General features: G+C 52.2%; 5 protein-coding genes across 12 annotated transcripts in view; 4 read left to right on the top strand and 1 right to left on the bottom strand.

Annotated features, from left to right (window-relative positions):
- The window catches only part of GOLT1A (golgi transport 1A), a 14,421-nt gene extending 12,538 nt beyond the window's left edge, over positions 1-1,883 (top strand). For both annotated transcript variants that reach the window (XM_004282470.4, XM_049696636.1), the window contains exon 5: positions 634-1,883. In XM_004282470.4, coding sequence (XP_004282518.1) covers positions 634-672 — 39 coding nt within the window. In that variant the 3' untranslated portion in view covers positions 673-1,883. The remainder of the gene's footprint in view (positions 1-633) is intronic.
- A 3,279-nt stretch (positions 1,884-5,162) lies between these two features.
- KISS1 (KiSS-1 metastasis suppressor) lies at positions 5,163-7,605 on the top strand. The gene is made up of 2 exons (XM_049696664.1): positions 5,163-5,354; positions 7,258-7,605. The coding sequence occupies exons 1-2, from the start codon at positions 5,252-5,254 to the stop codon at positions 7,569-7,571; spliced, it is 417 nt and encodes a 138-aa protein (XP_049552621.1). The 5' UTR covers positions 5,163-5,251; the 3' UTR covers positions 7,572-7,605.
- Positions 7,606-18,334: 10,729 nt separating this feature from the next.
- REN (renin) lies at positions 18,335-28,559 on the top strand. Its single transcript, XM_004282472.3, has 10 exons — positions 18,335-18,507; positions 21,592-21,742; positions 22,298-22,421; positions 23,029-23,147; positions 24,129-24,325; positions 26,154-26,162; positions 26,698-26,817; positions 27,227-27,371; positions 27,666-27,764; positions 28,389-28,559. Exons 1-10 carry the CDS (start codon positions 18,428-18,430, stop codon positions 28,548-28,550), a joined length of 1,206 nt encoding a protein of 401 aa, XP_004282520.1. The 5' UTR covers positions 18,335-18,427; the 3' UTR covers positions 28,551-28,559.
- A 2,058-nt stretch (positions 28,560-30,617) lies between these two features.
- On the top strand, positions 30,618-48,975 carry ETNK2 (ethanolamine kinase 2). Of its 3 annotated transcripts, XM_004282474.4 has the most exons (8): positions 30,629-31,115; positions 32,764-33,023; positions 35,974-36,096; positions 41,545-41,687; positions 42,283-42,366; positions 44,937-45,082; positions 46,788-46,861; positions 47,783-48,975. In XM_004282474.4, exons 1-8 carry the CDS (start codon positions 30,858-30,860, stop codon positions 47,853-47,855), a joined length of 1,161 nt encoding a protein of 386 aa, XP_004282522.1. In that variant the 5' UTR covers positions 30,629-30,857; the 3' UTR covers positions 47,856-48,975. The 3 variants fall into 3 exon arrangements, with proteins under 3 accessions (XP_004282523.2, XP_033266324.1, XP_004282522.1); XM_004282475.4 differs by lacking the exon at positions 35,974-36,096 and having other exon boundaries at positions 30,618-31,115; XM_033410433.2 differs by lacking the exon at positions 44,937-45,082 and having other exon boundaries at positions 30,625-31,115.
- Positions 48,976-52,425: 3,450 nt separating this feature from the next.
- On the bottom strand, positions 52,426-97,430 carry SOX13 (SRY-box transcription factor 13). 5 transcript variants are annotated; one of them, XM_033410429.2, is made up of 14 exons: positions 96,808-97,426; positions 64,196-64,394; positions 62,896-63,007; positions 62,721-62,807; positions 61,374-61,546; positions 60,876-60,944; positions 60,267-60,381; positions 57,747-57,832; positions 57,376-57,538; positions 56,853-56,962; positions 56,619-56,715; positions 56,160-56,303; positions 55,082-55,364; positions 52,426-54,356 (listed from the first exon to the last, which is right to left on the bottom strand). In XM_033410429.2, the coding sequence occupies exons 2-14, from the start codon at positions 64,391-64,393 to the stop codon at positions 54,080-54,082; spliced, it is 1,914 nt and encodes a 637-aa protein (XP_033266320.1). In that variant the 5' UTR covers position 64,394; positions 96,808-97,426; the 3' UTR covers positions 52,426-54,079. The 5 variants fall into 5 exon arrangements, 4 of the variants coding, with proteins under 4 accessions (XP_033266320.1, XP_033266321.1, XP_033266322.1 ...); XM_033410430.2 differs by having other exon boundaries at positions 60,267-60,378; XM_033410431.2 differs by having other exon boundaries at positions 55,082-55,298; positions 96,808-97,425.
- Between the last annotated feature and the right edge of the window lie 27,579 nt (positions 97,431-125,009).

The raw sequence follows: 125,009 nt of genomic DNA, 5'->3' as shown, positions 1-125,009 counted from the left end.
GGGGGAAGCACACGGACTTAGTAGAACAGCAGCCCCAGGCGCAGTGGACACTTCCCCATCTCCCCTCAAATCCCCTTCCCCAGGTGGGCCAGCCTCAGCTCCTCTTCCCCTCCCTCTACCTTCTCCATTTGACAACAGCAGATGAGATGACGGGTGTGAGCTGTTGTGCCAAAGGTGTGGGTGTAGAGAACGGTGTTTGTCAGTAGCTCCCTATTACCGCCAAAGAAACGGAGCCTTAGGGAGTCTAGGTGACCCAGCCAGAACGTGCCAGACTTCCGGAGAGAGGGCTGAGTCTGGGCCCCAGGCAGAGAGAGGATGTGTGACAGCCAGTGACAACAGGAAAATCAGGTGGCAGATTCTGTCCTCTCCTTGAGGCAGGCATGGGGCAGTGGTCCCTAGCCCCTGCCCCTCCCTTTCTCTGAAGCACCGGACAGAATACAAGCTCTCTGAGAAGCTCAGAGAGGCTCTAAGCCAGCACCTTGACATGCCCGCCCCCTGGACACACCCCCGCTGTCCCCTCTCCATATCTGCGCCTGGCACTGCTCCCAGCTCTCAAGGCCAGCTTCATAATAACCTAGATATTGAGTCTGCTCCGCGCTCGTTGTCTGGAGTAATGATTCTTGGCTCCCACAGCTGTTCCGGAGGCTTCAAGGCACCAGCTCAATGGTCTGAACAGCAGAGATAAGCTGCTTGAACTTGGATCATTGGTTCAGGGGGCTGGAAAGGAAATGGGGGCCACCCCCTCAGGCCCCCACCCCGCACTGACTCATCTCCCCATCATACCCGGACCTCTCCAAGTCCAGAAGGAAGGATGGAGCCGAGTGACTGACCTCAAATCCCCAAGTCAATGCAAGACGCTGTCAGGACCATTGGGAGCGGAGATCCAGGTCCTGTGGAGATTGAACGGGGATCACACCCCACCCTGTATTTATCAGAGGAAAAGCAAAGATTAAATCCCCAAGCTGTAAATGTGCCTGAGACTCAAAGTCAGTGTCTGTAGCCCATTAAGTCCATTCTCTGACTCAGGGCAGGCCCACACACATGGCAAGAAGCAGGCCTGCTCTCATGACCTATCATTCTTACCCTCGTGTCTACTAGTCCTAATGAGTGAGATAATATGTTTGCAAGCCCCTGTTGGCAGGAGGTATTAAACAAGTGATGGGTATTAATCCCCATCATGGTGGGAAGTGCTTCTCAACCATTAATTAGGTGGATGTCTGCACAGCTCACCCACCAGGTAGCCTCTGTGCCGAGGTAGAGACATAGCCCCTACCTTCCAAGGGCCCCAGTCTCTGTCCTGGGAAGCACTTTATTCAAGGGTAAAGCGCATCCTTGCAGGCCCAAGAAAGAGACAGGCGTCCCCTGCAATGCGTACATTTAAAAAGTCTCTGTGAGGGCCCCTGCGTCTGTACGGAGCAAAGGAGCGGGTGCTGAGGGTGCAAAGGGAAGGAGACCTGCCCCACTTCAAAGCGAGGCTCACAACAATTCCAAAACCGTGTGATCGAGGTGCCACAGGACATGACTGTGGGGCTCCAGGAGCAGCACCTCCGGACACACTGCAGCTGGAAGGCACTCCTCCGAGTTCCCTTAGTGCTTCCCAGGTACGCCCACCTTCTAGAGCTGCAAAGCTGCTGCTTTCTTAGCCAGCTGCTCACATACCTGTCTCGCCCATCGGACCTCGGCATGTTCATCTCCAAACCCTGTGCTGAGCCCGTGCTCAGGAATTGCTTGGGGAAAGAAGGGAGGAAGGAAGGAAGAAAAAAAGAGACAATCCCCCCACCCAGTCCCAGATCCCAGCCCAGGAGCCGCCTTCTGGTCTGAGACCCCAATTGAGCTGCCAGAGCCGGGAGCACACGGGGAGCAAGGAGCCCCCAGGGCAGACTGTGCCACTTCCTCCCCCTTCCCCCGCTGCATCCTACTCACTTGTCTGGAGGGGGAACATTGCCCGCTGACACTCCGCCCCCCCCCCCCCAACAGTCCATTTCCATGTTGTTTGGGGCAGAATGGGTCTTGGAGTGGGTCGGGGAGAAGCGGTGAGTAGGCTGGAAAGAACTAGCGGCAATCAGAAAGCCAGCCTTGGAAGGCTTCTGGAGGGGCAGAACAAGGCTGATTTCAGTCATGAGAACCAGGAGGCGGGAGTCAGCCGTCATCCGCTCGGAGCGCCGTGCTCTCTGAGGGGGTCTGAGGAGGAGGGAGGGGGAGGCAGAGGTGGGCCTATGCCTGGAGACGTCACCATGGGCTTTATAAAAGGGACGTGACCAGGGAGCTGGTGACAGCGAGCCCAGGAGCCCATCTCCCCTCCCTCCAGGTGTTCACTCAGCCAAGCAGTGTCATCACCTCGGAGACCCCTCAGGACGGAGCCAAGGCAAGGTAGGTGCGCTGCAGCACCCACACAGGGGAAGGCTCTGGCCGGACTCAGGGAGGCGCCCAAGCTGGGAGCAGGAATTCAGTTCCAAGACTGACAGAGGCGTCCCAGGCAGGCCAAGGGGGCGCCGATCTTCCCTGATTACTCGGCTGGCCACATTTTTTCTGGGATGTCCGGGTAAATGATGTTAACTTGCACTTTATGAAACCAGGACCCTGGGGGTTCTTTTCTGTAGAAAGAATGAATACAGTGAATGAACTCTCTGGCTGGGACGAGAGGCCACAGAAGCTTTTGGAGGGAGCTGGGGAACTCCTGGGGCTCACAGGCTCAACAGGACTCCTCTGGGCAGTTCCCTGATGTGTGGATGGCAAACACAGACCTAAACAAAGAGCCCCCGGGTACCCTGCCAGCCCTGGCACTAAGAGATGGGATCACCGCAGAAGGGAGCTTCCCCACCCCAAAAGCTTTCCAACCAAGCCTGGAATTCCTGTTACTCTCTAGGTACAAAACCCTGGGACAGGGAGACCACAAAAATGCCCACAGCAGGACAGCCATTCGTGGCCCCTTGGAAGCTGATGGTTCTTTTCCAAACAACTCAATTCTACCACATGTGTTAAAAGCCCCTGTGCTGGGCAGTGAACCAAGAGTTGGGGGAGGGGTGTAGGTGTGCATTGGGGACAGGTAGTGGGGGAAACCCAAAGTTCTCACGGTAAGTGCTACCTATGATGGGATGGGAAGGGTGCAATACAGGTGAGAGGAGCATGAAGAAGGAACACTACCTTCTAACCACACAGCCTGCCCTCTGCCTCCTTCCCCACTCACCGTCCTGCTTCTGAAGAGCAGCCTGAATGCTCCATGTGAAACGCTAATCTACACACATTCCCCTGGTGGCCCCTTCCCCAGCCTCATCACTCACTCTCTCTCCAGCAAAGTTTCACCCTCCTGGCAGGCTGGAGGGCCTGCACTTCCCTCCACACCCAGCTCCAGCTCCCTTGCTGGGACTGCCGTCAGTGCTCAGAAACTCAGCTCAGGTGCCACCCCCTGCAGAAAGCCTGCCTGGACCCTCCACATCAGGCTCCCATGGGCTCTGACACACCCTCAGGCCTCCCCACCCACCCTGTGCTCACGTGCCTCCAGCCTCTCATTTACCATGTTATTCTGAGATGATTCTGATTACGACTCCATTTCTTGTGCTAGATCCCAGGGGAGGGCCTGGGGGAAGCAACCCTGCGTCTTAGCACACCTGTGCACCCATAGCGCCAACCAGGTGCTGCGATCAGGAATGATTTCTGAACTGACCTGGACCCAGTGCATCCATGGTCTGAAGCCATGAAAGAAATGGTTTTACACGTTCTCTCTAGTGGACTGATCCTCTCTCTACTCCATGCCCTGCCCCAGGCCTTAAGGCAGGTGCAGAAAGCCATGGTCTGGGTTTCAGGGTGTCACAGAGTCAAAGTCTGCAAGGATAAGTGACCATCTGAGGGGACAGTCGGTGGCCAGTCTGACTCAATGCTCTTATTTTATACACGGAGCAATGACGTCTAGAGATGGGAGGTGACTTGCTCTTGTCTCACAGGGAGGGAGGGTGGAGCTGTGGCTATAGATCTGAGTCCTCCTAATCCCACTCTTACTCTACCCCGTGCCTGCGTCCCGGTTGGAGCAGGGAGAGGAAAGGGGAGTGGGGGCCACAACAGAGGGACGGATGGGGCTGAGCCACCGTTAGGAGCTGACGGGCACAAATTATAGTCCCCCCGCCCTGCCCCCTTACCGCTCGACCACAGAGGGAGGCGCGAGCCTTTAGATCTGGCACCCACTGCCTTCTGCTCAGCCTGCAGTGCTGCCTGGCTCTCCACCAATTTGTCTTTAATCATGTTTGGACAGTCTCAAAATGCCTGGTGACTTTTTCAAAGAGAAATCAGACTTGGGAGCTGGAAGAGCTGGGGGGGCGGTGGTGGGGATGAGAGGGGAAAGGGGATGAAGAGGGGGTCAGAGCACACAGCTCCCACCTCAACAGCCAAAATCATGAAGTCGATTATATTCATATCCTCTCAGAGACCACGGGGAATAGAATATGGAGACAGTTGACCTGATATATCAGGGAAAGTTTTTTTCTCTTTCCTGAATTACAGGCAATAAGACAATTTAATGACGGTTTTCAAGGCTATGAAGGGTTATGAGAGCAAGCAAGATGATTGCCTCTTTCTTCATTTTTCTTGAAAAAGGAAAGGAATTAAGTTCCCATTACAGCAGGAGGGAACTGGGCCAGGTTCAGGAAGGCACATTCTAGTGGGGAGAGTGGAGCACAGAAAGCTGTCATTTATGCAGAGCCCAGCATGGAGGGAAGAAGAACCTGCTCCCAGGCTCCAGAGAGCAGGTGGGGACCTCAGCGTCCTCCATTCAGTGGAACTCCTTGCCCCACTTCACTTCACCTTTCCCTGCTCACTGCCACACTGCATCTCCTTCCTTGTTTCTCCAACATTCCTCTCAAGCAAACCTGAGGTTCAGAATCCCGGCCATTTTCCAACCCAAGCAGTCCTGCCCCTTCCACTGATACGGATGCTTCCTCCCTCCCTCCCTCCCTTCTTTCCTTCTCTCCTTCCTTCCTAACCTTACTGGCCTCACCTGCAGGAAGCCCTCCCTATGATTCTCACCCAGCATGAGTTCAGCTTGGACGATACGGTGCAAGTGGTCTCAGTCCCATTTCCGTGCTGTGTCTGTTCAGCCTCATCCCTCCACTGAGGGCCTCCAAGGGCAGGGGCTGTCTCCTTCCTTCCAAGGGCCCCACTTCATGCTGGGATCTGCCCCATCACCCAGCCCAGAGGGCGTGCCTAACCTAGCCCCTCCGCCCTCTCTCTGTCTTGGTCTCAGGACACTTCCGGGACCACGATGAACTCGCTGGTTTCTTGGCAGTTGACGATTTTCCTCTGTGCCGTCTCCTTCAGGGAGACATTAGAAAAGGCGACGCCCATGGAGAACCCTAGAGCCACAGGTATGTGTTGTCTGGGAAGAAGGGTGGGAGGGAGCAAGTGAGTTGTTGCAAAATGAGAGTTACCATATTCTTCAGATGTGGCTAGTCTCGTGACGTGAATTTAAAGCTGCGTTTAATGGAAACCTAAGACTGATACATGCAACACGTTTAGGGACCTCGCTAACCTTGCAAGCAGGAATGTCTTGCCACTGTTACGGACATCAGGAGGCTCACCCAGGTTCAGGTGCTTGTTAACCACCGAGCTCCTGCATGGTTTTCTCTGCTCTCCGCCAACCACCTCTCTGTGCAGATCTGCTAGGAAGGAATTTACTATGCAAGTTTGTCTTACCAGTGACCTCAGTTCCTTTATGGGAAATTTGAAAAAAAAAAAATAGCCTACACAAAAGGACAGATCCTTAATATCTGTCAACATTATGAGTTCATTGTGAAACTGATGAGCTGGAGAAACTGAGGCCCAAAGAGGTAAAGAAACGTTCCCGAAGTCACTCAATCCAATGCTGCAGAAACCCAGCAGGCACTGAGCTCCCAAAGAGTGCCCTCTACAGGGCATGAGCTAGGATGGTGCTCATCCCCAAGTCAGGAGGGGGCTTTAACACTGCTGGGTGGTCAGCTTGGCCTCTGGGGACCTCAGTTCCTCTAGCTCTGGAACTTGCAGCATTCTCTCTATACACAAGATATCACTGTGCCCATAAGCTATCCCAAAGCAAAGAGAACATGGCCCTGGGTGTCCCTTGCCAAGTGTGTCTTCTCTCCTGGGATCGGGTGTTCTTTCTGGGTGAGGGAGGATCCCCCAGAGTATAACATCATCACTGCCCTGGAGACATTGAGCTCTTAGCTCTTTCTGGCAAAAGCTTAGGTGATGCTAAAAACAATAGCCTAAGCAGTGATCCTCCTGCTGGGATGGTGGCTATAGCTAGAAAGGAAGTCATTGTCTCTTCCATCTCAGCCAGGCCCAGGGCCCTCCTAGGAAGATTATAACTAACTCTGGACCATGCCCGCTTTTCTCCAGAGTATGCCAGGGCACTGAAGAGCAGGGCTCAAAGCCAACTACCCTCCACCCAACACACACCCACTCACACCCCAGACCTCATTTCCACTGATCTCCTGCCACAATTTGCTGGGGTCATTGTCTCCTGAGAGCTAGTTGCACTACTTTACTGCTAAAAGGTATAGTGCACTTAATGAGCCTGCATGTGGAGTGCCTTCCAAATTAGCCTCATTAACCCTCAGTGTGAAGGGGAAAGATTATACCTGGAGTGGGAGAGGTGAGCTGGTTGAGGTGACCCAGATAATTTCCCTTCTTTGTTGAAGCCCTTATGTAGCCTTTTAGGGGTCACACTTGTTGGGGGTGTGGAGGCACAATGGTCTTAGCTTCACTTGCTTCATTTCTGTAACTACGAGCCTTTCATTAGCTTTTATATATTTAACAAGCATTTTTGAGGCCCTAGTATGTGCAAGGCACTGTTTTCAAGACTCTGAGAGACTCAGAGATGAATGAACATGGCCCCAACCGCCCTAGGAGCTCAGTCTAGTGGGAGCCTGATGCACAGGCGGGCCAGCCAGAGGGCCACGAAGAGGAGCAAAGCTGGGTGTCCAGCAAATACTTGAGTTTTCTTTATTTCCAAGCTCTACCCTGCTTGCTTCCTAAAAAAAAAAAAGTAATCAATATAAAAGACATTCAAGACAATTCTGTAAAACATGTGAAATCAAAGCTATATTGAAGGAAGGAGGAGCAAATGGCCTAACCACCCAAGCTAAGATGCTGCTGAGCTTGGAGCTCTGAGCTTCCTAGGGGGTCAAGGAACAAAAGGGAAGCAGAGGATGGGGATGTGAGTAGGTGTTCCAAAGCCGTCTTTCCCGGGCCCCGGCCTCACGTCAGCCTCTCCCTGTGGCTCTGTCCTAGGCCCGCGGCTCAGACCTCCGGCGCTCCTGGCCTCCGGGGCGCAGAGCCCGCGGTGCGCGGAGAGGAAGCCCGCCGCTGCCGGGCCGAGCCCTCGGGGGGCCTCGCTGTGCCCTCCACCCGAGAGCTCCGCTGGGCCCCAGCTGCCGGGCCTGTGCGCCCCCCGCAGTCGCCTGATCCCCGCCCCGCGCGGCGCGGTGCTGGTGCAGCGGGAGAAGGACCTGTCCGCCTACAACTGGAACTCCTTCGGTCTACGTTACGGAAAGCGACACACTGCGCCGCCCGGCAGCCGCGGCCAAGGCGCCGGGCGGGGCTGAGCGCGGAGGTGCGGCCTTAGACCTTCCAAATCGGGGCCGGGGCTGGGGGCGGGGCAGTGGGAGGGGCCTGCAGTTTTTTTCCTGAAGCAATAAAGGAAATGCTGCCGTCTCACCTGCTTGTGATCCGTGGCTAATTTTTGCAAGCGGCGCGGATGAGATTGTTCCCCTTCTCTCTCAGTTGGATCTTCAGCTGGTTTTAAGAAGGCTTTAGTGTTATCAAGGTCAATGATTTTAAAACTAGAGGTAAAGGACCAAGTTGTTTTTTCCCCCAATTCGGGGCAGATGGGTACTTTTACACACACACACACACACACACACACACACACACTGAATCTCTATAAGACTTTTAAAAATAACTAAAAAGAAGCTCAAATTGGATGCTGCTTGGGTGGTGTTACTGCAATATCAAATAGCTATAAAAATTTCTGAAGATGTTCTCTTAATTCCTAGACCTATGTCACTGCAGATGGGTAACCAACATTTTTCAGAGGGCCATGAGCCGACACCCACACTTTGAGTAGCACTGATCTAGGCCAGGGGAAGGCAGATGGCTTAAGTACCTTCCCCTTTCCCAGGGAAGTTTTTAGCCAGTCGGACAGCCTGATCTGGAAGATGATGCCAACCACTGCCCCCTCCACTGAGGTTTAAATAACACCTTAGCTCCACAGTCAGACCTCCACTGGGGTGCTTGGCCACAACCACACTGAAGCCCCACTCCATGCGCAAGGAGTGTCAGCAGTGCACTGGGCCATCCATCTGCCAATCACCCCCTCCCCGCCCGCCCCCCCCCCCCCCCCGGAAACCCTGGATGGGTCCAGTGCTTTATGTTCATCACTTCTCTACGTCCTTTGAACCACCCAGGGGGCTGAGCATGCGTTAACCCCATTTTCACAAGTGAGAATCCTGAGGTTCAGAAAGATAAATATCTCACTCAAGGCACACAGCCAATGAGTGGCAAGCCATTTCAGGCTCCTGGCTTCCCCATTGCACTGTCACACCTCTCTGACGTGGCAGGGTTTCCATCTGAGTCAGCTGTGGTGAACATCAGGAATGGTCAACCTGCCTTGTGGGGACATTCCTGGGGGCCCCCAATAGCTGGGGAGTTTAAACTGCTGTAGGAAGGAGTAGAGCTTGTCAGTTGGGAAACTCCAGGAATTCTAGGCTTCTAAGCCCACAAGAAAACCAGCCCTACTTGACAGCCTCACGCTACGCGTACCCTGCTTGGTTTTGGCTGAGCTGGGTCTTCGCTGCGGTGCGCAGGCTCTTCGTTGCAGCACGGGCTTCTCTCTAGTTGCAGCGCACGTGCTTAGTTGCCCTGGGGCATTGGGAACTTAGTTCCCCAGCCAGGGATCAGACCCATGTCCCCTGCATTGGAAGGCAGATTCTTAGCCCCTGGACCACCAGGGAAGTCCCTACCTTGCTTGGTTTAGAACGGAAATGTTCTTTCCTAGAAGGATTGTGTGGTCCACCACGACTCCATGAAACACCAGTGTTCCACCCATTACAGAAACCAGGACTCCATAGAATGGAGGCAGAATCTTGTTGCTATGGCAATGAGATAGGCTGCTATGGGAACACGACAACCTGGCCTACCCCCATCTCTACTCTGAAACCGTCCTCCAGGATCTCTCAAATTATTGGTACTGCTGTGAGCTCATGTCCTAGCATGCATGACAGGGTGATGCTGTTGATATTTCATCCCCCAAACGACCTGGGGTGTGTGTCCCTGTACCTCTGGGAGAGGAATCATAAACTCAATAGCTATTTTGTTAAGTGAGTTATTCTCCTATTCCCTGGACCAATCCTTTCTCTGATGAAGTCTATGCGTAGGAAGAAGCTAATGGATCTCTAAAATCTGCTCTTAGCCAACCTAATTTTACAAAATTTCCTGTGATCTCCCCTAACTTCTCCTCATGACCTCAAGTTTAGGCAGATAGGAGGCAGGGGTGTGTGTGTGTGTGTGTATGTTGCTTCAGGGGCAGGAGAGTGAAATGTGTTCTCTGGTATAAGAAGCAGGCCTGTGTGTGAGAAGGTATGTGTAAGAGGGGTAAATGTGAGAAACATACGTGTGTCTGTGTGACGCTGTGTGTGGTGTGGCCCCTCTAACTACATTTCAGGCCTTACTAGCTCCCACTGCAACCCAAGTGCTCTCCAGGATCTCTGTTCTAGCTGCTTCAGTGGGTAGCAGAAGAGCTGGATCCACCTGTCCTGGTCTTCCTGCCCAGGACTGTGCCTGTGAGACTCCAGGCTTTGCAGTTCTTGACCCCATGTGCTGTCAAGGGATGGGGATCTCCATGGGGTGAAGGGGTTTTTGGTTTCATGAGGCTCCCAGCCTGACTCTGAATTGATTGGAGGGAAGGTACAGGCTGTGAGGGGCCCCAGGGACTCCCATCTACCTCCCAAGACTTCTGGGTGGACTCAGAGAGCTAGGGCACCAGAGCCCAAAGACTTGGAGGTAGGACTGCCTAGGGTCTCTCAAACCCAGTCCTTCCTGGGAACTCTAGACAGTCCCCAAGGGGCAAGAAACCAGGGGGACCTGGGCATCCTTCCCTGGGGAATGGGAGGTAGGAGCATCTCTTTCCATATTCCTTCCATTTTGGTAAGTCTGTTGCACTATTAGGGAAGTGCTCTCATGCCCCTAAGCAAAGGAATATGGAGGGCGGGGGTGGGAGGGATGCAGGGGGATTTCTGCCTCTAGTATCACTAGTAATATATTAACAAGCAATTTTTTAGTCCTGTAGTGTGCCAAGCACAGGGCTACTCCATTTCAACCTCACAACAACAGCAAGAGGTGGGCAGTATTCTTGGAGAAGTCAAGTGGTGCGCCCAAGGTTGGCTGGCAAGTTAGAGAGCCCAGAGTGAGACTCTCACATTCTAATTCCACGTATCATAATCTTCCTACACGCTACAGTCTTTCCTTTTTCTCTGTCCCTGCTGTGTGGCAGAGCCAACCCTCTTCCTGAATGATTTGTCTTGGGTAACAGGTCTCTGGCAGCCAATGTAACTCTATCCCGATGCCCCTCCAACTTCTTTAATGACAACACAGGTGAGGTTACCAATCCCCAGAGCAGGTCTCCTCCCCTCAAACCTCCTGTTTGGGGTCAGGCATCTGACTTTTGCCCCTGTCTGTCTCCTTTCTCTGGAAGCAGCTTCCCCAGGTCCAGACTTGGTCATAGGGAGGCAAAAGATGTCAAGTCCCAGGGGAGTTAGTATGCCCTTCCTCGCCCTTCTTCCATTTTAAAACATCAGAGCCCAACAGGCTTCCATACTCAGCTCAGAGCAGGGAGCCTGGAGGCCAGCAGGACTGGTTTTGGTTGTTGGGAAAGCCAGAGCAAAACAAAGAGCCCCCAGTTTCATCCTCTTCTCGGGTTTTGCTTACCTATATTTTCTCTATTATCTGTCCAATAGAGTCTTAACAACAGTCTCATCCGCATGTTACCTTCACAAAATGTTTAAAGGTACCACTTCTGACACAGTCATGTCTGCTCACACCCTAAGCCCCTTAAAAGATAGCAAAGGAACAAGGAAGGAATAGACTCCCAAGGACAAAGAGAAGGGAAAGGAAACCACAGCAGATGAGAAATGACAACCAGATATTGAAGATGGAAATTAGATGGAGGGCTTGGCAGAATGAAGGAAGCTACAACCTCAAAGCCAGCAAAAAGGTCTACTGAAGGGCCATAACTGATTCACCCCAAGGACCAAGTCTCGGTACTTGGAGCTACCTGGGATGAATTCTAGACTGAAAACAGGGGACTGGCTGGAAATCTCTACATGGAGAAGGTAGACTTCCTGAGTCCCCTGTCTCCAGCTAACACAGCCTGGCTACCCTGCTCCCCCATGAGGAAGAAGCTAGAGGCTTTCTCTCTCGAGGATTCAGTAGAGACCTCTAGTCAGGGGGTCACAAGCACAATGAGGATGGGGATAAAGAGAGTGTCTGACAAGAGAGAAAAAAGAGAGTAGACTGTGTGAAAGTCTGCCTGGGTGAGCCCTTTCCCAGTTTCTTCCCAGAATGCAGGGCACAAGGACCACCTCCCCAAATGGGAGAGAGAACGCCCCAAAGAAAAGACCGACAAATACTGCCACTGAAGGGTACCTACCTTTGTCCGTTTGGGCAGCTTTAACTAAGTACCACATACTTGGTGGCTTATAAACAACAGAAATTTCTTTCCCACAGTTCTGGAGGCTGGGAATTCCAAAATCAAGGGACCCCGGATTCAGGGCCTGGTGAGGGCCCGCTCTCTGGTTCATAGATGGCTATGCTTTTGTTGTATCCTCACGTGACAGAAAGGAGCAGAGAGCTCTCAGGGGTCTCTTTTATAAGGGCTACTAATCCTATTCATGAGGGCTCCACCCTCATGACCTAATCACCCATGAAGGCCCCCCACTCCCTAATATCATCACATGGAAGATTAGGATTTCAACATATGATTTTGGGGGGCACAAACATTCATTTTATGGCAGTGCTCCAGGGAAAATCTGCTCAAAGCCCCCATCTAGAGTGGGGTACACCAGCTGTGAGCCTTGCCCCTGCATACCGAGTTTCTAGGCCCCTCCACCTGTCTGCCTTAGCCCTGAATGGAGAGCCAAGTTGTCCCAGGAGCTTGAATAAAACCTCTAGTTTGGAAGAGAAGACCAAAGCAAACAACACAGAGAAACCAGAGACACCAAGAAAAAAATTAGTCTGTAATTAATATCCTCAGAGGGAAAAAAAAATTTAAAAAAAAATGCTCAGAGGGCATAAGAGAAAATTTTGCACTCATAAAACAAGTAGTGGGGGCTTCCCTGGTGGCGCAGTGGTTGAGAATCTGCCTGCCAATGCAGGGGACATGGGTTCGTGCCCTGGTCTGGGAAGATCCCACATGCCACGGAGCAGCTAGGCCCGTGTGCCACAACTACTGAGCCTGTGCATCAGGAGCCTGTGCTCCGCAACAAGAGAGGCCGCGATAGTGAGAGGCCCGCGCACCGTGATGGAGAGTGGCTCCCGCTCGCCACAACTAGAGAAAGCCCTCGCACAGAAACGAAGACCCACACACCAAAAATAAAAATAAATTAATTAAAAAACAAACAACCAAGTAGTGGTTGCAATAAACATAGGAATAATCAAAGAATAAGAAAGGGCCTTCAGAGGTTAAAATTACGAGATAATTTTTTTTTTAAGAAATAAAAGAGTTGGAATGTCAAGTTAAAGAAATCTCATAGAAGGTAGAACAACAAAAAAAAAAATCAGGAGATAAAATATAAGAAACTTAGAAAACAAACAGAAGTTGCAATATCCTACTAGTATGAGTTCCTGAAGAGAGAAAAAGAGAAAATGGAAGGGAAGAAATGACCAAAGAATTAATGCAGGACGATTTCCCAGAACGGAAGGACACGAATTTCCAGGTTGAGGGCATCCATTACGTGGATGAAGCACATGAATGGAAGAAGACCCGTGCCAGGGGTAAGGAAAGGGGGTGAAACCCACTAGAGATCAAACCACAGAAGAGTCTGGAATCAGAGTTGCACCAGACTTGTTAAAATCAGAAGATATTGGAAAAACAACTTCTAATTTCAGAGGGGAAACAAGTTTCAACCTAGCATTCTATTCACACGCAAACTCTAAAGAGTAAGGGTTGAATGGAAACATTTCTAGACCTGCCAGGACTCCAAGTGTTTACTTCTCCTGCACCCTTTCTCAGCAAGCTTCGGAACACATCTTCCACCTAAATACAAGTGTCACCTGAGAAAGAGGAAAACCCCAGAACCTGGACATAGGAAGCCACAGAGGAGAGCAGCAAAGAGATCCCCCAGGAGCACCGAGCCCCCAGGAGAAAATTCCACTGGTGCGTTACCTGAGCATCACACCAGGCGGAAGGGGGTGTGGAACAGCTGGGCACAGAAAAACAAGGAGTGGGAAAGGGGCAGGACCAATGATGAACTTAATGGAAAGCAAAAAATTACACAAAGAAATGTCAGTGTAATACACCATGAATGTAAATTTAATTATAATAATCTAAGTACTGGCTTTTGATTTTGCCAAAGTTGGAGGGACGGAGCATAAGAGAGAGAAATCCTTAATTACCATAAAAGAAGAAGAAATAATGAATAAAACTGAAAAATTAAGAAATGGCAGTTTAAGCGTAACCTTTAGGAATATGGACAGCCATCAATAGCAAAATAGCTGAGAGAGTTGAAAGGCGTCGCCTCTGTAGAGCAGGATTGGAGATGCTGGTTATCCTTAAAAGCCTCTGAGTTCTACTGGATTTTAAAACTAGAGTATTTATATATGTCAATCCCAACCTCCCAATTCACACCACCACCACATAATACACTAATATGTATAAAATGGATAACTAATAAGAACCTGCTGTATAAAAAAATAAATTAAAAAAAATTTTTTAAAAACCCCGTGAGTATTTATCTTTCTGATAAAAAAGGAAAGCGAGAAGAAAGGAAGAAAGGGGTCCATTTTCTAGGAAATGTTCTCGGGATACAACCACTTCCCTATACTTCTGCTGGTGACACTCTAGCGCACAAACCCCTAGCACCCTCGCATCAGAACCACTGCCCCTGCATCACCACCCGCCACACAGCACAAACACACACAGCCTCCACTGAGCTGCCCCACCGTGACCCCTCCTCTGGAAAAGGGACCTTCCAGTTTAAGCTTTGTTTGATAATGAAACAGACCACCAGTGCCATCTGGGGAAAAGCAGTTTATTATGTTTCGAGCTTTCATGCCTCAGGCTATGCTGTCTGGTCCCACTACATTGGGTGCATCTCATTTCAGTAGTATTCCTTTGACCAAGCTCTCCCCCCAAGCTCCCCACCCCCTTGCCAATCCTGTCCTCCCCCCAGGTGCTTGTAGCTCCCAAGACCCGGGTGACCTGCCTTCAATTTTCCTGGGCCACCACTTGAGCAGGCCTCAGGTTGGGATCACCCCAACCCTGTGGCTGAATTCCTGTTCCTCCAAGGCCCCCAGAACAACCAGCTAAGGACACTTGGTTCCCTGCATCTCCACCCCGCAGCTCCAAGACGCTCCGGTCCCAGCCCCAATGCCTTCCAAGTAATTATTCCCTCTGGAGGGTCCACCCACACAAGGCAGCCCTGGCTGGTTATTAAACTCCTTTCCGGGTCTGTTTTTTCCTCTCAAGGCCCCAGCTGCTCATCTCTGCAAGCTCAGTGCTCCCGTCTGATTGAAAAATTCCTCCCAGGAAGCAGCTGGGCCCTCCGGGGTTGGGGAGTTAAGCGTGACACGGGGAGGAATACAGGTGAAGAAAAGACGTGTCCATTTTTATCTTTTTTCCTGCTTTCCCGTTTGTTTTTTATGAACAGAAGCAGTATCGGCCCAGAGATATTTAGCTCCCCAATTCCAAGCCTCAGTGAGTCTGATCTCTTTGCCACCTTCCCCAGGGCAGTGGCCATGGCAAGAACTTTCCACTAAACTAATGCTGGTGGAAATAAATCCATGCTCCTTTCAAAGTAGCAAAAATCAGCCTCTTGGTACCACACAGCCTTCTCTCCCTCCACACTTCACCTCCGTTGGTCCCTCCCAGTCCTGGTCACAATCCCAAAACTCCTTGGGGTCATTATCCTGGAGCAAAGTGGGATTTGGGGGCATTTTTAGAGAAACCCTGAGCACCACTTGTCTCCTGAGAGATTCCCAGAGCCCCACCACCCCTCTGAACGCCCCTGCCCCCCACTCTGCACACCCAGCGTGGGATCTGAAGAGAGAGGAGAGGACGGGACCCAGGCGGGATTTATGCTTCTCCGGACTGGTTCTCACGTCACGGGTCTGCCCCAGGGGAAAGGGCAGGTGCGGCCCAGCCCTTCCCTTTGCCTCCAGCTCTGCTTCCCCGACCTCAGGTGACGCAGCCTGGGGCCTCGACGTGGGATCCTGGGGGGCTTCTGTGAGGAACACTGGACCCCTGGGCTGATGGGGCCTGCGAGATAACCCGGGAAAGGTCCCTACCCACGCGCCTTCCCTCCCACAGCCCAGGGCACCGGCAGGCCCAGGTTCAGAGGGAGATTCTCATGGAGTTCCACCTGCCTTCCAGTCATCCTCACCCGACAGGGAAAACGAGGAGTAACAGGCTGGGCCACCTGGCAGGGAGTCAGGACACACAGAATCCCAAAAATTACTGGAGCGGACTGTCCCAGGGTCGGAGGTGACCGCGCGCAGGGCATTCGCTCTCACTGGGTGCTGACTGCTCGACAGTTCTTCCTCAGAACGGAACTAAAACCGGATTCTTTCTCCCTGCCACCCTTTAAGGGCCTCAGCTCTGTACAGTGAGGCTGTACAAACGGGTCTGACTCCAATTTCTGTGGAAGAACCTTCAAGGGCTTTATGATCCCTGGGGCTTCTCTCTCCCAGCTAAGCTTCTGCAGAGCTGCCCTCCACGAACCTTCACGGCTTGATTTCAGGATCCCTGCTCACTGTGAGTCCAGGCCACAGTCTTGATGGGATGTGATACCCAGTGTCTGGTCTCAGGATCTGAGCCCCACAGGAGTTGAGGGGGTGGGCTGAGAGCAGCGCGTGAGAAGACCATCCTCTGGTCCCTGCAACTCTGGTCTATAGTTTGACAGTTGTGTCTTTCCTGGGGAAGTTATTCACTCTTCTTATTCACACTTGTACCCACTGCTGGTCCCAGGGTCAGTACTCACATGTGCTGCACCCACTGGCAGGAGACAGGGATGTGGGCAGGAAGGGCATTTTTGGTTGGAGAGTACCTGGGGCCACAGAGGGCTTGGCCGGCTGTTGGGACCCCCAGCCCTGCCTTTGCCATAGAAGAGTCCTGAGTACTGGCCTGAAATACGGGTGAGGGTCCTGCTGCGCTGTGCCGGCATCTAAACTGCAGTGAGGACGGGGCTTTGAAGAGCTCCCTCACCCCCACAGAAAGCTCTGTGGGCTTGGCAGACTCAGCCACAGCCCAGCACCCCTCTCCTTCGCATCCCATTGGCTCTGCCGATCATCTGTGACACACGCAGCCCCAGAAAGGAGCCCGGAGTCACAAGGCAAAGCGCTCAGCTTGTCCTTCCCTAAGTTCTCTGAAGCCTCAGCTTCCTATTTGAGCAGAGGGTCCCCACTTCACAGAGCTGTGCAGAAGCAATGGTGTTCGTTTCTGTCACCTTTGTAACTCCAGCATCTAGAAAAGTGTCTAATATATAAGATATGCTCAGTGGATACTTGCTAATAAATGAAAGAGCACCGAGACCTACAGGGATGCTTAATAAATATTTATTCAATATGACAAGAGAGATGTTCCCACTTTGAGGTGTTCTTAAAAGTTCTCCCCTGCCCTCAAATGCTTCCCCCAATGCCAACCACAGGGCCTGAGAATTCTCCAGTGAGAGTTTATACCAAGAAACACCGAATTCTCCCATCACTTGGTAAGGGTGTTATAATTTCAGAGATCCAAATGCATTAATTAGACAACATGTTGGTAACAGAGATTAGCGCCTCTGGTTAAATTCTTACTGCCCACAGTCGGTGCAGAGAGCAGTGCCCTGAATACACAGGACTGGGATACTAGAGTGTCTACCCAGGAGGGTGCCCTGGGGCCACCCAGCAGCTGCTTCATCTTCCAGATTGGAGAACTGAAGCCCAGAGAGGGGAAGGGGTTCCCACGTCACACAGCAAGTTGGTGGTAGAGTCAGAACTAGAAGCCGGGTCCCTGACAGCGATGCCAGGGCTTCTCGCACTGCTCATCACGGTTCACCGGGCACTCATTTGATGAGTATTAAGCACCACTCTGGGCGAGAGGCAGATGTACACAGAAATAATTCCGAGACAGGACAGTTGAGGTCTATGCTCTCACAGAAGGCTCGTGTCTGCACTGTGGGAGCCCCCAGCAGAGACAGTCAATTCCAGGCTGAATCCACGCCTGCTTCACGGAGGAGATAGTGATATTGGAAGTGGGCCCTAAGAGTGAGCAGGGAGAAGCCAGGAGAGGACATCCTAAGCTGAATAAATCGCACCCATCCTGGGATTTAGGGGCCAGGTGAGTGTGTGGTGAGCTGCCCTTGACTGCTTGTAAGCTACAAGAAAAAGGGAAGGGGGCAGAGACAGAGCCCAGAAAGGAGGAGTTAAGGCCAAGCAGAAAGAGGAGGAGGGGTTGGAAGAACAGCTGCCCCACCTCGCTCTTTGGCAGAAGCCTCCCCACATCCCCAGGGCTGCCATTCCCTTCCACCAATACCAGGTCAACTGAGGATGGACACACGCCCCCTGCCCCCAGGTGCCTACTTCCAGAGGAAGGGCTGTGCTGCACTTTCCCGTAAACAGCCACTGCCGACGGAGACGTGGAGGGAAGCAGCATCTGGCTCTGTCAGGGAACGAGCCAGGAGGGGTCACCCATGTTCCAGATGGGAACACTGAGAGGCAGCCTAGGAGAAGCTAGGCAGGGGCACGGCCAAGGTTAACCCAGAAGACAGAGCTACAAAGGCAAGGGGTGAGGGAGACTGGCTGAGGGACTGGAAACCCGGGTTCCATGCTTGTCCCAGCCCTGCCCTTGTCCCCTAGCAGTGTTGTTTCTCATCAGCCTCTGTCTTCCCTGAGGGGTCACAGGGCCAGGCCGAGACAGGGCTACTGGCGTCACTGGGCACAGCCTTGCTTTCCCACAACCTTCCTTCCTCTGGCCCCCCTGCTCCGCGTCAGAAGCCTGATCACCCTTCACCCACTTAGCTCAGTCCCACGGAGGGATTTATTACTGGCTGCCCTGCCATCTGCCCCACGGTAATAAATTAGGGCAGAGCAGAATCGCAGGCATCCCAAGTGTGGAGCGTACAAAAGGAGAAGGGTCCTTCAGTGGATCCCAGAGAGAGCTGGGACACAGGCAAAGCGTGGACCCACGGGAAGCGTGGACCAGTGGAGCAGAATGCCTCGCTGGGGACTCCTGCTGGTGCTCTGGGGCTCCTGCACCTTCGGTCTCCCCGCAGACACTGGCACCTTCAGACGGTAACTGGGAGAGAGGGTGGCAGGGGAGAAGGGATCCTCATTTTCCTAACACCTAGGCTTTCAGATATGTGATGTCACCCAGTCCTCACCACCAGCAGGGCAGCAAGGTTTATGGTTCCATTCAGAGAGGTCAGGTGACTCGCCCAATATCACACAGCCAGCAGTGGCACTAGTTAAGCCTGGAAGCAGTGTCTTTTGATCCCTGACCAGAGCTTTCACTTCCTGCATAGATCACCATGCTAGGCAGTGGGGGCACCCAGGGATGACTGAGACATACTCCCTGCCCCTCAGGACCTCACAGCCTAATTACTAAGAAGGGTGCAGTACAGTTAAGTCTACCAGGGAAGCAGCACAACACAGTGATTAAATGCAAGGCTTCCAGAACTGGGTAGTCTTGGTTTAAATTCTGCTCCACTAGCAGAGCCAACTAGCTCTGGAACCACGGGCAAGACAGTGAACCTCTCCAGGTCTCAGTTTACCATTTTTAAAACACCTATTTTACAGAGCTGCTTTGAAGACTGAATGAGATATTGCATGTAAATCCCTCGGCCTGGTGCAGGCACGCTGTAAAAACCCAGCTGCTATCATACTCCAGGTTGATTATCACAACTGTTAAAAGAAAGGCTTAAGGCAGCCCAAAGGTGGGAGGAGAGAGACCTAACATCCATGTTTGGTGCCAGGCCCTGTGGGAACAAGCAATTCTTCAAGGCTGCAGAAGGGGAGAGGCAGGGGGGTGGGGGGCCTGTGGAGAAAGGGTTTCAGGTTGGGGAGTGCAGATGGGACCAGAAGACCTGAAGGTAAGAGGGCAGGTTTTAATAACAGTAATAGTTGCTAAGTCTGTAAAATGCTGAGGAATTCACAGGATCGTTTCCCGTATCTCATCTCAAATCATCCTCCAAACAACTCAGCAGTCCCATTTTGCAGCTGGGGACACTGAGGCTCCCGGAGGTCGCAAGTAAGAGGCTGAGCCTGGGCACGCACTGGGCCTTTTGTTTCCAAAGCTGGTTTCCCCTGCTCCAAGGCTCATGGAGAGTAGCTGCTGGGTTGGGGGCATGGTGTGAGAGAGCGGGGGGCTTCCCAGCAGCAGCGTGTGCCTGAGTGCGGCCCCACACCCAGGATAAAGGCAGGGAAAGGTGGAAACATTCTCCCTTGTTCTCTTCAGAAAGAGAAGAAGAATGGAATTGGGCCAAGGTGAAGAGGGAGTCAGGCTTTTAAAACATACTTACAGGAATTTTGCTACCTGCCATGTGCAGGGCATGATGCAAGGCTCTTTGAGAGATCCAAACAGCAGACCCCATTCTCAAGGTGTGTCCTTGCCTTTTACATACACAAATGCCTTTTACTTACCGAGCAGTGGGCAGCTTGCTTAATCTGCAAAGTGCTTCTCCGTGGTAGGTACTACCATTCAGTCCATTGTTACAGAGGAGTTAATGCGAGCTCAGGAAAGGCCCAGAGACGTTAGGTAAATTGCTCAGAATCACGCTGGTAGGAAGAGATTCAAGCATGTCCCCACAACCACTATGCCCTTGGCACCAGGCAGCATGAGGCTGTGCAGTGCTGGCTGTGAGCACCCCGCGAAAACAGAGCAGGAGCCCAAGCAAAGGTGAGGCCATTGTGGAGGGAGTTCATGGGGCAAGCTTCCCGGGCACGGGACGGGTGTGCGTGCTAGGCTTCCAAGGATGAACGTGCTGGGGTGTGGGGAGGGAAGGGGAAGGCGAGAAGGAAGGGGCGTTCTAAAAAGGAGAAAGGTAAAAGTAAAGGTCCAGAGCTGAGGTTGTTCATAGTAAATAGTGGAAAATGAGCCCTCCTTGGGGTCAAGCCTTCTCTGCCCCTCCATTTTCCCATCTGTAAAATGAGAATAGTAAAATTACCCAGCTCATGAGATGGCTGAGAATCAAAGAAGATCATAATTGTGGAAATACTTTGTTGAAGAGCAGACTATGTTATGAATTTGACAAGTCATTTCCGTTAAAATATATCGACAAGCGTGAAAGTTGCCTTCATGTTTGTGGGCATAATGGGGTACACAGAATACATGGGGTGTGAGCAGGAAAGGATAGTGCCAAGTACAGAATAAGAAAGAGGGATACTCCAGACACTGGGCTGCAACCCTGGGACCCCCCACCAACAGCTCAGGACATCCTCCAGCCTCTGGCACACAGCCTTTGTGTCAGAGCCCAGGGGACCCTATATGGGAAACAGGGCCGATCACGCCGCTTTAAATGTCTGCTGCATCGCTTCTGAGGCACCTCACTCCTTATCATAAAGTGAGGATAACGACAGCCAGCTTGCAGAGTTGTCATGAGGCTTACATGGGTGGGGTGGCGTGCACAGTGTTTGGCACTCATGTGGTGGCAGCTCAGTGTGCTGTGAGTTTCCCAGGTCTAATTCTGCCTCCCAAAGCTGATAGGAAAGTGTCAGGACAAGAAGCCGAGGGACTGGGACTTAGGCTTCAGAAGGCACATCTTTCCAAGGACAGGCTGCACAGGCACTCTGGAGACGCCCACCTCTCCCCCACCGCACCCAGTTCAATCGGTCCACTCCACCCCACGGTCCTGGCTGGGCGCCCGCCCGCAGCATCCCACAGCCCCCACAGGCCACTGAGGGTGTCTGCTGCCACCTGCAGGCCCCATGTGGCACTGCCCCCTCCTGCCCCGCCTTGAGAGGGGCACTCCCAGCCTTCATCTCCTTAGAGGGGAAGTCAGTGCTGTTTCCTCCTCTGTCTCCTGGACTGCTGGAGCTCCTTGAAGGCAGTGATGATCTTTATATCCTAGTATCCAGCACGGTGCAGGCACAGGGTAGGTGTTCAACCTGTGATTACGGAATGAACGAATGAACAAATGGCCTTGCAGTGATAAGGATCAAAATTAGACAACAGGAGGAGTTAGCTGAGGGTTATTTAATACCAGCGTAGGTGACCATGGAGGTTTGTAAATTCTCCTTTAGAGGCCTAAGGGCTCAAGAGTGATTCTTAGGTGCCTGGGCTAAGGTTAGGGATAGTTGTATCAGAAGCTTCTGGAACTCTACCATTATTATGGGGCAGGACAGAGCCCTTGTACTTTTTCTTACTGCGTCACGGGCCAGGATCTTCCTCAAGAAAATGCCCTCCGTCTGGGAAAGCCTGAAGGAGCGAGGCGTGGACGTGGCCAGGCTGGGTGCTGAGTGGAGCCAGCTCACCAAGACACTCTCCTTTGGCAACCGCACCTCCCCTGTGGTGCTCACCAACTACCTGGATGTGAGTGCCCAGCTCGGTCCCTTGGCCCCCACCACCTGCCCTCTCCTTTTTCTCTCAGGCCTAAGGCTTTCTTTGCCCTTTCTGAGCACCTCACGAAATTCCCATTTCACAGCTGGAAAGCCTGAGGCACAGAGGGCGGGAAGGAGCCCAGAGGCAGGGTCAGGTTTGGAACTCAGGAATCCAGGCTCTGGGCCCCAAGCCCAGGTGTCAGGGGTGGGCAGGAGGGGTGTATGACCTCAGATGCAGGTTTCTGTGACCAGGCTCAGTGCAGCTTGACTACTTACTGCATCCGTGGTTCCTTAAGGCTTGGGGCACCTTCCTGCTTCATTTGCAGTACTTTTATTTTGCCCTCTTGTCTCATCGAGCCTCCCACTTCCTGGGAAGTCATAAGACAGTGCTAAGCCTCCCACCCCATCCCTGCTGGAAAATGGAAGCCCAGAGAGGCTGCGTGATCTGCCTGATCTGGCCCCAAGTGCCAAGGGGGTATCAGGCAAGACCCCAAGTCCCAAGCCTCCCCAAGCCCCTCAAGCCACCTCTTTCGTTTCATCCCTGCAGACCCAGTACTATGGCGAGATCGGCATTGGCACCCCACCACAGACCTTCAAAGTCATCTTTGACACGGGCTCAGCCAACCTCTGGGTGCCCTCCACCAAGTGCAGCCCTCTCTACACGGCCTGTGGTGAGACCCGGGACCTGGGGTGCCTCCTCAAAGCCCCTGCCCTGTCATGCTTGGGCAGTCCCACCTCACACCCAGTTAAATCCCTCCTGCTACCACTTGAGCTGCTTCCTCTCTGCCTCTGCTCCCACTGCCCCTGAGAAGAGAGAAGAAGAAAATGTCCCCCATTTTTCTTATATGGCCACCAAGGTAAAAAAAAAAAAAAAAAGCAGGCTCCAGGAGCCCCCAGCCCACCCAGAAAGCCATTTCTCACTCCTCCTGAGATTGGGAGAGGACTGAATCCTCAGACCCATCCCAGGCTCCTGGGCTCTGCCGTCCTTACCCTCCGTGAACTTACTGAATGCTTACTGTGACCAGAATCTTCTCCCCACCCTAGTGTTAGCAATTACTTTAAAATACTTCATTTGAGACAAAATTCTCAGAGACATGAGCACATTACAGGGGCCCGAGGTACACAGTCCTTGATTGATGAAACACATTTTCCAAGCCTCCAAGCTCAGGGCCACCCTGTCTCTGCACTCAGGCCTCAACGCATGGGCCATAGCCAGTGCCTGCCCCCGAGCCCCCTGCCTGGGCCTCCCTTGGCCCTGAGCCTATGTCTCCCTGCCAGAGATTCACAGCCTCTACGACTCCTCGGAATCCTCCAGCTATGTGGAGAATGGGACGGAATTCACCATCCACTATGGATCTGGGAAGGTCAAAGGCTTCCTGAGCCAGGACCTGGTGACTGTAAGTGAGGCCATCCCAGGTCATCTGACCTCCTGCCCTTCTTGTCCCTAGACGTCTCCTGCCACCCTAGGGCCTGTGGTTGGGGAAGGTGCAGGCCCGTCCACCTTGGAGCCCGGAGAGCTGAAGAGCACCCTCCTCTGCCACTTCTCTCCAGAGCTGCAAAGCACCTGGGGCAGAGCAGAGCTGAGCTCCTGGCTCAACCTGGGTGATCTGTGGAGGCCTTTCCATCTAATGCACTCATAGGGTTTGTCCTGAGCCCCACAGCCTGCAGTCAAGTAACTGCCTGAGGTCACCCAGCTCTGACTGGGCTCTTAACTAGACCCTAGACTGAAATCCAGAGTCAGAGCCGGGGTCAGGGGTCAGGGGTCTTGTCATCCTTAAGGTCAGCGTCACTTTTGGAGTCAGGCTTAGGTTTTAAGGTCATAGTTGAGTTCAGAGTTTGGGATTAATGTCAGTCCTGGTTTTCACGGTCACTTGGCCTGTGCCTGACCCTCCTCCATTTCTGGGTTTCTCCAGCTACTGCTCTGACAGAGTTAGGGGAAGGGTACATATGGAACTGAGAGGAAATCAGTGTGAGCCCTTACTCCCTCTTGTCCGTGAAATTAGGGAAGAAGGATCATGAAGGGCAGGCCTGGCTGTGCTGGAGAAATCCCTGGCCCATCTTGGGGGTAGGGGACAAAAACCCAGTCCTGCCGATGTGAAAGCTGGGCCCTGGGGAGCTCCTGGCATCTTTTCTTCTACTACTATTGCTTGGCAATACCACCTTCTCCGCCTCTGCCCCTTCCAGTCCCTCTGGACTCTGCCGCCTGCATGTTTATTAGGAGAGGTGATATGCATGTAGTGTTGATGAAATGGTCTTACCCCAGATTGTCACACCCTGGGGCCTGTGTGTGCCTGGGGGCCCCAGTGTGGAAGCCTAGACCAGACCCTGGCCAGGGTACAGGCTGTGGGCTTGGTCTCCTCTGGTCCTTCCTCCAACAGGTGGGCGGAATCACAGTCACACAGACGTTTGGAGAGGTCACGGAGCTGCCCCTGATACCTTTCATGCTGGCCAAGTTTGATGGTGTTCTGGGCATGGGCTTCCCTGCACAGGCCATTGGGGGGGTCACCCCCGTCTTTGACCACATCCTCTCCCAAAGGGTGCTGAAGGAGGACGTCTTCTCTGTCTACTACAGCAGGTAGGCCTGGACTCCAGGGGCAGAGGCGGGGAGAGGGAAGGAGGCAGGAGAGCTGGGAGAGGAGGAAGAGAGTTCTGGGCCAGGATTTTGATGTATTCAGGATCAGGTGGTGTTCAATCCATATCTAGAGCTGTACTATCCAATATGGAAGCCAATGCTTAAATTAAAATTAGTTAAAATTAGGCATTCAAATCCTTAGTCACACTACATATTTCAAGTACTCGGCAGCCACAGCGACTAGCGGCTACCACTTTGGATAGTACAGGTGTAGCGCATTTCTGTCTTTGTGGAAAGTTTTTTTACTTTCTGTTCAGTTCAGCACTGCTCTAGAACAAGAGGAGAATGCAGAGTGGGGGTGATGGAAAGTAAGGCATTGCCGTGACTGGCGGACCTCCCTGTAAGGGCCCTGGCTTCTCTCACATAGAGAGCTGGCTTCATTCATTCATTAATCCCTTCATTTATCTGCTCATTCACTGATTCAACAAATATTGGGCGCTGATATGACAAGCATTGTGTGAGGCTCTGGGGGTACAGCCATGAACACAGTGTACAAGACAGAGTCCCTGCCCTCACAGAGCTTACAGTCCGGCAGGGAAGACAAGAAACATTACAACGTGATGGGCAACAACAGGGGACATGAGGCTGAAACTCCACGCTTTCAACTCTAGGCTGAGCTTATGTGCAGCTCAGCCAATCTTGGGGAAGCTGCTATCAGCTGTTGAGCAGAAATGTGATCTGCTCTCAGCTGTTCTGTATGAGCTGGAGACAAGAGATCATGACGGTGAGAACAGGAGGCCAGTAGCAGCGAGGACAGAGGGGAGGGTCAGTGTCCAGAGAAATCACAGAGATGAAATGAAAAGAAGTGTCTGGTTTGATGAGAGAAAGGGAGGGATTGAGAAAAGGCCACCAATTGGCTGTGAGGGGCAGTCTTGGGAAGAGGCGTTTTAGAGGCCAGGCAAGGGCAGATGGCAAGCAGAGAAGAGGTGGATGTGTGTCAGGAAGGCAAAGGCAGATGTAGGCTGCCCTGAGAAATTCGTCAGGGGAGGGAATGCCAGGTGGGGTGCAGACAGAGCTGCACAGAGAAGCAGGGAAAAGAAGGGTGGGTGTTTTTAAATGCTGGAGGATGCCTGAGTGTGCTTGCAGGTGGAGGAAGAAGCCAGTGGAAAGTGACAGGTTGAAAATGTGGGAAAAAGGAGGAGGTAACTGAGGGTATAGGAGCCTGGAGGCCATGGAAGGGAGTAGGATCCCAGCAAACAGGAGGAAGGCGGGCCTTGTTGAGGAGAGGGCCTGCCTCTTCCTTTACACTGGATGAGAAGGAGGCAACATCCAGAGAGATCTTGAAGTTTGGGGAGAGAGGCAGAGGGAAATTGTGCTAGCACATATGCATATGTACTGGATTTATAAAAATGCAATTAATTGCACTTGCACCAATAACGTGCAACCTACACGCTGTGCACCCGTGTGCATGCACACTTGCCGTCTACTATGAATGCTGGAAAATCCCCTCTCTCTCTCTTTGTCTCTCTGTCTCTGTCTCTGTCTCTCTCTCTCACACACACACACATAGAGGAAACCAGCCCTAAGGTAGGCCCTGAGCTTTGGGAGGCATCATGCCACCTGGAGGAGAGGAAAGCAAGGGGCACCAGCTTCAGATTGGGCACCAGGAGCCCTGGCTCCAGTCCCCCACTCAGGCAAGTGACTTCACCTCCTGGTGACTCCATTGCCTGTAGGGTAAAAAGAGTGCGTAATACCCACCCTGCCAAACAACAGGCTGGCGGGGCTCACCTGAAACAAAGTCTTCCTCTCTGCTGTGTCTCTTTCTCTGCAGAAATTCCAAGTAAGGAGACGGAAACCCCCCACTTGGCCCTGACCCTCCAGAGCACCTGGCCCAGAATCACACCTGCCACCTGCCCCAAACTCACCTCAGCAGACCCAGGCTCCCCTGGAGGCCCAAGCTCTCTGCTCCACCTTCCCGCTCTCCTCATGTCCTTGCCCACCCCCACCGGCAGCTCCCAGAGGCCCATCCCATGTCCCGTGCACCTGCGCAGCACACAGCTCCCCGAACCCAAGTGAGGGTGGGGCTGATTTGTGTCTTGTTTGCATTCTACTCACTGTCCGCGTGCCTGTTCCTTCTCTGTGACCTCTCTGGGGGTGCCTTATTGGGCGCAGCCGGACCATCCTGGAACCACCTCTGACTGGGCTTGGGAAGGGGCAAGAAAGGTGGAGAAGCAGCACGTTCTGCAGCTCCCTAGCCTTGCCATCCGCCCCGCCTTCCTCTGCCCCACCCTGCACCTGTGCCCAACTTCCCTTGTTCCTGGGGTTACTGAGTCTCGAGGTTGTGGGTCTCCAAGAGCCTCTGATCTTCCCTTTAGGAATTCCCACTTGCTGGGGGGAGAGATCGTGCTGGGAGGCAGCGACCCCCAGTATTACCAAGAGGATTTCCACTACGTGAGCGTCAGCAAGACTGGCTCCTGGCAGATCAGAATGAAAGGGTCAGGAATCCTCAACCCTCCTCACTCTCTAAAAATGCTGCTGCTGCCGTGGGTGCGGTCTGGAAGGGGCAGGGTTACCATCCTGCCCTCTCTCCTAATGCAGCCGCTTCTTAAGGTCTGCCCAACACTTGCTCTCTGCCTGCTTTGTCCGGGGATGGGGAACACTGAGATATATGGTTCAGAGGGGAGGGGGCCTACTGGGAGGAAGCGGAGGGTCACTAAGCCACACGCCGAGGGAGGGGGCAGCACCTCTCTTCTTCCAGCTCACGCATTACCCCTCCTTCACTGAATCACTGGACCACCAGCACTCCCTCCCATCATCTGCCCTCACTCGGGAAAGCCATGCAGCCTGGTGGTGCCCCATCAGCCTGCTGTCCATCTGTCTGTCTGACTGTGTGGCCTTCCCCAGGGTGTCTGTGAGGTCGACCACTTTGCTCTGTGAGGAGGGCTGCATGGTAGTGGTGGATACCGGTGCATCTTACATCTCGGGTCCCACCAGCTCCTTAAGGCTGCTCATGGAGACCCTGGGGGCCAAGGAGCTGAGCACAGATGAAGTAAGGAGCTGGCGGGGAGGGTGCTAGGGGTGGGGGGAGCACCACCTGGTCCAGGCCCCCAAATGACCCTAGGAAACATTCGGTCCCAAATGAGACCATTTCAGGCCTTCCTCTCCTGCCTCTCACATTCTTCCCATGTGTGGCTTGGTCCTTGGTCCCTGGGAGAGGGGATTGGGGACTTGGGGACTGTGCCCAGCCCTCTCCAGGAGAAGGGCCGGGCCACAAGCACAGGGCTGTGTCTGCTGGGGGACCTCCCACACTCAAAGGGGCTCCCTTGACCCTCCCCACCGCCAGTATGTCGTGAACTGTAACCAAGTGCCCACACTCCCTGACATCTCCTTCCACCTCGGAGGCAGAGCCTACACGCTCACCAGCGCGGACTATGTATTACAGGTGAGACTCTAGTCTGCCCCTCGGCAACAGGGAGGAAGGGTGGGCAGGGGCCCTCTAAAAGAGACAAGTCATTATGCACAGATTACCTGCTAGACCAGTTGTTCTCAAACTGGGCTGCACATTAGGGTCACCTGGGAGCTTTTAAAAATCCCAGTAATAAGCCACATCCCATACCTATTGATACCTCTGGGGGTGGCACCTGGGCATCAATGTTTTCAAAACTCCCCAGGTGATTCCAACTTGCAGCCAAATTTGAGGATCCCTGTGCTCATCTCCTGATCTCCATTCTCATCCAACGCCCCCAGTAATGTTATGCTCCTATACTCTTACCTGCTTTTTACGTTCCGTGGGTTTAGAGGTGTTAAATACCTTGTCTAGGACCAGAAGCTCTGCCAGACCGTAAGCTCCTGAAGGCAGTGCTGTGCCTGACGCATCGTTAGCACCATCCAGCTTAGTGCCTGCATCTCGGAGGGGTGCGATCCATGATGGTTCAAAGGGCCAGCATGTGATGGAGGCCCGGTGTGGATGGGGGACGGGTGGGGGGATGCTGCGGAGGATGGCTGCTGGAGTCAGGCAACGTGGTTATCAGCTGGGCAGTGTGGAAACCCTCTTGCTTCCTGCCAGGACCCCTACAATAGTGATGATCTGTGTACACTGGCCCTCCACGGTCTGGACGTCCCACCGCCCACGGGGCCAGTCTGGGTCCTGGGTGCCAGTTTCATCCGCAAGTTCTACACGGAGTTTGATCGGCGTAACAATCGCATTGGCTTTGCCCTGGCCCGCTGAGGCCCTCTGCTGCCCTGCGGGTCCTGCCCTCAGCTCTAGCCCAGGGCTAGAGCACTCTCTGGGACTCTCCAACCCCTGCCTGTGCTTGTGCCCTCACTCAGGGGCATGGAGCACCTCCTGGATGTGCGCCCTGCCCCCAGCACCAGCTCTTCCCTACTTTGAGGACAAACAGAATAAAGACTTCATGTTCACAACCCCACTGTACCTGGGTTCACTAGGGTTTGAAACAGAGGGAAGCACGACCAAGAGATCATGTGCAGACAGGAACGTGACAGAATGGCAAACTTTACGTTCACTCACAAGCACAGGTTCCTGCGTGCAGGGCTGATGCCATCCATCTGACATCAGCAGGGTTCGAGTGGAGTCGAAGGTTTACACAACCTTGGGTGGGAAGTTTGCAGAGAGCCAGCCCCTTGAGGACCAGGGCTAACACTGTGGCAGTGGACTGTGGGCCAGAAAGATGGTTCCAGCTCATGGAAGCCAGCCTCAAGCTCAGGCTCTACGCTCAGGCACTGCAACCCCGCACCCCACACAGCCATTTACCCATGCAGTCTAAGGCACCAACACCTAAAAACATAGAACACCAGAGATCCGACCGATGCTCCCTTTTTACATGTGGAGAAACTGAGGCTCAGAGAGTGAAAGCATTTGGCCAAGGGTGCTCAGTGAAGTGTGAAGGCTGCCCGTCTGACTCAGGTCTGGGGGCTTCCCACCTTGCCACATACAGTTGTACCTTCACAGGTTCAGAGCTTCACCCACCCTGGTATGGGGCCAGGTGCACAAGCACACAGATGTATGCACTGCTGTCTCCCATCTCACAAGACTTGGGACTCAGGCTGATGTCTTCTCCCACTCTGACCCCTTGGACGATCTGCAGGAGATGTGTAGCTTGGGGAATGAGAGGCAGCAGCTACCTGAATGAAGCCACTGACACTGTCCCTCTTCATGACAGCTGCTCACCCTTCTTTTGACTGAAAAAGGTGAGGCACTGAGCGGCCCACCCAGGGCCCAGCAAAGCTCGTACCTCTAGAATTACAGGCTCTTGGAATTGTATAGAACACCAGGGCCTCTCTAGGGCAGCACTCCCACACCTGCCAGCATCCCAGTGCAGAGCCAAGAGCACAATCCTCTGAACTTTCTTGCCTGCTTGGCTTTATTTCCTCACTGTTTGCAGGAAGGGTTGGAGTCAGTGTCATTTCCAGCTCAACAGACTGGGGCTCCATGACCTTAAGTAGGCAGGCCCCCCAATCATCTCCTACCCTGTTCAATAAGACAGCCATATATGGCTATTTACATTAAACATAAAATTAAATTAAATGTCACGCTAGCCGCATTTCAATTGCTGGATAGTCACATGTGGCTGGTGGCCACTGCACTGGACAGAACAGATATAGGACATGTCCATCGTCGTAGAAGTTCCACTGCGCAGAGCTGGATTCTGCACAGCAATCAGGACAGGAAGCTTGTGGTTGAGAGGTTCCTGAATAGGTGAAAGGGTCAACGTGGGGAAATAGGCACTTTTCTGGGTGGTGCAGTGAGAGCTCTCCCACGCGGCCAGGTGACTAGTGAGGTCCCCATTGGCACACCCACCCCCAAAAAGCATCCCCCAAAGTCCCCTCGCCATCGGAAAAGGCCTCTTCCCACGGAGTCTCTTCCAGGAGTCCAGGGATTGGGGGCAGGAAGCTGGCGGACAGGTGGTCTAGCCTAAGCTGACCTCTTGGGAGCAGCGGAATCTCCACACTCCAGGACGCAGTGGGGGGCGGGAAGAGGCTTCCCCCGGCCCTGCCCCGGGTTACACAGGGAGAGCGGCCCCAGCCGAGGTGGGAAGGAGGAGGCCACTTCGCTGCCACGGAAGCGGGGGGAGTGAACCGGGGGCTACCGAGCCTGAGACCCGGGTGGGGGCGGGCCCACCCACCCCGGCCCCACCCGGGCCCCGCCCCCTGCGTCACGGCCTCTCCGGGGGCGTCACCCCGCCAGGCTCTCCAGGTAACTGTGGCCGCAGCCGCCCGCGGTGGCAGGCAGCGCACCCCCACCGGCCAGCGGGCCGGGGCGGGGCGGGGTGGGGTGGGAGCGTTCCCGCGGCCCCCGCCCCGCGGCCCGTGATGTCACAATCGCGGCGGGCCCCGGCGTTCCCGGGTCGGCTTCGGCTTCGGGCGCCCGGCTGCGAGGCGGCGATTGAAGCGGGCCGCTGGCTCCTGAGTCATGGACTTCCCCTGGCCCCTCCTCTACCACTCCCACTCCCGCGCCGGGCCCCCCCGCGGGGGCTAGCGTCCGCGCGGCGGCTCCGAGGGGGTGGGGCTGCAGGGAATGGCTGTGCCCCCTTCGGCTCCCCTGCCGTGCTCGCCCTTTTACCTGAGGAGGCAGGCGCCTTGCCCGCAGTGCTCATGGGGCATGGAGGAGAAGGCTGCGGCCGGCGCGGGCTGCCGGGAACCGCCGGGCCCCCCGAGGGCCGCCGCCGTCCCGTGCTTCGGCATATCCGTGGACCAGGACGACATCCTCCCCGGCGCCCTGCGCCTCATCCGGGAGCTGCGGCCACATTGGAAGCCCCAGCAAGTTCGGACCAAGGTAGCAGAGCGGGCGCGGGGCAGGGGATGGGGCCCCGCCGGGGCTGGAACGGGGATGCGTGGACGTGTGTTCGTGCATCCTTCCGGGTGTCGGTCCCAGGGGTGCGCGGCTGCTGCCCAGAAGAGGGCTGAAATGGTGGTTTGCGTATGTATTTCCTTCTCCATCTATTTTGGTCCCTAAGCAAAGCTAGGCTCCCGCCTCCCTCGGCCCTCCACACACACCCCTCCTCCTGGGGCTCTCGGGCACGCGGGAGATCCACCTGCCCACTGTCAGCACGTTGTGCGTGCGGGCCCCACCCCCTGTCGGTGTGCGCCGGTGCCCCTCGCTGCCCAGAAGCAAGTAGCCATCCGGCTCTGAAACCTGCGGAGGCAGGAACTTTTAAGGGCACCCCCCACACTCACACACCCCATAGTGGGAGCAAAGCCTCCGGGCTCCGGGCTGTTCCTGCTGGTCCCAGGAGCCACCCTGAGGAATTCCAGCTAGCCCCGAGCCCTGAGCTGCGTAGAAAGCCTCACCATCGCCCCTAGCTCTGCCTCAGCTCCCCCTACACAGGGCACCTCCTCGCTCTGCTGGGCACATTGGCAGGGACACAGACGTGGGCAGAGGCTCCCCCTGAGGAGCCTCAGGCTGACTTCCCAGCAGACCTGCCTCCTCTGTAAAGAGTCTTCAGCTGTCCCATTCCCTCTGGGAGCTGCCTGTGGAGGATGCTGCCCTGAGTGGGCACCTTGCAGCTTATGCTGGAGTGGTAGGAACTCCATGCTGGTGGGCCTTCTGGGTGGGGAAAGGTGCGGTTCAGGACCATGTGTGAAGGTTGACAGACCCCTTTTGGGGGAGGGGTGAATGGGTAACATTTTCAAAATAAAAGACAACTTTAGTGTAAAACCATCAGGGCATCAAGCAGGCCTGAGGTTAATTCCAGCACTGGCCTAACATGATGTCTTCCAGTCCCTCCCCTCTCTGGTCCTCAGTGTCCCCACCTTTTATTACTTCGAATGTCCCTAAGGCCCCTTCCAGCTCTCTCACACCGTGCCCCATAAATTCCATGGTTCATTCCTCCTTGTCACCCTACCCAGAGAACCTTCCCAGGATCTACTGTCTCTGTCTCTTCTGGCCCTAAGGAGCTCTGACCCCCTGGCCCTGGGGTGGGTGCCAACCTCAGTGCCCTCCTTTACCCCTGCCGCTGCGTGGGGCAAGGGGGACCGCAAGGAGCCCTCTGCCTGGCAGGTGGTGAGAGGCAAGTTGGATCAGGCTGTACACGTCCTAGGTGACTCCCCTCCGTCTGCTGCATCCTGGTCCATGGAGGTTTCTTTCAGGGCCCGATGGGAGAGTGAAAAGTGGAGGGGGGAGGTAAGTGGTGTGAAAATTCCTCCACCGCCAAATCCCATCCACTAGAGGCAGACCCAGGAGAAGCATGCCTGGGCTAAGCCCAAGCTGCCATTTTTTTCTTGAACTCTCTGGTCTACCTCAAGCATTGGGAGAGGGTGGAGGGTTAGGAGCAGTGCTGAGCTCTTTACTAAGTGAGAGGGCTAAAGGACGGGGGTTCTGTGCAATTGTGCTCAGCATTCAAACGAGCACCCTGTGCTGGAGCTGGGTCACCACGAGGCAAGAGCAGAGTCCCTGCCCCACACATCCCTCTCCCCCATGCCAGCGCTTCACTGATGGCATTACCAACAAGCTGGTGGCCTGCTACGTGGAGGAGGACATGCAGGACTGTGTGCTGGTCCGGGTGTACGGGGAGCGGACAGAGCTGCTGGTGGACCGGGAGAATGAGGTCAGGAACTTCCAGCTGCTGCGAGCACATGGCTGCGCCCCCAAACTCTACTGCACCTTCCAGAATGGGCTGTGCTACGAGTACATGAGGGGCATGGCCCTGGGGCCAGAGCACATCCGTGAGCCCCGGCTCTTCAGGTGAGGAGGGTGCCCAGTGTATCATTCATCTCCATGATTCCACAGGCCTTGGGCTTTGAAATCGTTGGCCAGCTTCCCTGGTGGAGTGGCGTCCATGAAAGAGACTCTTAAGATCTGTGAACTCCCTGAAATTGCATGAAAAATGTGTGTGTGTTTACGTGCCTTGCTCTGCAGAGAGGAGCTATAGTTCTGTGTAGATTTTCAGTGGGGTCTGCTAAAAGGATGTGTTCTTGGGGAGGCAAGTGAGAATTTTGGTGAACATGGGACCAAAGGGGGATCTGCTTCCTGGCCCATGCCTCAGTCCTCCACCCATCCCAAGTCTGACCTGGAAACATCTCGGAGCCTTGGAAGTGAAATCCCCAGAGTGCTCAGGGTTTCCTGTGCCTCCCCTCCTGCCGAGGGCTCAGGCATTCCTGGAAAATGGGCCTTATCCAGGGTGAGTGTGGTTGTACCAACCCAGAGAGATGCCTCCCCATCCCAGTCTGAGCTCCTTCTGGGCTTCCTGACAAGGTAGGAGCCCAGGTTTAGGGAACCGCTGAGGCTTCCTTCCAGAGGCTCACAAGGACCCATGGCCCCCAGAGAGCTGCTCCTATTAAATGCCTGGATGTGTAGGACCCAGGAACTGGACTTAACCTTTAAGCCCTGTAGATGCCACTGTTGGGGGTCTGGAAGGGGGAGAACCAAAGAAGAGCCCATATTATGCTCTCCTCTGACCATGCTGAGCAAGGATGTCCAGCAGGATCCTTCTTCCTCCCCACAATGCCACGCCCATGTGCAGGGCCCTCAGACCGTAGTGACGCTTGAGGCAAACTGAAATTTACCCCTGACACCGGGAACAACAGCATGGGGGTCTGCTTGAGACCCTTGCGATCTGTCCTGTCCCACCTAAGGGGAAGGAGCCTTTCAGATCTTGAAGGGAAACAGGAAAGCCCAGGCAGGGAGTAGACCAAGAAGCTTCTTAGCCGTCACCTGCTACCCAGCTGACCTCAAGCTACTGCGCCTGGCCCTATTTGCAGGGAACCCCTAGCAGGCCCTCTAGGGACTTAGAAGAAGGAAATCTGAGAGCACTGCCTCCCGGGCTGGTTGAGCCTCAGGATATTCATGTGGAGTTGTATGTTGTAGCCGTGTGTGTGTGTATCTGGGGTGGGGGTGGGGGACATGCAGCCCTGTGCGAGGGTCTTCTCAGGCTCCAGGTGGTAGTTCAAAATGCACCCAGCTAGAGATGTGAGGTCAGAGCGGGGCCGGGGGAACTCTGTCCTGACTTCTCCCACAGTACCCCTCCCAGCTCTCCCTCAGTCTTGTGCAAAAAAGCTCAGATATTGTCAGGTCCTCACCACTCCCAGTCTCCCGCCACCTCTGGGAATCTGATGCTGTCACTCATTCTTTCATGGAAACAATTACCATTGTCAGGAAGATTGAAGATGGATTTAGGTTTGATAATAAGAAGAACTTTACATTTGGGGGAGAGCCAGAAAGTGGGATAAGTATGGGAGGTAGACCCTTCCTTGATGATTTTCCCAGGATAGACCATTATCCTTCTGGGATGAAGGTGGATCTCTGAGGGAAAGGCAGGGAGGAAGAGGACCCTCACCTCCCAACCTCCGCCTCCTGCGAGGCTTTGCAGCACAAAAACGCTGACTGTTGAGGTTACTTTCATTGCTATTCCAGACAACAGCCCTATTGATATTCAAGGAAACACTCTGTTTAGGCTCTTTTCGGAATCTTCCTTTGGGTAGGGGAACCCCGGGTCTCAGGGGCTGCTCCCCTGCCTTGCCCAAGCCCTGGCGGGCTCCCTCCTGCCCCAGGGCCTCTCGCCTCTGAAAGCACAGCCTTCATCTCTCACCCACTCGGTCGCTGCCACGCCCCCTGCCCCCTCCACCCTCTAGGAGGTGGGAGCCTTGGGGGCTTCTGGAGGAGCCCCTAGTCTGCCCTGCTATCCTGTTGGGCGATGGCTGTCCCTTCCAAGGACCTGGCCAGGGGAGGGGGTGCCCCTGGAACAGCTCGGCAACAAGGTTTCAGACAGCCAATGCCTTTGTTGTCTTTCCCAGTGATTATTATTCGAGCAACAGGCAGAGGCGAAGGAAGCTTGAATGCTGGAGGCTTGGCAGCTGAGGGGGGGGTGGGGCTCCAGAAGGGAGAGCAGGCAGAGGACTGGGGGAGCCCAGCTGGGACACAGGGCCTCAGACGCTGGGGTCCTTATCAAGGCCTTCCCTCTCTGCCCAGTCAGTCCTCTATCCACCCCCGCCCTCTCCCAGCAACCTTCCCCAGCTCTGCTTTCTCCTCTCCCCACCGCCCCCTCCTTCTCTCCCGGGACCTTGGATAATGTCCACAGGAGAACTTGAAAATAGAACGCTGGTTTGTTTTGCGTCCTTGGCACCCAGCCGCCAGCATCAACTCCCTGCCGCAGAGGAAGGGGCTGCCCTGGGCCAGCCTGCTTCCCTCCCCACCTTGGCCAGACTGATAAGAGACAAGCGTTTCTTCCCTGCGTGGCATTACCACCCCCTGATTCCTCGGTGCCCTGCATTTACCTCCCCCTGAGGGTGTGGGTCTGAGTCCAAGGGGGCGGGGCTGGGGTGGGGGGTGGGAGGGGTTCCACCTCCCTCTCCAGGTGACCCCTCTATCCTCAGGGGTTGCTGTAGGCACTCAACCTTGAGGTGGGGCAGGGTCACTGACCCATGGCCAACGGCCCACTGCTTTGCCCTTTCACTCCCTGAAGCTCCCCCGGCTCTGGTTCTGGAAGGGGAGCTGCTGAGCTGAAGGCCTTTATCTCATTTTCACGCCTTCTGCTGAGACCTTCCTTCTGCAGGACCAAGAGCTCCTAACAGATTTGTAATAGCCTACACTTGGCCCCAGTGGACCTTGCAGGGCCATTTCTTTATGCTCAGGAGTGGCTGAGCTGGGGAGGGCCTGCCCCACACTCATACTCTACTCTTCCTGTTTTCTGCTGTAGGCTAATTGCCTTAGAAATGGCAAAGATTCACACCATCCACGCCAACGGCAGCCTGCCCAAGCCCATCCTCTGGCACAAGATGCACAATTACTTCACCCTCGTGAAGAACGAGATCAACCCCAGGTACAAAGATCTGAGAGGGTTCAAGGCTACCACTGTCTCTGCTGCCTTAATATGACCTCCCTTCCCCAGCCCGCCCCGACAGAAGGTTTAGTGGCTTCAGTCCTGATTCCTGAGCCTCTGTCTCCAAGCAGAGTTGGGCTGATTGACGAAATCTCAGGAACTTGTTTCCGCAGTTTTATACCTATGAGCTTCTTTCTTTTTTTTTTTAGAATTTTTTAAATTTATTTATTTATTTATTTTACATCTTTATTGGAGTATAAATGCTTTACAATGGTGTGTTAGTTTCTGCTTTATAACAAAGTGAATCAGTTATACATATACATATGTTCCCATATCTCTTCCCTCTTGCGTCTCCCTCCCTCCCACCCTCCCTATGTATGTGCTTATTTCTCCTTCAGTTTTCTGGTTGTGGCGGGGAATAGGGTCAGCATCTCCCCATTTCACCTGAAGGATACTGAGCTCAGAGACTAAGCTTTGCCCAGTGTCACAGGGCTTGTCAGAGGCAGGACTTCTGTTTCCACACAGGGCCCTTTCTACCTGAGCTGGCTTCTGAGCAATGAGAAGGGAGGGACCGACCTTCTTGCGAATGGGGTGGGGCTGAGTTCAGAGTCAGTCAGAAGAACTCAGCTCATCAGCTGACAAGCCCTTGGACTTCAAGATTCCTGCTACTTGCCTGGGCACCTCTTGTCCCCACATGGCTCTGGGGCCCCGGTTCCTCACCTTGTTCAAACTGACAGCTCGCTGCTTTCTCACTGCTCTTCCCGGGGAGGGGCGCACCCTACCCATCCTGACATTGCCTTTCCCCAGGTAAGACGCAGTTCCCTGGACCTATCCTTATGCTCTCACCGGCAACCTGAGAGTCCTTCTGGCCTTCAGATGCCTGACTCCCCAGCATACCCTTGAGTGCTGAGAAAAGGATGGTGGCATGGAGAAAAGATCGAGGTCGTCATCCCTGCCCCCTGCAAAAAAGGCCATAGTGGGTCTCTGATCCCTCCATGTTCCCCACTGGGGCTGAACATCATTCTTCTCCAAATGTTCGTGGGAGCAGGGCATAGAAGAGGTTTGGAGGAAGGGTATCTCCTTCTCCCTCTAAGATGGTAATAATTAACCATCCCGATCGTGTGTCTCTGTCACATGCATGCACACATGACTTTATCTAGATCCTCCCTGTCAGAGATTATTAAGCACCGCTTTGGGACTACTTGTCTAGGACGTTCAGATGGCACTGACCTTCTATGTCAGATGGCTCTGGGACAAGGACTGCTTTCCCCCTTAGGACTAGAACAGCACATGGAGAGCAAGACCCTCTGATCATCCAGCCCACCACTTTCGTTTGACAGATGGAAAAACTGAGGCCCAGAGGAAGGATGGGACTTGCCCAAGGTTATACTGATATGTGGCAATTCAAGGACTAGAGTCCAGGCCTAATGCTCGGGCATGACCCTTGTTACTGCAGCTTCTTCTGACTGTACTGTCACTGTGTAGCCTCGGGGGGTGACCTTGTTAGGAGGGGAGTGTGCCCTGAGGAAGAGCTGGCCAACTTCCTTTTCTCTTGTCTCACCTTTGACCTTAGGCAAATCAGTTTGCTTAAATTGAGCCTCTTGAGGGGATGATGCCTGCCCTAAACTGTCTAACCTGCCACAAGCAGGGCAGCGATGAGCAATCGCTCGGATGGGGTGAAGCACTTGAGCTCCAGTCGTTGCCTAATAACCCTGATTTAGTCAGTCCTTCATTTCACAAACACTGATTGATTAGGATTTAAAACAACAAAAAACTTGAAGGTGACAGGGGCCCTGCCCTCAAGGAGCTTAGAAACCGTCCGTGTAAATAGGACCTGGCTCTGCAGTGTGCGTGACGTATGCAGGGGTGGGAGCGCCAGGGAAAGTCTTCTTGGCAGAGGTAGTATGGCAGAGGTAGTATGGCAGAGGTGAAAAGGGAGGCCTCCGGCTGGAGGAGGCAGCACGAGCACAGCTTGCTTGTGGATGCTGAGTAGGTGAGGGCCTGGCTGGAGCAGATCTTTTTTTTTTTTTTTTTTTTAATTTTTTTTTAAGATGTTGGGGGTAGGAGTTTATTAATTAATTAATTTTTTTTTTTTTTTGCTGTGTTGGGTCTTCATTTCTGTGCGAGGGCTTTCTCTAGTTGTGGCAAGCGGAGACCACTTTTCATCGCGGTGCGCGGGCCTCTCACTATCGCGGCCTCTCGTTGCAGAGCGCAGGCTCCAGACGCGCAGGCTCAGTAGTTGTGGCTCACGGGCCCAGTTGCTCCGCGGCATGTGGGATCCTCCCAGACCAGGGCTCGAACCCGTGTCCCCTGCATCAGCAGGCAAATTCTCAACCACTGCGCCACCAGGGAAGCCCTGGAGCAGATCTTCAGGAGGGATTGGGGATGGGTCGTGGGAGATGGGGCTGCAGAGGTGAGTTGGAGCTAGACTGTGAGGGACCTTCAGTGCCAGGTTAAGGAGCCCAGATTAATTTATCAGGCAGTGGAGAGTCAGTGTGAAGGTGTTGGAGCCAGGGGTTCATTGTAAAGGACAGATTTGGGTGGGAGCTGGGGGCTTCGAGGCAGGGAGGCCAGCTGGGAGAGTCTTGTAATTCAGTGGGCAACATCTAGGACTAGGGTTCCCAAATTGGAGCATGAGATTCCCCTGGGTGCTTGCTAAGTACAGATTCCGAGCCTAACCCTGGAGATTGATTGGGAGGTCTTGCATTAGAACCCTAGGAATCTGCCTTTTGACCAGCTCTCCAGGTGATTCTGAGGCAGGTGATCAAGGAACCATGCTCTGAGGAACGTTGCCCTAGGGAAGCTTCATGGAGGGATGGAGAATAGGGGGATGAGTCAGGTCTTGTGGAAACAGATTTGATAGTCTTGGTGTTGGGTGGGACATGGGGGAACCCAGCGTGGCTGGGGAAGGTGGGGTTGATAACTGCTTAAGGTTAGGCATCAAGAGGAGCTTTGGATGGGTTGATTGGTATGAGGGCAAAGGTGATGAGTCAGGGGCTTCCCTGGTGGCGCAGTGGTTGAGAGTCCGCCTGCCGATGCATGGGACACGGGTTCGTGCCCTGGTCCGGCAGGATCCCACATGCCGCAGAGCGGCTGGGCCCGTGAGCCATGGCCACTGAGCCTGCGCGTCCGGAGCCTGTGCTCCGCAAAGGGAGAGGCCACAACAGTGAGAGGCCCACGTACCGCAAAAAAAAAAAAAAAAAAAAACGTGATGAGTCAGTAAGTTTGAACACTTAGAAAGTCCTTTCCCTGTGGGGAGAAGATACTTCTCCCCCTCCCCCGCCCAGATCCTGAATGCTGAGTGGACACTTGCCAGGCAGCAGTCCCTTCAGGGGAACCCCCAGGCTTCCCTGAGGAGGGCCCCCAGCCCCTTCACCCCCTCCTACTCCTCTGAGGGACAGAGCTGTTCTGCCTGGGATGTGGAAGTTTCTGTGATGCAGTGGTGGGTATACTCTGCCATCCCCACAGCCTTGAGAGAGTCGAGTGATGTCAGGGCTGAAGGTAGCAAAGCTGGTGACGTTTCAAGCGCTCAGGGGAGGGAAGCAGGGCTGCACAGGGAGGTAGAAGGCCTGGACTGTTCGCACAGTAAGCAGCTGTGTGGCCTTGGGGTGGGTAGGGTAGGGGTCAGACAGAGGTCAGGGCCTGGGCAGCAGGCATCTTGGGTGTCAAAGACATGTTTTTCAGGCTAAGACCTGGGCAAACCAAAGGAAGCCTCCTAATTCTTATCTTTGGATGGTCTCAGTCCAAGGGGGAAAAAAAGTCTTAAAGGAAAAGGTAGCTTGTTAAGAAGAGCCCAGATTAAAATGTATCTTATGCAGACCTGTCAACACAGATAAATTCCAGTGAGGGTGAGGGGAGGCCTCCCCCATCCCACCCCTAATAGACCCCTAGACTCAGAGTGGCCTGTGCAGAGCCCCTGAGGGGCACTGAGGCCCCCTCAGTTCAGAGGCTCAGCTTGATTTTGGATCCTTGGATAGGCTGAGGACTGCTTTCCTTAGGTGAGGGAGTAGAGTATCCAGCTGTGTAAGACGCATCTGGAGGCGGGAGGAAGTCTCTGCCCTCCCCTGAGCCTCAGATGCCCCATGGGGTTAGACGGGAGACCTGAGATCCCCTTTAGCGTTGACCTTCTCAGAGCCTGGAGGGAGCCTGCGGCTCATCCGTGTCCAGGGGAACATGGGGATGCCTTAGTCGCTGACTACTCTTCCCTGTATTCTGGCTTCTGGGCTGCGTGAGGGGCAATGGGGCGTCCTGGGGGAGGGTCAGAGAGGACATGTCTCATTCACATCCTCCTGCGTGTACCCTCACTGCCCTGGACAAGAAAGCAAACAGGAGTCATGTGAATGCAGATAAAAGCCCGGAACCACCAATGGGTGGAGGGGAGGAGGCTAGGGTTTTAAGGGTTCTGCTAACTATTTGGTTTTCCAGTATACACAGAACTGTGCTTCCTGGGAGCAAAGTTCAGAGCATCGGAGCACAGTGCACCCTCACCAACTTCCCCATGACCTCTGAGAACATCATTGACTGACCTGTTCATTCATTCCTCAACATGTACTTTTAGCAAAAATGCCTGCCGTGGGCCACAGGATGGGGTGGGCTGAAGGACAGGTGGCCTTCATGCATCTTTGTTCCTACACAAGCAGGGGGCCGGGGCAGGGAAACACACCCATAGTTCAAGGGGGAAGAGGTGAGTTATTGAGCCGCAGCAGAGCAAGTGCTTTTCAATTGAAAGGCCCTCGTATCCCCTTGGCCTTGTAGGAGTGGGCCCAAGAAGCAGTTTTTTTTGCTTTCTTCTGTAGACCTGAGTGGTCTCGCTGTGCGATGGGAAGCTAGTCTATATGATCTCTGGTCCTTTCCAACCATGACGCCAGCCACCAGAGCAGGAGGGAGACTCACAGCAACGTCCCTCTGTCTCCTCTAGAGGGTGTCATTGCTGCCGCCACTCCCAGGGCACTGCCATTCTTCCACTGGAGGAGCTCTGGGGTCTTATTTTAGAGAGCTTCACCTCCCCCTAGGAATTGTTTCGAGCATCCCAAGAGCAGGTCTGTTTGCATCCCTCCCCTGCTGCCCTTGTTCTTTCTGGAATAATTGAGTTTGGGCATTCACTCTCCCTCCCCTGACACCTCCTCGTGCCCCCATCCTTATTTCCCTCTCCCTTTCACGAGGTATCAGGACACTGTCCGGTCAGGGACTTTTACGCTTTGCAAAATGCTTTTATGCCCATGTTTTAATCAGCTTCTTAGAATAACCACAGGAAGTCAGAAGGACAGGAAAGGTGAGTGCCATTTTACAAGTGACAAAAGTGGGGGTCTGAAAGGTCAGCCGTTTGTCCAAGGTCCCTCTGCAATAAGAGGTAGTGATGGGGCCAGAGCCCAGGGCTTTTGAGACCAAGCATGTGCCTGTCTGCTATCAGCCCTCCCTCCACCGGCCACCTTTCTTGCCACTGTCCAGCCTTTCTGCAGATGTCCCTAAGGTCGAGGTGTTGGAACGGGAGCTGGCCTGGCTGAAGGAGCACCTGCCTCAGTTGGACTCCCCTGTGGTGTTTTGCCACAATGACCTGCTCTGCAAGAACATCATCTACGACAGCACCAAAGGTACAGCTTCCCTGGCCCTGGCCAGGCAGCAGCAGGGCTCGGGCTGCTTGATCAGCTGGCGTTGGGGTCCTACTCCTCAGCCTGGTACTTGGACAAGCAAAGTGAGACCTTCTGGTGTAGGTCTCAAGTTAATTTGTAGGAGAGAAATGAAAAAGAAACAAATTCCTACTTAGAAAAATCTTTGCCAAGAAAGAACTCAAAATCATGGTTTGTGGAGCCATTCCCCTGACAACGAGGACGTCTTGGCTGCCCTGTGCCTTCCCTGTGTTCCTGATGATAGCTTCACCCCCATGGAGTACTTGGCTTTATTTTCTGGTCCTCAGCCATGCTGAGGACAAATGTCTTTAGTTGGGGAGAGTCTGAGGACCCAGCTCTGTGAGAGGGACAGCCGGAGCTGGGGAAAGGGCAGACAGACAGATGGAAAGATGGAAGGAAGCAACTTAGAAGAAAGTTGCCACTGAGAAGTTGGGTGAGGCTGGGTTGCTGCAGAGGCCAGTGAGAGTCAGTGGGTGCATTCCTGAGGTCTGTGAAAGCTTGACCAAGCCCTATATCCAGATCTGGGGCCAACCCTCACTGCCTTTCCTCTACCTCACAGGTCATGTACGGTTCATTGACTATGAATATGCCGGCTATAACTACCAAGCTTTTGACATTGGCAACCATTTCAATGAGTTTGCAGGTGAGAAGGGCATTACTCTTTGGCCTATATCCTCCTTGTGATGGAGGGCCAGGTCCAGGGGAAGGGTTGGAGGGAGTTCTGTGCATGGGGAATGGAGGCTGGACACCCCTGTCCTCAAGATATCACAGCTTGAGGGAGGGGCCAGTTACAGCCTGCCTTGAGAAAGCACCAGGTCTCATGGGCAGGGGTGTGGGGTGGGGGGCCGGGGCAAACCCACATGAACAGAGCAAGCCCCTGCTGGCCCATGTGGCACTTTGGTACAAATTAGGGAAACGTGCCCTCTGTAGGATCCCTGAGGACATTCGGCTTGGCATGTGAATTCTAAAGAGACCCCGTCCTTCCTCTGGGCAGACACAGCCCACGCCAGCTGGCCCAGCTCAGCTTGATGTCAGCCTCCACTCACCCCCTGTCCAAGCTCCTTTATGCCCAGTCAACCCGTGCAGTCGTACATCGGGGCCCTGCAGGCAGATAAGGGGCAGAACGAGTTGCAAGTAGCTATTTGCCTGGTGACCTGATGAGATTAATCATGGTGCAGCTAGTTAACAGTGTGCACTTTGCAACTTGACTCCCCTACTTCACATCCTGCCTTCATTGCTTACTAGCTGCATGACGCTTGGGGCAGGTTACTTACCTTCTCTGTGCCTCTGTAAAATGGAGATGATAATAGTGCCTACTTCATAGTATTGATATGCGATACACACACACCAGTGTGGCACATACTAAGCTCCACGTTGGTATTTGCTGCTGATGTCAGGCAGGGGAGCTTTTCTGCCTCCGAGGGAGGCTGCAGCAGCCATGGAACAGGTTGGATTTGGGGTGTGTCCTGGAAGAGGTTGGATTTGGGGTGTGTCCTGGCATATGCCGTCCTTCCATAAAGGTAGGTGTGTACAATAGAATCATTTGTGTAAAGGAAGCAGGGCAAGTTTTTCCAGCTCGAGGGCTTAATTGTTAAACAATTCGATGGGGCTAAAGAGGCAACTGGTGGATGGAGGTGGACACTGGGGCTGGAGGGACATCCCCAGGCTAGCAGTGCGGGGTGCTCAGCGTGATGTGGCCAGTCCGTATGGCTTAGGATAGGTGAGGCATGCCCAGGCCAACTGTAGAGCCGGCACCTGGGCCAGCCTGAGGCACTCCCCAGGCCAATACAGGCCAATCCTGCCCCTTCTGGAACCCCAGGTGACCAGGGCTGTCAAGCACTGCTTGTACCTGAAGGTATGACTCCCCAGGGTGGCCACCAGCTGCATCTAGGCACCCAAGGGACAGATGGGGCCTCAGCTGGGCAGAGCAGCTGAGCTGTGGGGTGTGGCCTGGAGCAGAGGCTGGCACCCGCACGGCACTGGGCCTGTGATTGCTCAGCTGACAGACCCACTGGCCTTTCCAAAAGGGATAATTTTTAAGCATTTTAAGTCCTTCTCGCCCAGCGCTTGGAGCAAAGTCCAGCTGGAATTTCTCCAAGGGGGCAGACTGCATCCTGCTTCCAAGTTGAGAATGAAGGAGGAGGAACCTAGCATGGGGGGAGGAGGAGGGCAGTAGAGGAGAGAGGCATCTCCTGTGTTCTCAGGAGCAGGGAGACCCAGTGCTGGGAGCTAAGAACCAGCCTCTAGTAACTGGCTGTGTGGCCTTGAACAGCTTTCTTCTACCTGGGCCTTAGTGTCTACATCTGTGCCAGGACGTTCTTCTCCAGCCATACTCTTGGGGGCCCAGAAGCCTGAGTGTGTTTCTCCAGGGATATAAGGGAAGCTTGGGAAAGATAGGAAGAAAAGAAGAGGGAGGAAGAGACCAGACAAGATGGCCCAGTCCTGGTCCTGTCTTTAATAAACTGTTTCTTTCTGTACCAGCTCTGAATCTAGGCTCTCTGCCATCATGCCCAAGATGTGGCTGGTGCGTACTGGGCTGGCAGTCTGAGGACTCAAGGAAGAGTGGGACTAGAGGGAGTCCAGGCCATTTAGCTTAGGGGTTCCAAGCCTGGCTGTGTTTCCGAATCACCTGGAGAGTTGGACATGGGTGGGTGCCTGGCAATCTGTATTTTCGCCAAGCACTCCAGGCGATGTTTTTAGGTTAACCAGCTCAACACTGGTTCAGGAAGCAGTATTTGAGGTGCATTACGTCCAGCCCTTGCTTTACAAATGAGATTTTGGCCAGTGAAAGGAAAGGGCTTGCCCGAAGTTAACTGGAGGTTAGCGTCAGATCTAAGACAGCTAGGCTCCCGATTCGGGGCTCTGACCCAGCGCCTCCAGTGTGCCGTGGTTTTGTGTAGGGCTCAGGGATACAGTGGTGCTGTCTTAGGGCTTCCCCATCACTTCCAGGACTGTGCCTTGCCCCTCAACGAGTCTGCCTGTCTCTGTGCTTTCCTCCAGCTCAGCCCACTGAAAGCAGTGCCCCCAGCTGGGATGGGGGTCGACCCTCCACACATTAGAGTTTGGTGGTCAAAGAAGCTGCATTCTTTGCACAGCCCCACAGGACACAGGAGATGGAGGTTTTGAGGGGATCAGGGAACATCTACTGAGCTGGAGGAGACCCCCAGGTGGGCCCGTCTCCCAGCAACTTCTGTGCGGCTGCCTCCCCATCAGGTGTGAATGAGGTCGATTACTGCTGGTACCCAGCGCGGGAGACCCAGCTGCAGTGGCTGCGCTACTACCTACAGGCACAGAAGGGGATGGCTGTGACCCCCAGGGAGGTGGAGAGGCTCTATGTGCAAGTCAACAAGTTTGCCCTGGTGAGTGCTTGTGACTGGAATGGGTGGGGGAAGGAGAGCTGGGAGGAGGGACTCAGGGCCCACCCCCAGCTCCTACCTTCTCACAGCCTTGTGGTGGAGGAGGAAGCAGAGCCCAGGGTCAGGGGTGAGGTCCTGGGGGAGTCCCATCATATGCTCCTGAACCCCAACCTAGAGGGGGACTCTGGGAAGAGCCATCTTGGGCATCCTCTTAATACTGACACCCTATTCCCTGCTTTCCTCCCATTCCATCAAGTCCAGGTTCTCTCCTTCCTAGAGAACTACTTCCAAGAAAGAGCCCAGCTTCCTATTTTAGCAATTCTCTCATTTGGACAAGTTCTTTCTAGTGTCTAACCTTAGCCTTTCATGCCACAGTTAAATACATCCCTTAAGTTTTGTGTTGGTTTTTTTTTTTTTTGGTCTTTGGAGAAGATAGAGAATGTCAGTTCTAATCCTCCTTGTTAACTGTCTCCACTGACTCACACAGAACTCTGTGTAAGCCTTTCCCATCAGGCTCTTTCTTCTCAAATTACTGTGCTGTCAGTTCTTGATTTTGAGTGCTAATTATCCAAGGTACATGGTTCATGCCAGGTCTCCACGGAATGCACCAAGGGGATTGCTAACTAGTCTTACTAATGTCAGCCATGCATAAGCGAGAAGACAAGTCAGCTGCCCTGAATTTCACAATATATCAGAGAACTTAAATAAAATCTTTAATTACCTGTAATTTTAAATTGCCTATTCTATTTTCCTCATTGGTATAAAACTGATTCTTATCAGGTTCTTCTTTTTTTAAAAAAAATTTATTGAAGCATATGATTTACAATGTTATGTTAATTTCTGCTGTACAACCAAGTGATTCTTTTTCAGGTTCTTCCTCTTAACTGTTCCACCTATGCCTTCATCTTGCTAAATTTTTAGTAACCATTCCCACTTGCTAATTGATCTCTGCCCCTTTTAAGTCGTGAAAAGGGAATAAAATGGGGGGAGGTGCTATAGAGCCAACCCTAGAGTGAGCAGGACTTGGGGTGGGGCAGGAGAGCCACAGGAGTGGGAGCCCTGGCCGGGGGTCGCTGGAGCAGCAGGAACCACGGCGCTCTAGCTTCTTGAGCCTAGGGTGGTCTGGGCCCTGGGGGGGGTTCTGGCTCTGGGGAGGCAGTTGAACCCTTGGTCAGCAGCCCGGCTCATGTCTACACTCACTGTCTGACCTCACCCACCTTGCGATAGAAGAGAGGTTAAGGGGTGAAAGAAGTCCCTTTAGAGGTCTTCCAGTGACTGGACCTCTGATGCCCATGTGGCCAGGGCACTGCAGACGGGGTGCCACCCCCTCCACTGGCAAGCAGACCTGAGCTCTGCCTTAGGGATTTCTCTTGTCCTGGATACCTTGGGCTTAAAGATTCTCCTGGGTAGGGGAGCGGCCAGGGCTGGAGTTCAGGTTTGGCTTAGGCTGGGGAACAAGCTGAGAGTCTGCTTAAGCCTGAGGGCAGTAGAACCTACTCTGCTTGCCTTTTTCTAGGAGTGGAGTCCCCAGATACCATCCAGTGACTTGACCTCTAGAATATCCCCCACCTGTGCTGGGGAAACCCCACTGTGTCTCTGCCAGCGTCTTAGTTCTGTGTCTTCCACAGTGCCTGTGTCCCTCCAGCTATGGGGGTCCATGACAGGTTTGGGGGGCTCACTACACTGATCTTCTCTGATGTGTTTTCAGGCGTCTCACTTCTTCTGGGCACTCTGGGCCCTCATCCAGAGCCAGTTCTCCACCATCGACTTTAATTTCCTCAGGTGAGTGCAGGGAGCAAGTTGAAAGTCAGTGGCGGGGTGGGGGGTGCGTGGAGGAAAGGAAGAGCCTTGAACCCAGTACGTGGGGGTAAAGGACATCCCAAAGAGAATGTCCAGGTCCATTCCTCTGCCCTGCTCACCATCCCCATTCCAGCCAGCCCATGCGAGGCGGGTCACTGCTCCAGGGATGCCTGGGGAAGCACGTGTGCCCAGAATCCCTCTCTGGAAGTGGTCAGAAACCCTTGCACCCCGCCTCCTGATTCCTCTTTCCCTATTATAGCCTGCTATCTGCTTCACTGCCCAGCTCTTCTGCCAGGGCTCTTCCCCACAGAGCCCGGTGCTGAAGGGAATTGCTGGAAATTAGTCTGAAAGATCACGAGTCCAAACCCCATTTTACAGCAGAGGGGCCAGAGTTCCAGAGGGGTGGGTGACCGGCTGAGGTCCCTTGGTGGTTCAGCTGACTGTGCTGCCTCCCTGCATGGGGTATCAGACCCAACTGCTCCTTTAGTGGCCCCTAGTGATATACTAGGGGCTGTACCGAGACTGTACTTGAGTATTGACTACTTAGAAGCTGGGCACTTGCTGTGTGGGGGAGATAAGAGTCCAGTTTTACAGAACGAAAAAGTCCTGGAGATCTGTTGCTCAACAAGGTGAACGTACTGACCACACTGAGCTGTAAAGACCCAACAGACAAACCAATATGTTTGGGGAGGGGTTGCTCCAGTCTAATCTAAGAAGAAAAATAAAATTATAGTGGAAGTGAAAACAAAACAAAACAAAAAACCCCAGCCTGGGCTAGGGTCCATTTGCCCAGACCTAGATGGGCTGAGCTGGTGAGAAACTTTCCTCATGGTGTGAGTGCCCCCAGCAGGGCTCACCTGGCTGCCCTTCTCACCCTCAGTTCCCTTTCCTGTCTTCTGGCAGGTATGCAGTGATCCGATTCAACCAGTATTTCAAGGTGAAGCCTCAAGTGTCGGCCTTGGAGATGCCAAAGTGACCAGCGTTCCCATCCCTCCCCTCCCATCTGCCTGGCCAGACCTGTTCTCCAGGGCTCCATTCTGCTCTGGGGTCTTCACCTTTGGACAAGGTGGGCGAGGGGACAGGTGGCTGTCCCAGGAGAAGGCTCTGCCCGTCGCCAGCCCCCAGTGATGCTTCTGGTGACCATTCTTGGTTGGAGGGGCTGATAGGCCCCAGCTCTGGGGGTCCTCTTCACCTTGCCAGACTGGGTGGTGGGGAGTGCCTGCAGCCTGCCAGGGCTCAGACCGCAACCGCCCTGGAAAGGCTGGCATTCCCAGCCCCGGGCCATCCTGGCATCTGGGCTGCCTTAGACGTGTCTTTGACCTTCCTGGCTTGGGGAAGGGGGAAGGTGGGAGGGCTCCTTTCTACCTCCAGGGCCCTGAGCCTCCAGCCTGTTTCCCCCTGCATGCCCCATGTGGGAGGTGCTGAGCCCAAACCAGCATCCTGCCAACTCTGACAGATGGATGTACATATCTTGGGGGGGGCGTCTAGAATTGGGTTTGATGGCTCCCCCAGCAGCCGCCTCATCTGAGATTACTCCCTTTCTCCAAACCATATCCAATCAAATAACCCCGTCCCAAACCTCAGCCTGACGACGTGTGCTCTCCTCCAGTGCCCTTTCTGCTCCAGGCTTGTGTTCTGTACCTCTGCCTCCTGCTGGGAGGGAAGGCAAGGGAATGGGCCACCAAAGCCTGGCTCTGCTTCATGCTGTGGCTTGGCCAGAGGGGACAGAGCCAGGAGTGGGGTGGCTGGACCATAGCCAGCAGGCTCCTGCCTTGTTCCCTCCCTTGCCCTCCTCACTTCCAAGGAACAGTCTCTCCATGTCCACCTTCTGTCCTGAAGTTGCCCCACGGTCTCCACACTGGGGAATGACTAGTGGGAGTCTGAGGGCAGGGGCCAGGGACCCCCGGGGCTTGCCAGCCTACAGGAGCCTGGGTGGGGTCGGTCGTGAAGGTGCTGAAGGAGCTGTTGCCCCGACTCTCAATGGCCTCCACCTCCTTTCTGCCCTCACAACCTCTCAGGCCTTTCTGGCTCTGGCCTATAAAATTTTTCATTTGTAAATTATCATGGTTTTCTGCATTAAAACGGCCATTTATGGACCACTCTGTGTCTGAGTGCCACTGGTAGGATTTGACTCAGATGGTGTGACTAGTTCTCCTGCGGTGGGGGGGTGGCAGGGCACTCCAGTCCCTCTTCTCTGGGGTCCCTTTGGGCTGCACACTTTGCACCACGCCCTCCATTTACCTGGCTCACAAGGCCTGGGGTCCTGATTTGGGGTAGACCTGGGCAGAGCTGGTGATCTCACAGCTCCTCTGCTTTTGACCATCTTAGAATAAGTTGACCCTGAGAGGACACAGCCTCGAGGGAACTAGACCGTGGATTCCAAGAACTTGGCCTATCCAGGTGATGGACCAGTAAGACTCCAAATCCAAGTGCTCAGGACTTCTTCCTTTGTCCTCACTGGCCCCAAGTAGTTGAGTTGAGCAGAAGGTTGCTGTGCCTGAGAGCAGGCAAGGGTGATTTCCGGACCCAATATGTCACTTTCTCAGAAAGCCAGAGGGAGGGAGAACGGAAGCTCCAAGGTGAGTGGGGCACCCTCCCAGCTTCCCAGGCTGCACTCCCAGGGCCCCCAGAAGGCGCCTGGTTCCCTTATTGGTAGCAACCGCAGCAGCAGCAGGTGCCTTCCAGGTGGACTCTGCCTGTTTGGCTTTTGCCTACAAAAGTACCAGCGTGCCATGGCAGCCGCTGGAGCTGAGCCGGCACTGGCAGCTGGGGCCTTGTTCAAGGTCATGGTGATCCAGGGTGGCCAGGCCCCTGACGAGTAGCAGTATCGCATCTAGGAAGGGCGCTAGTGGAGGACACGGCTGAAAGATCTGCCCCAGCATAGGGAGGGTGCCAGGGCTGGGCAGGTAGGGCCTCTGAAGGTCATCTGTGGGGTCAGGTGGTCATGCGCACCACCTTCCTGAGGACTGTATGGCAGTGCCCACGCTCCTTGTTCCTCTCAGATCCACCTCTGGAGCTGAGGGCAGAAAACCACTGTGAAGGCAGCTTCGTTTCCAGCCTCCTGGGGCCTTGATGTCACAGCACTGAGATGGTGGTACAGCGGTGAGCAGGGCCCCCCAGGTATCATCTTGTGCCCCTATAGCCCAGCCACCACCAGCACCAAAGGAATTAACCTGCAGGCACCATCCCACTACCGCCTTTAAGAAAGTATCCTCATTCCTCCAATTCTCCAGGGGAGTGGGCAGGTGGGGGCAGGGGAGTTTAGGCACACCCCTCCCGCACAAAGCCTGGAGGCCCACCGTCTCGCCTTTCACTGCCACCCCGCCCCCCTGCCCACCGGGCTCGGCACCAGGCCTTGGAGACTCAAGGGTGGCCTTGACTCCACTCCCTCAGGCCACTTCTTGACACTTAGCAGGCTCTCCAGGCAAAGCACTCCTGGACTCTTCATCTCTGCTGGGCTCTCACCCCTAACCTCCGGAGAGGCACAGAGAGGGCAGAGAACAAGCTCGTGCCCCACCCTTCCCAGTAATGGTAATGTCCAGGACGCTCTGTTCCTGGCCTTTTAACCCATCTGACCCCGTCCCGCCTCTCCGGGGGCCAGGGGGGTGGGGCTCCAGGGCACCAACCACAGGTTCCCGGGCAGAGCTTTTCCCACCCCAGGAGGATGCAGGGCACGTGACTCTCTCTCAGCAGCTGGAATGAGGACAGGACAAGGGTTGCTGGAGGGAGTAGGAGGTGGGCAGTAGTGGCCTCAGGCTCTCCTGAGGCCACAGAGAACCTGGGAATAGGGAAGTGAGAGGAACTCAGGACTGGCAGGGGGTGAGGGCGAGCCTGGCCAGGAGTGTCCTGACCAGACTGCCCAGATTTGGTTTGGAACATAGTGAGGGGTGGTGGTGGGGACTGGAGGGTTGCGGAGATGGACAGGGAAGTTGAAATGAGCAACTCTCCCCTGTGACCACTAAGGGGCAGGCGCCACAGTCAGCCAAGCTCCTCTTCGCAAAGAGCACCTTCATCTTTTCCGCAAGGGGCCCAAGAGGCTGGGCTCTGCTGCTTGCCACTGCGCTGCCGGTGACCTGGGGTGGGGAGGGCAAAGAAAAGGAAACTCAAAGCTCTGGGAGGCTGGGCTGGGAGAAACCAGCAAAGGCTAGCAGCCAGGATCCTCCCTAGATCAAAAGATCGGGACCCTAATTCTTGGGGTGTCTTTACTCCCAAGTTTGTGGCGCGGGAATCGACCATACCTACCTTCTCTCACCACCACCCTCTCCAATTTAGAAATCCATTTTCCAGCATTCAAGAGCCTCTGTGTTGGGAAGCTCACTACCACTTTTGACCATCTTTGTCAAAAAGTTTTTTATGTTAAGTCAAAAATGTTGACCCTCGCGACTTCCATCAAAAGGCCAAGTCCTAGTGCTCCCTCATGAGCTACATCAAATATCTATGTTGCCCAGCTGACAGCTTTGAAGAAAGCCATCTTGTCCTTTCTGCCCTACCCTAGTCTCCTTTTTTCTGGACTAAACATCCCTGGCCCTCTCAACCATTCCTTGAAGGACGTGTCCATCCACTAGGCTCCCTCCAGTCCTCTGTACAGGATGCCTGCCTCTGGGCCCCTCCAGTGTGAGAATGGCCTTTTCTTTTCAGGGGCCTGGGGCTGGCATGATGCACCTGAGACCAGGACTGTGTGGCGTACACTGGCCCATCACCTTGCTTGTTAACACATGCTTCTGTTAATCCAACCCAAGCCCAACTCTTTGACACGGTACTGTTCAGCTTTGTTGCCCCCACTCCATATTAATGGGGTTCATTTTTCAGCTACAAGAGTTGGTCTTTTTATCAACTCTTGTTGCATTTTGAGTTTCAGTCACCCAGCTCTTTTAGGTCTATGGGATGGTTATTTCTCTTAGTGTGACACGTAGGTCTTTGAGATCTCATTTCAAAGGGTAAGGTCACAGAGCCCTGAAGTACATAGAGACCCTGCTTCATTAATCAGTATCCTGGGGGGCTTATAAATGGGCTCGTGGTGTCCATGTGAGCCCTTTTCTGGAATGAGGGTCCACAGCTTTCATTAGATTTTCAAAGGGCTCCTTCTCCAAAAGAAGAGCCATGGCTAAGGCATAAACTCCTTGTCTTCAGATGAGGAAAATGAGGCCCAAAGGGGAGACTTGACACACACACACCCGCCCAACACACACACACACACACACACACACACACACAAGGCCATGTGGCTAGTTCTGGGGAGAACCTGAGCTTCCTGACTCTTATTACAGTGCTCTTAACCACTGCCTTCTTTCTTAGGACCTGGGTGGGCACTTTGCGGTGAGGTCTGCTCACCTCCTTGAAGCAGGGGCGGGGTCTTACTCGAGTGTGGGCTCTGGGGGTGGCATCTGGCCTGGGGCTCCCTTGCCTAGGATGTTTCCTCCCTGGCTCCATGCCTGAAGTTCCATGGAGCTGCCACCGGGGGCAGTGGTGCCCGGGCTGGTGGCACATTTAGGAATTCTGGACTTGGGCCAGCCTCACCACCCCATCCCGTCCCAGCAAAGACCAGATTCTGAAATGGTCTGTCTTTATTATGTCAACAGAAAACAAAATTCCCCCAAGTGTAAATAGGAGAAATGTGCTGGTTAAGTTACTAATCATTATCTTATTATTAACAAAATAAAGCACTATCTATGTTTACAGTCATAAAAAAAAGAAACAGCCTGGAGAGAAGTTGGTTCGGGGAAGTAGAAGGGGAGAAGATGGGGGAACGGACACAGACTCCACATCTGTCCCTGTAGGATTTGGGGTTCCCTTCCCACCTTGCCCCAGGGCTGTTCTGGATCTTTGGAGTCAGGTGCCAACGGGATTTGATTTTCCTAGGGAAAGACCTTGTGAAAGGGATCAGGAGCTGAGGCAAGTTAGGGGTGTAGAGTGGGGGAGGGGAGGGGGGGGTGTAGAGTGGGGGAGGGGAGGGGAGCGGGCAGGTGTAGGGGCAGAGCTGGGTGGGAGAGGATGAAGCCTTCCAAGGACAGGGTGGGGGTGGGGAGCTCCCATCCCCTGCTCAGGACAGAGGAGTGGAGACCAGCTGCACAAGAGCCCCCTCTCCAGGGCTTCCGTCACTTACAGAAGGGGGCACCATCAGTCCTCCTGCCCCCACTCCTGGCACTCAGGTTGGGACCAGGGGCTGGGGCACCATGACAGAGCCCCTTGGAAGCTGAGCACATTCCCATGCTGCTGGGAGCTAAAAATGGCTCCATGGGAACTGACATGCAGAGTCAGGGAGGGAGTGAAGGGGCAGGCAGGGGAGGTCAGGATAGCTGGGGAGCCCAGGGCAGACCAGGGGCTTACAGACACCCAGCAGGCGTTAAAGGGGCAAGGGCAGACACGGAGAAAGGGAGAGACACAAAAAAAGGCCCTGCAGAGAAACAAGGACAGAGAAATGCACCAAGGACACACAGAACCTGAGACACCCAGACTGACAAAGAGGTAGCAATTTGGGGACAAAGAGAAGCACAGAAAGAGCCCCCCGGAGAAGCAAGAATGGCATCAAGAGACACACCCACAGGAAGTCAGCGACAGTGCCTGGCACTCAATAAATACCTTGTGCAATGAAAGAACAGATGAAAACATGTGCACTTGCGCACATGGGTACACATACACACACACATACACACACACACACACCAGCCAGAGGCACGAAAGGCTTGGCAGAAGATAGAGACATGGAGGAGAGCCAGACCTCTTTGCACAAAGTACAAAGCGATCCTCGTGGTAGAGGAGCGATCTGGGGTACTGTGGTGGGGCGGTGCGTGTTGGTCGCATGGTGGCTGGTCCAGCCAGGACAAGAATGGAAACAAAGCATGTGGCCCCAGGAGAACAGGTCTGTAGCTGCCATACCCCTGGGGTGGGCAGACCTGCAGGAGGGGAGGGTCATACAGTGTCCCCTGGCCACGAGCCCCAAGGGCCACCACGGAGCTCAGCCAGCCCAGCCCATCACCGCCATGCAGGACCCACTCGGGCCATCAGATCCTCAGGTGTGCCCACAGGTGTGGTGGGGAGGGGGCATCTCCCATCATGAATGTATCTACAAAGGCACAGCTGTGCCCATCTCCCAGGCATGCGCAAGTCCAAGTACCAACGCAGTCCGGGTGGGGTTGCTGTGCCTGCTGGCGTGGGGCCCGGTCTTCCCCATGGAGGAGGGCCAGGCCCACGTAGCCGGGATCAGTCTGTGAGTACCACCAGCTCCCCGTCGCTCTTCTCCTCGGCCTCTGAGTCCTCATCCTCGCTGTACCGGTACATCTCGCCATCAGCCACCGAGTGCCTGTCCTCTGTGCCCTCGCCCTCCTCCCTGAGGCTGCAGGTGTTGACGATGACAGGCATGTTTGGGTCCAGGCTGCGGGGCACATAGTGCTCCACCAGGGGCTGTGCCAGGGGCACGCCTGCCACCCGAGGGTACAGGACATCTGAGGGGCTCATCTGCACCTGGCTGGCCTGCGGGCTGCGGGACAGAAGAAAGGCATGGTTATAGATGCACCCGCACTTCAACCCCGACCCTGCTCTCCTCCGGTCCTCCGCAGGGCGTGCCCTCCGAGCTCCCACCCTTTTGGCTCCAAGACACATACACCCGGCTCCCTGGCTGCTTTCTGATGGCAAATTCACTGTCAGCTACAAACCCAAACACACACGTGCAGCCCCAGGGCCACGGGTCCAGACATTCCCAGAGGATCGTGTGTAAATCCAGTTTTGGGAAACTGTATATTTCATATGCCCCAGGGAGCTTCCTATTTAAAGAAATCCACTAGGATGCTTGTTTTGGTCAACTCCGGAATCCTCTGTATGATTACTAACTAGTACCTTGATTTTTAGTACCCCTGAATTTTTACTGAGTTTGTCAAGGGGACCCACGGATACATTTCTCCAGATACCCACTAGTCCCCTGTCAGTCACAAATCTATATCCTGATCCACCAGGGACTCACCATGGTCACAGTCACCACTACAGTCACACACACATAATGCCCACACAAACATATGCACACACATGCGTGCACACACACAGCTCCCCTGGAATCCCACTAAGGCCACACGCTAACCCCGGCCATTCACAAGAGCTGTGTGTGTGTGTGTGTGCGCGCACACGCGCGCGCGCACACACACACACACACACACACACACACACACACACACACACACAGAGTCTCAGGCGCTGGGGAGGCCTGCTCACGGGGTCGTGTAGCTCTGGCGGGCATCCTGGCGCCGGGTCCTCATCAGAGCCTTGTACTCGCCCACCCGCAGCCGCTTGCCCTCCACGATGCAGGTGCGCTTGGGCCGTGGCTTGTACTTGTAGTCAGGGTACTTCTCCAGGTGCTGCCGGCTCAGCCTTGCCTGCTCCTCGTAGTAAGGCTGCTTCTCCTGGTTGGTCATGGACTTCCAGCGGGAGCCTGGCCCAGCCCCCAGGGGCAGGCAGTCAGCTGGGCTCTGCTGACACCCCCAGCCCCCTGCAGATCCTGGAGGCCCCGAGAAGGTTTTGGTCCCCAGATATATGTGCAAGCACCTATACACAGCAAGGGCCTGGCCCAGTGTGGGTGCTCCATAGATACTGAGCGAATGAATGAGGTTGGCATGTATAAGGATATCCAATTGCTACCTTAAGACACAGCACCCACCCACATACCAAACTCCACAGCGACTCTGGGAGGCCTCTGGTCTGCATGTTTTGCATAAACAAAAGAGTAGCCACCCAGGCCCCCAACAATCCCCAGAGGCTCCCTGCTGAGGACAAAATACCTGGTGTCTCAGTTGACAAGAGACCTGAACTGGAGGAGCTGAGGTTTGAGAACAATTGCCCTCTTCTAGCTCCAGCGGCCCTGCCCCACATTTCTCCTTGGCCTCCAAAGAGGACATATAATTTCAAAGACCTTTCTACTGAGAGCCCAAGAATACCAGTCTCTCCTGTCTCCTGCCAGCGCCAGCTCCAAGGGTCTGGGCAAACAGGGAAACAAGTTAGGGAGAGATGGGGTCGGGGAGCTAAAGAACGCACACACTCACTCTCTTCTGCCTGAGTTCTTCGGTGCAGGTGCTATCAGAAGAGCCCTACAATGGTACCGGACTCCAGGACCCAGCTGTCCCACATCCTGCCTGCCTCCCACGCGCCATCAGATTCCACTGGAGTTCACCACGGCGTGGACCATCACCCAGAAAGCCCCAGTTAGACCCAGCTGACTCCTGCAACTAGATCCTGCTGACTATGGCTCCTGGAGCCCCTAGAGCCCCCCGAGACCCCCCCCCCCACTGTCCCTTACCAAGGATCTTGCTGATGCTGGAATTGTGCATGTCTGGGAAGGCCTGGAGGATCTTCCTCCTCTCATCCTTGGCCCACACCATGAAGGCATTCATGGGCCTCTTGATGTGGCTGCTGTTCCGGGACTCAGGGAAGTGGCGGGAGCCTGGGAAGCAGGGGAGGAGTCAGCCAGGCAGGGCAGCCAGTGTGGGGTAAGGAAGAGTCCTCCAGGGCTGGCAGAAAAAAACATCCCCTACTTGACCACCAGAGGGCGCCAGGAGGCTCCCACAGGGCCAGGGATGGCCAGGAGTAAGACCAGCAGGGGCCCAGAGACAGACAAGGGACAGATACGTAAGGGGACTCCACAGACAGACTAAGGGAGAGAAGCGATTGGAGACAGACACAACCTGACCCACCCTGGCCCTGGTGGGAAGCAGAGGTGGGCCCTCCTGCCCATCAGCCCAGTACCCAGAGCCCTCACCGTCCACGTCACAGCCCAGCATGGCTTCTTCCAGTGGGTGCACACAGCTCTCCTCCAGCCGCTCCTTGGCTGGGGATGTGTCCAGGCTAATGAGGTCCTAGGTAGACAGGGCAACGTGTACATCAGCCCCCTCTGCAGCACCCCGCTCCCCTCCCCCGCTCTTCCCTTTGGTAGCCTCAGACACTGTGTCTTCCACCCCTGCCCACCCAGGTGCAGGGTAGTGGGAGCCCATACCTTACGGAAGGAGGTGTTGGGGGGACTTTCTAAGGCTCCACTGTGACCGTGCAGCAGCTGTCTGGCATCCTGGATGGCTTTGGTGACAGCATCCCCTTCACCAAGGAAGCCTATGGGACAGGGGAAGGAAAGGAAGGGAAAGGAGGGGCTATTGAGGGAGGTACACCCAGTTCACCCTGGGGTGGTGCTCCTGGGGTGGTGCTCCCTCTTCCCCTCTGTTGCACTGCACATCCCCAAGGGGGCGCCATTTACACTGGAGTCCTGGTGACAGTAGACTGGAAATGAGAATGGCCTGAATCCCTGATTCAGGTGCCCAATCAGATACAGTGGGGAGAGCAGGAAGGGGATCTTCTTCCGGGACACTGAGTGCTGGAACTAAAAGGGGCCAAAGAGAGCAAGTCTAACCCCTTGTTTTATAAAAACTGTAACCCACAGAGCGGAAGGGACACGCTCAGGGTCATATCCTGCCCTCTTAGCTCTCTCCTAGAAGAGGGCTGAAGGGAAAGGTGTAGGGGCGGCTTACCCAAAGGCAGGCTGGGGGGGCTGGCCTGCAGGTCCCGTGTGGGGGCCCCACGGCTGGGAGGACGGGGTCCACAGTTGCTCATCTTCAGGCTCGGGGAGCTGGAGGCATTAGGCAGCTCGGGGGCCTTGGGCTTGGCCGTGAGGTTTAGGGGTTGGGAGGGCTCCTGAGGGAGACCCAGAGGGTTAGAGACACCAAAGGACACCTCCACGGAGGGACTGCGGGGACACAGGGTGACAGAGGAGACAAGCAGACAGGAAAGGAAGACAGAAGAAGCAGGAGAACAAGAACAAAGGACCCCATGGTCCCCTAGGCGGGCAGCCAGCCACCACAGGTGAGGGCGGGAGCCCCCGGCCAGTGGGCGGGGGCAGTACCTGTAGGGCGTGGTGGGCAGACAAGGCCCCAGGCCTCTTCACCACTGGGGCAGCGGGGCTGTGCAGCAGCTGCAGCGGATACTCCACTACGGAAAAGGCGGCAAGGAGAAAAGTCCTGGATGAGCACAGAACAGCAGACGCCCTGCTTGACGAGGTCCCGGCAGCACAGAGTGGGCAGAGGCTCGGAGCTGGCCCAGCTGGCTTCCAACCACTGCCCTCCCAGCCCCAAAGCACTGCTGAGGACCTCCTGTGCCCTCGTCCCCCACTGCCCGGCACACCGATCAGCATCTTCACCCTGTTCCTGCCCTTCCCAACCCACTGACCGCGGAGTTCCCACCCGATGGTGAAACGAGATCAGGTACACCATCCACTCTTTCTACGGGTCCTTGTGTTTTGTACCTACTACGTGCAGGGTACAAAAGCAGCCGGCCTCATGCGCATCATCTCAACGTAATCCCTAGTATGTAGCATATAATAGGTGCTCAATACATCATCCCATTGTATGGATAATGAAGACTGGGAGAAGTTACATGGGTGCCCATAGAGTTACTGAATGGGAGCACTGAGATCTGAGATCTGAACTCTGAACCCAGCCGCATCCTCTAGACCTTTCCCCCCTACATGCACTCTCTCTCTGCTACCTAGCTGGCTTCATTCTCCCTCAAGGAGGGCCAGCATCCCTGACTTGACAATTGAGGTGGAGAGATAAGCCATGTAGACAAACCACTGACCACATGGCTGGCGGTGATACGGGCTGCATGGGTGGCATGCCAGAGAACTCTGTTCAGCTGGGGTGACTGGAGCAGGCTTCCTGGGGGGAGGGGAGGCGTGAGCAGGCGTGGCAGGCGGGCAAGCGGGAGGTGGGAAATGAGGCTGGCACTCGATGGGCAAGCAGGGCTCGGGGCCTGTGAAGGCTGAGCCCGGGAGTTTGGACCCTGTGCTATAGGCACCCGGGCACCACCTAGGGCTTGTGACCTGGGAGAGGTGTTACTCGTACTCAGCCGAGGCGGGGGGGGGGGGGGGGGGTAGCGGGGGCGGGGGTGGTGGCGCATCTGACAGCCACAGGCTTCCTGCTTACTAGGATTCAGGAGCAAACAAAGCAGGGGGCAGCCTAGCCAGTCCAGGTCTTCCACAACTTATTTCCTGCCCCCTGCCCCCCTTGTCCAGCAAGGGTGTGGCCCCCTCCCCACAACTAGGCCGCTGCCCTCCTCACCCCTGCAGCTCGGCTCTATGGACACCTGTAGGTGCAATGGTTTTGTGCAACCTGTCCTCCCCCTTCACCCCTCCCCATTCCCATTCCCCACTCCTCCACCCCAAATTAGAAACTGCCTTCAAAGTAGGGCCTGACTTTCTCAGTCCTTTGTGTTTTCCCTTCCCCCACCCAGGAGTCAGTGGTGCTGGTCCATGAACTGTGCCCACGGCCCAAAGCCCTTGCTGGTGGACCCGTAGGAATTCACCCAGCTAGATTTCCCCTGCCTTCTCTCTCACATGGAACAGGGAGCATTGACCAAAGGGAGTTGACTTAAAACCCTTTCCCCTCCTGGATCAATTATGGGCAGCATCTCTGCCCTGTCCCCAGGACCTCTCATAAGGAATCAATGATCGTAGGCTAATAATTCCATCTCTGCCTCCATCCCACGGTCACTGCCCTAGTCCAGACTGTCATCCCCCATCTCTAGAATCCCCTCAGCAGCCCCTACCCCGTCTTACCTCCAGTTGGTACCCCTCTGTTCCCCACCACCCACAGCCAGTGTGACAACACATCCTCTGCTGAAATGTTCCCGTGCATCCCACATTCTACAAAATAAATCCCAAAGTCCGTGCTCAGCCCCGACTGCCCTCCCCAGGCATATCCCACTAGCTGCCATGTGCTCCCCTCAACTCCAACACCCCCTTGGGCTTTCTGCCTCAGGATCCAGGCCCCTTCCCTCCACCCTCAGCTCCCAGCTTCACCCTCACAAGTCTACTCCCCCAGCACCCAAGCGAGCACCACCTCCTTAAGAAGCCTTCCCAGATTCCCCGGCTGCTGGTATCCTTCTGTCTCCCTCCCCAGACCGTAAATTCCTTGAGCTCAAAGTCCACATTTTATCACCCTTGTGGCTGCCCAACAACCAGTCAGCACCTGACGCTTGTTGCTGCTCTATCTGTGGTCACTGAGCCTCAGTGACAGGGCAGAAGGCAGCAATGCCACTGTCAGGGCAGAGCAACAGCATGAATTTGGGAGATGGATAAATCTCAGTCAACATTCAAAACATTAATATTCTGGTACAGGAAATGTCCCACAGAACTGGGGGGCTAGACCTAGATAGGCAACATCCTCTTATGTCTGGAAAGCACTTTATGGTTTTCAGTGTGCTATTTGTTTTCATTCTCCCAGTGAAATTCAGAAAGAAGGGATTATTCTTTGACTAGACAGTTCCCAAAGTGAGGCCCAGAAAGGCCACACTGCACATTAATGGATGAGAGTGGTTCCTGGGCTCCTTCCCTGACCTCAGGTCAACCCTCCCCTCCCACACTCACCTGGCTTGCAGGGAATGGGCTGAATGGGCAAAGCCAGCTGGGAGTCGGGGGTGACAGGCAGAGGTTGGTGGCTTGGGGGGAAGGCTGGAATCATGACGTAAGGCATGTTGATCTGCTGAGGGCAAAGAAACCCTGTGTGAGTCCCTGGGGGGCCCAACCAGCTACCCAGCTGTGGTCATCCCTGGACACAGAGGGTGGACCTGGGGATGAGAGACACAGGCCTGGGGCAGGGACAGTTTTCAAAAGGATCCATCTGACCCTATGTCCCCTTTGTGGGCCTCTGTCTTCCTGCCCTCAGGTCCCAGCTGGGAGGAAGATACTCTGGGCCCTGCCCTTGAAATAGGGGACAAAAACAGGGGAGGAGCCGCCCTCCTTAGGGTCATGCCTGAGTGGTTCTGCTTAGTCCACACTCCCTGCCTTTCCCTGTCTCCAGTACCTCTCCACACTGGTGTCAACCCCTCAAGCCCCTGCTCCCCCAGAGCCCAGCCCTCCCCCCGGCTTTACCTGGATCCCAGCACCCAGCCCTCCCCCATCTTTACCTGGATCCCAGCACCCAGCCCTCCCCCCTCTTTACCTGGATCCCAGCACCCAGCCCTCCCCTCTTTTTACCTGGATCTGCTGCTGAAGGAGGTTGATCTTATGCTGCTGCTGAATCAGCTGTTGCTGCTGCTTGGCGATCTGGCAGAAGGAAAGAGTAGGTGATGGGAACACGCACCTTAGGCCCCAGGATCCCACCTCCCACAAGCCTTTGCGGCCCCATCCACACCCTGCCTCCCGTGCCTAGCGCAAGGACATGGAGGACAGCTGGACAGGGCAAGAAGCCGAACAGCCAACCCTCAGGATTTATTCTCCTTTTGGGGAGAGCTCACCCCTTCCTCAGAGACCAAAGATGGAGGCTAGGCAGGAAGCCGCCAGCTGCTTTTACTCAGAGCCCCGCAGCGCCGCTCCACGCCCTGTCCCCTCACAAGGGCTGATGAACCGCCAGAGGTGGGAATGCCCAGCCCCTGCCCACGGCCCCCTCCCCGCCTGCCCCCACCATGCTCCGCTCTAGGCCCTGGACCAGACCCCCATCCCTGGAAAGAAAGCCAGACACCAAGCAGGGCCTACCTGCTCCTGCTGCTGCCGGGCCAGCTCCATCTGCTGCTGCTGCTTCTCAAAGAGCATAGCAGCCATGTTCTTCTGCTCGGAGTGGGCCGTCAGGAGCTGGTCCCGCAGGGTGGACAGCTGATGGATCATGACCAGCAGCTGGAGCTCCTTCTCTGCCAGGCTCTCCTGGGTCCCTGCTCCACAGTGAAGCAACCACCATTGAGAACTTTTGTTTGTTCATCTGTTACCGGTCCATCCGTACGACACTGAGCAATCACTCTGCCCCAGGCCCCCGTCAGGGGCTGGACCACAGAGATGACTGAGATACAGTCCTTGCCCTGGAGGGGCCTCCTCATCTTGTCACCTGACAACTAGCTGCTCTAGAAGGTCCCCACCATCACTCACCGATTCCAGGCCCTGGAAATGCTGACGGTGGGGCATCTCAGCCCTGGCCCACCTCTGGGATGTCCTCAAGTGCCCAGTGCCACTGGGTCAGGGTGGATAACTAACCCACTGGAGGGCCCAGAGTGACACGCTTAGGCTTTGGAGCAAGACAGATCTGGGTTCAAATTCCCCTTTTAACTCATCCCTCCTGGGAGCTGCTGGACAAGCTACCAACTTCTCTGCACTTTCGTTTTTTGAATATATAAATGAGCACAACGATCGACACTTCACAGGGTTGCTGGGAGGGTTAAGGGTATTGAATGTAAAGCTTAGTCCTGGATCTGGCACACGGTCCTCAGCTAGCAATGTCAGTGCTTCCTTGTCTCTAATCCAGTTCATGTCAGATGCAGCAGTTACTCCTAAGTGCCAGGATGCAGACCATGTGCATCAGAATTACTCGGGGAGCCTTTGAAAAATACAGATGCCCAGGCCCCCATCCTCTGGGGTTCTCATTCAGTAGGCGGGGGTGGAACCTGGGGATCTGCATTGGTTTAAAGATTCCTCTGGGAGTGTGATTAACCACACTGGGAAACTTATCACCCTGATGAACCTAGGCAACACTTTAATTCACTTAGTGATGTCCTGGTGGCCTAGAATTAATTTCCAGCAGTGAAAGGGAACGTTCAGCTCATTTTATAGTGAGATCTGAGAAGTGGCTAAGACATCCCCAAGGTCTCAAGGGTCCCAGGGGATTTGATTCCCACCAGGCCTCTGCTGCATGGGAATAAGCCTAGTGCTTGGACCCCCCCGGGTGAGGGATGGTGCAGACCCCTAGGACCAGGCAGGAGCCAGAGTGGCACAGGCCAGGCGTGAGGGCACCAAGAGCCCCAGAAATTGCCCTACAGGCCTAGACTGCAGGGCCAGGCCTGGAGAAGGGAAAGGGGTTCAGACATCTGTCCCCTGCCCACCCATATGGGCCTTCACCTTTGACATCTTTGGTTTCCACACAGCTCCTTCCCAGAAACCTCTCCTTCCAGTCACTGGACAGCAGCTTCTCGATGGCCGGCACGACTGGAAGATACCAAAGGGCTAAGGAGTAACTGTCCTAACACCTCCCCACCCAGGCCCCCGTCCCTAACTAGGGCAGACGACGTCTTACCTTCTTTTAAATTTCGGTTGAAGTCCAGCTTCTCCTGGCTTCCAGAAGCAGCCTCAGAGCCTCCTGGTCTCTTGGGTTCTGGGGACCCATTGCTTTCCAGGGAGCTGCTGTCCTGTAAGACACACTGAATATCACTGTCACCCCCAAGGGAATGGGGGCAGACTGCAGTGTGGGGGGCTGAGCGCCCCGGGGATGTGTATCCTAGGGGAACTCCAGAATCTACCCAGCCCCACCCTCCAGTAGGGCCCTCCCTTCCCACCTTCCCAACCTTTGCTCTGGATAGATTTGGCTGGATAGATTTGGTGAAAAGAACAAAAGGTTTAAAGACAAGAGACCTGGGCTCAGTGATTCACAAGGTGCTTGAGCCCACGAGTCCCTGAACTTCTCTGAACCTGACCTCGGTCTTCCGAAAATGGAAATACTAATATGTCCCCTGCCACAGGATTGTTGCTGGGATCAAGGGAGATAATGCACGTGAATGAGGTTTGCCACTGCAGACTTAAGAGGCCAAAAGCCAGCTATTAATTATTACTCCCTTGTACGCACCTACCACTCCAGCCCCGCAGGTTACTCTCAAGGCCCCCACCCCACCCTCTTTAAGACACTGTCCCCTCTCTCCTCTTCTCATCTGAGTCCTCTCCATTCTTTAAGACCCAGCTTAAAGCCCTACTTATCCAGGAAGTCTTCCTCGATCACCACCCCTACCCCTTAGCCCCCTTTCACATACTCCTCCTGGCTGGATCCCTCCTCAGAGCCCTAAAACTCTCCTCATTTTCACTCATTTGGCTTTTGATTTGGTATTCCCTTTTTACATTTCTTGCATGGAATCATGGGATTTTTAAGAGCTGCAAGAATCTTCACCACTCATGTAGTTCAGCTCCTTCATTTTGAGGATGAGGAACTGCATTGTCTTTAATAGCAATTTAACTCTGGTTCGGTTAATAAGGCTGCTTTTCTCGAATCATACGAAAAAGCTAGTAGATTATCGTTAAGCCAGCCTGGGAGCATGTGTGTCCTATTTCTCAACTAGTCTTCAAGGGTAAGGACTGGTCACACACAGGTGAGCAGTTCATATCAGGTGAGTGAGGGCAGAAGTGAGTTCATGTCCCGCTCTGACAGGTAGCCTGACCCACCCACCCAGCTAAGTCTTGCCCCAGAGGAGAACGCTTCTGCCTGCCCCTCTGCCCAGCTAGGCTGGTGGGTGCCTGCTCCACCCACTAGGGGGAAGGGCACAGGCATAGGAGCTACAGAGGCGGGGTGGGGACACTGACCCAGGAGCCCCTAGGAGAGTGCTGGGCACCTGGGCTGGAGCTGGAGGGTCAGCGCCATCCTGGGGGGCCCGGGCTGGATCTCCGGGCTGGGGTTCAGCTGCGGTGGCCAAGCCCTGGGGGGCCTCGTGGCAGGGCTCCTTCTTCCCCTCTGACTTGACAGTACAGTTCACCATGGTGCCAACGTCATCCAGGGCCAGCTGGGCAGAGCCGGGGCTTCTCATGGACATCCTGAGGGAGGAGGGGCAGAGGGAGGGAGGCGAGTCCTGAACCCCGAGGCAGTGACTGTTCCCCCAGCCCCAAACAGGTACACTCATGCAAAAGGCAAGCTTCCATTTGGAACTCACTGTGACAATCCGGAAAAGATTCTTGTCCCCCCCACCCACCCACCTTTTTTTTTTTTTAAACAGAAAGGTCTAGAGAAGACTGGGCCAACATTTGGTATGCCCTGCCTGTTGCAGTGCTGGAACTAGTGGGCTGATGGGTCTCCCTGAGAAGCCTAGAGATTGTCAACTGGCTCCTTCTGAGTCCAACAAAGCCAAGATCATATATACAGTACGTGTCTGTGTATGTTTGTGTATGTACGTACTTGTAATTAGTTACCAAAATTTAAAAATCAAGAGATATCCCATAAAACTCTGGATTTGAATTTCTCTTGAAGTTGGTCTGTGGCAACAATTGGCTGGAATTGAGCAGCAGTTACTCTCTATGAACAGGCCAGTTCGCCCTACTCTCCACCACTCCCTCCTACTCCCCAAAAGGGAAACCAAGTATCAACTACCCTATACACTTACTCTTTGTTTTCCTTAGAGTAGAAGCAAGATAAAAGTGAACTATTTGGAACAATTTCTTATATCTGTGTATCTATCTACCAAAAGTGAGGAATGAAGTAAGCTGAGAGATGAGTAGCTTTCAGAAAAATATTTTCTTATATTAGTCTCTCAATTAGAGTCTGGCCCCTGTGGGCCTCTGCAGTCCCTGGTGTAATATACGCAGAGACTGCATCCCCTGCCTCCTGTTGCTGACATCCCACTGCGTGGGATCACTACATAGACGAGCAGGATCCTGGGAGTAGTTTTCAGTGGTTATGTCAAGCTCAAGGTCAGAGTAGCAGTTGCCCAGAGCTCACTTGCTCACCCTCCAAAGTGACCGGGAAAAGACAGGTGGGGACACACAGCAGATTCCAAGTAGGCATGGGTCTTGCCTCAGCTACTTCACTAGCTGCTGAGTGACCTTGGGCAAGTTACTTGACCTTTCCACACCTGTTTCCTCATCTGTAAAATGGGTGGTGTGAGGGCTATGAATTGATATTTACAAGGTGTTTAGAATAATGCTTTGTACTAGTAAGCACCGAAGTAGCCTTTGTTAAAGCACTGCTGGGTGGAATGCAGCACAAGGACAACAGCCTCAACATAGCTGGGGGGGTGGGCGTGGGAGGCTTGTTTGAAAGACAAAGTCATGGGTCACCCACAAATCAGAAATTCTGTGGGTGAGGAGGGTATGGATCTGTTTTCACAAGCCCTCCAGGTGATTCTGAAACATACTAGTTTGAAAAGCACTGTTAAATAAAAATTTTTTAAACTTTGCTTACATGGGCATTAAATTTTTAGGAGGGGAGTGTAAGGCAAAAATTATATATAGTAAAACATCCCTTAAACTGCAGGTGCAGTATAACATTTGTATATTACATCAACTGTATAATAAAATGTTTCTTGTAATGTATAACGAATGATGCAACGTGCCATGTACAATAGATGTATACACTGTGTACAATACATGTACAGTATTTCACATGAAATAATGTGTTTGATTTGATGCCATTCTACAGATCAGACGAGACTAAACTCTCCCTCCACTTTCAAAGGGCAGGGTGCCCTGGGGGCTGGCGTGGGACTCAGGACAGGGCACTGCAGGATGAGCAGAGAAGACATACGTCAGCCCAGGAGAAGACACCCCAGCCCAGCTCACCCTGAGGCTTTAGGGTGCAGCTCTGGGTCCCCTCCCACCACCCAGGGACCCGGAGAGCGGCCAGGAAGCAGGCGCTCGGCCCATCCGGGCACAGGGAGGGGCGCAGAGCCAGGCCCCGAGCAGGGGGGCTGGGCGTGGGGGAGGGGAAGTCGGGGAGTGGTATTATCCTGAAGCTGAGGGCAGCAATTACATAACAAACAAACCCGGGGCTCAAGCTGTGAATTAATCAAACCGCTGAAAATAAAACCTTCCTCTCAGGAACTTCAGACAAAAGAAATGAAAACAACCAGGCTGGCTGGAAAATAAAAGACAGCAGCGCTGAAATGGGGACAAAAGGAAACCAGACAATAGGGTGTTGGACAAAGGCAATAAAGCCAAAGGAAGTGTGACAGGCGAACAATGCGGGCCTGTGGGCTTCTGATCCCCGGCCGCCTCCGCGCCGCGGGCCCACACCCACCGCGCCACTGCGCCCGCCAAGCCGCCGGGTGGCCTCCTCGCTCGGGACTGGGGTCCTGAGGGCTTTCTCCTCCCGGCGGTCCCAACTTCATGGCCTTCCAGCGCCTACCTCAAAGCCTTTCTTCCCACTGCAGCCCAGAGACCCCGGAGGCAGCCGCAGGGCGCACAGTTAAGGGAGCGTCGGACACCGGGCTGGGCCCCCAGCGCCAGCCGCCCACCCAGAGCTGCGGACCCGCTGTGCATCCCCCCAGCTGAAGGCGGAGGCAGAGGAGACGATGATCTGCCCTAATGAACTCCAGGACCGCAATGCTCAGGACCGTGGCCACTTGCCACGCGGCTGCTGAGCACCTGTACCACGGCCGGTCCCAATGCAAACGTGCTAAGTACAAACTACATCCCTACTTTGGAAGGGTTAGTACAAAAACAATGTAAAACAGCTCATTAATAACTGGTTGTTGATTACACGTTGAAATTACACTTTGGATACTGTTGGGTTACATAGAATACATTGTTAAAATGTTTCACCTGTTTCTTTTTGCACTTCTTATTGTAGCTACGAGAAAACATTAAAAGTATATATGTGAGGACTTCCCTGGCAGTCCAGGGGTTAAAGACTGCCTTCCAGTGCAGGGGGTGCGGGTTCAATCCCTGGTTGGGGAGCTAAGATCCCACATGCCTTGTGGCCAAAAAAACCAAAACATAAAACGGAAGCAATATTGCAACAAATTCAATAAAGGTTTTAAAACTGGTCCACATTAAAAGAAAGTCTTTAAAAAAATTATATAAGTGGCTCACATTATATTTCTGTTGTAGCAGTGCTGCACTAAGACATCTCCTCCCTTTGAGCTTGATGGCCTTTTCTACCCACACTTAACCCCCAAGAGTACTTCCACCTGGGTACTGGGATTATCTTTATTTGGGAAGCCTACCTCCTGGAGCTCCCAACAGCTCACCCTGGCTTCTGGCACAGCACCTGGTAACAAAGAAAACGGCTCCTGGTGACCAGCCAAGGTAGCGTGGAGGTGTCAGTCTGTTCACCAGGGCGTGGTACCCACCAGACAACCCTGCCAGACCCTGCTAGCAGCCCAGACAAGGGCCCTTCATTCCCACAGGCGCCTGGCTCTACTTCAGGCACTGGCACTGGCTCTCCCTTGGTCCCCTCTCTGGACCCACTGGTTTATGGAGAAGCAACAGCCCAGGCTTGATGCAGAGTGCATGCAGGCTTTTGGGTTCAACAGTCTGGATTCAAATCCATGCTTTGCCACCAGCTGACTTGTGTGACCTTGGGAAGTTAACTCTGAGCCTCCATCTCCTAATCCATATAATGGGTGTAATAATCCACGTCACAGGTGTCCATGAACATTTAATGATACAGGGTGAGCACCCATTAAGTTGTCATATAGCCCAGGATGCTCCTAGAGCCAGGTGGTTGAGAGAAAAGTCTCTGGGGTCAGATAGACCTGAGTCCATTTGAATCCCAACTCTGATTAATTAATTGCTGTGCAACGGTGGCCACGTGACATAACCTCTCTAAACCCCAGTTTCCTCCTCAGTGAAATGGGAATAAAAACCCCCTGTATGGGGCTTCCCTGGTGGCGCAGTGGTTGAGAGTCCGCCTGCCGATGCAGGGGATGCGGGTTCGTGCCCTGGTCCAGGAAGGTCCCACAAGCAGTGGAGCGGCTGGGCCCGTGAGCCATGGCCGCTGAGCCTGCGCGTCCGGAGCCTGTGCTCCGCAACGGGAGAGGCCGCAACAGTGAGAGGCCCGCGTACCGCAAAAAAAACAAAACAAAACAAAAACCTGTATGAAGGGATGAGCCTTCCATTTAACACTCCAGACCCTATGAGATGTGACTGTTTTACATTCTCTTGGCACCGTGAATCTTGGCCTTCAAAGTACTTTTCACAGTTGGTAATGATACCTTCACATGTTTTATTTCTGACTCGCCCTGTAGCCTGAGAACTCATCCAACCTCACACTGTGGAAAGGTCCTTGTCTTTGCTCTTCATTGTAGCCCCAGCACAGTGCCTGGAACATACAGGTGCTCAATAAATCCTTGTACAACACTCAGAGAATTTAATACAGTTCAGCAGCTCAGCACAAGGCAGACCTGAATGCATAGTAAGTGACAGCTATTATTACCATCATTATTAGATAGATGTTGCTCTCTGTGGTTTATTTCCCACATCTCCACCTCCCACACCCAGTTATCCTCAGCTGCATCTTCCTTGCATCTAAGTTCTTCCTATGAGTGACCCAAATCTCCCAGTAGCAAAGCAAGTCCATTTCCTTTTGTTCCTACCTTGGGACAGGTAAGAAACATTTTCCACACCACCTTTTGAATTTAAAGACCCTGTTGGAGTCTTCCCTTAAGTCTCGTCCAGAGACTTAAAAAAAAATTCCCTTATTACCCTTTCCCTACAAAGCATGTTCCATGCTTCAATCATACACATGGTTTTTCAGGAGGTTTTAAGGTCAGCAGCCACATCCTCCCCTCTCCCCAGACGCCCAGAAGTCAAAGACTCTTTTAGTACACAGGAGATGTGAATTACTGGGCTCCACCAGTTCCCACCCAGGTCCTGGTCAGAGGCCACAAGCCCACAGGACTCTCCAGTGGGACTCTCACTCAGGTGGAAGTGCTCCCATGTACCCAATCTCCTCCCTCTCACCCAGCCTTACTCATATTTTATAAATGGGAAAACTGAGGCTCAGAGAGGTCAAGTTCACGTGGCTTGTTTGGGCAGTACTATTTCAGGAATACAGAGTCAGAAGACCTTCAACCAGCTGGGACATGGAACAGTATTCCTGCTCTGCCTTCCCTGCCATCCGGGGAACCTAACCCATAGACCCTCTGCTGTCTTCTTCTCCTTGGCCTTACCTCACCTGAGCATCTGTAGGAGGTGAAGGCCCCTAGGGAGAGAGGGCTCTGGCCAGCCTCAACCTGGATGCCGCAGCGTCTTGAGTCTCTGAGCTGATGGCTTTGAGGCCCTGGGCCCCCAAATCCAGTGCCTAGGACGAGGCATAGAGAGATGCCTGCCCTCCACAGAGGGCCAATGGCTCAAAGCACGGTTCTTATGCGACAAAGCAGACTACAGGTGCTGATCTCCTTTTTCTCCTCCCCACAACCAACCCTCTCCCAGCTCCTCTGACCCCCACCCACCCCAGGCGCACACACACCAAGCCCCTTTCTCCCCCAGACAAATCACCAGCCACTTCCTCTTCCAATCAGCCAACAACAACCCAGCTGGACTGGAATCAAAGGGCTTCTTACTCTCAGACCTTTCTCCCTCCACAACGACAGCCCTTCCCCCCCATAAATATCTAGATACAGATAAAGATAGAGATAAATTCTAGTCATCGGAGCATGACAGGTGACTCAGACCCAGGGGTACAGGAAGACAGTCTGAACAGACAGGCAGACCCTCCCGGGAGAGCCAATGACAACACTTCTCCACCGGGCACACACCTAACCTCTCTACTGAGACTCCCACTCCCAAGCTGACCCTGAGCAGGTGGTGCCGAGGGGCACTGCCAGGGAGAGAACCATGTGGCAGAGAAGGGCAGGGCCTGAGTCCCAGGGGAATGTCACTTCCTTTCAAAGCCCCAGAGAGCTGAGAGCCTCAGGCAGCCCTAACAATAGCCTGAGGCGTGGGTGCCCAGAACAGTGCCCCGGTGCCACATCCTGCCATTCTTCTCCCAGGCCGCACCCTGCCACCCTTCCTGGCTACGCCCGATCCTATCTCTGCTGTTTACTCAGAGCTGAGAGCTGGGCTGGCTGCACGCTTGGAACAAAGCTTTCCTGAGAGGCCCCCTCACCCTCTCCGGCCTCTGTGGGCCCTTGGGGTATCAGATCCATGGCGTGGCCCAGCCTGGTCTAGCCCTGCTCAGGCGGAGGCCACAGCCAACACCCCCCGTTCCTGGGCTGTTTCTGGGCTGATCAAGTGGCTACGACCAGCCAGACTGAGGCTTGCTGAACCCCCAAAGAGCTCCTGTCCTCCCAGTCAGCAGGAGAAGGCAGCCTCCCCCGCACCTCTGGCCCAGAAGCCCAGCTCCAGACAGAGCCTTGGTAGCCCCCAAGACTGAGCTGACCCCAGCCCAAGGCATGAAGGGCTGAAGAAGCCGAGGAGAAACTAGCCGTGCCGTTCCCATTCACAGCCCCATCTGAGTCTTCTCTTCCTGGAGAGTCCAGGAAGAGACAGAGAGGGCAGCGTGGAAGGACTGCTGAGGTTCCCAACAGGATGAGTGCCTGCCCCACGGGCCTGGGTGAAATTTAGGAGGTAAACTGTGTCTCCAGGATTCCCTTCTCTGGGGGCCCTCCTGCCTGCACCCGATGCTGTCTCCAGCCCCTCCCAAGCCCCATCAGCAGCCCACCCACAATGCTAGGAAGCAGCCACAGTCCTGGCCTTACCTCCCAGTGGCCAGGTCCAGGCCTACGTCCTGGATTCGGGAGTGTCTGGCCTTTTACACGAGCAGTGCCCAGCCCAGAGCAGGCACACAGCAGAAGTGGTGCAGCCGAGGCCGACTGGCCTTGTCAGAGGCCTCCCTTCTGGGACAGCCCTGAACATTAACCAAAGGGAAAGGACGACAAAGAGCATGCAGTGACAGAACACCCACGTGGCTGAGAGCACTGGGTGAGGAGCTCGCCACTCATTTTTCCCACCCAACCAAGGCCCGGTGGAGCCATCTGAACTCAGGCCTCACTGATGCCCAAACCCATGTCTTTTCATCTGTCGGCTGGTGCCCTGGCTGCTCTTCCTCTACCCCAGATAACAGGATCCGGTCTAGCAAAGATAGATCTGCCACTGCCTTTGCTGCTTACAGGATTCTAGTTGTTTTTGACTTGAGTCATGGCCAAGGAAGAATTAATCGAAAGAAACCAAGGCCACTTTGGAAACTTGGGGGAAAGATTCAACCTCTGAAAACCTTAGCTTCTTCATTGTAAAATGGAAATTCCAATACCTACTTTGTGATTAGAAGGTAATCACAAGCTTAGAGAATCTGGTACAGAATATATGTTCAGGGAAGGAGAGACGAAGAGAGACCTAAAGCAAGGAGGCTGTCTTTCCCTCCCTACCCCCAGAGCACCCAGAGTGAGACACCTATCCCTGAATGTCCCTGGCTTTCCAGAGGCTGGCAGGTGTGTGTGACCCTCTGGCATTGCGGGGAGTCATCCTGATACGGCTAGAAGAACTGGGTTTTATTGTCACCCAGACCTGTGTTTGAAGCCTGGCTCCACCATATACTACTGTGTGACTATGGGCAAGTTTCAGTTTCTCCATCACTAAAATGGAACAAATAATAACTATTTCATAGAATTATTGAGAAGACTGAATGTGATGTTTGTAAAAAACAAAAAACATGTTTGCTCACTGAACCCTCTCATTCACCTTTTGGGGAAGCCTCCCCCACCCCTGCATGCCAAACACGCAGAAGACCCACACCCAAAGGACAACTGGGAGTGTCATCTTCTTCCATCTCCACCTGTCCCCTGTAGGTCCCCCTCTCTTTGGCGCTGTTTCACTACCCTGCTTAGGTTGTCTGCGTGTTCTGTCGGTGTCCCCAACCACCCTGAAATCTCCCCCGGCCGGTGCCTACACTGAGCCAGACACCCAGGCCACGCTTAGTGCAGACAGGCTGAAAGGACCTGAATTTGCCCAGGAAACCCACATCCTCAGTGCCACGGCCTACCTGACCAACCCCCCGTGCCTTCCCTTCCCGATGGCACTGAAGTTCTGCAGACCCTCACAAGCTCCCTCATCTCCTCCAGAGCCGGAGCTCGAGGGTAAAGTGTTGTTCCATTAACCCCTGCCATCCCCTGCCAACCCCAGGAGGGGACAGGAGGGTGGAGACTAGAAGAATGACTGCAGAGGGGGAAAAGGACAAGTGGGAGTGGCCTGTGAACACCAGGCTGAACAAAGTCTCATCTTTGCAGACATCCCTTTTGTTGGGGCTGGTGTGGGCCGAGCAGCATTTGGCTTCTGCTTGGTGACAAGTCCAAGCCACGTGGACTAGGTAGGCTCTCAGGGTCTATGGTGACACGGAGGCTCTGGAGACAGGCACAGTCAGTTCAAACCCCAGCAGCCCTCTAACTAGTGGCATGGACAGGCCGACTTACTCAACTCTCCAAACCTACTACTTTCTTTACAAATGTGATCAGTAATATATACCCACTAGTGTGGTTGTGAGGAGTAAACAACATAACAGGCAAAGGCCAGTGCCTGAACACAGCCGTGCTAAACAGCTGTAACCGGCATAACCATTGTAATCTGGAGCTGGGGGTGATGGCTGAGAGGTGGAGAGTCAGCCAGTTCCTCGCTTGCTCCAAGAGGGAGCCCGGTGAATACTTGAGACTTAACCTCTACACACCTCAGATTCTTTATCTGCAAAGGGGACCAACAATAGCTACTTCTCGTGGTTGTTGGAGAGTTAATAAGTATTGTATATAAAATACTAGGGCTTCCCTGGTGGCGCAGTGGTTGAGAGTCCGCCTGCCGATGCAGGGGACACGGGTTCGTGCCCCAGTCTGGGAAGATCCCACATGCCGCGCAGTGGCTGGGCCCATGAGCCATGGCCGCTGAGCCTGCGCGTCCGGAGCCTGTGCTCCGCAACGGGAAAGGCCACAACAGTGAGAGGCCCGCGTACCACAAAAAAAAAAAAAAAATACTAGTGCAATGCCTGGCACAAAGCAGACTGGCACTTAGAGTGTTGTTATCATGATTGAATGAATGAATGATTGTGCTTCCAGGGAACTTCTGCCGGCCAGAGCACTCTGCCCCAAGCCAGTGAACGTTGTGAAGGTCCTTCTTAAAGGTATTTCAAATACCAGCCTCCACACATCTGCGAGCCCACAGCCCCTTCTCAAAGTGGGCACCTTCACACCACATCCTCAGGTCCCTGAGGGCTCAGGAAAAGTATCTGGTTCCTTCCCTACTTCTCCCTCTTCCTGCCTCAGCCAGCCACTGCAGGGGCAGGGGAAATGGGACAGCGATCAAGATGGGTAAGTGGTACAAGAAAGAGGAGTCAATAGATGCCAGTCACCAAGAAAGGCCACCAGGCAAGTGCTGACAGGACACGGTCTTGACCCAGAAGTTCAGCACGCAATTAATCAGCAAATACACTTGGCCTCATCTTCTCCTCCCTGGGATTTTCCTCCCTAAGGTTCCATAAAAGATACACCTTGAGGGGAGGTCTGGGGGCTTCCAGAGGGGTCTGAGCATCCAGCTCCCCAGCTTGGGCAGACAATGGAGGAACAAGGTGGCTGGCAGCACCGCAGTCATCATGGCCGAGGCCCATGGGTTGAACCGGGCGGGGCCCGTGGGCTGAACTGGGACGCATTAGCCTCACCTTAGGGCACCCTGCTCAGGTCTGCTGCTTCCCCCATAGCCTCCCCTTCCCCCAACCCAGGGTTTCTGCGCGGGATGCCACCTGTGCCTTATGAAAACCTAATCACCACCATCTCCCCCAAGACAAGCTCACTCATGGGAAAGCCCAGTTGAGCAGCTCTTACTCAAGCAGCATTCATTCTTCCAGTGAACAAAGTGTTCCGTTCTGTTTCTCTGCAAAGGCCATGTTTCCTCTCCCATTATCTACCACATAGGCACACAAGCCTGCCACAAAAGATTTCTTCTTTCTTTTTGTTATTTTCATGGTCCCCTTTATTTATGAGTGGTTGTTTTTTCTTGGCTTTGGCTCCTTTTCGAAAGGGCAGGGGAGCAAGGGGAGGAGAACCGTTTCATAGTCTTTGATTTCATCTAAAATGCTCATCAAACAATCCCCAAAGCAGCCAGCCTGCACCCTAGTCTGCCTGGGACTCCAACTTCCAGCACCAGCACCCTTTGGAAACTGAGGCAGAAAAGAGCTAGATCTGGCGAAGGGGTGGGGTATGGTATGATTCTGGGAGGGACCTTGACATCTGGAGCCCCCAATGGTAATAATAATAAAATAACAATGGTGACATTCAAAGTATTTAACAACTGAATGACGGGCACTAACCAGTGAGATAGGACTCTTGGGACAATCAGATGAGTTGGCAGATGCCAGACACACACTACCGGTTGCCACTCTGGTGTGTACCCCTCTGATCATAGCTAACATTTTCTGAGCACTGTTTGAATCACTTTAATCGATCTTCACCATAACCATCTGAGGTAGATGATATTATGATCTCCATTTTACAGATGGAGAAACTGAGGCGCAGAGGTGATCTGAGCCCGGGCCGTCTAGCGTCAGAATCCACCTCTCAACCAGACATCAGGAATCAGGCACACAATAAGCTAAGGGTACGGACAGGCATTAGCTCTTTTAATACTTGCCCCAGCCCTGTGAAATAGTTACTGTTATCTGTTTTACCGATGAGGACACAAAGGCTTAAGGAGGCTAAGCTACTGCCAGTGAGTAGTGAGCAGGACACTGACCCAGAGACTGGCTGTCGAGTCCCTTCTTTCAAGCACTGGATTACACTGGCTTCTCTTCCACTTGTTTGAGGTCCCAAGAGCCATGGAAAATCATCACCTGGAGCCTGAATCACCAGGCCCTCAACCCCAACCTCTGCTGGCCGTCTGCTGCTCTCATGATGCGGGGTCAAGGGACCCAAGCAGGTCCTGGCTCAGTTGATGTTAGAAAAGTCAAAGGCAAACGCCACATGCAGACATCAAATGACTCAAAGCCAGGGTCCTAACATAGCATCCTCCAAGTGAGTTCAGGGCAGCACTGGAGGGCGCAGGGCTGCCTCAGTCCCTGAGCTCCCTAAGCTATCACCTCTTCTTTGTTTCCTGGCCATCCTTCCTTGGCCTCTACCCCAACACCTCCGCTCCCTCTCCCTTAGCTTCTCACCAACAGCAGCGAGCAGAGCTGTGCACTTCACAGACGCCCCCAACATATGTTCCTAACTATTGTTGCAGTCATCTTATTTTATCAGTTTTTTTCTGACTCTAAAAGGAATGTGTACTCATTGTAGAAAATCTGCAAATTTAGAATAACATAAAGAAGACAAAAAGAAATTAAAGTCACTTCCCATTAATCCAGAGGTGGCAACTGATAACAATTTGGCCTCTTTCCATCAAATATTTTTCCTGTGTGTCGTTTTCTTTTTCATCATTCAGCTCATAAGCAAGCTTTTGTACTATACCCCCCCACACACACACACTTAATAGTATATCAGGGGAAGTTTTCATGTTACTAAAAAATGGAAATTATTTAAAATTCTTTAGGGAATTCCCTGGCGGTCCAGTGGTCAGGACTCCTCGCTCTCACTGCCGAGGGCCCAGGTTGTATCCCTGGTCAGGGAACTAAAATCCCACAAGCCGCACAGCCAAGAAAAAGAAAAAAAAGAAAGAAAGGAAAATTCTTCATGAAGTCATTTGTAATGGTTGCCCATCTCTTCAGTGGCTGTACCATAATTTACTTTATCCAATGCCCATAGTTAAAACAATCCAAGTCTTTAAATCTCATACTACTGAAACCTCCTCTTCACCCACAAGGTCATCTACCCTCCAGGTACTTCTGGTGGGCCAGGGCCATTCTGCTCCCATGACAGACGGGAAGGAAAGGGCCCTGACAAACAGCAGACAGAGCAAGGTAGCAGAAGGACCTCACCTGCCTCTTTTTTTTTTTTTTAATTTTTAAATTTTTAATCGAAGTATAGTTGATTTACAATGTTGTGTTAGTTTCGGGTGCATAGCAAAGTGATTCAGTTATACATATATATATTCCCTTATAGGTTATTACAAAATATTGAGTATAGTTCTCTGTGCTATACAGTAGGTCCTTGTTGGTTATCTATTTTATATTTTGTAGTGTGTATATGTTAATCCGAACTCCTAATTTATACCCCCTCCCCTCACCTGCCTCCTCTTGATGGGACAAGTATGTAGCAAAAGGAGTACAGGATGGAATATGGAGGCTGTGACAGAGGCCCGGAAGCGTGGGCCCAGGGCCTGACTGCTTCTGCAATGGGGAGGACACGTCTCAACATTTCTCGGGGCCTGACTTCCCCATAAAAAGTTGGAGAACCACAATGAGATGCCACTTCACACCCATTATGATGGTATTGTTTTTAAGAAAAGAAAAAGCAAAAAGAAGTATTGCCAAGGATGCAGACCATTGCTGGTGGGAATGCGAAACGATACAGCTGCTGTGGAAAACAATATGGTGGTTTCTCAAAAACTGAAACATAGAATAACCATATGATCCAGCAATTCCCCTTCTGGGTGTTACCCAAAGGAGGGGAAGCAGGGCCTTGAAGGATGTTGCACACCCGTGCTCATACAGCATTATTCACAATAGCCAAAAGGTGGAAACAACCCAAGTGCCTGTGGAGGAATGAATGGATAAAATAAAATGTGGTAAACATATACAACGGGATATTATCAGCCTTAACAAAGGAGGAAGCAAATTCTGGCACATGCTACAATATGGATGAACCTTGAACGCATTACGCTAAGTGAAGTAAGCCTAAGCGAAATAATCCAAAGACCAGTATTCCTTGATTCTGCTTATACGAGGTACTTAACAGTTAAATTTATAGAGACGAAGTAAAATAGAGGCTACTAGGGGCTGGGGAGAGGCGCAAAGGGGGAGTTATTGTTTAATGGATACAGAGTTTTAGTTTGGGATGACACAAACTTCTGGAGATGGACAGTAGTGACAGTTGCACAATGTAAATGTACTTAATGCCTCCAAACTGTACAATTAAAAATGATTAAAGTGGTAAATTTCATTATCGTATAGGCTACCACAAAAAAAAAGATGGAGAACATGAAACTGTTAATAATTTACACCTTCATGGCACCTTTAATCTTGCAGACAGGCAGAGGTGAGAGCATAACACAGACTCACAGGCTGGGGACTCATGTCCGGCCGGGGGTCAGGGAGCGCACAGGCTGGAGACTGGCTGCCTTTAGAGAACCCCTTGCTCACAAAGCCATAATTAACGTAACTAATTGAAGTGTCTAAAAAGGCCAGAGCCAGACAGTGCCAGACCCGCCCCACCAGCTAGGCCTTCCTTTCGGTGCCTCCCTCACCTCTAGGAACAATGAAAGGCTTTTACCTGCCATGCAGAGACAGGTGTATTCAGGATTCCTCAGCAGGGAGGGAAAGGGATCTGGGGGCAGGAAGATGCGGATAGAGGAAGCGACTTCGCTCACTTCCTCTAAGTCAGTTCCTTGGCTTTCCCGGAAATCTTTGCCTCAATTGTCCTTCTTAGGGTGGCAGTTTCAAGGAAAGCACTGGGCTGACGCCTGGTTTCCAGAACAGCTCTCTCCCCACCTCCCCACTCCCGACTTGCTGAACAACCCTGGGCAGTTACTCTATAGCTCTGGACCTCCTTGAGGTCCATTTGGGGAGGACAGAGGGACAATAATCCAAACAAATAGTCTAAAGAAGAAGGTCTGGGGCTTCCCTGGTGGCGCAGTGGTTGAGAGTCCGCCTGCCGATGCAGGGGACGCGGGTTTATGCCCCGGTCCGGGAAGATCCCACATGCCGCGGAGCGGCTGGGCCCGTGAGCCATGGCCGCTGAGCCTGCGCGTCCGGAGCCTGTGCTCCGCAACGGGAGAGGCCACAGCAGTGAGAGGCCCGCGTACCGCAAAAAAAAAAAAAAAAGAAGAAGGTCTGAGCTAACAGAGGGGGTGACTGGGGTGGGGCCACCTGGGGAGAGAAGGAGGGAAAGGAGCAGCCTTCCCAGTTTGCAGAGTCATCCACTTATTGCACAGGTGCTGGTTTCTGTGGGCCACTCGAATCATCCTTTTCCTCTTCAATGAATGACAGGCTGGGACCAAAGTCCCATCCTCCCCTAAGGTTCATTTGATATTTCCGTTTTCTATTACTGGTACCTTTACCAGTAAAAACTATCCCAGTTCCCACTTACCCAAGAACACATCCCAGCGTTTCCAGTATCTAAGAGCTGCCTGTGCTCCATGGCCTGATTAAGAGTTCAGGCCACGCTGATGGCCTTCTACTGCAAGAGAACCTTAGGGATTTTCTATGGAAACTGAAAAAAGCCACTGGCATCTCTGTCCATCTTTGTCCAAAGAAGAAGAGAGATGAGCGTCCCCTCCCCTGCTTTTGCCTCCCCTAGGCCCTCCCTCTGCCCGCACAGGGCCATTAAAGCTGCTCTGCTTCCCTTCCCCCACAGCCTGTCGCCCTGACCCAGGGGGTGAGGGTCAATGATGGGGTCACTGGAGGCACCCAGCTCAAAACCAGCTCCTTCGCTTAGGAAGGAATTTAACCCTCTCCCTCCTGGCTCATGACTATCCACCTAGCAGATCTACGGGTATGGAGGGGAAAAGTTATTGCAGAGAGGATCACACAGACCCACGTGATAATTCTGAATGCACAGTGGAAATGAGCCCTGGATTTGGAGGCAGAAGGTCTGAGTTTGAGCCCTACCTCTGCCACGAAATCAAGGTGCAATCCTGGGCAAGTCTTAATTCTCTGAGCCTCAGTTTTCCTATCTGTAAATTGGGAGTCAAAATACACCCCACCAAAAAAAAAAAAAAATACACCCCACCAGATTGCTTGGAGCCTCAGCATAGTGATTTTCTAAATGTCAGAGAACTTAATACACTTGATGGTTTAGAAAGCCCCATATAAGTATAAGGGATTTGGACGCCTGTAACTCACTGTGGGGCCTGAGACACACCACCCAACCTTGCAAGGTCTCAGTTTTTCCATTTGCACATGGGACGAATTATTACTTCTTCTCTCAGAGATAAAATTTTAAGCTGGGGGGGGTGGGGTTCCAAGGTCTTTGATGTTGCAAAAATATAAGTGCTGCTAAGCCCCTGGTTTCTACCCTCAGGCTGCAGCCCAAATCAGCAGAAGGATCATGACAGCACCTGCCATTTTTCGAGCGAGCACAACAAGCTAAGCGCCTCACAGGTATTTTTGGCAGCAATAAAACCCACTTTATAGTTGAAGCATCTGAAGCTAAGGGGTGGAAGCAAAATCCCACTGAAGGTCCGTCCACCTGACTCCAAGTCCAAAACCGCAGCACAAGGACCTTGGAGAAAAGGCTGCTTCCCCGCAGGCACTCCCAACCCAATTAGCCCTCTCGGCTTTGGAGCTGGGTGCCGGGGGACAGCCTCCACTTCCTGCCAGGTTCCTGCAGGCAGCTCCCAAGGGCCCAGAGTCCAAAGGTTAGTTAAAGGCTGTCTATTACTATGAATTATTAAAATTCACCAGCAGCTGGGTTTGGTGAATGTGGTGGTTTCATGCTTCCAAGCGATCCCAACTTATACGTGAATTTCACCAGTTTTGCAAAAATCCATTCTACTTGGTGTAGAACTGTCCCCTTAGTGACCAGTTTAAGGGACAACACTGGGCAAAGGACAAAAGGCAGTGCACTGTGAGCCATATCATTTCTTCTATACCTGGCAACACCCTGCCTGCAGCTAGTGTGTGATAGAGTTCACCCCCTTTTCTGGGCTGCTCCCCAGCGCCAGCAGAGCGGGGTCCACACACTGGGGTCCACGCCCCGGCCCACCTCCATCCCACACCCCCACCCCTGCTCCAAACTCCTGGAACACTTGGGGCAGCAGCTCATTCCCTTGTTTCTTTGAGTGCATGGGTCACTCCTGTAACAGAATAACCACAGCAATAATTACAGCAGCAAATGCCTGGATAAGACACACCCCCTGTGCCAGACACTGTCTGAACACTTTCCATATAACCCTTTTTATTTAATCCTCTCAGTACCAGGTACGACTGTCAGCAGAATTTTACAGTTCTGGAAGCTGAAGCACAGATTAGTTAAGTAACTTGGCCAGGGTCGCACAGCACATTTGTGTGCCAAATCTGAAGGAAGAATACAGTGGGAGGCTGAGAGAGGTGTCATAGCCGACAAAGTCTGTACCCGCCACACTCTGGAGAAGTGCTCCTCCCCCTTTCCCAAATCCACAGAGGTCGTGCTCATGACCCAAGGGAGGAGCTGCCCCACATCCATACAGGCCCCAGGAGAGCCGCACTGTCCCACCCCAGCACAAGCCCCAACAGCCACCACCACACTGGCCGCGATACTAATACCAGCTCCCAACTCACTGGAGTCTCCTATACTGCAGGCCCCGAACTAAGCACTGTAACATATACATCACTTCACTGAATCCTTTTAACCTTGGGAAGTAGGTATTAATCTTTTCCCACTTTGTAGGTGAAAAAACTAGGCTCTAAGAAAGTTCTAGTATTTGCCAGAAATCTCACAGCTCAGAAGAAGCAGAGCCAGGACTCAAACTGGGATCTGTCTGACTCCACCTTGTACCTAGCCTCCGAAACCAAGCCCATGGAGACAGAAATGACTCCAGCAGTCCTGGTGCCCGGGCCAACTCAGCTGAAAGGGCTTGTTCCCACAATGCAGCTATTTCCCATGATCCTGTCTCACCTCCCCAGACAGATTACAGCTTCCCTGTGGGCAGGGTCTGGTCTCCTCCCCGCCACCACCACCACCCAGTGCCTTCACATAATAAGGAATTGGTAGAGCTTACTCATCCCTGAATACCTTATTTGTTAAAACTACATATCAAACCACCGCCTTCAAAAAAGACATCCAGAGATTAATATTGATCAATCCTGAACAAAGTAAGTTTGCTCATTCATCGAGGAATGGCATATCCCAGGAAAGTTGGCCACACTCACTCACTTGAGCCCCTGTGGGACCAAAGCCGGGGTGAGTGTGGGTCAGGGCAGACCAGGAAAAGGGACCTCCCCTCCACAGGCTGCCAGGCTTGGCCTCACACCCTGGGAAGCCGCAGCCCTGCAGGGGAAGGGAAGTTGTCTGATTACCAGATGGTTCAGCACAACCTGACGGCAGCAAAAATGTCTTTGAATGGAAAGGAAAAGCACAGGGTTCTGTTGGAAGTTTGTTGCAGAATAATGAGAGAGAAGTTTCAGCCTGAATGAGTGAGCCACCCGTTCTGAAAGTTCTCTGAGACACTCTCTGGTTCCTCGCTGTCAACAAAGTCCTAGCTCCTTGGCCTGCATTCAAGGCTCCCTCTGACCTTGGAGGTCTCTTCCTAACTGAACTATAAGCTAACGCCCCCCGCCCCCCTTTCTACCGCAGCAGGGCTCCTTAGCCTCTCGGCTGGTAGCTTAGTCCCCGTTGTTCCTTACAGCACCTGGCACAGAGGAGCCCTACTAGTATTTGTCTTAGCAAGACACAGGGGTTGCTAATGGAGCCCCGAGTCTGGTGCTGGGCCCAGAGTACATGCTCCGTACACACCTAATGAACTTATCCATGCCAGATCAAATCTCAGAGCTCATCCTTTCATGAACTCCTGGCAAGAGCCTTGAGCTGGCCGGGCAAGAGGATGTCAACCCACAGAACAGAGGACAAGGAACCCGTCTCAGGGCTGAGTGGCTGTCAGCTGTGTGAAGATAATAATAAGATAATAGTCCAATCCTCACAGCTGGAAACCAGGCCCATTCTCTCACTGCCCAACATCCCTCTCCCCCACTACCCAACGCATTACATTCTCTGCCCTGGCTCTTTCCAGAGTCCCACAAAAGCTTCTTATCCTTCCAGCGAGTCTGCCCTTCAACAACCGTCCAACGGCACCAAGCCTGGGGACATAGTTGGGATGCGAGAAACAGCCACTTGAGTGGTTTGCTCTCCCCGAAGCAGCATGGGCTCCCCCCAGCCATGAAGCAGAGGCCCGGGGATCAGGCACCACCGCCCCTAACCCTGAGAAGCCCTCCACCGACCAAAGTTCTCTGCCCTTTGGCACCTTGGCCCCCTGGGGGACGCTGACCCCTTGAAGAATGGCTAATGTAGCTACTTCCAGTCAAAGCCAAACACTTGGGAGGGGGATGAGGGGAAATCAAGGGAAGAATGAAACCAACTTACAGGAGGAGTGGATGGAGGAAGGGGGCTTGCTTCCAGGAATGGGGACTGGTGATGAGCCCAGGGAAGCGTAGAGGCCAGCCTGGTGGAGGGGGCGCCACGGGGGCTGCGCCTGTCCTCTCCACTGTCTTCCGGGACCCCACACAACAACCTGCACACACGGAGCCCAGGTGCCCGCAGAGCTCTATCTACTGCCCCGATCTCACAGCCGCCGAGCTAAATTCCACCAGCTCAGCTCTTTTGCAGAGAGGGGGTTGTTTTGCTTGTGCACCATTCTTTCCACAAGGGTGGTCATCTTGCCCACTCCCCCTCTTCTGGGGTCTTCTCCCACACAGCTGCTCTCCTTTTCTCTGTAGGGTTCTTCCCAGGCCCGGCCATCTTGAGAAACTCTACAGTGACTCTGCTCTGAGAGTCACTGCCCTGACCCCATTTCACAGAAAGCAATCTGCAGCCCAAGCCTCAGTAAGCATGATGTGGGAGGGGAGCTCACCCCACTTACTGAAGCCATTTGGGTTCACACGGGGAGGCCATGCCATCCCCACACAGGACTGGGCTCAAGCTGGCCCCGTGCTAAAGCTGCCCCTGGTACAAGCACCGAACGGTCGATCATAAAAGTGTTGACCTGGTTGTCTTTCCCGTCCAGCCTCTTGCCATGGCCCTGCGAGTCTCCCCCCAACAGTGGAGAACAGAATGTGCTTGGCTGCAGACCTGGTCGTCATAAATTGCTATTAACAGACTCTCGATCTGAAAAACAAAATAATAGAAGGCCTGGCCCTTTCTTTCTGCTCCTCTCATCCCCACCACTATTTCCTGCAAGGCCAAGAGAAAGAAATGCCTCCTTTGGCCACAGTCAGGAGAGAAATCTCCTCCTCAGAGGCTCACTTCTCCCCATCAACCTCGTCCTTCACGGGCACAAAAGCTGGGCACCAAGGAGCCTGAACAGGGTATGTCTTTGTTTTCCAAGGTTCCTGCCTGTCTCTAATCTCGATTTATCCTGAGATTTATTGAGCACCTGCTAAGTGCCAAGCTCTGTGCACCTGCCTTTGAAGGTGCCCTGAGCCACATTCATAGGTGAGAGGGCCGCTGGGGAGCGGCAGGGAGGCCAGGCCTGTGTGTTCAGTGGCGGGGGCCACCCTCTGTGCTCACCCCAGGGAGGGTGATCAATAGCAGGGCTGACCTAAAGCTGACCCTCTGTCTGTGTCTTCTTGCCCCCCCCATCACCTGCCCTCTGTGAGGGGGATGGGGAGAACAGAATAGAAGTGAGGCCAGACAAGAGTAAAAAGCCAGGAGCAGCCATCTTTGAAAAGAACAATAGTAGAAGGCAAATCCGCCTGGGGATAGATTATAAAATTGTGTTCAGTGTATTCGTTATATGCAAATTATATGTAAACATGTACATGGCCCTTGGAAAAATCCAAGTGTCACTGCTGCTCTTTCTGCCTCTGTCTTACTCAGGTAGTTTCCAGGGCTACCTAGGAAGCTATCTGATCACCTGGCCAGGAGACCCCAAAGTACTGTCCCAGCCCCATCTTCCTGAATCAGCTTCTCTCCCTGACCTCACCTCACCCTGAAGCCACTGGAAAAACGTGAGTACACAGGAGGAAGAGAAAATGGGGTCATGCCCACGATGGGCACAGCCAAGGTAGCAAATGAGGGAGGAGAGGAGGATGGTGGCCTCGCCAAGGCAAACACCCTTCCAGATCTGGACCCGGGATGGGCTCCCTGCAACTGTCAGGAGACCCAACGGACTCCAGGCATTCCTCGATGCCCCTAGCCCGTCCCATCACCAGTTCCTCAAAACCAGTGGCAGCATGCCAGGGCAGGAGACCAGGGGACCCTGCAGCAGGATCCTGGAGTGGGTTCCCTCCTGTGCTGCTGCGTGGTCAGACATGTCACGTGACCAGCCTCATCCCTTCAGACCCACAGTCAGTGTGGAACTACGAGGCCCCACCACCCTGTCTCTAAATCTCAATTTCCTCATCCACAAAATGGGGGGCTAGGGGCTTCCCTGGTGGCGCAGTGGTTGAGAGTCTGCCTGCCAATGCAGGGGACACGCGTTTGTGCCCCGGTCCGGGAAGATCCCACATGCCGCAGAGCGGCTGGGTCCGTGAGCCATGGCCGCTGAGTCTGCGCGTCCAGAGCCTGTGCTCCGCAGCGGGAGAGGCCGCAACAGTGAGAGGCCCGCGTACCGCAAAAAAAAAATGGGGGGCTAGATACTCTCTGCCCTCTGACAAGGTTTCAGGAGGCACCCCTGAGATGAGCTGCGTGGAGGGAAGCGCACTGTGGACGGCACCACCAGGTACACACGAGGGAGTGTGACTAAGTGTCTGACTCCACATCTGGATTTTGAAACTGCAACCAAAATTACTAGGGTAGCTGTCATCGTCCTCATCTGACTCTATTGCCACAGCAACACAGCATTCTTGTTTTATCCCAGGAGGGGTCCAAATGGTCCTCCCCAAGTTGCGGATGGGAAAAGCAAGGTTCTAAGAGGTGAAGCGACAGGCCTGAGGACACACAGTCTAGACCAGGGCCTTGGTCTCCTCTGGTGCCCACTGGCCTCTACTCCCCATCGGCCCTTCAAATACCAGCACAGCAATTGTTAGAGGAACCCTGGAGGGCTTCACCCCTGTGGGAAAGGCAGGATGTGGAGCCCCACTGCCTGCTGCAGAGGGAGCAGCACCTGGGCTGGACCACCGGAGGTCAGCTCCCTCCACTCAGTCCAGCAGGACCAGCTGGTTCCCTGGGAAGGCTGCCAGCTGATCCTTTTGGTCCTGGGTCTTGGGCCTGACTGATCTACCCAGGAAATGGGCAGCCTGGCCCATTACCAGTTTGAAAATCGTGGAAGGAAGTAGACAGACCACTGTTTCCCCCTTACAGATAGAGACCAAGGCCCAGAAAGGTTTATGGCATCGGCAAGACCACACAGGGAGTAACCCTAACAGCTCCCGTTTACTGGGCAAATGCTATATATCTAGAAACTTTCCTCCAATCCCAACCATAACTCTGCCAGAGGGGAGAAGCCATGACCCCAATTTATGCAGCTCAAAGAAATTAGGTAAATGGCCCAACATCAAGATTCAAAATACAAAAGCTTCGAATCCAGAAATTTCTGACTCTAAGACCCCATGGTGTTTTCACCAAACCATCCTGCTTCTCTATAAGCTGAACAATATTCCAGCGTTAGACTGAGTGATTCATAATGTATTGGTGTGGGGAGGAGGAAGAAAGATACCGAGTGACGACCAAAGTTGGCACCTGACCCTGGAACAGACTAGGGATGAGCCCAAACCCCCTGCAGCTCAGGCCCTTTGCAGCCCAGCCCAGTCACCCTCCAGCTGTCGGGCTCACAGACCCTAATGCAGGTGCAAACAGGCGCCTTCACACCTCAGGGCTGCAGCTCACACGGTGCCCCTGCCTGGAAGGCCCTTCCTACATTCCTGACCAGAAAACTCCTATACCTCACTCAAAGCCCAGTTCAAATGTTGCCGCTCCTTTATGAATCACTCCCTAATAATCCTAGAAGAATTGATTGTTCCTCCAGGGCATCGCAGAACCCTTGACATCCCTAGTCTCTAGCACTTGACTGGACTGCAATTATTTGTTTACCTGTCTGCTTCCTTCACTCTGGCAAGATTTGAGCCCCTGATACTCTCTCAGGGACAAGGACAATAACGGAACAATAACGGCCTTCTCTTATGTATCCCTTACTATATACAATAGGCATCTCTTCACACATTTAACCTACATAACAGTCCCATGAGGCAGCGGCTATTATCACCCCTATGTTACAGATGAGGAAACTGAGACACGGGGGGTTAAGTTACCTGCCCAAGACCATACAGGCAGTCTGGCTCCAGTCCGTCTGTCTGTGCGGGTACTACGCTATTCTTCCTTGCCTCTCCATCCCTAGTACAGTGCCTGGCACATGGCAGGTGTTCAGTAAAGGTCTGTTTCGTTAAGGGCTATGGAGGGAAGAGGGTGTTGCTGCACCCCAGCCAACTCCACCCCAAATCCCACCTGGAATCCCTTGGCCCAGGTCTCCCTACTTCTTGCCCCACCTTCCATCACTCCTGACATTTGCTGCTTCTTTCTTCTAAAAAGCTCCAGGTCCTTTTCCTGTCTCCCATCCATTTCTTCCTTGGGTGTCCCAGCAGTGGTGAGGGTCTTTCTGTCTTTCCGGTGGGAAACTGAGACCCCCAGAGGCCTCATGGCCAGTGGATCTGTTCAGAGGCAGGTACCCTGCCTCCAGGGCTAGTGCCTCGTAAGGACTGGTTTTACCTCTGCCTCAAGCAAGAAAAAATAAGCACCAAGATGCAGGGGAGTCTGGAGGTCAGCACCTGCCCTTCCCTCATTCCCAGCACCCCCTGGCTGACCTGGCCACTGGTCTCGAGGCAGGGCCTGAGAGAGGGGGGAGGGGGCTGCTCCCTGGGGCCGGGGAGGAGGAGACAAGAGGCCCTTTGTTTCTGCAATGCTCCTGAGACACCTGTTCTCCCTCCTGCCTGCCTGCGGCCTCCCTCCCTCCCAGCCAGCCTGTGTGAGGCCTTGTTTATCCTGCAGCCCTGGCAGCCAGACCCAGACTGCTCCCAGCGTGGGGCTCGGCAGCCCCTGCCAGCACCTGCCTGGTCCTGGAAGCCCCAGAGGCTGCCGGCCAAGCACAATTACCCCGCTGTTGACACAGTTGTTGATTTTCGGGAGGGCAGGGAGGGACAGGAGGGGAGGAGAGAAGCAGCAAAGGCATTTAACGCCAGCCTGGCTAATTTGCAGTTGGCCCTAGCAATCCTGCACCCCATCCCCGCCCCCCGACTCCCACCGCAGCTGCCTGGGAGAGGTTTGGGCTTCCAATTCCTGGGTCACTTGGGCCACACACCACAGGCAGCCCCCGCACACCCCATGTTTATTAGTGCACCCCAAAACCCATGCTCCCCCATGCTGTCATACACAATTCAGTCGAACAAGGCTGTCAGGAGCCCCTAGCCACCCTGTCTTTGAGTGCCCACCAATCACCCTCCCCCGCAAAGTCATGATGCCCCAGGGTCCTTGGTGAGGGACAGGACCATTGGATGTGCCCTTGGAGACCCAGGTGGGGGCCCTGGAAAACATGGGGGGCATCTGTCCTTACAACCTTCTCTTTTCTCTGACACGCTCTTGACAAGCTATCTCCTCCTCACCCTCCAGGTCATTCTGTTTCCTCTTACAGGGAGCCTCCCCTGATGGCCCAAATGCGGTTGTGGTGCCCCTCCCTGATGCTTTGATGCTCCACAGCCCTCCCCCACACCTCCCTACCTTCACTTTTGTCAGTGAATATCTAATCCTTATCTTCCTCAAAACCGTGTAAGGGCTGCACTGGTCTCTCAGCTCCAGCGTACAGAGCACAGCTTGGAGGCAGGCGCTCCCCTCCTACCTGCTGAGCGGATGGGCAATGGAACAGCCCCCTCAGGCCCAAACACCTACCCCACCTCCACCCCAGGTTCCCACTTTGACAGTCCCCCCTTGGATTGATAAGGCCTGGTGGCCAGTTAAAAGAGCTTCAAGAGTTACCTGTTAACTTGCCACCAGCACATGAATTTAGATTGGTAAATCCGATTAGCCAGTCACCTCTTCAGAGATCAAAGAGCAGGATCTTGAAGGACAAGGGATGAGTGAGTTTGATGATGGGAGGGGGAGAGAGGAAGGCAGGGACATAAAGAAGACCCAGTGGGTCGCAGGCCAGCAAAGGCGCCTGGAGGAGGGGTCACCGTCGGGGGAGGCAGGACCCTGCCCTCCTCCGCACCTGCCTGCCCCATCTGAGAACTCCTAAACCCAGCGAGCCTTCACTCAGGAGTCAGGAGGTTCGCTGCACCTGTGGCCAGTTATCCAAACAGGACTCTGACTCCACAAGGAGGGTGGTCAAACTCTCCAGACCCTCTCTAAACTGCCCAACGCACCCATACCCTCGCTCACACACAAGCCCGCTCCTCAGTTCTGGTTCCCCAAAATCCACGTCAATCAACACCTAGAAAGGGGTAACAAACGGCCAAAAATCACCTCCAAATTGGGGGTCTCATGCTGAGGAATATGGACCTAAGGCCAGGCAGAGCTGGTAAAAGAGAAAAGAACTCAGTTTGTGAAAACCACAGGGACCCGATGCTCTGAACCAGTTCCAAAAGGGCCAGCATGTACAGCTGTGCAGACTGTGCACTGCACAACTCCAAGAACCCCATTCACCCAGACTTGTATACTTATTCCAACCTGACAGTCACGTTCATCCCTTGACTTCCTCAAATACCAAAGAGAAAGCTCTTCTGCTACCTACCTCTACCCCAGGCAAGATGTGACAGATCCCCTTTCTCTGTTCTCTGCCCTGTTTCCTGGCTCCGGTACCTGTGACAGCTGAGCCCTTCACCCGGACTAAGAGGAGAGGCCTCCTGCTCCCTGCCCCACCAGCCCCAGCTAGAGGACCCCACTGAGTCTCCAGAGCTCTTCCCAGACCCACTCCACCCTCACCCCGGCTCGGTGTGGGGCGGGTGACTGCAGTCCCATGCTCACAATGACACAGTGGGAGGAGACTGCATCTCTGTAGAGAGGGAAAGGAGGGTGGAGGGTGATCACCCACTGCCCCGCCCTCACCAGGTGGACTGGAATTGAACCCCCAATCTGTGTGAGGCACCAGAGGCTCTGGAGAACTGAAGCTCAGGGAGGAGGGATGAAAGGAGGCCTCGCTCTGCTCTGCGGGCCTCCTCAGCAGCGCCCCGGCCAGGCTCTCTCTCTGCCTCCCAGTCCGCTCTCCCCTTGCCTTCCTGACATTGGTCTAATGTCCCCACTGTCCCCTGGGGGCTCTTAGAGGCACAGCCTTGTCCCCTGGGGTCCAGCAGGGGCTGACCAAGGTCTTCAGGGTGTAGGTCCCACCTGGCCACTTACACACACTTACACGCATATACCCTCCCTCTCCACCGGCCACGGAGAGGGGAGCCAGGCAGCCAGAGAAATGTCAGGGGCTGGAGGGGCCCCTCCCCTCTGCTTTCAACAGCTCCCTGTTCACTCCCCACTCTCCTCTCCCCACTGGCCTCGGACAGCCTGGTTGTACCTGCACACAGGCTTCCTTCCAGTCCCTCCCCAATAACCTTTTATTCGTCCTTCCCTCCTCACCCCCCCACCCCACCCCACCCTTTGAGGGACAAGCCAGGAACCAAAGCCTCACAGGAATGGGTGAATGACTTTAGGCTCCTTCAGTAGGGCTGTGTTTCAGTAGGAGCAAGGTTTCCAGAGCTTCACACCTCACACTGAGACAGGAAACTCCTCACCCTCCACTCTGGGCTGCACCGGACCTGTCTTGTGTGGCCAGGCAGGAGTTAATTGTTTTGAGTCAGTGTGAGGGCAGCTTAAACCAAAGCTCACTCCCCTTCCTGCCTCCCCCCAGGTGCCAGAGCCAATGTAGGAGGCCTCTGGGCCCAGTCCCTGGACAGCCCACCTCAGCCCAGAGCCCCCCTCCCAGAGCCCACCGGGGGGATCCACAGGCCTACTCAATGGTCGTCCTGAAAAGGTATCAGTCCAGTGTCACAGGCCTTCTTATCATATTCCAACTATTGCCCCTCCTGCCAGGGACCCCTCTTTCTGCAGAATATTCTACTGTTTGGTCAAGCCTTGACTCCCAGTCTTCCAGAGAAGAAACACTGACTACTTTGTCTGTTTCCCTGTCTGGCAATTCTACATATATTTTAAATCCCTTCCATCCTGATTACAAAAGTAATACACATTGTTATACTACTTTTGGAAACTACAGAAAATAGGAATTAGAAAATATAAGCCGCAATTAAAACAGAAGTCAACAGAGGGTGGAGGTCTGGGGTAGGCCACCCCCAGCTACCAGAGCTGCGGACGGGTCTGCTTGGCTTGCTATACCCCTGGACTCTCACTGGCCACCCACCAACGTCTTGGACTTGTAAAGAAATGCCCCCACCCTGGCTGCTCCTTCAGATGCCTGGACCTGGGTCCCCGTGGTACCCGCCTCTGCCCTCACTCAGCACAGGGCCTGCGATTGGAGCGGGGCACCTCCAGCCCTGCAGGAGCAGGACCCAGCCCTGAGGCGCCTACCCACTTTGTGGGGGGAGGGGAGGGGATGGGGACCAAGGCCCTCTGGGAACTAGTTCCCACCCCATCCTGTTCCACAGGCTGCACATTCCATTCTGAGTCAAGCAGGGGGTGGGGACTGGGGGAGGTAAGGCTGAGGGGAGGAGAACAGTCTGGCCTCCTCTGGGGCGAATCCCCCAGGGAGCTCCAGGCCTGGCAGGGATTACAGACCCAAACCACCAGGGGAGAACGGAGCCTGAGTGTTTCTGCCCCATCTGTGGCCCCTTCCCTTCAAGCCAAAACACTGACACTCTACCTCGGACATGTCCCCAGAAGACACAGAGGGACAAGATGGGGCGTAACACTAAACCCTCCCCCCCAACCTGGCCACAATCCCTAGGGCTGCTTATGGGGCTTTGTGCCAAGGCCATTTAAATGCTAAGGCCACTGATGAGGGGAGGGGAGTCTGTTGTGTGTATCAAGAGAACTGAATTCAGATTTGATGACATGTGTCAGGCTTCCCTGAGTGACCGAATGAGCCTGGGTAATCATGCTATTTAAGAAAAAAGGCGGCAGCTAGAGACACTGTCCCCACTTCTTCCTTTCTCTCCTCTACCCCCCAACACACCCCTCCCCCATAAAAACACCCCTGGCTGGCATCTTCAACCTTTGGGTACAAATCTCGGTCCCTGCTGCTCTCCTGTCTTGCCCTCATGTGCACACTCTGAGATGCTGGGCCACATATAGCACATCCTGAGCCATGCCCAGGCCTTGGATTCACCCACTGACAACCGTGGGAGCAGGCAGGGGAAACCCCAGCCACTTCCTCCTCACCTCACAGCCTCTCAGAGTTCTGACCACTGTCACTCTGGACAGAAACCTGCTCCTAGGAGAGCCACAAGGGCCTTCACCATCATAAGGCTTGAGCAGGTCCAGTCTCAGGGCTCTCTGGCTAGGCCCATGGATGTAACAGGCACTCAAGCGGAAGTGAATGCCCCATCCACCCTACTCCACCCCTCTCTTAGGAGGGAATTACCATATCACTGCTTCTTAGAGAAAGTATTTGAATTTTTAAAAGGAACAGAGTCACTCCTGATCAGAGAAGCTGGCAGAGGCTGAAGGTGGCCCTGCTGAGACGGCCTGCAACAAATCTCCTAACTGAGTCTTCCCAAGGAGCTGGAAGGAGGACCAAGGAAGGGGCAGTCACCCAAAGAAGGGGTTCTTTGTCACCCAGCCAAAGAACCCCATCCAGGGCATGCCTTCCTGCTTGGGAGTGGGGAGAGAGGGAGATGACAGGAGATATGAAAGCAACCCTCCATGGGTCCTGGTCCCCCGCGTGGTGACAGGCACTGTTACAGCCTTCCTGGCTAACATATCCAGGTTCCAGGAAGAGGACTAGCAAAGGGTGAGGACTGCAGCGAGTTCAGGCAGGAGTGAGCCCTCTTAAGCAAACACAGAGCACAAAAATAATTCCCATTCAAAGCACGATTTACTGTGGGCCTGGCCAGGCCTTCCCAGCACAGAGCCCTTTTCAAACACTCAGCTTCACCCCTGAATAAGGCTGGGGAAGGGGGCGTGCAGGCACAGCTGCATTTGAATTCCACTTTTTCCAGTGGCATCAGCTTCCTGGTGACCTACTCAGGGAGCTGCCCAATAGGGGCCAATCTCAAAAGGCACCCCCAGAGAAGAGAAAACCTGTGTAGAATCAGGTGTCAGGCCCTCAAGGACAGGAACACCTAGATCCTCTGGAGGAGCAGGCCTCGCTCAAGCAAACACTTGTCTGGCAACAGCAAACCCAGACCCTTATCATTCATGGAGCACTGCTGCAGACTTAATCAGACGTGAGCCTCCCAAATTCTGAGATAAGTATTGCTGTTGCCCCATTTCATAGATGGGGAAATGGAGGCTCAGAGATGTTATGTGATGAACATCTCTCCTGGCTCTAAATCCTTCATATTGTATCTATCATGTTGCCCTGAATCTGCCAATTATCATAGTAGCAAAATGTTCAGGATGGGGCTCTCCCTATTAGGAGGAAAGATGGAAATAAGGATGTGGATAAAACTCAAGACATTTCCAAAGCCAAGGCAGCACTGGAAATTGTCTGTCACCATTACTGATCCCAGCATTCCTGACTACAAAATCTGAGCTGGGGGTGGAATGCCCTCTCTAGGCAAGAGCAGTGCATCGTGTTAGGCAACGGTGTGCTAGTGAGACCCACTGGCTCTACCTCCAGAATGATCTCCCATTGGCCCGCCTTATCCAAGTCATCATCTCAACTCAAATCAGCCTCCTAACCAGCCTCTCTTCTTCCATTCCTGCTCCCCTTCAAACTATTCTTTATGTAGTAGCCGGAGTGATGTCTCTTTTCCACATCTTTCCCCACTTATAAAAGTAATTCATGACAATTGAAGAAGATTGGAAAAATCAACAGAAGATAAAGGAGAAAAAAAAAATCCCCCATACATCCAGTGTCCAGAATTAACCTCTGTAAACACTGAGGCAGCCATCGAGTCTTCCACCTGTGTAGGTGCGTGATGGACGTGCATGTACATATCATTATCTTTACAAAATTGGTACTATGATAACAGTTTTAGATTTTTTTTTTTTTTTTTTTTTTTTGCGGTACGCGGGTCTCTCACTGTTGCGGCCTCTCCCATTGCGGAGCACAGGCTCCGGACGCGCAGGCTCAGCGGCCATGGCTCACGGGTCTAGCCGCTCCGCGGCATGTGGGATCTTCCCGGACCGGGGCACGAACCCGTGTCCCCTGCATCGGCAGGCAGACTCTCAACCACTGCGCCACCAGGGAAGCCCAGTTTTAGATTTTTTAAAAAACTTTTTATTATATACATTTTCCAGGCTTAAGCTATTCTTTTTTAACTATGCTTTCTGGTTTGGGTTTGTTTTTTTTTTTTTGCATAGTTGATACATGCACATGGTACTACATTTGGAAAGGACAAAGAGTCTACATTGAAAACACCATCTTTCCTTCATCCCATCCCTCAGCCACCATTTCCCTCCCCTGGGGCAACTCTGATTACCAAATAAGCTGGGTTTTTTTCTTCTGTACCAAATAATCTCTTAAAATCATAAAGCAGATCACGTCACTCCCCTCCTTAAAACTCTCCAATGGCTTCCCATGGCCCTGGCCGTAAAATCCAGGCTCCTAACCAGGTCCCGTGTGACCAGGCTCTGGCCCTCCTGGCTTCTCCAGTCTCCCTCTCCAGCCCCACTGTTACTGCCAACCCTGTTCTGGCTGCGGGGATTTTTCTTTTGCTGTTCCCTCTGTCTGGAATCCCCTTCCTTCAGGTCTTTGTTGCAGCTGGCTCCTTCTCACCCTTCAGGCCTGGACTGAGCTAGTCTCTCTCCAGGGCAGGTTTCACTGGCCTCACCATCTAGGACCTCCCCTGCCTGTCCCCACACATACACTGTCTATCACATCACCGTGTCATATTTCTGAAAATCACACAGGATCTAATATTGTCTTGGTTACTTATTTCAAGTTATTTATTGCCGGTCTCCTCCCTCTAGAAAGAAGGCTCTCTGAAGGCAGGCACACTACCTGTCTTGGTCACCCTTGAAGCCCTGCTGCCTAGCACAGGGTCTGGCACATAATAGGAGCTCAACAAATTTCTGTTAAAGGGATGAATGAGGGTGACTGCAATGCTGGTTCTCATCACTGAGAGCCTACCTGCAGGATCTCCAAGCTCCAAGAACCAATCTCCTGGCCATCCTCTCCCATGACTGGTGATGGGGTTAGAGGGTCAGAGAAGAGAGAGAGAGGAGTCCATTGTCCAAGGCACTGTAGGTGGGCAGCAGCTGCCTGCTCTTCTTCCTCACTGTCACACAGCTTACCCCTTACTTGTGTTGTGCATTTGCAGGGTCCAGAATCAGACAAGAAGCTTGTGACAAACCCAAATTCCTAGTAAACACTCCAACTGCAAGTTGAAAGTTGAAGGTGAAACTTCTGCCCCTTACTTACCCCAAATCCCACATCCAGTCTGCCCAGGCAGCTGGGATATTCCAGGTTCCCAAGTGAGCCCCGCAGCAGGCAACACAGATGCCACCTATGCCACCTCGGGAGCAGAGCTCCCCCTGGAACATCCTCAGCCCATCCCACCTGATTCTTCCCCAGGGCTGCAGACACTGGGGCTCCTGTCAGCCCCAGAGACACAAATGCGCATCCAATCCTGAGCCAGCAGCCCAGGTCAGGACACTCTTGGGGATATGCTTCCTTCCTGGGGCCTGATTTCCACTGAGAACACTACAGTTGGGCCAAGATTTATTTTTAAGAATGAGGAAAAGGAGGGAATAAAATGCCTTTCACAAAAGTTGTAAAGGGAGGGAGGGAGGGAAGGAGAGGAAGGAGAAAAAGAAAAAAAAAACGACTTCACAAGGTGGAACTAGGCAAGGAGTAGGGAGGTGCTCAAATCAGGAAAGGGTGGGAAGAAGTGTGAGGTTTCTTCCTTCCCAAAAGCGGACAATTATTATAAGTGATTAAATGAGCACAACCCCAAAATGCTCTTCTGGGGTCTGTACAAAGTCAGTTAAGTGATAATGGCAATAACAGGTCACATTTCTCCAGCACTTACTATGTGCCAGGTACTGTTGTATGAGCTTCACTTTATTAAGACAACCCCACGAAGTGAGTACTGTTCATATTAAACCCATTTTACAGATGAGCAAGCAGATACAGAGCAGTAAGATTAAACTTCTCAAGACCATGTCTCCAGTGGCAGTATCTGGGATCCAACTCCAGAGCCCTGTCTCTTAACCTCTAAGCTAGGCTTACAATGGTCCAACTACCATCCTGGCATTCATACCTTCCAAACCAGTATCCCTCAACTGATCATTAGATGCCAGTTTCAAAGATGTGTGCATTAACTCTGACCATTTTGCATAGGGGAAAATCTAGAAAAGTTAAGGGACTCGCCCAAGCTCACACTGTCCATAGACGGGAAATTAGGACCAAAGTATGCTGAACCCCAGCATCTCGAGCGCCACTCCCCAAGGGCGCACAGTAGAAAGCAGGGTCTCTGGAAACTCCGCCCAGAGCAGCAGCATCTTCTCTTGCTGTCTTTTCGCCAGACCCCTTCAAGCGCCAGCGCCAAGGCGCCCTGCCCGGAAATTCCCAGAGTCAAAGCAAACTTCCCAGGAAAACTCCTCGGCTTCCTCCTAGCCCTTGTCACGGAGGCGGCTGCCAAGAGCGCCGCTGGAGTCCTTGCAGCTGCCGTCGGCCCTCCAGGGCTGGAGGCCGCCGCTCGTGCGCTCGGGGTCCTCCCGGAAAGGTCCAGGGCTGAAGTTCAAAATTCACTTCCCGCCCAGGCCCAGCTCGCGGCTCCGCCCGTGACTCTCCGGCAACCCCCACGTCTCTTGCCCTCCCCAGCTCCAGTTAAGTAATGGAGCACCTCCAGGCTGGAAGACCAGGCGGGCAGATGGGAGAATCCCGCGGGCGATCCCTGCGCGTCTGGGGACTGGAAGCAGCCGGCGCGCACGTGTGTGTGTACATGTATGTGTGTGTGTGTGTGTGTACGTGTGTGTGTGTGTGTGTTTACGCACAGAACGCGCGGGGTGGGAAAACAATGGCGAGCCGCTGGTAACAGAGCGACTAGCCCCCCTTCCCACCTCCGTACCTCCCTACCCCCAGGCACATTTGCTTTTGCACAGAGACAGGGATGAAAAGATTCACCTCCGACATCCAAAGGCAGGAGGTGGAGGGGTGGTAAGAAGAAGGCTAGGGTGGGAAGAGAGAGGGGGGTGAAACTGGAGCAGCCGGAGCAGAAAACAAACAGGATGCAGCGCCCGGCTGGTCCGCTGGGAAGCGAACCTGGAAGGGTGCGAGGGGCTGCGTGGCTGGCCCCCGGCACCCCACACAACCAGGACAGGGGTAGATCTGCGCCTCGGTGCGGGCACCGGAGCCCCAAGCCGGACGCGCACTGGTCGCCTCGGCTTCCCGCTGGGAAATCCTTGAACTGGGCGCACAGACGGGCTGGTGAGAAAGACCTAGTGCCCCCGGCCGGTGGGCGAGAAGCGGCCGTGGCGGGGTGGGGGCACCCCAAGCCCGGCTCCTGTGGTGCGCACACAGAAACAGACACCCACGGCCTTACCAGGCTGCCACCTCTCTCCACAAGGAGCCGGGTCTGCCCGCGAACAGACGCCACCGCCGGAGTAGTGAGGGGTAGGTGGGGGTCCGCTCCTTTTTAAAAAACTTTGCAAAGGATGGAAACTCGCAGAGAAGAGAGCCGGCGTGTGCCCAGAAACGCGAGGTCGCGAGTGTCAAAACTTCGGAGGGCTGGAGAGGGGGGCGCGGCGGCGCGCTCTGGGCACGGAGGGGGCGCACTTACTACTCAGCCGGGCGCTGGGCTCGCGGCTCTCGGCTCCGCGCTCCTGCTACTCCTCCGTCCGGGTCCTCGCGGCTGGCAGCCTGGGCTTCCCGCTCACATGCCCCGGCGACGCTACGAACGGGCGCGCTGGGCTGGGGCGGCTGGGCTGGGAGGAGGCACGCCCCCAGCCGTCGGCCGGGGAGTCGCTCGGGACTCGTGGCGACCCCGGGTCCGCACCCTACTACTGGCCGCCGTCCGGGGCGGAGAGCTCCGTTCCGGCCGGGCGGCGCCCTCCGCCGAGCCAGGTCGCTCTCTGCACTTTGCCCTCTGCCCTCAGCTCGCGGCCGTCTCCCTGCCTTCCGCGGTACTGCTCCCTGACTCGCCGGTTGCTGCGCCGGCCCGCCCGGCTCTCCCGCTCCGCGCTCAGAGCCTCGGCTCGGTCCCAAATCAGGGCGTCGGAGGCTGACCGCTGCGCCCCAGGTTCAGACCCGGACTCGCAGCTCCGGGGCCGGGGTTCCAGGACCCGCACTCATACAGTTAAGTTCCAAGCCGGGACTGGGAGCAGGGCGCTCGTTGCTCGCTGCTGCGAGGCGACTCCACAGCCTCAGAGGAGAAAGAGGGAGGGAGACAGAGAGCGGGCCGGGGGAGGAGGAGGGAGGAGGAGGGAGGAAGGGTGGGGAGATGGAGAAGGAGGGAGGGACAGAGAGTTCCCTCCTCCTCCCTGCAGCCAGGTCCCTCCAGGCATCAACAGCCGGAATCCTCTGTTGGAAAGGAAAGAGCTGAGGTTCCTGGGCGGCGGAGATGGGTGGAAGTGGAGTGAGGGGATGGAAGGAATAGAAGAAAGAGGTGTATTCTGCCCACTCTCACTGCCCAGGTATGAGGTCGTTATAGAGGATCTTCGCTCCTTAGAGCAAGACCCAAGAAGTTGTCAATCCAACTCCCAGTCTCCTAACCCCTCCAGACAGATAACCTGGATTTAGGGTTTCTTAAAAACCGTTTCAGAACCTCCCTTAGGAACCTGATCCCACCTGCAGCTAGACTGCTTCCTGATGTGTCAGACCACTCCCTAGTCCTGTCATTTTGCACTCTCTCAAGTCTTTTATTGTTTTCCCTGACCTGTTCGATATGGCAGGGGGTGGGGGGGTGGGATTCCTTTAAATCAATGTATTTATTAAATGGCTATGCCTGGCCCAAATGAGTGCTGGGGACACCAGGATGAATGAGAAATGCCCTGCCCTTTCTGGAAGGAGACAGGTAGTGAACACATGATTACAGTGAAGTGGAAGAGTGCTGAGATCAGCCAGGCACATGGGGCGTGGAGACCATCGAGAGCACTAGCGTCTGGGACAGAGATCAGAGTCTTCTTGGGAGAGGTGTCATCTGAACTGCATCTTGGAAAGTAGGGCAGATTAAAGGCGTGGCAATCCTGGATCTGCAAATAACACTGTGCCCACAGTGCAGGTGGCCAGCATCTCAGCAGGTGATGGTCAGCCAGGCTCTAAGACTTCCTGAGGCTTTGGATTTCATCATTCCCCACCACCTTCCTTGGCTAAGTTGTCTTATTCATCTTTTAGGTCTCAGCCCAGATATATACTCTTCCAGAGCCTCTCTTGATGGCCAAATCTGCGTCAGGTACCTCACCTATGTATGGGCTCGGGAAGCCCCCCAGTCATAGATAGTATATGGTAACTGTTCATTTGTCTGACTCCCCAGTAAGCACCACAAGGGAAGGGATGTGTCTCTCCGGCTCCCTTGTGTTTAGCCAGGTCTTGGCAAAGAGCAGATCCTTGATAAATATTTGTCAATCAATTGGTTGATTGAAGGGAATCAATCAGTCACTGAGGAATTCTAAGCAGGGCCTCTGATGAGATCAGTCTAACTGAAGGCAGGGAGGCCAGTGACCAGACAATGGCGGTAACCAGGGTAAAAATAATGTGGGCCTGAGCTGGGGGTAAGGAAGATGGAAAGGAAGAAACAGGTGGGGGTAAGGAGGCGAGGGAAATCAACATTAACTCTTCAGAGTCAGGCTTTTGGACGACTGTGGATGAAGCCCTTTCAGAAACTATGAAGCCAGGTACCACCAAGCCTTTCCTCCTCCCAGCCAGCATACCTGTGTTTTCCATATGTCAGGCTGTTTTCTCTGGCCCCTGATCAGCTTCAATGGGCAGTCTCATTATGGATCCCTCCTTGTAGCTATCCTTAGCTGTGGCAAATTGAGACAGGAAGAAAGGAGAGGTGGCAAGTGGGCTTTCCGCTCTCCAATATCCCCGCCCACTGTATCTTACTTCATTGGTGTGCACCCTTCCCAATCACTGCCACTTGAATTGGGATCTTTATAGTACCTGCCTACTGTGTCTTAGGCACAGTACTATTTTCATATATAACATCTATTTGTACCTTATCCCAACTCTGTGAGGGTGGTATCATTATCCCCATTTAGGTAAGAAAAATGAAGCTCAGAGTCATAGCCAGTAAGTGATGGGAGGAAGTGATTTGACTCTGAAGATTCTAGGTCTTTCTATACTACAACACTATTTCCTGGGAACACCAATCAAACTTACACATTTAACCACTCCCTCCTTAAAACACTTCAGGATTCCACACTCTCCTGAATTTCTTCCGACCTCGCTGGTTGCCCTTTCTCAGCCTCCCTTGTTTATATTTATTCCTCCACCGTTGTCTCCAGGTGGGTGTGTCCTGTGGGCTCTCCTGTACCCCATTTTCCTTTCTCTCTACTTTCTCTCCCTGGGTGAAATTTTAACTGTTTCCATTACTTTAAATACAAATGAGGCACTGATGTTTCTCCCAATTTTTTATTTAAGTCTCCAGGACTCCATGTATCCAACCATACACTTGACATTTCTACCCAAGGACTCACAGACATCCTAAACCTAACATGTTCAGAATTGAGCCTATAACCACCCCCCTAAGCCTGTTTTATACCCTGTACCATCTTTCCCATCTCAGCAAATCGTACCACCTACCCAGTGGCTTGAACCTAAAACCTAGGAGTCATCTTTGATTCCTTCTTTCTGATCTAATCTACTTAGTGAGTGCTGTTGATCTGTCTCCAAAAATATATTCCAATCCATCTACTTCTTTGTCTTCACTGTCCCCACCCTAGCCCAGGCCATCGTCATCTCAACTAGACTACCACAGCCTTGCTGCTTCTGAGAACTGAGACTCCTTGCAGCCACATAATTTAACTAAGGCTGCTTACATTGATGTGACTTTAATATTTGTTCCAGAAATTTCTTGCCCGGGAAGATAAGACTGTAAACCAGTAAGTAACTTCATTATTTGCCTCAGGAACTTCCTGAAAATCAATTTATCTGAACAATAGACTGCTCAAATAGCCCCCTTCTCAGGACAATAGTTTGTTTAACCTGGCAAACCACTAGCTTATCAAACAATTGTTTATTTTTCAAGACCCTCCCCTTGCTGTGTCCTTCAATCCTGAATGGTTATCTCACAAAATTTGCCCAATCCCCATAGTAAAGTATCAGCCTTAAACCAGACCTCAAACCCTATAAATATCTCTCTACCTGGAAAGTGCCTCCCCAAACCCTGCCCTTCCCAGAGTGGCTCCATTTCGTTCTCTGCTCTCAACACAAATGTCCTTTCCTTCATCTTTCCTCCTTCCCCACCTACAATCATCCCCTACCCCCATCTCCCACCTTTATTCTTCTAGGCCCCATTTGCCGCCTTCATATCACTTACAACAATTGATATTTAGTTATTTTATCGGTTTTCTGTTTTCTTGTGCTTTTCTGTTTCCACTTTAGACTGTAGGCTCTGTGAGGGAAGAAACTTGTCTGCTCTACTTTCCATTTAATTTCCAGAGCCCATAGGAGATGCTCAAAATAAATTTGCTGAAGGAATGCCTTTGACTGGCTTCAGGGAGTGTGGTCTCCAATCCACTTCGTGTGGTGGCAAACATGCTCCTGAGACACTGGTGGGGGCTGCAGTGTTCGGGGCTGCTGAGGTTCTCCACACTGCTTTAACCTCCAAGGTTAGAGACAAAGTATAAAATGCAAATGAATGTTGGAGAAGTATACAAGGATTAAATTCACAGAATCTTGTGAATTGCTTTCCTCACTGTTACAGGAGCAGGGCCTGGGAGAGAAGCTCCAGGAGAGGAAGTGAGCTGAGAGCACATGGAAATCCCTGTCTGGCTGCTTTGCCTGAAGCCCTTCCTGTTTCCCCGCAAGACCACCAGCACCTTCCACGGGCCATTTTCTCTGTGCAGCCTAGAGGAGGGAGCTTGTAGCTTGGGTCAGGTCAGGGTAGGCCCAGCCTAGCAGAGCTTGTCTGGGCACCAGCTCTTCCTCCTACTGACCGAGGAAGTGCCTTTCTAGGTCCCTATAGTCAGACATTTGAGTCAGGAGTGAATCAGGAGTATTCACTCAGGTGGGCCTCGGCTTTCAGAGAAGGCACTCCCTTCCAGCTGACGCTGGTGGGCCTCTAACTCAGTTTAACCCAAGTTTTTCCAGAGAGTTGCCCTCAGTATTGATTAGTATGGAAGCTGATCAGGAAGATAACAGGTGGATTCATAGAACGTTTAATTTGCCTATCGGAATCTGAGAATATAAGATCTGGAAGGAGTCAGCCTCCCAGAACCATCTCCTCTGGTCCTCTCTTTGTGGACAGAAAGGAGAGGTACCAAGGCTGGTACTTTATACGTATGATCTCCTTTTCTTTTTCTAATTTTTATTTATTTATTTATTTGGCTGCACCAGGTCTTAGTTGTAGCTTGCGGGATCTTCACTGTGGCATGCGGTATCTTCAGTTGTGGCATGAGAACTCTTAGTTGTGGCATGCATATGGGATCTAGTTTCCTGACCAGGGTTTGAACCTGGGCCCCTGCGTTGGAAGCGTGGAGCCTTAGACACTGGACCACCAGGGAAGTCCCACGTGATCTCCTTTAATCTCTCAACAACTCTGTGAAGATGGGAACAGTTCCACTTTACAGATGAGGAAAATAACACTCAGAGAGAGGAAGGGAAGTTTCCAAGACCACATAATGAAGGGGCAAGAGTTGACATTTGAATTCAGGTTTCTGGCCCTCAAATTCATGCTTTTTCTACTATACCACCCTGCTTCACTTCTTATGGGGTCCTTAGACTCTGAACCATACAAACTAACACTTGAGTATTATTTAACAGCCTAGATTCTAGCTTAGACCCTAGAAGTAGAAACAGCTCTTTGCTTCTTACGTGACAGTCAGCCTCCCGTCCCCCAAGTGGAGGACTTTCTCCCAATGAAGGACAGAGGTCTCAACCCATACTACCCCCCGCAACACAATTGCACGTGTGCACACACAGGGACCCCACTCGGTGCGTGTGCTCTTGAGTGCACTAGTGCTGATGACTTGAGTCCTTTACATATACAAACACATGCACACACACACATGCACGTGCGTGCTTCTAAAACATCTTTGCTCTATTCTTCACATGTGTAGCTACTATGGGGAATCGAGCAGGGGGAAGAGGGCTGGAGTAGTCATTCTCACCTCCAGAACTAGCAGGCATTCTCTCTGTAAATTTAATTACTAGTAGTCCTAAATGCTGGGGATAGAAAGCAGGCCACATGTCTCAATGGTCAACTTGGAATGGGTGCAGTGCAAGGACAGCCACCTCCCTCTGAGAGGGCACCTGCCACACACACACACGCATGCACGCACACACACGCACACACGTGCACGTACACACAATGGTTGTTTTTTTCTTCTCTCTTTCTATTCTTTCCCATCCCTTCCTTCAGAGGGGGGCCATTGGGCCCCACCTGAAAAGGCAGCTGATTGAGGGATGGAGTGAAAGAGGTAAAGAGGGTGTCCGCTTCCCAGAAGCCTGGGCAATTTAGAAAATCCTGCTGCAGCCTCCCCTCCTCACTTCCACCCCACCCCGGGGCTTATACTGCCCCACCCCCACCCCCTAACTTTTTTTTTTAACTCTCTTTCCTGTCTTGAGGAGACCTAGATCTCATCCTGGGAGGGACTGGCAACAATTAACAAAGGCACCATGGAGTAAAGACAATTAACAATCCAGAAAAGAGGGGAAAGAGAGGCTTTGTTCTGGTCTCCATGGCAACGGGGGGGGAGGAGGAAGGAGGAGGAGGAGAAGGGCCATCCAGAGAGGCTGATACTTTCACTTTCCTTTCATCCCTCCCCTCTCCCGCCCCCTTGGGTTTCTGCCGGGGAGACTGAGGGGATTTTGAAGAGAACAGGGCTAGGACAGGCCAAGTCCGCAGGCTGCAGATTCGAGGTGGGTGACTGAGGCTCGTGCCCCAGGTGAGGACTCACTGAGGAATCGAGGCCAGAGGGACAGCCTTGGACCTGAAGCAAAGGCGTCCTCCCTTCCTCCTCCTTCTCTGAAGGGCTTATCTTGTGCTAAGAACTGTACCCAAAGTCTCTGTTCCCGACAGCTCGTGGCCAAAAGAGCTTGGGTGGCTCGTGCTTACTTCCTCATCGGAACACAGTGGGAAGTGGGGCGAGGGGCAGGACTGGCCGCCACAAATTACAGGGCCCACTGCAAAATGACACGTGGCATCTTTGTTTCAAAGTATTAAGAATTCAAGATGGCGATAGCAGCATTAAATCAAGCGCAGGGCATGTATGGCTGCACAGGTTGAAGGCCCTGGAAGCTGGCCCTGTCAGAAGGCAGCCTGGGGGCTGGGCTCTGCCTGCCCACCCAGTGAATGTGCGTGTTGAGGGGGGAGGGAGAGAACACTCTGGAGCAAGTCTTTCCTTCCTGGATTTCTATTTCCTCATCCATTAAGGAGGAGATTGAACTAGGTGATCTGGGCTAGGTCATCTGTGAGTCAGGGCTTCCTCTTCCCCAAGAGAAGGATTTTCCAGGCTTCTCTCCACTGCACACAGTTCTGAGCTCCACCTCAGAGAGAAACCAAGTACAGAACACTCATTCCTAAGAGTGGGGTGTTCCAGTGCCCAGCTCTCCAAGGCTCCCCTGCTTGGAAAAGGCAGAAGACAATGATGTACAAGCGCCACAACCCAGCTGGAGATCATTGCTGTGGGTTTGCAGGGAATTAGAAGGCACCTTCGATATCACAAGGTGTTTGTAGCCAGAGCAGAAGTGTCTTGGCAGGAGAAGCTAGGCACACCAGCCCAGCCTTGTGGGTGGGCCTCTCCGTTAGGCACAGGAGACTGGCTGCCAGGACATTTCTTGCTCCCAGCAGCCCTAATGTCATGAGACAAAATGGGTCAGGGACTCCACAGTCTTATCCTTCTTGGGCTCAGCCTTACTGCCCTGTGGGTTCAAGTGAAATGAAGACTATTAATCAGAAATCCAAATCAAGGAGAAAAAAATTCAGCTCCGTCAGAGGCCCCAAACTAGGCAAAAAGTCAAAGGTTCTGCTCTCTGCTCTTATCTCTCTGCCTGGAGGGTATCCTCCCAGGAACTCCTTTTAGGGATGCTATTATGGGCCCTTCCCCAGATTCCTATATCCTAGCTCTTAATACTTCAGAATGTGACATATTTGGAGACAGGGTCTTTACAGAGGCAATTAAGTTAAACTGGAGTAATTAGGGTGAGCCCTAAGCCAATAGGACTGTTGTCTTTATAAGAAGAGGAAATTTGCATGCAGACACACACAGAGGAAAGACAAGGAGAAGATGGCCACCTCCAAGCCAGGGAGAGAGGGCTGAGACAGATCCTTCCCTTGTGGCCCTCAGAAGGAGCCAACTCTGCCAACACCTTGATTGTGGACTTCTAGGCTCCAGAACTGTGAGAAAATAAACTTCTGCTGTTTAAGCCACCCACTCTGTGGCACTTTGTTAGACCAGCCCTAGCAAGTAACCATGGGTGCTTAGGGGTTGGGAGGTCTGCACAACCTTGAGGCTGCCTGGACTCAGAGAATGTGTCTGCATGAAGGGGAAGGCTTTTGCACTTGCATTGCAGCACTATTTTAACTTGAAACAAAACTGAGCTATTACTCTCTTCCCTCATAGACCAGTCTTTTAAATGTTTTATTTCTTTTGGTATCGGTTTAACACATTTTATTGTTTTTAATCCCTTTAGTCTTTTATTTTTCTGGTTTTAATGATTTTACTTATCTCAGTCATTTTTAATCTCTGTTTTTTCTTTCTTCTAGATATTTTATACTCTTTTATCTCATTTTATCTTCTAGATTTATTGTTATTGTATTATCTTTTTATTTTCCATCTACTATTTCTAACCTTTGCCTTACCGTGTCTTTGTTCCATCTTTTAATTTCTTTTTAGTTTATTTGGTTTGTTTTTAGTTCATATTATCACTTTGCCTGCTGCCTTTTTGTAGAACTGGTCTTACCATCTTTTTATTTCTTCTTAGTTTATCTTTTTATTGACTGTTGTATTATCTTCCATATTTTACTGTTTTCAATTCTCTCAGCTTATTAAATGCCGAGGCTGGAAACACAGCCCTCAGGGGAGAGCTGGGATGCTAACCCAGCCCCCAAGCTGAGGAGGCTGGAGGCTGTACCTCCTTGAGCTGACCCTCCCAGCAATTCCCAATAGATGCCCAGTTTGCTGCAAAGCTGGCTCCTCCCATCTATAAGAATTAATCTGTGTAATATAAGAGACCTTGGGATAAAATTCTCCCCGGAAGATATCAGGTTTGCTTATAGTAATAGCACATTAGAACTGTTGGAAGAGCCTAGCTTTCTCACATCATATGCCATCAGACTGCACTGCATCATCTAACACTTAAGCATCACTAGATGTTAGACCAAGGCTGTAAAGAAACCACACTATTTGTAAGGGTGGCTGTGGTGGGTAGGAATTTTGCTTCGGGAAGGAATCCCAGCATAACTCCTCAGGTTTAATTTTGACAAGAAACCAAGTTCTCTGGATCCTTGCAACAAAAGTCCTTGGGAAGAGGCACAGTGGAGGGTCTTCTGAAATCCTTACATCTTAGCTGTCTCTCATTCATTCATATATTTGATAAATATTGAGAACCTACTATGTGCATGAACTGTGTGCTAGGCAATGATGACAAAGTGAAGAGCAAAAAGAGCTAGTCTCCTTGCCATCATAAAGTTTATAGTCTAATAAAAGTATCTTTACCTATGACTAATCTGATTTGCCCTCCTTCCATGCAAGATTAAAAGAGGTTATTCTGTCGGAGACTGCTAGTTTTCCCACAAGATGTTTTTCTCTTCTAGAATAATACAAGTTTTTGCTGAGAAACTGACTGCCAATCAAAAGGCTGCATTTCCTCATCTCCCTTGCAGCTAAACATGGCCACATGCCTAGGTTCTGCCCTATAGGACCTAAGCAGAAGTGATAATACAACTTCCTGGCTGCCCTATAGTAAAGTAATACGTGCAACTCTCTGGTCATGTCCTTAACAAGAAAGGAAGTAATCTGCCCGTTCTTTCTCCCTTATGGTGGCAGGAGCTGTACTAGGTATCTCAGACCATGAGATGGGGCATTAAAAAAGGAGTCTGGGTCTCTGATACTACAGAGCCCCCATGAAGCTCTGTACAGCTTATTTTTGGAAAATTACAGGAGAGACTAATAAACCGAGACACTATGACACTGGCCTTTGTTACAGTAGCTGAATCGATTCTCTTTAGCATGTAGGTCGCCTCCAAAACTTTCCCTTCTTTTGAGGTGAGCCTGGAATCATGTCCTTCTGAGAAGTTTCAGAGAAGAGTTAGATATATCCCTGCTGGGTTGCTCCTGTAGGCAAGAAAGAGAACATTTCCTTGTCACCAGGGTGCATGAGGGTGGATGAGCTGCCACATTTCATGACTGTACAAGCCTCCTCGCTGCGTCCTGTTCTCTTGAGTCCTGGAAAAGTAAGCTAGGTCTTAGCTCTTGTTCCCACTTTAAAAATCCTTTTCATGAAAAAACTATGCAAACAGAAGAACCTATTCTGTTAAAAACTATCTTTCATCAAAGGAATCTACACCAATGACCATACTGACCCCACCCCTCCACCAGCAATGTGATTCCTCTCCAAATTTTCTATTGTTGGCTTAGAACTCCAAGTTGGCCCTGAAAATGGTTACTTTCATGCTCCCCAGTCACACTTTCAGTTACTTCTTCAGCTGTTGGAGCTCCCTGCCATCAGCCCGGCCCCTCTGCAAACAGAGGCTGCTGTGAAAGCCTGAAGGTTCTTCCACCACTGAAAGCTCAGTAGAATCCTAACACTGTGAATTTAGTCTTGCTTCTACCCAATCAAGTGACAGTAAACCCTTGTATTTGTCTGCTCAGGCTACTGTAACAAGATGCTGTAGACTGGGTGGCCTAAACAACAGAAATTCATTCCTCACAATTCTGGAGGCTAGAAGTCCAAGATCTAGGTGCCAGCTGATTGAATTCCTGATGAGAACTCTCTTCCTGGCCTGTAAGCTGCTGACTTCTCCCTGTATTTGTACTTGGTGAAGAGAGAGAGCTTTCATCTCTCTTCTCTTCCTCTTCTTATAAGAACACTAATTCCCATCATGGAGGCCTACCCTCATGATCTCATCTAGACCTAATTACCTCCCAAAGGTCTCACATCCAAATCACACTGGGGAGTTAGAGCTTCAACATGTGTGTTCTGGGGGGACACAAACATTCAGTTCATAATACCCCTCATCCCCACTCCTTTCTGTCTTCAGTCCTTAAAATAAATAAATTGAGTCATAATCCTGTATAATTCTAAACTATCAAAGGATAATAGTTACATCCTTCCAGAAGATTCCTTGAAGTTTCCTCCTAATATCTAAAGTAGTTCTCCCAGCACGGGGCTGGATAGGTTTCTCAGTAAAAACTCCTATTACTTTTTTTTTCCTTCCAGTTTTATTGAGATACAATTGACATACAGCACTTATAAGTTTACAGTGTACAGCATAATGATTTGACTTACATATGTCATGAAATGATTACCACAAAATTTATTGAACATCCATCATCTCATATAGATACAAAATTAAACAAAAAAACTTTTTTTTCTTGTGATGAGAACTCTTAGGATTTACTCTCAAGAATTTCATATATAACATACAGCAGTGTGGGTTGTATTTATCATGCTGTATATTATATCCCTCGTACTTATTTGTCTTATAAGTGGAAGTTCGCACCATTTGACCACTTTCATCCAGTTCCCCCTCCAGCCACCCCTGCCTCTGGTAACCACAAATCTGTTCTCTTTTTCTATGAATTTGTTTGCTTTTTAAAAAAATTTTCATTGGAGTATAGTTTATTTACAATGTTGTGTTAGATTCAGGTGTACAGCAAACTGAATCAGTTATACATATACATATACCCATTCTTTTTTTAGATTCTTTTCCCTTATAGGCCATTGCAGAATATTGAGTTGTGTTGCCTGTGCTATATAGTAGGTTCTTATTAGTTATCTATTTTATATATAGTAGTGTATATATGTCAATCCCAATCTCCCAATTTATCCCTCTGCCCTGGCCTTTTTTTTTTTTGAAGTATAATTGACCTTCAACACTATGTTAGTTCCTGTAATACAACATAGCATAGTGATTTAGTATTTCTATACATTTCAAAATTATCACCACGATAAGTCTAGTTATGATATGTCACTATAACAAAGGTAATACATAGTTATGTACTATATTCCCCATACTGTACATAGCAATATATATATATGATTATTTTAAGTTGCTGATCTCTTAAATTCAAACACACTTTAACAACCCTCCATTTTTACTCCTCCCACCCCCATCACATTTAATGTTTTTTTTGTTTTTTTGTTTTTTTTTTTGGCGGTCCGCGGGCCTCTCTCTGTTGTGGCCTCTCCTGTTGCGGAGCACAGGCTCCGGACACGCAGGCTCAGCGGCCATGGCTCACGGGCCCAGCCGCTCTGCGACATGTGGGATCTTCCCGGACCAGGGCATGAACCCGCGTCCCCTGCATTGGCAGGCGGACTCTCAACCACTGCGCCACCAGGGAAGCCCACATTTAATGTTTTTGACATGATATTTTACATCTTTTTGTTTTGTGTATCCCTTAACTACTTATTGTGGATATAGCTGATTTTACTGTTTTTGTCTTTTAACTTTCCTACTAGCTTTATACATGGTTGATTTATACTACCTTTACTGTATACTAGCCTTTACCAACGAGATTGTTCCATTTGTAACTTTCATGTTTCTCATGGCCTTTTCTTTTTTGGTTAGAGGGGTCCCTTTAACATTTCTTGTGAAGCTGATTTGGTGGTGCTGAACTTTTAGCTTTTGCTTGTCTGTAAAACTTTTGATCTCTCCGTCAAATCTGAATGAAAGTCCTGCCCGGTAGACCATTCTTGGTTGTAGGTTTTTCCCTTTCATCACTTTAAATATATCCTACCACTCCCTTCTGACCTGCAGAGATTCTGCTAAAAAGTCATCTGATAGTCTCCCTTGTATGTAACTTGTTGCTTTTCTCTTGCCACTTTTAATATTTTATCTTTAATTTTTTTTTCATTTTTAATTACAGTGTGTCTTGGTGTGGTCCTCTTTGGGCTGATCCTATTTGGGACACTCTGTGCTTCCTGGACCTGGATGTTTCATTTCCCAGATTAGGGAAGTTTTCAGCTATTATGTCTTCAGATATGCTCTCTGTCCCTTTCTGCCTCTCTTCTCCTTCTGGGACCTCTGTAATGTGAATATTAGTGTGCATGATATTGTCCCAGAGGCCTCCTAAACTGTCCTTATTTCTTTTTATTCCTTTTTTTCATTTTCCTGTTCAGCTTCAGTGATTTCCACTTACTGTGTCTTCCAGCTTGCTGATCTGTTCCTCTGTATCATTTAATCTACTGTTGATTCCTTTTAGTGTATTTTAAATTTCATTTATTGTATTCTTCATCTCTGTTTGGTTCTTTTTGTATTTTCTAACTCAGTTAAAAACTTCAACTTCTCACTCTGTTCATCCATTCTTCTCCCAAGTTCTTTGAACATCTTTGCAGTCATTACCTCAAACTCTCTGTTGAGTAGATTGCCTATTTCCACTTCACTTAGTTCTTCTTCTGGGATTTTACCTTGTTCTTTCACTTGGAAGATATTCCTGTCACCTCATTTTGCCTAATTTGCTATTTTTATTTCTATGTAACTGGTAGGTTGGTTACATTTCCCAACCTTGGAGAAATGGCCTTTTGAAGATCCTGTACGTTCCAGCAGTGCTCTCCCTTGTGATCATCAGAGCTATATGTTCTAGGGGTGCCCTATATTTGGGCTGCATAGGTCCTCCTCTGGTGGCAGGCTGACTACTGTGGGCAGTCTGGTAGGCATGGCTGGCCCCTGGTCTGGTTGGTTGCCAGGGCTGAGTCACAAGGGTGCTGGCTACAAGGCCCTGAAGGATCTTGGGGCTAGTGCTGGCCCAGTGGTGGGTAGAGCTGGGTTCTGCAGTGGGTGGTTGTGAGTCTGAGGGTCCCAGATCTAGTGTCAACCTGCTGGTGGGAAGGGCCAGTTCCTGACGTGGCTGGCTGCAGGGTCTGGGGTGTTGGCCTGCTGGTGAGTGGGGCTGGATCCTGGGACAGCTGGCTGAGGGGTCCAAGGTGTCTCGGAGCTGGTATGGGCCTACTGGTGGGTGGGGCTGGGGCCCAGGGGGTCCTGGGGTTGGTGCTAGCTTGCTTGTGGGTGGGCTGTGTCCTGGTTTGGGAGGTTGCAAGGCTATGGTAGTCCTAGGGCTGGTTTCTGCTGTCGGCAGGTGGGGCCAGGGTCCATGGGATCCCAGGGCTGGTGCCTGCCCATTGATGAGTGAGGCCAGGTCCTGGGGCTAGTGCTGGCCCACTGGTGGGCAGAGCTGTGTCCTGGCTGCAGGACCCTACGGGTCCCGGGGCTAGTGCCAGTGAACTGGTGTGTGGTGCTGGGTCCTGGGCCCTCTGTTGCACAGGCCCAGGTTCCAGGGCCGCTATGGGCTCAAGGAGTCTTAAGGCAGCAGGCCTGCTGGTGGGTGGGGCTGAGACTCTGCCCAGCTAGTTACATGGCCTAAGGCATCCCAGTCCTGGGTCCCACAGGCTGGTGGGCAGGTTTGGGTCCCAGCCCTAATAGGCTAAAGGGAGGACTCCAAAGTGGCACTTACCAGCGCCAGGGTCCTCATGGTAGAACAAACTCCCCGAAATGGCTACTGCCAGTGTCTTTGTCCTCAGGTTGAGCTCCAGTTTCCTCCTGCCTCTCCGGGAGGCTCTCCAAGATCAGCAGGTGGGTCTGACCCAGGTTCCTTTCAAATTACTGCTCTGCCCTGGGTCTCAGAGCATGTGAGGTTTTGTGTGTGCCCTTTAAGAGTGGAGTTTCTATTTCCCACAGCCCCCTGGCTCTCCCCTGAAATGAGTCCTATTGGCCTTCAGTGCCATACATTCTGGAGGCTCGTCTTCCTGGTGCAGGACTCCCAGGCTGGGGAGCCTGCTATGGGGCTCTGATCACTCACTCCTCAGGGAGAACCTCTGCAATTGTGATTATCCTCCTGTTTGTGAGTTGCCCACCCGGGGGTATGGGTCTGGACTATACCACATCACTGCCCTCCTTATCCATCTTGTTGTGGTTCCTTCTTTGTATCTTTAGTTGCAGAAGCTGTTTTCTGGTAGTCTTCCAGTCTTTCTCATCAATAGTTGCTCTGTAAATAGGTGTAATTTTGGTGTCCCTGTGGGAGGAGGTGAGCTCAGGGTCTTTCTGCTCCTCCGTCTTGGCCCTAAACTCCTATTACTTTTTATTTTAGGATGTAACTAGATCTATGAAATAATTTCATTTCTAAGAATTAGGTCCTTTTTTGCAGTTCTATGTGGAAAATGAGGCAAAGGTGAATTGGCCATTTCAATCTCAATGTCACTATGCTTCTAGATTCTTCAAATTGTAGTCAGTCTGTGAGGATATCTGTGGTAGTAAGTCTCCAAGATGGATTCCCAGTGATGCCCACCTCTAGGTGTGCATGCCCTTGCCCTGCTGTAATCCCTTTCCACTGAGTGTGAGCTGGACTTAGTGACTCATTTCTGATGAACAGAATACGGTAGAAGTGACAATATGTGATTCGGAGACCAGGTCATAAAAGGCAGATTGGCGTTTGGATCATTCACTCTGAGAGAAGTCACCTGCCATGTCAAGCAGCCTTGTGGAAAGGCCCATGTGGTAAGGCACTCAGGCCTCCTGCCCACGGCCATATGAGTGAGCTTGGAAGCGGACACTCCAGCCCCAGTCAAGTCTTCAGAGACTGCAGCCCTGGCTGATAACTTCCCAAGAGACCTAAGAGAATCTGAGCCAGAATCACTCAGCTAAGCACACCTGGATTCCTGAACCTCAGAAACTGTGTGAGATAACAGTGTTTATTATTTTGAGATGCAAAGTTTGGGGGTCATTTTTTTATGCAGCAATAGGTAGGGAGATAATAGATAAGATGTCAGTATCAGTAAGATAACTCCATAGCTTTGACATATATTTACCGTCTATGGATGGGATCAGCCATCTGCAAAAAAGAAAATCAATGTGTAAACAGGAATCTGAGAGAATATTTATTCTCTAGAAAGCATGATTTAATCATCTGCATAATTCGTATTCTCCCAAACCTCATATCATGATGCTGGACACAAAATTAGCTAATTGATTAATTGATGACTGCTTATTGAGATTTGCATTGCTTTCTATTTGCCTTGTTTAAAACAAATAGTTTGTAGATTCGCAGAGCTCTTTCTGGAGTGAAGAAGAGTTATTTTGACTGGTGAATCCATTTAAAATGTCTTATCTGAAGCCTTTACTGGCCACCCTTATCTTCACACCAGCCATCCATGGCACCCTGAAAACACCTCTGTTATGGTACTTGGCACTGCATTGTAATTGTCTGATTACTTGCTATCTCCATCATTAGGCTGGGAGATTTTTTCAAGGCAGAGACTGTGACTTATTCAACTTTGTTCTTAGAACAGAGCAGTCTCTGACCCATAGTACAAGATCAACAAATATGTCTTACATGAATGAATAAGAATATATTAATGAAGGAAGGAATAAATAAATGAGTTGGCCTTGGAAAAAAACTAAGTAGCCTGAGGAAAATTCCTTCCCCCTCAGATTTCTGTTCACCTATAAAATGAAGGGATTGGACAAGTTTATGACTAAGATCCCTTTCCATTCAGACCTTCCATGATTCATGATTGAAGATGAGAGTGAGAACCTATGCCTTCTATGACCTTCAAAAAGCAATGTTGGGAAGAAAATAATAAAGATAAGAGTGGAAATCAGTGAAATAGGAAACAGACCAACAATGAAGAAAATCAATGAAAGTAAAGGCTGGTTCTTTGAAAAGATCAGTAAAATCGATAAACTTCTAGCTAGACTGATCAACAACAAAAGAGGAAAGACACAAATTACCAACATCAGGATGAAAAGGAGGGAGCATCACTTCAAATCCTGTAGACATTAAAAGGATAAGAAGGGAGTATTATTAACAACTTTTTAGAATAAATTTGGCAACTTACATGAAATGAACAAATTACTTGAAATACACATTAGAGAAACTGGCCCAAGAAGAAATAGAATATCTGAATAGCCTTCTATCTATTCAAGACTTGAGTTCATAATTTTTTGAAAAACTTGCAAAACTTTATCAATGATTTGAGGATGAAATAATACTAATAATACATTAATTGTTTCAGAAAGCAGAGGAAGAAGGAACATTTCTCAACTCATATTATGAGTCCAGAGTTACACTGATGCCACAACCAAAGATATTACAAGGAAAGAAAACTACAGAGTAATATCCCTTGAACATAGACACAAAGCCTTAACAAAATCTTTGCAAATAGGGCTTCCCTGGTGGCTCAGTGGTTAAGAATCTGCCTGCCAAAGTAGGGGACACGGGTTTGAGCCCTGGTCCGGGAAGATGCCGCATGCTGCGGAACAACTAAGCCCATGTGCCACAGCTACTGAGCCTGCACTCTAGAGCCCGCGAACCACAACTACTGAGCCCACGAGCCACAACTTCTGAGCTTGTGTGCCACTACTACTGACATCTGCGTGCCTAGAGCCCAAGCTCTGCAACAAGAGAAGCCACCACAATGAGAAGGCTGCGCACCGCAGCAAAGAGTGGCCCACACACACTGCAACTAGAGAAAGCCTGTGTGCAGCAACAAAGACCCAATGCAGCCAAAAATAAATAAATAAATAATTTTTTTAAAAAATTACCTTTAAAAAAATAAATGAGATATGCAATGTTCATGGATGGAAGGCTCAATATTGTTAAAATGTTAATGCTCCCAAAACTGACCTGTAGATTCAATGCAATCCCAATCATAATCACTGCTATGGACTGAATTTGTGTCTCCCCCCTCCAAATTCACATGTTGAAATCCTAATCCCAATGATTGCATTAGGTGTGAGGCCTTTGGGTGATGATTAGGTCATGAGGGCAGAGCCCTCACTAAATGAATTAGTGCCCTTATAAAAAGTCCCCAGAGAGAACCCTTGCCCCTTCTGCTATGTCAGGACACAGTAAAAAAAGATGGCCATCTATGAACCAGGAAGCAGGCTGTCACCAGACACTGAATCTGCTAGTCCCTTTATCTTGGACTGCCCAGCTTCCAGAACTGAGAAATAAATTTCTGTTGTTTAAGCCTACGGTAAGTCTATGGTATTCTGTTATAGCAGCCCCAGGGACTAAGATAATCACCCAGTAATTTTTGCAGAAATTGACAAGCTTATTCTAAAATTTACATGGAAATTCAAAGGACCTAGAACATCCAAAACTATCTTGAAAAAGAAGAGCAAAGTAGGACTTGACTTCAACACATACTCTAAAGCTATAGTCATGGAGTCAGTGTGGTGTTGGTGTAAGGATGGGCAGTGAAACAGACCAGAGAGTCCATAAATAGACCTACACATGTTTTGTCAATTGATTTTGACAAGGGTGCCACAGTAATTAATGAATTTATTTATTTATTTTCCCATGACTTTTAATATGATGCTAAGCCTATTTTTTAAAATATTTATTTATTTATTTGGTTGTGCCAGGTCTTAGTTGCAGCAGGTGGGCTCCTTAGTTGCAGCATGCGGGCTCCTTGGTGCCACAGTAATTTAAAGAGGAAAGGATATCTTTTCAACAAATGAAGCTAGAACAACTGCATAGTCTTATGGAAAAAAATATACCTTGACCACAACCTGATAACACATACAAAAGTAAACTAGAAATGGATCATAGACCTAAACATAAAAGCAAAAATAATAAAATTCTAAAAGAAAACATTGGAGAAAATCTTTGTTACCTTGGAGTTATTAAAGATTTCTAAGGACACCAAAAAAGAAACAATAAATTTGACTCCATTGAAATTGGAGACTTCTGCTCTTCAAAGGACATTTTGGGAAAACAATAAAGGAAGTCACAGTCCACAGCCTGGGAAAAAGTATTTGCAATACATGTATCTGACAAAGGACTTGTGTTCAGAATATATAAAGAACTCTTATGTTTCAATAATAAGGCAAACAACCCAATTTTTAAAAAATGGACAAAATACTTGAATAATAACTTCACTGAAGAAAATCTGTGAATGGCCAATAAGGCATATTCAACATCTTTAGTTATCAAGGAAATGCAAATGAAAACTGCAACAAGATTTTATTACACTCCTATTGGAATGGCTAAAAGAAAAAAGATGGACAATGCAAAGTGTGAGCAAGGACGCAGAGCAACCGGAACATTCATATATTGTTGATGGGTGCATAAAATGCACCACTTTGGAAAGATTTTGATGATTTCTTATAAAATTAGCATACACTTAGCATATGACCCCAAAATTCCCCTACTAGATATATACCCAAGAGAAATGAAAATATATACCCACAAAGACTTTTTTTTTAATATAAATTTATTTATTTATTTTTGGCTGCGTTGGGTCTTTGTTAGTGTGCATGGGCTTTCTCCAGTTGTGCAAGCGGGGACTACTCTTCATTGCGGTGCATGGGCTTCACACTGTGGTGGCTTCTCTTGTTGCAGAGCACGGACTCTAGGCACGCAGGCTTCAGTAGTTGTGGCTCACGGGCTCTAGAGTGCAGGCTCAGTAGTTGTGGCGCACGGGCTCAGTTGTTCTGCGGCATGTGAGATCTTCCCAGACCAAGGCTCGAACCCATATCCCCTGCATTGGCAGGCAGATTCTTAACCACTGCACCACCAGGGAAGCCCCACAAAGACTTTTGTACTAATGTTGAAGGAAGTTTTATTCATAACAGCCCCAAAGTGGAAATAATCCAGGTGTCCATGAACAAGTATAAAGAAAGATACTGTGGTGAAGTCACACAATAGAATACTACTCAGGAATGAAAAGAAAAACTACAGGTTCATGCAACAACTGGGGGAAGCCAGACACAAGTGTCCATGCTCCATGGTTCCATTTATTCGAAAATCTTGAATTTGCAAAGCTAGTCTATGGTGACAGAAAACCGATCAGTGGTTGCCTGGGGCCAGTGGTTGGAGGGAACATTTTGGGGACGATGGAAATGTTCTATATCTTGATTGTGGTGGTGGTTACATAGGTTTAAAAATTTGTCAAAACTTATCGAACTATACATCTAAAAATGGTATGTTTTATTTTAAGTAAATTACACCTCAATAAAGTTAATTTAAAAAGAAAAAACGGCAAAAAATAAGTAAATAAAAAGAAAAAAAGGCAACGTTGGCCACATCCTACATTGAAGGAGTAGAGTTTGAGGTTGGTTTCAGTCTCTATCTTCCCATCTCCCTTCAGCATCCCCCCTTTACCAACATCTTTTCCCCAAAGCCATCCCACAGCAGGGGCTCCTTTCTCTGGGAAAGGTCTCTTTCCCAGCATGTCCTCCCCACCTGCCACCCCCAGCCAGACCTTTCTTCACCAGCCTCCACAATCCAGAACCTCCTGTACCCCTGACCAGCTGGCTTTAAGGATAAGCTGTCTGTGTTTTCCCAGGTAAGGGCTTGAGGTCAAAGCTGACCAGTCTTAGCAAATTGTGTTCAGCTGATGCAGAGTTGGCCCTCGACTAAACACATCAGCCTCACCAGCTCTCACTGGGTCTTGACAAGGGTGAGAGACTGCACACAGACTCTCTGGCACCTCTGCCTCCAGACCTCCACACTTATCCTGTGGACCACAGGCCCAGGCTCTCTGGCCTGTACATGAAGTTCCTGGCCTAGGCTTCTTGGTCTCTTCTCCACCGGAGTCTCATCCTCTTTTCGGATCCTAGCTCCTTCTGTCCCAGGTCCTCTCCTGCCCCTAAGATGTCATTCCACCTAGGAAATCCCAGATAGAACTGTTTAAAAGAAAGAAATCCAGATTGGCGGTGATTGTGGCTTAGGGCCCCACCCATGACCCATTAGAATCCCTTGAGAAGGAGCAGCCTGAGCTGGCCTGCGTTCCTCCCCAGCAGGCGAACGACTCTTTGCAAGGCTGGATGACCTTGTTGCTCACATTATTCATGGACCTGCCCCCACTCACCCCTCCCTCCCCCGGGGAGATACATATACAAACCATTTGGAGACAAAGGAAACAATCCTAGCTAAGCATATAAAAAGGGTGCCAAGAGGGCTGAGAGGCTCGGTTAGGGCTCCTGCCCTGCATTTGTTTCTAGAGTCTTCTTTGCACCCTGTTCCAGGAAGAGGCTAAAGCGTGGAATCCAGGTGGGCAGTGAGGACCAGAAACTGGGGGGGTTTGAGCAGCAGCATCCTTAGGGGAGCTGTGGTTCTTTGGCCCCAGCCCCTTGTCTTCCTCGTACTTTTGGACAGAAAAGAGGATGCAATTACCCTGGTCATGGGAATGGCTGGACCCGTCCGACTTGAAGACAATGACTTGGCCAGAGCACGTGGGCCAGCCCAGGAGACTGGCTCAGGTCTGCGTCTTCCTGGGAGGAAGTGAGGCATTGTTTCGGGGGCTGTGTGGGCCCGCTGGAACTCTGCACAATGCAGGGATCAGTGGGTGCCAGGTCCAGCCCACCATCGGGAACTTGTTTATTGCTTTAATGACCCCACAGTGGATCCACCTGGAAACAGACCTGCTAATGAGCGGAGACAGAGCTGGCACAGCCCCAAGGGAAGCCTGTCGGGCCAGCTCCCCTGGAGGAGCTAAGGGTGTGTGGTCTGAGACTGGGAGAGCTGGGAAGTAGAGACCTCTCTTCTGTCTGGGAAAACCACAGGGAGAGCTCGTGCTTCTCCATCCCCATCCGCCTCCTGCTATGGGGTCATGAGAAGGCAGAGTGGGGGAAGGGGCTGTGAGGTTGAGAATGGGAGGCATAACTGGGCTTCCCGTTCTAGCCTCTGCTCCAAACTGCTGGTGGCCTTGACCAAGCTAAACTTTCTGGACCTCAGTGTCTCCAACTTTCGGGAAGGGGTACCAAAATCATTCCTGCTGTGTCTCTACTTTCCCAGGGTGTTGGGAGGATGAGGTAAGATCAGACACAGCAACTGCTTTGAACTCCTTGGAAGAAAAAAAAAACTTTTAGACATCAAGGCTTTATACTGTTTGCTTCTTTGCACTGTGGCTGGAACCTGGGAGCTTGGGGAGATGCACAGTCTGGGACCCAGTTTTCCTAGACTGTTTGTCAGGCACCTGCCAGAGACTGAGACAAAACGTAAAAACTGCCCCTGCGTCAAGGACATCTAGGAGTCAAGGGTGGGCATCACAGGAGGGGGCAATTGTGTGCTGGAGCCAGCCTGTGCCAGCTCACGGGAGCCAGGTGTTCAATGTTCAGGAGTGTTAAATCCAATGGTAGCTTTCAATCAGCTGCCACAGGGGTTTTAAAACTGCAGAAATCAGAAATCTCTACAGATCAGGACTTTTTTTTTTGAGAGCTGGTTTTTCAGACAGGGTCTGCAGAAGGCTCACTCAGTGCTATCCTGACCCCACTGCACTCCCCATCCAGGTCTCACTGAGCAGGTGTGGCTTATGTGCCCTCTGGACAGAGGCCCCTGGAGATTGGAGGCCTGAGCACTTAATGGCCCCCATCCAGGCAGTAGTAGGGCAGGAGTGGCCAGTGAGATGTAGGTTACTGGACTCAGTGCTGGAGCTAGGAGAAGAGTTGTCTCTTCTATACGACACTGAGCTCTGAGGGATGGGAGCCAAACCAAAAACTCCAGCGGGGTGCTGAAGACCACTTCTGCTCTGGTGTTTCTTTGGCCTGGTTCAAACACAGCAAGGATTGGGGTTGGGGTTGGGAGACCACATGAGTTGAACATATCAGGCATCTATGAGGACACTTATAGGAGGATTACTCAGAGATCTCATTAATTATTTGAGGAATTGTTTGTTTGCGTGAGTTTTGGGGGTTTGTTTTTAATGTAAGAAGTTTCTTTATAAACTGAAAATGGGTGATGGTCATAGATCATCTGACATAGCAGGCAGTGGGGGATAAAATTATGACTCTGAAGGAGGAAGCTGCCAATGACCTGAGATGGGTCAAAGGGACTGCTCTGGTCCTGGAAGCCAGGGTACCCGGGCTGTATGTCTGGCAAATCCCTCTCTCTCTGTGGGCCTCCACTTTCTCATCTCTCCTCTGCAGTACATCTTTCACAGGTAAATGCATGTGCTCCAGAGTCCAGGAGGTCCTGGGCTTAAACATTGCCTCTTATTAGCTGTGTGACCTAGGGAAGGTTGACATCTCTGATCCCATCAGAGTTACCCAGAGTTACTGGGAGAATTAAGTAGGATAATTCATGTGAACTCTTGGACAGACCCTGGCACACTATGGGTGTGCAATAATGAATGGCAGCAGTGGTCAGTCCTTCATTCTGAGGCGTTACCGCTCTCTAAAGCAAGATGACATGGGATGAGGGTGGGGGCCCAGGAAGGACCTACCACTTAAAAGAAGTAGGATATGGTGGTGCAGCGGTTAAGAATCCACCTGCCAATGCAGGGGACATGGGTTCCAGCCCTGGTCCGGGAAGATGTCGTGGAACAACTAAGCCTGTGCGCCACGACTACTGAGCCTGCTCTCTAGAGACTGCGAGCCACAACTACTGAAGCCCGTGCGCCTAGAGCCCGAGCTCTGCAACAAGAGAAGCCACCGCAATGAGAAGCCCGCGCACCCCAATGAAGAGTGGCCTCCGCTCGCTGCAACTAGAGAAAGCCCGGTGCGCAGTAACGAAGACCCAACGCAGCCAAAAGTAAATAAATTAAATAAATAAATTTTTTTAAAAAAAGAAGTAGGAGACTTTGAATCCCCTGTCAGGTGAAGCTCTGCATCTCCAGGTGATCTTACCAGAGGATTTCAACCCAGCAAAGTGAAAGTCACAACCTCCCAGAGGAGACCCCCATATTGTCACAAGGAAACCACATAAATGATCCGAGGTGGAGAGGCAGGGCACTAGGGTTCTGGTTTTGACTTGGGCAAGTCACTTAGCTGGCTCTTGTTCCCAGTTCTCTCTTTTAGGACATGGAGCTCTTCTTTGCCTGCCTCATAGCCCCAGACAAATGAGGTCATGCTGATGAGCAGAATGAAATCAGTTAAAAATATTTTAGAGTACTCTATGAAGTGTATTATTATCACAAATAATAATATAATTAATCTCCATGGCCCAGGACAGCCCTTAGAGATTTATCTGTGGGTAGAAGAATTTTTCTCTTTCCGTTCTTTTCCAGGGAGGTTTTTTTTCCAGTAGTAGCCTCCTCACCTCGGGTTCAGAGAGGAGCTGAGTGTCCAGTGTAGTCCATGGCCCTGTCTTCCACCCTCCCACTCGTCCCTCCACTGGGAAATCTAGATATATTTTTAGGGAAACTCATTCCTCCCGCCCTGGTTTCCTTTCTAGGGCATGCCTGGGAAAGCTCTCTGAACTTGGGCTCAGAGGCTGCTGCAGGGATGTGCTTGAACAGTTCTCTCTGACCCTGGGCTTTCGTCCCCAGGAGGCCTGAACAGGGGAGGAGGCCCAGGGCCAGAAAGACAAAAGGTGTGGCAGAGACAAGGAGAGTGAGAAATGCAGTAAAGTCTGGGGTGGTGGGCGGGGACACAACTGCTGAGGCCCCCAAGGAGAGAAAATGAGTAAACAGGCCAGCCACTGTCCCTGGTTTCTCGTTGGAGGCTGACGGCAGGGCTCCAGGCCCAAGGCAGGTCAGCTTCAGCTTCGCAGAGCTGGAGGTGGGGCAGGCGGGCGACACAAACTCCTCTGGGAATGAGGTAAATAATCTTCAGCTGCAACAATAAAGATCAGCTGTGACCTAATCGCCCAGCCCATTTCAAAGGCCCAGGGGGTGGGTTTCTTCCTCCTGTCCTTCCAGGTTTAATTATCTGAAGAGTCTTTGGACTTTGAGAGACTCAAAAGAGAAAGATCTGCAAATAATTAAGCCAGGGAATAGTCTTCACGAAAGAGGTGTCTGTGGGTTTAGGGCGGGGGTTGGGGGGAGTCGGGGGGAGACAGAGGGCGTGGCAGGTCCCCCTCGGTGCTTCTGTGTGGGTTGGGTGAGGGTTGGGGACCGAGACTGGAGAAGAGGTAGAGAGGCAGCTGAGGCCAACAAGAGCTCCAGGGCTAGAGAGTGAGCCCTAGGGTCCTCATTCTCTGCGCAGTAAGGCAGGTACCTGGGGAAAGCTGTCCTCTGTGGAGCCCTCTTACCGAGGCGTTCTTTACGCTGTTAACGGCTCCTTTTCAAATACTACAGTTGTTGGCAGTATCCTCGAAGGGACTGAAAGAACTCAAAACAACACTAAACAAGTCAGCTTAATTATTGCACTCACCATTGCAGTCCACGCAGACACAGAGTCCAGGAAAGTATCTGCAGTCATCTCCTACTCACCCGGCTTGTCAACACTGCAGTAGTCTCCATCCCGGCAAAGTTCTCTCATGTTCAGCAAAGCCTCTTGCCTCCACTTGGCGATAGGCCTGGTACGGTCTCACCCAACTTGCCCAGATCCACGTTCAGCATGACATACATCACTAAAATATATCACAGCAGTGGCAGAGATCAATTTCACAGATGATTGAAACCTGTGAAGGAATCATGGCACACAGGTTACACACTCCTGCTAGGATTTGGGCTGGGCCCACTGGTTTTCCTTAGAGGAGTTTTGGGATTGCAATTCATTGGGCCTGGTCCTTTGTTTCTAATAGAGGTACCCATAAGGACCCTAATGGGATTTTTATATCTCCTCCACCATATTTGCCCTTGGATTCCCGAGTAACCCCTTTAGAATCACAGCCTTTTAGCATCTGAAGGAACAGTAAAGGTCTCCAAGTCCATTTTACAGATGGGGAAACTGAGTGTTCTTTCCTAACCCAAAGCTGGCTGTCTGGACTCTCATTGGCTTTCTAAATGACTTTTCAGTGTTTTTTGCTAGTTAGGTATATCTTCATTATGGTAGCTTTACATGTGCCCCTATATCATACGGCTTATTAACATGATGACGGAGGCTCACCCTGGATTAAACTGTATCCCCAGGCAGCCCACTGGGGACTCACAACACAAGTTGCCTGTGAACATGAGACCCATCCCGTACTCAAGCATTGAAGCTCTACCGTGTTTTAAAATTACCTTGGTATATTTATATATTAGAGTTCTTTTCTATTTTAAAAGTGCTTTCCCATTGTGCTTTGGCTCACTGGGGCAATGTTGTTCTCCTGGTTATGCCAATAGGCTTTTCAATCAAAAACAAGAAAAAAAATCCACATTTTTCTATTTCTTTATATAGCTCTGCTTTTTCAGGAAAATAAATATTTGTTGAATTGAGAAAAATGTTTTTGTACCTTGTGTGTTTTGCTGTTATTGTTGTTAAATAAGTGCTTTCGGTGACAGGGCTTTTGTCCTGAGAAAAGGCTTTTTATGTTGGGGTTGGGAGGAATGTGTGCATCCACGGGGCTGTTAGGAGTTTCAAAGTGGGAGAGTCTTAAATCATCCAAGCCAGCAGTGGCGCCTCTTCTCCCCCACTTTGTTTCTAATTCATACCTTCCTTCCTATCACCAATGCCGTCACCACCCCCAACTTAGCTTTCCAACCATTATGTGGTAGGAGAGCAGGGAAGATGGTGGTGCAGTCTATTAGTCTACTGAAGTCCCAGGGCCACTGGAAGCTCCACAGAACCCACCCAATCCAGAGTTGGGGGATAGGTGAAGCAGCAACATCCCACCTTGGGGTTTGAGTGCCTGGCCACCAAGGTCACTCCTTTGCCCGCCCCCAGGGATATTTCCAATGCCCACAATTCACCTGGCTCTCTCAAGGATCTTTTCACACAGTGAGTTTCACTTAGGTGGAGCGAGGCCCTAGGAGCAAGGACGCGGTGTGGGTACATGCCAATGCCAGCCACCTCTCACAGGGCTTTTCCCTCTCTTGTGATTCATCTCTCCACGTGTCAAACGCTTGCTGAGTACTTCCACAGGCTCAGCACTCTGTTAGGTCTCTGGCGATGCAATGGTGAAGGAGACACAGCCCAGGCCCTTTAGAGTTCAGCCTCTGGCAGGGCACGGACACTGAGACATTTGATCACACCTTATGGATCGTATATATTAGGGTGGGGAAAGCTCTGGATGATATGGGAGCAAGCAGGAGGGACACCTGACTCAGGAGGCTGAACTTTCTTAAAAGATATGTAGGTTTGGGCTTCCCTGGTGGCGCGGTGGTTGCGAGTCCACCTGCTGATGCAGGGGACGTGGGTTCGTGCCGCGGTCTGGGAAGATCCCACATGCCGCGGAGTGGCTGGGCTCGTGAGCCATGGCCGCTGAGCCTGCGCGTCTGGAGCCTGTGCTCCGCAACGGGAGAGGCCCGCGTACCGCAAAAAAAAAAAAAAAAAAAAAGATATGTAGGTTTTCGTCAATTGAAGAAGGGAAAAAGCATTCTAGGAGAAAGAACAATGTGTGAAACAGAATGACTAAAAAGAAATGTCAAGTAGTTCAGTTCGGTCAAACAGGAGGGTTGGCTGTAGGAAAGTGCTGGCAGGAAATGAGAGCTGGTTGGGCTTATTTATTTATACCAAGCACTGTTTTGAGACTAGCTCCCTGCTCTCATGGGGCTTCTATTCTAGCGGGGGAGACAGTAAAAACCAAGCGAACAAACATATCAGAGTGATAAGTGGCAAGCAGAGAATCACTGCAGGAAGGCACGTGGATGAGTAACAGAGGCACTGCTTTGGGTTGGGCAGCCAGAAGAACCTTTCTGGAGAGAACTGAATAAGAAAGTTGGCCATGTGAAAATAAGGCATCCTGGCAGCGGAAACAGCCACAAATGAGGCCCCAGTCAACAGAGCTGTTTGAGGACATCTGAACAGTGGAAGTGGTTTAAATGATTCCCTCACTCCTACTTCTCTAGCACCTTGAAATAGTTATTGCTGCATAACAAATCACCCCAAAATTTAGTGACATAAAGCAATGAACATATTATCTCACATAGTTTCTTAGGATCAGGATTCTGGAAGCAGCTTAGCTGGGTGTTTCTGGCTCAGGGGGGTCTCTCTTCCTCACCCCGTGGGCCTCTGCATAGGGCTACTCACAACATGGCAGCTTGCTTTGCCCAGAGTAATCTGAGACAGAGGCAGAGAGAAAGCACACCCAAAACAATGGCCACAGTTTTTGATAAGCTATCTCAGAAGTGGCATTCCATCACTTTTGCCATATGCTATTGGTACAGTGTTCAAGGGACTACACAAAAGTGTGACTATCAGGAAACCGGGATCACTGGGGGCCATTGTGGAGGCTGGCTACCTCTGCCCTCTGGTTCCTAGTGTTCACATCCCTTCCACATGCAAAATATGCTCACCACCCACACCCCCACACCCCCCAAGACCCAGAAGTCTTGCCCCATTATAGCACCAGCTGTATCTCATCATCTAAATCAAGTCCAGGTGCAGATAAGGCTCCTCTGGTGCAGTTCCTTCAGTACATGAAAGGTTCCTCTTGACCAGTTAAACAAAGAGATGAGTTACCTGACTACCGCCCTGCCCCACTACACACCGAATATACACTTTGGGAAAGGCATAAAATAGCTATTCAAAAAGGGGGAAGGTGGTCCATAGCAATTCTGAAATCCTGCCAGGCAGATGGAATAATTCTTCATGGCTCTTGGCTTTCCCTTCTGAGTTCTTGGTTCTGACCTCTGTGTCATCCTTCATTTTTCATGAAAGCTAACATGTGTTTGCAGCTGAGTAGTTTCCTAGCTTGCTTCCTACCAGTTGAATTTTGGGAGTCAAAAGGCCTCTTTTCATTTTGTGTTGTCTCTGTAGTATATGAAAATACTTAGGGGAAAAAAAAAAGAGAGCCCAGAGCCTGAACTACAAAAAAAGTTCAGTAAATGGTAGCGATTATTATTAAAGGGAAGAGTCTAGGTGAGTGTGATAGGCAGTATAATGACCCCCTAAAGATGTTCACATTCTAA

Source organism: Orcinus orca, chromosome 1 (assembly GCF_937001465.1).
Source record: "Orcinus orca chromosome 1, mOrcOrc1.1, whole genome shotgun sequence".
Taxonomy (NCBI): domain Eukaryota; kingdom Metazoa; phylum Chordata; class Mammalia; order Artiodactyla; family Delphinidae; genus Orcinus; species Orcinus orca.
This window is presented reverse-complemented; position numbering and strand designations above follow the sequence as displayed.

Excerpts from the sequence above, each read along its gene's own strand:
- KISS1 (XM_049696664.1), top strand. The coding sequence starts at position 5,252 with ATGAACTCGCTGGTTTCTTGGCAGTTGACGATTTTCCTCTGTGCCGTC. Across the intron at positions 5,355-7,257 it reads GGAGAACCCTAGAGCCACAG|GCCCGCGGCTCAGACCTCCG; the intron begins GTATGTGTTGTC and ends GCTCTGTCCTAG.
- REN (XM_004282472.3), top strand. The coding sequence starts at position 18,428 with ATGCCTCGCTGGGGACTCCTGCTGGTGCTCTGGGGCTCCTGCACCTTC. Across the intron at positions 21,743-22,297 it reads TGCTCACCAACTACCTGGAT|ACCCAGTACTATGGCGAGAT; the intron begins GTGAGTGCCCAG and ends TCATCCCTGCAG. Across the intron at positions 23,148-24,128 it reads TGAGCCAGGACCTGGTGACT|GTGGGCGGAATCACAGTCAC; the intron begins GTAAGTGAGGCC and ends TTCCTCCAACAG.
- ETNK2 (XM_004282474.4), top strand. The coding sequence starts at position 30,858 with ATGGCTGTGCCCCCTTCGGCTCCCCTGCCGTGCTCGCCCTTTTACCTG. Across the intron at positions 31,116-32,763 it reads CCCAGCAAGTTCGGACCAAG|CGCTTCACTGATGGCATTAC; the intron begins GTAGCAGAGCGG and ends CCCCCATGCCAG. Across the intron at positions 42,367-44,936 it reads CCATTTCAATGAGTTTGCAG|GTGTGAATGAGGTCGATTAC; the intron begins GTGAGAAGGGCA and ends CCTCCCCATCAG.
- SOX13 (XM_033410429.2), bottom strand. The coding sequence starts at position 64,393 with ATGTCCATGAGAAGCCCCGGCTCTGCCCAGCTGGCCCTGGATGACGTT. Across the intron at positions 60,945-61,373 it reads CCCGGCAGCAGCAGGAGCAG|ATCGCCAAGCAGCAGCAACA; the intron begins GTAGGCCCTGCT and ends TCCTTCTGCCAG. Across the intron at positions 56,963-57,375 it reads CCCCCCCAGCCTGCCTTTGG|GCTTCCTTGGTGAAGGGGAT; the intron begins GTAAGCCGCCCC and ends CCTGTCCCATAG.